The 121,896-nt window shown below is 47.8% G+C and overlaps 1 protein-coding gene across 2 annotated transcripts; it reads left to right on the plus strand.

The window, feature by feature from the left end:
* Window positions 1-51,598: 51,598 nt before the first annotated feature.
* VIPR2 (vasoactive intestinal peptide receptor 2) lies at window positions 51,599-121,354 on the plus strand. Of its 2 annotated transcripts, XM_027051155.2 has the most exons (13): window positions 51,599-51,794; window positions 54,109-54,208; window positions 75,769-75,876; window positions 81,255-81,352; window positions 101,758-101,855; window positions 107,165-107,306; window positions 112,549-112,699; window positions 113,376-113,436; window positions 114,911-114,980; window positions 115,497-115,588; window positions 118,597-118,726; window positions 118,799-118,840; window positions 119,528-121,354. In XM_027051155.2, the coding sequence occupies exons 1-13, from the start codon at window positions 51,732-51,734 to the stop codon at window positions 119,699-119,701; spliced, it is 1,329 nt and encodes a 442-aa protein (XP_026906956.1). In that variant the 5' UTR covers window positions 51,599-51,731; the 3' UTR covers window positions 119,702-121,354. The 2 variants fall into 2 exon arrangements, with proteins under 2 accessions (XP_026906956.1, XP_026906957.1); XM_027051156.2 differs by lacking the exon at window positions 75,769-75,876.
* The last annotated feature ends 542 nt before the right edge of the window (window positions 121,355-121,896 follow it).

The following is a 121,896-nucleotide window of genomic DNA, read 5'->3' on the forward strand; positions in this document are numbered from 1 at the left end:
CTTTTCCTTTGTCCTCAGGCAGCCAGAAGTGCCTGAGGAATGTCACACATACCCCACCTGGGGGGGGGGGGGGTGTGCTAGCTTGCACTTTGTCCTCAGCCCCCCCATGCTCCCTCACCAATTTTGTAACGATAATGTGTGTTTTCATAGGAAAAATTACCTCTTTGAAGACTTCTGGGAGATATTTTCATTCTTGATGTGGGTTCAGAGACAAAGGTTTTATTTTCCAGTGTCAGTCTCAGACAACTGTAACCCCAAACCACCAGGAGCCATGTGCTTACCTCAGAGGGGGTCCTGCCTCCTGGTGCCTTCCCAGCTTCCAAGCAGCCAGTATTCGATGTGTTGAGCACAGTCCGTGAGAACCTCTCATGAGGGCCAGTAAACAGGCACCTTAGAGCTCAGAGGACAGCTCTTTCAGGGTCCTCCAGAGCAATTGGCAGGTTTCCCAATGGGGTTAGCCGGCAGGAATATCAGATGCCTGGCAGAATGACTTCAAAAATAAGCATGGACCATGAGGGGGGCCTGAGTGGTTCAGTCAGTTAGGCATCTGACTCCTGATATCAGTTCTGGTCATGATCTCATGGTTCGTGAGATCGAGCCCTGCATCTGGCTCTGTGTTGAGTGTGGAGCATACTTGGGATTCTCTCTTTCTTTCTCTCTGCCCTGCTCCTTGTGTTACAGAAACTGGTCAGGATCACAGCAGAAGAACCAGCGGCACTCGGAGATACTGGAAGGCAGGAGGTTTATTTCACACGGGGTTGCGGCGGGGGGTGGGGGGGGGGGAGCTCAGAGGAGATTGCTCTCCAGAGGTCTGAGTCCTGAGCTTAAAAGCAGAGGGGACAGTTTATAGTCTGTTTGAGCACAGCAAGCGGGGTGGGAAGAAAAACACAGGGAGTCTTCGGGCAGGGACTGGAATCCCCCATCAGTCCCATTGGCCATCTTATAACAGGTTTGTCCCTATTACATGCACTCTCTTTCTCTCTCTCTCTCTCTCAAAATAAATAAATAAACTTAAAAAAGAAAAGAAAAGAAAAAGAAGCATGGACCATGAAATTTTTTCTAAGGTTTAAACCCATTGATCTCTATTACTGTTCTGAGGGTTAAATAAAGAATAGGATATAAAAATCCGTGGACTTTCATGTCCTCATCTGCTCAAAAGACAGATATGTTAGGTGTAATGCCTGATGTTCTGAAACCTCCCACAAAAGTCCACCAGAGTCGTAAGTCAAAGCCAAGCGGCAAGGGCGTTTATTGCAGGTTCAAACCTGGACCTCTGCGCACTCGTTGCCAGTGACACTAAGAGGTCCCGGTCAGGGTTGGTACAGCGTTTTTATAGACAGAGACAAATAGCACAGGGGAGGTTTCAAATTATGAGGGGCCTGATTAGTTGATTTTAAAGTAAGGACATTTGTTGTTCTCTGATTGGGCGTCCTTTTTCTGTCCTTTGGCGGGAAGGCTTTGTTGGGAGGAAAAAGGGGGAAGGGGGAAGGGGGTAGGTGAGGAATGTGCTAAGCAAGCAGGTTTATGGAAGCGAGAAATGCCGGTTAGTTTATGTACAATCACTCATTCCATTACATACCAGACTACATTTAGGAAGGTTTACAACCCATTCTACTACACAGCGGGTTACATTCAGGAAAGGCCTCACAATGCTCGTAGCAAACAGCAAGCAAAACAGACTTCTCAGCAATTGTATTTCTTATCAAAGATCCATAATAAGCAGAAAAGAGAACCTAGCTTTAAACTAAGGCAGGGCTGTCATTTGGATTGTTCCTTTCATTAGGGATGGGCAGAGGGTCTGTACACAGTGTCCAGGACTCATGCAGCTTGCTTGTCTCCCTGGAAGTTGATGGCCCAGCACAGCTGTTCCAATAGCAATAGCCCAACCCAGCTCAGAGCTCGAGGAACAGCACAGGCCTGCACACCATGAGCTGCACACCTCCCTTCGTTAACAGCTGGATTTAACTAGTCCTCTCTTCCTTACTTTTACAGCCAGCAGACCCTATGCCCAGCTTTCCCAGTTCCCTCCTAACTATCGTTCCATCCATACCGCTATACACGTGGACAAGAAAGTAACCTCAGAAAAGTCAGGCTTGCGATCTGGAGAATGCAGTCTGTCCTTCATCCACAATGACTTCACACTCCTCACTTTCTAACATTTTTTTAACGTTTATTTATTTTTGAGAGACAGAGACAGAGACAGAGTGTGAGCGGGGGAGGAGAAGAGAGAGGGAGACACAGAATCCAAAGTAGGCTCCAGGCTCCGAGCTGCCAGCACAGAGCCCGAAGAGGGCTTGAACTCACAAGCCACAAGATCATGACCTGAGCCAAAGTCAGACACTTAACTGACTAAGCCACCCAGGCGCCCCCACAATCCTCACTTTCAAAGAGCAAATGCCCAGTGCAACATCTGGAGACCCTATACTGTTAAATCTGGGCCTTTGTCTACATGGACATGAAACTCTCTATGGGAAGTATGTTTTACAAAAAATGTACCTCCTTGTTTTTTTTTTTTTAGAGAGTCACACTTTTTAAAAGAAATCATTAAACTATAGTTAATGTACAATGTTATATTGATTTCAGATGTACAGCATCTTGATTCAACAATTCTGTACATTACCCAGGGCTCACCATGATAAATATGGTCACCATCTGTCACCATACACCCTTACTAAAGTAGTACTGACTCTATTCCCTATGCTGTACTTTTCGTCTCAGTGATGTAGTTGTTTTATACCTGGAAGTCTGTACCTCTTTATCCCCTTTACCTATTTTGCTCATTCCCCATTCTTCCCACCTCCCCTCTGACAACCACCAGTTTGTTTTCTGTGTTCAAGAGTCTGTTTGTTTAGGGTACCTGAGTGGCTCAGTCAGTTGAGTGTCCAACTCCTGATTTTGGCCTAGGTCGTGATCCCAGGGTCATGGGATTGAGCCCCTCATTGGGCTCTGTGCTGAGCATGAACCCGCTTAAGATTCTCTGTCTCTCCCTTTGCCCCTCTCCTCCGCTTTCACTCTAATAAAATTAAAAATTAAAAAAAAAGAGCCTGCTTATTTGTTTATTCATTTGTTTTGTTTTTTAGATTCCACATGTAAGTGAAATCAAATGGTATTTATCTTTCTCTGATTTATTTCACTTAGCATAATACCTTCTAGGTCCATCCTTGTTATTACAAATGGCAAGATCTCATTCTTTTCTGCGGCTGAGTAATATTCCATTTTGTATATGTATATCTTCTTTATCCATTCATCTATAATCGACCCTTGGTTAATTTAAGGGTTGAAATTACCAGCTAAGAGGTCAGCGAATTGCTTTTTGTGAATCTACACTAACTTCAAATTAAGCCTATTCTCAGAAGTACACAGACTTAGTAATTGGAAACACTTTCAAGCTCTTCTGCAATCATTACTGGCATAGGACTATTGAGTTCACAAGGAATCACATCTTTTAAAAGTCTGAAAAAGAGTATTAATTCTTTAATTATCAGTAATTATATTCAGCTTCCTTTAAAGCAAAGATACTTAACTAAGAGAAGAGACATATACTGTAAGTTCAAGCCATCTTTACACTTGCTTTCTCTTACCTGGTTCAAGAAAGTGCCTCAAGTCAACCTATTCTTTGGATTGGAAAGAGAGGTTTTAGGACAAAGTATCACTTTATAAGTTGCATATGGAACATCAGCTCCCGCTCGACCTGAGTCCCAAGTGGCACATGCCCTTGAGGGCTATAATCACATCACCAAGTGATACCCACTGGGATACTTGCCTCACACAAACTGATAAAAACTCCATTCTGGGCAATTCTCAATCTACAGGCCATGAATTCACATTCCATGTATACTTGATACTACCAGTACCATATGGCTTTCTCTGGCCATTTTAGCCCACTGGCTCCCACAAGAAAAGAGTTTCCACAAACTTTCCCAAGGCAGGGGTTTCCAGCCCAGGCATCCAACCCTATCATCTGGAGCCACTGATTCTCCTTTCTGAGCCTCTTTTTCTAATCCTTAAAATTAGGGAGGTCTTTCTCACCACTAGGATTTTAGGATTCTTTTTTTGAGGTTCATGTAAGTCCCAACTTCATTATGAGGAAATGGAAAGAAACCAGGGTGGTTACCCAGTTCTCAAGTGCGTGGTAGAGTGACAGGTACAGGTAGAAGGGAGGCAGCTGGTGCAGTGCCATCCCTAAGCTTAAAAACCATTTTTGTTTGTTATTCCTTAGGACTGACACTTGAGAAAAAAAGTTTTACTTCCTTTCAATCAATTTTCTATCTCCTCAGAGATCGGACTTTTTGCAAATATATGCCATAAATTTGACCTTCTCCCTAAACTTATTTAAAAAGTAAATTAAAGGGGCACCTGGGAGGCTCAGTCAGTTAAGCATCTGACTCTTGATTTCTGTTCAGGTCATGATCTCACAGTTTGTGAGTTCAAGCCTCTTGTCGGGTTCTGTGCTGACAGTACAGAGCTTGCTTGGGATTCTCTCTCTCTCTCTCTCTCTCTCTGACCCTCCCCCACTTGCTCTCTTTCTCTCTCAAATAAATAATATTTTATTATAATTTTAATAATTATTTTAATTATTTAAAATTTAATTTTAATTTAATAATTTTAAATAAACTTTAAAAAAGTAAATTAAAAAGAAAATCAACGAATAAGTATTTAGTAAGCATCTATTTTATAGTCATTGTTGCTGTGCCAGGGCTAAGAGGTATATAGCAACTCTCTTCCCGGGAGAGTTTATAAGGCAGTGACCAAAAATTATTTAGCAATGAAATAAAAAAGTAACTGGTTCATAACAATGTGAAGGAGCAGCCTCAGGAAGGCACAGGGATGCTGCGGTGGGCTGTGAGCACTGCCCTTGAATCCCCCAGCCAAGCTTCACTCGAAGCCACCTGGCTTCAGGCCCTTTGTCACGTGCCCTCCGTCTGAGTTTCTCTGTATTTGGAAGGGCAGAGGCACCCCCCTTCCAGAGCCCCAGTTCCACCAGCACACTGTGCCTGTCCACTGTCCCAAGCTGAGGGATTTATTCCCTCACCCCTCTCCACATTTTACATTTTGCATATGCCTTTATTATATAACTTAGCACTTACACTGTGAAGTAAACTTTCAGTTGGGTACCATTCATCTTTTTTACCACTAAACCACAGCTGCTACCACACACAGTAGATCTTCATAAGTGACGAATCGGGTTGGTTGTTCCAAGAGCTGTGATGAATGGAAGTGTTAGAGTCCCACCTGGGCGTTGAAGATTCGGGGTGAAATGTGGCTATTGACAGCCGTTGCAAAGGCATCGTGGTGCACAGGCCAGTGGGAGCAAAGGGAGGGAAAATAAAGCAGAGAGTCCCCAACGAAAAACAGATGAAAACTTAGAAGGGAGCCTGTGGTAAAGGACCTTAACCAGGCAGCAGAGCCTCAGCTTGACTTGGTGGTTGTTGGGGAGCCCATTCCCCAGCAGGAGGAGGGCATGCAGACAAAACAACTTCTTGACACTTGCCTGGCCCAGGGCAGCCGTGATTCCTTCCCGTAGGCTGAACGAGACCAGGAGACAGGGTCTGGGAAGGAAGAAGCAGAGGCAGGAATTATGGGAGGCTCTTGACTATGAAGAAGTGACCGTCCTGCTCCGTTTAGTCTAAAGGCCTTTAACTAATGTTGAAATGTATCTTTCCATGACTAACTTAGTTTAAAAATTGGGAAGAATTTCTGTTGGTTCTGAGAGACCTGAGAATACTTTACTCAAGGAGACTGTGAACTTTCCCTGTCTGCCTGTGGTTCCCTGGCAACACAGCAGAAACAGCAGCCAAGCTTGAATTGTGTTGGTTGTTACCCAGAGCAGCCAGAATTAGCTGTAGCCCAAGGGTAAGTACACGTTGTAGCCTTGGGGCGTAGCCAATGCTAACTTCAGAAGAGCAGCCACCATCAAGTACAGGGCCAATGGGATTCGGGGAAATGAGTGAGACAAAAGGTCAGGCACAGAAGCAAGAACACAAAGCAGGCTATACAGTCAAGACACTTTCTGGGACAGATGATACAAATTAAACTAAAACCAGTTTGCAAAAATTGAATTTTTTTACTCCTGTAGCTGTGAAGTCCAGGAGTGATAAGGGGTTGTGGACAATGATGCAATGGGGACTTGGTCTCTCCTCCTTCCTGCTCTGCTCAGCTCACCGACAGCTCCTTTCCGGGGCCACATGGCTCACGTGCCCTTCCCTGAGTAATGCCAACAGAAAGGAGGCACTTTCCCTTCCCTATAATCCTGTCCCAAGTCAGGAGTTCAGTTTCATTGGCTCAAAGGGCCATGTGCCAGTCCCTGAAGTAATCACAGCAGCCAGGACATGTAATGTTTGGATGGTCAGGGCTAGGTCATGGCAGCTTCTGGAAAATGTGGAGAACAGATGGTTCGCCAAAGAAAATCAGGATGCTGTCATCCTAAGAAGAGTGACTGGCAGAAATAAGGGAAAGCCTACAACAAGAGAAATTGTTCCTACAGCAAATCCCTTTACCACTGGGTGCCAGCTCCTGACTTGAGCTGGGGCCACAAGCTCACAGTCTGGGAAGGGTATCAGGGATTTCACAGAAGAAGGAGATAATAACTTTTCTTAAATGGTTTCTTCCAGACTCGGAGATAGAGGAATAAACTATGTGGTCAACCTCCCTGATACTTGTCCCCTTCCTAGTCCCCTGATTTTCCCACCCTTGGCCATCTGTTAGATAGTCAGATTTCAACCAAGCTAATTATCCTTATGCTTGGCCAAATTTCTTACCATTTCTTCTAGGATTAACACCTAGAAATATGCCAAATACTCAAGAAATGGACTGTTAAAATTTCTCTGGTATCATATACCCTGGTATCTTTGAAAACACAGAGTTAGGAATCAACTTTTCTATCAGCGATGTTTCGCTATCAGATCCTAATACATAGTATATGCTAATACCATTTACTTTCAGAACTTTACACAAACCCATCACTTGGCCTGATGACACTCAATACTGGTTTATATGGTAGTTGAATGTTTTTTTTTAAATGTTCTTTGTATAATAAGAGACCTTTCTAACGGGGATATTTTCATGAATTGGTGGGCAGGGGAGAGGGGGTGGAGAATTAGGTAAACTAGCCTGGAAAGATTTATTCTTAGTGAACCCAGAGTCACTGAGATCCCATAATACCATTCAACTCCTAGAGCAGAAGCCACATTTTTCTCCCTTTTTTTCTGTTATTTTATAGTGGCCAAATAGCAAACAGGCACTCAGAGTTCACATGTAGAAGCAGAAACAGCACGCCTCTCAAATTAGTGGAAAGGGATTATTGGTTCCATGGTGGAGGTGGCTGTGAAGTGTAGTGTGGCATTGAGTTCTGGGCGCCATGAGTCAAGAGGCCCAGTGAGAGGCACAGAAAAGTTGATGGTAAAGGAATTTAACACATTAAAGAGAAGACACAGGGAAGCATGATATTTGAAGTTCCATAATGTGGAAGAGGGATTATATCTATTCTAAATTCCCAAGGGTTAAATTAGGAGCAAGGGAGGGAACATTCAGGTGGGGATTGGGGCTCAGTCAGAACTGTCCAGAGGTAGCCTGTGTTGCCTTTGGGTAAAGACCTCGGGTGCTTCTTGGCTTTGGGTGTATTCTAGAGGAGTATGGGTAAGCACCAAACGATCTTGCTATAAGATGCAAACATCTCTTCTTCTACTATGTGAAGCTAAGCTCCCTGTGTGGGGGACCTTGTCCTTCTAAAGGACTTTGATCGGCCAATCAACTTCAACATCTAGTTCTTTATCAGCTCCTTCCCATCATGACTTAAGTGTCCCTGATCTTAAAAACAAGCCCAAACCCTGATATTTGTCACATCTCCTTCAGCTGCTGATCCTCCCCTTAGAACTTGCAGCCAAGCTTCTGCAATCCTTTGTCCAGATGCATTGTTTGCTTTGCCTTGAACACACTTCACAGACCAACCAGCCTGCCTTGTGTTTGTACCACTCCTCTGAAACCGACCATGCCAACGCCGTTGATGATGACTGTAAATCTGACAGACACACTTCAGTCTTCAAGTTGGGTGATCTCTCAGCAGCACTGAAATGTGACTGCCCTGCCCTCTGGAAACATCCATTTTCTTATTGCTTCCATGCTACACATTCTGGGCATTCTAACCACCTCCCTGACTGCTACCCCACGGTCTCATTTGTCATCTATTCCTGCTGTGAAGCAGAGGCTCAAGAATCTGCATTTTCATGGGTGTCCCCAGCGATTCTGGCACCGGAGACTGGTGGACCACACTTAGAGAAACAGTGCCTTATGTGATGGTGTCCCGCTGGCCTCTTTCCTGACTCTACTTCCTCTTCCACAAGCTCCCCTGGATTTAACTACCACATAAAGTAATAATTTCCAAAGGACTCTCCCTTGGGCTCCTAAACTGTAGATGTAACTTGCTTCTTAACATCTTCACTTAGACCTCAGGTTAGACATATCTGAAACTTACTCCTTATCTTCTCCCAGCTTCCTTTTCCTCCAGACTCTATGTCAGGCCATCCTCCAGGGAACAGAGCCAAGCAAAACCGAGTGTGAGATGGATCCTGAAAGGAGGGGAATTGAGAATAATCAGTAGAACCTGCCATCTATCCAGTTGTTCATGCCAGGAACTTAGAAATAGCCTTTATGGAAGCTCATTACCAACTTCTGCTGACTCCAGCTCCTAACTGTGACATGAATCTTGCCATTTCTTCCCGTCTCCATGCCTCCAGTCCTGTTCAAATCCCCAGCATTTCTCTCCCACGCTACACAGTTTCCTGTCTGGCATGTCTTTTTCAAGCCCTCCTATTGCCCTTTGGACAGAATCTGCATCTTTATCTTATTCCCTAAGCCCTCTTCTGACCCTCTCCCTCTCTACCCTATGGAAGAGGCCTTCCTCAGTTCTCAAATGCATGTCCTTCTCCACTACAGGCTTCAGCGCTGGGTGTACTGTTTTTCCATCTGGAACGATCTTGTCTAAGTCCTTATCATCACTTGGGTCTCAGATTAAATGTTGGTTCCACTAGAAGACCTTTCTCAAACTCCAGGGCTCTGGGGATGTAGCCTCTTCATACTGGTTATTATTCACCTTCCTTGGTAAACGCTAAGCTCTTTGGGGCCACAGCTAGTGTTTGTATTCCCACCACACAGGACTTGTAGTGTGTAGATTCAAGTGTCAGAGGCCCTTTGAGGATCAGACACAGAAAAATATAAATGTTTATAATTGCCTAATGTGGCCTTGGGCAGGTGCACTTCTGTCCTGTGCTCCCAGTGTCTCTTTGAGTTGAGCCTGGCAGAGTGCAGGGTCTGTCTGGAGTCCTGCTCCCTCACATGCACACACTGAACTCACTTATGGTGTGCTGGCTGGATCTCCCTCCCATCGTGCTTCTTCCCTTCTGCTTGTGGGAATTCTATGTCATGGATGGTCCGGGTTCCATCTGAGCAACAACCATCTCTAGGCATGGCCAGTCTCTAAGCTGCGATTGGACAGTCTGTGCAATCGCACCGGATGGCCTTTAGATGCTTTGACTAGATTCTGTGATGCTTCCTTCTTTGCTTCCTTCAGAACCCACATCTTTTCTGGTAAGGCACACATTTAACCAAGCTTTCCAAGTCACAGGAGTTTGGAAAATTCAGGATTTGTGTGTCCTGCCCACTGCGTCTGAAGTTCTGGAGCTGAACTGTTTCACCTGCTTCTGAACCAGTATATTCCCGTTAAACGTACAATCAAAATTGCATCTAGTTAGCCAGGCTTTAGAGGGAAAGGGTAGGGGGTGGGCAAAAGGGGTGAAGGGGAGTGGGAGGATTAAGCAAGCCACAGTCAATAGGATTGTGCTAGAGCTGTGTGGTGACACTTGTGGTGAGGGCAGTGTAACCCACAGACTTGGTGAGTCACCATGTTGTACATGGGAAATGACTGTGACGTCTTGTGTCGACTATACTTCAGTTAAATGAACAAACAATAAATAGCCAGGCTTTAAACCCAGGACTCAGAAGAACATTGAAAAACCTGGGACATGCAAATCTTTCCCTCTAGATTTCCCTGCCAAGTCACCCCATGTCAGGATCCCTGTAACACTTGAAGAAAGAAACAAATGATGAGAAGTGCCTTGGAACAGAACCCAAAGTCCTGAGCTACTTGGAGCCCTCTGAAATGGTTGCTTGACCAGAGGGACCTTAAAGCAAAAAACCTTATCTTAAACCAACAACAAGTGTCAGCCATGTGCCCTCTCCATGCGGCTTTTTACATGATCCCGTGTTTATATCAAACAAAATGCGAATGCTGTCCTGTGGACGTGTCGAAGTTGGTGGCCTTGCCAAGGGCTTCAGAAGGACTGCCCGGTCAGGCTACGCAGAGTAAGTAGCTAGAGGCCTTCATGGTGCAAATGTGGTCCATCTGGCCTTGCTTTTGTTTGGCTTAAGGCCCTGAAAGCTGGGAGCCCCAGCTGCCTCCAGCCGTCAGCAGGTATAAACACAGTACCCACAAGGCCTGGCGCTTGGCTCATGGATGATTGAGGATGAATAACGCACGAGTTGCCCCTAGGCTGTCTGTTTCTAAGGGCATCCAAGGGAGAAATTTGTTGCTATAAAGATAACCACTTGGAGAAACGCCACTGATAAACTCATTGAAATGGATGTGGGGGAATGCTTTTCAACGATAATTTTTAAAAAGCAGATTTGTTGGGGCGCCAAGGTGCCTCAGTCAGTTAAGCTTCAGCTCGGGTCATGGTCTCACGGTTTGTGTGTTCGAGCCTGGCGTCGGAGTCACTGCTGTCAGCACAGAGCCCCCTTCTGTAACCCCTTCTCTCTGCTCCTTCTCCTCTTGCGTACTCTCTCTCTCTCTCTCAAAAATGAACAAGTCTTTAAAAATCTTGTATCAAATGTGCTTCTTAACATTCCTCTACCTTGTTACCTTAAAACATATAAAAAGTCAAATCTAAATCCTGATATTACTGAAGTTCTAGTTGCATATTCTTTTTTCCAGTTTTGTAGTTCACTGCAAAACAAGCATTTAAGAGGGATGAAATAACCCTTCAAATAATCACAGCTCCCTCCAGGCTCCCCAGCATTGCTCCCGGGGGGGGGGGGGGGAGAGGGGGGGCATTTGGCAGGAAAGGTTATGTTGAGCGGAAGAGGCTGGCGGGCTGTGCATGATGAAGTTACAGGGATTCTCTCTCTTCAGTTGGTGGCTGCCTTCATTTGCAGCATAGATGTTACTTTGTTCATCGCTTGCTGTATTTTGATGTGCTTGTTTGCAGGACTAAATTATTGCCAGTCCTGCCAGAGCTCAAATTTATGAATAAAATTAGGTAATGCTTAAAAAATGGGCACAGTGGTGTGAACTTGAAAATTTTGTAGGATTTAGGTCAGTGGCTAAGGAATTTCTCTTCCTTTCAAGTGTCTGTCCATTTCCCTCTATGCCGCATTACCTCAGCCGGCTGCTCTGGTCCCACAGGCTGTCCCTCCGGTCACACTGCGTCCCTCTTGGCCCTTCTGCACCCTGAGGCTGCACCATGCCCTCTGACTGCGGCAACCTGGGCCCACACTCCTGACACCTCTTCCCAGACAGGCAGGTGATTACTGAGGTTCCTCCTCCTGATACGGACCCCAGGCTGTGGGGAGGGGGGTATGCGATCCTGGGTGAGCTACCCAGCCTCTGGCCTCAGCGGTCTGTGTAGAAGCATATGTTAAAGGCTTTAATAACGCCCAAGTGGGACGATGCGAGTCAGATGCTTCAGTGCCGATGTCTTCCTCCTCTGCTTCCTCCTGCTGTCTACTCACAACCTCGGTGCTCTGCTGGCAGATGGAGTCACCACTGACCGGGACGCTCTCTTCCTCACTGTCATGCCCGGCGAACCTTGGCATTGGAGAATTTTAATTCTTTCCTATCCATGGAGTCTGTCCCTTCCTCTCCAATCCCGTGGCTTTTGTTTGGATTTAGCCCCTTGCTGTCTCTTGTGGGAGCTGGATCCTTTAACGGGCCTATCTCCCTACTGACTTTACTTTCACCCCTCTGACTCCACCTCCACCCTGCTCCTGGAGTTATTTTTATTAATGGAATCTGACCCTGACACATGCCTTGCCTCAACATGTTTCCACCAGCCCCCATCCCTGGAGGGCGGGGCCCTGAGCACCTGGGCAGGTCGGCCTCCTTCAGAGTCATTGACACGCGGGTGCCAGGCTGTCTTCTCAGGCCAGGCTCTGCCCAGGACGCCCACCATTAGCCAAGAAAACACCACCTCTTCCTGACAGACACAGCTCAAAGGTAGTCCCCTCAACCCAGTCCACAAGTGAGTTTGCTTACTTTTCCATTTTTGTCTCCACTAGGGCCATTCTTATGACATATTTCCTTACGGTAGAAGCTGTTTAACCCAAAACCCATAGGACCAAGTCACTGCGTTAATGAAACCGATCGATGCCAAGGTGAGCAGCGGGCCAGAGGTGACTCTAGGTGACCCTGACCCTCCCTCACACCAGCAAAGTGGGGCATTCGCTGTCCCTCAGTGTGTGCCACCTGTACTCACTAAGAAACAACACTAAGTAAGAGCACATAAACTGAAGAAGTATGAACAGAGAAGTGAAAACAGGTTTTTTGTCTTATGGTAACTCCTTTGAATTTATTAAAGAATTAATAAAGCAAATTGCCAAATATTTGCTTAAGTCAGTATCACAAAATTCTGTAAGATTTTTTTAAATCACAAAAATAACAGAATATGCTGTTCTCAGACAGCTTTTCCTCAGAGTCCTTAAATTCTTTTTCATTTTTACTCTCACAAAAAAGTGGACAGCATAAATGATGTATTATGGGTGAGGTTTATTCCAGGAAAAACATGGAGAATTCCAGACAGCAAACGTTGTCCAAGGACAAGCTATGAGTTGAACGGAAAGTGAATGTACTTTAGTCTTTAAGTTAACGTTTTTATGGATTTCTGGTCAAATTAGTGGAACAGAGGGTGCTGATAGAAGTCCCCTACCAGAGTGCATGGACCTTACCTCACCTGTGTCTCATTGCCCAGCAGAGGACCTCGCACCAAGGGGTCACGTCATGTTTGCCAAATGAGGGAAGAACAAACTGAACCAGGCCTCAGGGCAAGAAAGAAAACCGACCTCCCGCTGCCTTGCACTGAAACCCAGCTTCTGTAGAAGAAAGAATTTCAGGAAGCCCACACACAGGGCAAACCCTACAACTGGGAGCTAAAGGCAATTCTGGGATCACCAGAGCACTTTCTGGGTCATCACTTAACACTGAACATTTTCTGAAATGGATTGGTTCACTTTCCTGGCTGAACACACTTGACCCTCTGCATGATTCAGAAGGCACAGGAGCGTCTCGCTGTGATTTGGGACATGGCTCAGAATATCAATTCTCATTGTTTGTAGCAAGTGTGGGGAATTACGATGAACCTGCACTGACCCCCAGGGGTCGCCAAGCTTGAAGCTCTTCTTCCTGACATCTCCAATAACTCTCTGTGAGCAGCTTATTTTCAGGTCCTCTGCTTCTCTCTTAAAAGTCAAGTAAAGTTCTGAGTTGCTAAATTTTGATAAACTAGAATGTCCCTGTATTGTTTCATAGCTAAGTCACTAATTATTGGGCCTGGCTCCACTTACGGCTACCCCAGGGATATTTTCCAGGCTCACCAAGTTTGCATTGAGAGGCCCCAAACTGCCGTGTGAACTTGTTACTTTACAGGGCACTGTCAGCCTAGAGGCATCTCACGCTGCTCAGGGCTCGTGATGGGGAATCCTGAGTGCTTCCCAGACCACCTGTGGAGAAGACTAAATTACATTTCTAATGTCCAACTCATTACAGACTAATACTGCTATAAAACACAGGAAAAATCAATTACCAGAAACATAAAATTTAAAAATGCATACACTACAGCAACTTCTTACTCAATACTTCTCCAGAGGCAAGGGAAACTAAAGCAAGAATGAACTATTGGGACCTCATCAAAATAAAAAGCTTCTGCACAGCAAAGGAAACAATCAGCAAAACTAAAAGACAACCAATGGAATGGGAGAAGATATTTGCAAATGACACATCAGAAAAAAGATTAGTATGCAAAATCCATAAAGAACTTCTCAAACTCAACACCCAAAAAACAAATAATCCAGTGAAGAAATGGGCAAAAGACATGAATAGACACTTCTCCAAAAGACATCCAGATGGCCAACCGACACATGAGAAAACGCTCAACATCACTCGTCATCAGGGAAATACAAATCAAAACCACAATGAGATATCACCTCACACCTGTCAGAACGGCTAACATTAACAACTCAGGCAACAACAGATGTTGGCGAGGATGCGGAGAAAGAGTATCTCTTTTGCATTGTTGGTGGGAATGCAAGCTGGTGCAGCCACTCTGGAAAACAGTATGGAGGTTCCTCAAAAAACTAAAAATAGAACTATCCTACAACCCAGAAATTGCACTACTAGGTATTTACCCAAGGGATACAGGTGGGCTGTTTCGAAGGGGCACTTGCACCCCAATGTTTATGCCAGTGCTATCAATAGTAGCCAAAGTATGGAAAGAGCCCAAATGGATAAAGAAGATGTGGTATATATGTACAATGGTAATATATTACTCGCCAGTCAAAAAGAATGAAATCTTGCCATTTGCAACTACGTGGATGGAACTGGAGGGTATTATGCTAAGTGAAATTAGTCAGAGAAAGACAAATATATGACTTCACTCATATGAGGACTTTAAGATCCAAAACAGATGAACATAAGGGAAGGGAAGCAAAAATAAGATAAAAACAGGGAGGGGGACAAAACATAAGAGACTCTTAAATATAGAGAACAAACAGAGGGTTGCTGGAGGGTTGTGGGAGGGGGGATGGGCTAAATGGGTAAGCAGCTTAAGGAATCTACTACTGAAATCATTGTTGCACCATGAGCTAACTAACTTGGATATAAATTATAAAAAATAAATAAATTATAGAAAGTAAAAAAAATGCTAGAAAAAAGGATTAATTTGTTAAGATAATATCTAAAAAAATGAAATAATAAAATAAAAATAATAAAATACATACAAAAGCAAGTCCTGGATTTTATTAGATTTAGGAGACATAAAATCATACTTTAATAAATATAACCAGAACATGGCATAGTACGGACAAATTACCACAAATGCACGAGTAGTTCACTGAACTGTACATGCTGGGACACATATAACTCTTCATCACTCTGCAGTCATAGCTACATGAAAACTTATGAAAGCAGTTGCCCACATGCATGCTTTGAAAGCATTTCAAGTCTTGGAGGTAACAAGTGTTGGAGGCTACAAATGAAGCTGCTTCTTGCCTGGTGTATCTAATCTAAGCAGGAGAGATGAGAGACACTGTGTGCAGGGGTGATGTACAACCGACCAGTTTTCGTGCTTGGTCTTTAGAAGCTCAGAGAAACCGGTCTGACCGAGGTTTCTGGGGCATGCAGGTTGTTGATGGGTTGGAAGGAAAGATAAGACATCATTTTAGCAGGCTTAGGGTAACCCTGTTAACTTTCCTGGAGAGAAGCAAGCTGTACCCTCAACCTCTCATCAAGAATCGGTACTAACTGTGCATTCTGTAAAGTCACAGTCACTGTTCTGTCAGACTGACAAATGTGTCCTAAGGTGCCACACCCATGTGGTAGACCTGCTGTGCAGGAGTGGCCGACAGCACCCATGCACATGCAAGCTCCACACCACCAGGGCTGCCTCTGCCCACCCAGGACGGCAGGGAGCTCACACCTTGGGTTACCGGGAGTGCTACGCTGCTGTAAGGTTTCTGGAAGCTCTCTCGTCTGTCTGTGGGTGGCCACCACACTTCGAGTAGTCCCTTGCTCCTGGGGAGTTAAGTCCCCTCCACTCCTGGAACTTATCTGGAGAGGGCTGGTAGGTCCTTCAATCTATGATTTTATTGGGTTTTGGACAGCACTGATGGGCATGCATGTGTGTAAGTGTGTGCCCACATGAGCATACGAGGTGTGTGCTTGTGTGTACAAGTGTGCACCCCATGAATGTGCGTGTATGTGTGGGATTGAGGTGGGACACAGTAAGTTCTGTGTGCTGCCCTGTTTTGTGGTTGCCTTACAGTGAACCCCTGAAAAGATCTATTTGAACAGTAGTTTTCACACACACCCTTTCTTTAAGTTTTCAAGTTAAATCACCCACAGAAGTCACTGTGTAAAGCAGACAAGTCGAGCCTCTCAGTTTATAGGCATGGGGTGGGGAGGAGAGACCTACCTCTTCCCTTGATCATTCAGCCTTTCACTGGGAAAACACTTCTATTAGAAGATGAATGGGGCACCTAGGTGGTTCAGTCGGTTGAGGTTGAGCGTCTGACTTTGGCTCCGGTCATGATCTCACAGTCTGTGAGCTCGAGCCCCGCGTCAGGCTCTGTGCTGACAGCTCAGAGCCTGGATCCTGCTTTGGATTCTGTGTCTCCCTCTCTCTCTGCCCCTCCCCCGCTCATGCTCTGTCTCTCTGTCAAAAATAAATAAACATTTAAAAAAAACTAAAAAAAAAAAAAAAGAAGATGATGAAGACAGAAGGCGAGACCCACCCACACAGGAGGAGAGTGCTGGAGTTCCTTCCATGGAGATCCTGCCTGTCTCTGCCTGGTGCCCTGTTCTCCACTAGGCCCAGTGTCCACAGCCATGCTCAGAGCAGAACTTGAGTTATGCAGACCCACGTCAGGGTTCCTCCTGGAGAGTGATCCTGAAGTTGACCCAAGTGACAAATTCATTAGTATATAGGCCCAATGGCTAATACAAACGACTAAAAGCTCATTGGCACTTCCAAAGGAAGGGGATGAAGGAGCTGTCCATCTGGCATATTCAAGGCCAGGGGACTCTCAGCATCCAGAGAGCAGGGACACTTGTTCTGACTCTCTGGGGACTGTCCCCTTCTCTGGCAAGTGGATGACGGGAGCTCACAAAATTTTATGAAGGAAGGAGGGAAAGAGAAAAATAGGAAGGAGCAAAGGGTAAGAGAAATGTGCATCTGGAATTCTGCATTGTCATCTGCAGGTGGCACATCACCACCGATAGGCTATAAGACTCATCCAAAGACACATACTAACTAGGCTGTAAGACTCGTCCAAAGACACATATGAAGGAGCACAGTCCAGCGAGAGTCTCTCACTTACTTGTCCATTCACATCTCCAGCACGTGTGTACTGAACTTCTGTAACATGCCAGGATGGGGTTCTCTGACAAAACACAGTCCAGATGGGGGAACCACAGGCAAACACGTAATTCAAAGATGTAAGATAAGCCCATGGGAGGGCCTAATTCCACAGGAGAGGCTTGGGGCAGCTTCCTCTGGGAGGCGGCCTGTGAGCTGATTCCTAAAGGAGTTAGCCAGACACATGAATGAGCGATGATTGGAGAAGTTTCCGAAGCAGAGAGCAGAGCATACAAAGCACACATAGCTCTGTGTGGCTCACATCTAGACCCAAGGCAGGGCTGGGAGAGGTGGGGCTGACTCCAAGCCACCGTGCCCCTTATACCACACTGTCTCCCAAGGAGCAAGCAAACCATGTGCATTTTATTCTCTTCATAAATACAATAAGTAATGCAGGGTATTGCCTCTTTGATTAGGGTAGTTGGTCAAAGTAATATAATCACATTTGAGAAAATCTTGAAAACAAACTAAAGGGGAAAAATTCTTATCATTAATCTTACTACTAAGTATGGCTAACATAACCAATTGAATAAATTTCCTTATATTCCTTTTTATATGCATATTTTGTGCAAAAAGAAAAGTAATCATAGTATATGTACAATCTTGTAATTTGCTTTTACAGTAATCTTTATACCATAAGTATTTTTTTAAATTTTTTTAATGTTTGTTTATTTTTGAGAGAGAGAGAGACAGACAGACAGACAGGCAGGCAGGCAGAGCATGATCAGGGAAGGGGCAGAGAGAGAGGGAGACCCAGAATCAGAAACAGGCTCCAGGCTCTGAGCTGTCAGCACAGAGCCCGACGTGGGGCCTGAACCCATGAACTGCATGATCAGGACCTGAGCCAAAGTCGGACACTCAACCGACCGAGCCACCCAGGCGGCCCTGTAGCATAAGCATTTGTTCATGTTACCATACAGTCCTCACTGGTGCATTTTACATCTGAGAGCCAGCTACAGCTTGGCCTCCTTCATTCCTGTATGCAATATAAGGCCAGACACACAGCATTTAGACTGAACGTCAGGAGGATCTTCAATCCTCAACCAACTGGCTGAACACCTATCTCATGCCAAGCAAGTGCCAAGAAAGTTTCCAACAGTGCTGACATTCTGCCAGGGAGGCATACAATTGAGTTTAAAAACAACAAAACTGAACAAGATGATTACAATGCATGTTGCGTTAGCATCGTGAAGAAAACACCCAGGGTGATGAGACAGAGTGTCTCACTTAGGCCAATGGGCTATACTACTCTAAATTCAATAGTTTTGTCTGTGAACTGGAAATTATTTTTTGAGTTCCTGCTTCATAGGATTTTTCTCAAAAAAGATGATAACTTTTTTTGAATTTAAAAACCACACAGAAAAATTAATATTGCTATGATTATGATTGGTGACATAGCTCATTTTTCTCTAAAATAATTGATAGTATCATGTTTAGACTAAAAATTTCACTTGAAATATTAATGGAAACTTATATTTATTACAGAAGTTGTGAGAAGGACCAGGCGGTGTGAGCTTTCCTACTGATTTATTACCAATAACAATAACAGCTTGTCTTCTTTTCCATATTAGAAGGAAAACATTCTTTCACTATTAAGCATGGTGGTTTTTCATCCTTTGGCAAGTTGGGAAAATCCTTTTCTATTCCTAGTGTATCTTGAACTTTTATCATGAGTGGATGTTGACTTATCAAATGCATTTTGAGCATCTATTGATATGATCATATAGTTTCTCTTTTTTGTCTGTAATATGATGATTACATTGTTTGGTACATTATTTTGATTATAATGCAGGAAGGTGATTTACATTGTTTGATTTTGGACTGTTGAACAAGCCTTGCATTCCTGAGATACACCTGATTTGGTCACTATGTATTAGCCCTTTTTAAATATGGATCCGATTTACTGAAATTTTGCTGAGGATTTTTCTGTCACTATTCATGAAGAATACTGGTCTGTAGTTTTATTTTCTTGTAATTTTTTTTTCTGGTTTTGGCATCAGGATAACTCTGGTCACACAAAATGAGTTGGGAAGTTTTTTTATCCTCTTCTATTTTCAGGAAAAGATTGTATAGAGTTAGGTTTTTTTTTCTTTGAATATTTTCTAGAATTTACCAGTGAAACCATCTATGCCTGAAGTTTTCTCTGTTGGAAGGTTGTTAACTATAAATTTGTTAGTAATATGGAGCTATTCAGATCATCTGTTTCTTCCTGAATGAGAGTTGGTAGTTTGTATCTTTTAAGAAATTGTTCAATTTGATCTAAATTATCAATTTATGGGTGCAAAATTGTCTGTAGTAGTACTTTAAATTCCCTTTAATATTTTCAGGTTCTTTAGTGATGTCTCTATTTAGTTCTGATAATAATAATAATATGTATCTTCTCTCATCATGGGGTAGTCTGGCTAGAGGTTTATCAATTTTAGTGAACTTTTCAAAGTACAAGGTTTTGAGTTCATTAATTTTCTTTATTGTTTTCATTATTATCTATTTCTGTTTTTATATTTATTGTTTCTTTCCTTTGTCTTCCTTTGTGTTTAATTTTCTCCTCTTTCTTTAGGTAGAGTTCCTTCTTTTTTTCCCCTAAGGAAAACATTTAATGCTAGAGTATTTGCCTCTAGCCATTGCTTTAGCTAAGTCCCACAAATTTTTATATGCCTCATTTTAGTTTTCATTCAATTCAAAATATGTTCTGATTTATCTTGATATTTACTTTTTTCTTTTTTTTAATTTTTTTTAATGTTTATTTATTTTTGAGACAGAGGGAGACAGAGCATGAATGGGGGAAGGGCAGAGATAGAGGGAGACACGGAATCTGAAACAGGCTCCAGGCTCTGAGCTGTCAGCACAGAGCCCGATGCGGGGCTTGAACCCACGAACCGTGAGATCATGACCTGAGCCGAAGTCAGATGCTCAACCGACTGAGCCACCCAGGCACCCCTTGATATTTACTTATTGACCCATCTATAACCCAGAGATTTTTTTTTGATTTCCAAATATTTGGAAAAATTTTAGCTATCTCTCTTTCGTTGATTTCTAATTAAATTCCTTTATAATCAGATATCACACATTGTGGTCTCAATTCTTTTAACTTCAGTAAGAACTGCTTTATGATCCAGAGTGTGGTCTATCTTGATTAATGTTCCATCTGCACTTGAGAAGATGCACTTGAAGTGTATATTCTGTTGTTAGGTCAAGTTGTTTGATAATGTTTGTCAGATGTGTATACCTTTATTGATATATATCTTTCGTCTACTTGTTCCCTTGATTACTGAGAAAGGAGTATTGACATTTTCAAGTATAATTGTGGATTATATCTTACTTCTATTAATATTTGCTTTACGTATTTTCAAGATCTATTGCTAGGTTCATGAACATTTAGAATTGTTGTGTCTTCTTGATGAATTGACCTTTTGTGTAATATCATTTTTATGCCTTTTATTTTTCCTAGTCCTGAAGTCTACTTTGTCTCTTGATAATATGGTCACTACTGACCAGCTCACTTCTGACTCATGCTTGCATGGTTATATCATGGGTTTCTTATAGACCGCATGTAGTTGGGTCTTCTTTACTTAGCCAAATTGATAGTATCTTTTAATTGATGTGTTTGGACCATTTACATTTAATATAAGGATTGAGATATTTGGACTTATATCTACCATTTTATTTTTTTTCTTCTTTGTTTTTCTCTTTCACCTTTCTTGATTTCTTTAGGGCTATTTGAGTATTAATAGTATTCCACCTTAATTTATCTAAATTTCTGCTCTTTGTATTATTTTTATCATGTTTTTTATGGTTTGTATTCATTTTTATAGTGTTAACTTAGATTAATTAATGCACGACTTTAAGTAAAACAGAAGCATCACAGTCTAAAAGTCCTTTTACTCTCCTGCCTTTATGTTCTACTTTCCAAATATATTACATTTACATGCATTGACACCCCAAAAAGTTTTTTTAATAATTTTTGCTTTCAACAATTGTATGCTTTAAAGACCTTAAGAGGGGTGCCTGGGTGGCTCAGTCAGTTAAATGTCTGACTTCAGCTCAGGTCACAGTCTCATGGTTCATGGGTCCAAGCCCCACATCAGGCTCTGTGCTGACAGCTCAGAGCCTGGAACCTGCCTTGTATTCTGTGACTCCCTCTCTCTCTGCCCCTCCCCTGCTTATGCTTTCTCTCTCTCTCTCTCTCTCTCTCTCTCTCTCTCTCAAAAATAAATAATAAACATTAAAAAAGTAAATAAAAAAGACCTTAAGAGAAGAAAGATAGTCTATTATATTTACCCATATATTTACCACTTTTGTTCCTCTTCTTTCATTCTTCAAGTTCCGTGTTTTCTTCTGTTACCATTTTCCTGCCACCTGAAGAATGTCTTTCCGCATTTCTATACAGCATAAAAAAATATTTTCTCCTCCTTCATCTAAGAAATGTTTTCATTGCCCTCAGTCCTGAAGTATATTTTCACTAGATACAGAACTCTAGATTGACAGTGCTTCTTTCCAGCACTTTACAAATGTTTCACTGTCATCACCTCCATGCTTTCTGATGGGAAATTCAGTCACTCAAATTGCCATTCCTGTATATGTAAGATGTCATTTTTCTCAGCTGCTTTCAAGGTTTTTTTTAATCTTTGTTTTTTAGCAATTTAATGATGGTATATCTGCATGCAATTTATTTGTCTGTTTATTTGTTTTTAGTTTGTCTTGGTTGAAGTTCACTAAACTTCTTCAGTCTGTAAATATGTCTTTCACCAAATCATCAAGTTTTCAGCCATATTATCCTCAAATGTTTTTTTTTTTCTTCATCAGTCTATTTTATTTTTAGGATACTCCAAGCACATAAAAATCATACTTTTTGGTATTGTCCAATGGATACCTCAGGCTGTCAAAATTTTTTCCTTATTATTCTCTCTGTCCTTCAGACAGATAAATTTCATTGCTTCTTCTTCAAGTTCACTGTCTTTTTTGTTATCTCCATTCTGCTTTTGAACCTATCCAATAAGGTGCTTTGCTATTATTTTCATTATTATTTTATTATTGTTGTTATTTTACATATTTTTCAGTTCCAAAATACCCAATTTTTGTAATAGTTTCTACTTCTCTGCTGAGAATTTCTGTGTGTCCATGATTTCAAAAGTGCTTACAGGCCATGTTTACAATAGCTGCTTTAAAGTCTTTCCCATAATTCCAACATCTGAATCATCTCAAGGCTGGCATCTATTATCAATTCCGTTAAGAATTAGACATACTTTTTGGTTTGCAGTATTTTGAGGAATTTTGGATGGTATACTTAGCATTTAGTCTATTAAATTGTGAGGGTGCTGTTAAAATCCTCTAGGGGTCCCTGGGTGGATCAGTCGGTTAAGCGTCCAACTTTGGCCCAGGCAGGTCATGATCGCGTGGTTTGTGGGCTCAAGCCCCAGGTAGGGCTCTGTGCTGACAGCTCAGAGCCTGGAGCCTGCTTCAGATTCAATGTCTCCCTCTCTTTACCCTTCCCCCACTCACACTCTGTTTCTCTCTCAAAAATAAATGAACATTAAAAAAAATTTTTTTTAAACCCTCTAGAGAACACTGATATTTTGTTCGATCAGGCAATCAACCTGGTTAGGTTCAAACTCAAATTTTGTCCCACCTTATATAGGTAGTAATTACAATAGCAATTCATTTTTCAAAGTTTTTGTTATGCTCATTTGGTTATGCATATAACAAGTTTTGATGTATATAGTATTTTCACTTTTTTCAGTTCCAAATATTTTTTTATTTTTTGCCTTTTTTTGAACCATAGTTATTTAAAATAGATTTATTTTACCTGCTGTAATAGGTATTTTGAGAAATATACAAAAGAAGAGAAAATAGTCTCCATAAAACTATCCCTTATTTCAATAATTATCAGCCAATCTTATATAGGGCCAATTTTGTTTTATCTATCTTCCCATACATTCTATTGGATGATTATGAAACATATTCCAGTCACTAAATAATTTCATTCATAGTTATTTAATCATGTTTCTTTTATAAGAAATCTTTTAAAAATTTAGCCACAATTACATATTACACACTAAAAATTAAAATAACTCATTAAAGCCAACAAATATCCAGTTAGTCCAGAAGTGTATGTTTAATTTCTAAACACAAAGAAATTTTATAGTTATGTTTGTTCCTTCTTTTATTCTAACTTAACAGTGCTGTAATCAGAAAGATATTTCATCTGATTTCAATTCTTCAAAATCTACTCAGTACTCTATGGCATGCCAATTTTTGTTCCATGTGTATTTGATAAAAATATGTATTGAGCTGTTTAGGGGATTCGTTTCCCCCCACACATATACTAAGCAGGCCGAATTTATCTGACATTTTTAGATTGCTTATTCTGTCAGGTACTGAGAGAAGTGCATGAAATTCTCCCATTGTTGTTGCAGGGCTTTTGGGGTTTTGTTGTTGTATTTTAGTTTTGCCTACTTTTTTCTTTATATATTTTAACACTGTTATTTGGAGTATACATAATTAGCATTAGTGGAGCTTCCAGTAAATTGTACTTTTTATCTTAACGTCTGCATTGATATATAGCTTCATAATCTTTTTATTTATGTTTGCATAGTGATTTGTTTCCTATCCTTTTACTTTCAGTTTTATCTTTATATTTTATGTGTATCTCTTAGAAGCAGCATATAAATTTGGGGGTTAATCTTGGTCCTATTATTAAGTATCTGTTTCATTTACATGTAACGTAATTGTTGATATATTTCAGCTGAAATCTGTCACCTCATTAATTGCTTTCTATTTGTCTCATATGTTCTACATTCTTCTTTTTCTCTATTCACATCCCATTTGGTTGACTTTTTGTTCTTTCCTTTTTTTCTTCTAACTATTAGCTTGGTAGTTACATATTCTATTACTATTCTCTTTTTGGTTATACTTGAGACTACTACATGCATCTTTTACTAGAAAATTCACATTTAAATTAGTGTTTTATCTCTTTCTTAAAATTTCAAGGGACTTAGAACATGCTTTACCTCATTTGCCACCCCAAAAATCATGCTACTTATATTATATATTTTTTATTTTTATTAAATTTTTAATGTTTATTTATTTTTGAGAGAGATAGAGAGATAGAGAGGCAGAATGGGAGTGGGAGAGGGTCAGAGACAGAGGGAGACAGAATCCAAAGCAGGCTCCAGGCTCTGAGCTGTCAGCACAGAGCCCAACACAGGGCTTGAACACACAAATCAGGAGATCATGAACTGAGCCGAAGTCAAATGCTTAACCAACTGAGCCAGCCAGGTGCCCCATATTATATATATTTTAAATGTTTTCAGACATTATTGCTGTTATCATTGTTATTATTTTATACAATTCATGTTCACTCAGAATTACCACACATATTCACTGTTTTCATTGGTCTTTATTCCTCCCTGAATTTCTGAGATTCTATCATCCAGTATCACTGTCCTTCTTAAATATTTTAAGCAGACTTTACATATTGCCTTTAGACAATTCATGCTTCTTATGACAAAGTTTCTGTTTTGCTTGTCAAAAATATTTTAATTTTTTTAAAAAAAGTTTGTTTATTTATTTATTTTTGAGACAGACAGAGTATGAGCGGGGTAGGGACAGAAAGAGATGAAGACAGAATCTGAAGCAGGCTTCAGGCCCCCAGCTGGGGGTTCACTTGGCGATTTCTGCCCCTTCAACTCCTGGAGCCCCTTGTAAAAAATCTCGATCTCAGTTTTAATTAAAGAGTATGCTTATCACCTTTTTGGCAGTTAATAACATTTGGCCATGTGACAGCTCTTACATGATTGCCTTAGACTGCTGTTTGACACGTTAGAGTAGTGTACCTGCAGGATACGACGATTGATTCTGTTATCCACACTAAAAACATGCTTTTGGTAACGTATCTGTCCTACGGACTCACGACACCCTGCATGCCCCTCTAACACACCCCTTATATGGACTTGCAACACCGTACACATGTGTAGCACATCTCTTCTGTGGGCTCACAACACCTCATTATCCTATTGCCATATCCACCATCACCCCAAACTCTAAGCCACTTGAGGACACTCATTAAAAGATACTGATAAATGCTTGTCAAATGAAAGAATATGGGTATTTGATGTCTTCTAAATTTTTTAGCCCTTGAGGAAATTCAATGTATTTCCCACACCTCCAAATAGCCCATTACGCACCATAAGCTCCTAATAATTATATGCACATTGAATGAATAAAAAGTGAATGTAGATATGAAAAGATGGGGGAAAATATAGATCAAAACATTACAGAAACAATCCCTGAAAGGTAATTTGGAAACTTAATTCTGTTTATGACTACCAAGTTTCCTGCAGTGAAGATTAATTATTTCCGTGATTAGAACAAAAGAGAATTTAAAAGCACCACGCTGACGAACTCATCAGGTGGAAGCGGCATCAGAATATGGAATGATCCCAGGTTGGGGGACGACAGAGCCGTGAACACACCAGACACGTGAACACAGGCTGCCTGGGCAAGTGAGGGCTCCGGGACAGTAGTGCACCCTATGAATGGCAGTGACTAGTTGTGTTGGGGCTGATGACTGGTCTTCAGAAATGAAGTCCTTTCGTCTACTAAGAATTCCTATGTCACCAGGGGAACTGAGATTTTACTGAGACAAAATGATTTCTGTAATTACTAATCAGGCAACATCAACACATACTAGTGGCATTTCACTAACAAGATTCTATCCCATGAAGCCACTCAAACTGCCAGCTGAGCTCTTGTCACTGGGTCTCTGGCAGTAGTTTCACACTGCCTTTGTACGTGAGGGACACAGAAATTATTCACACTGCCTTTGTACGTGAGGGACAACAGCCTTTGCATCCAGGGCCCTCAGATGGTTAAGTGCGCACTGGGTCCAAGAGGCAAAAGTAGGGAGGAAACACAAGAAGTGGCAGTGACCTGCTTTGAAATCGTGCCCATGACTGACGGGAATAAACGAAGGTTCTTAGATGGAAAATCTGCACGTGTTAAGAAACTGGACTTCCTTCTGTCTGGAAAATAAAGTCATAAATCTTGCTTGTGCTTGTCAGTCCAGCCACAGGCAGTTCAGAACCATTTTCTCTGGCTTGCTGTGGAGGAGCTTCTGGCGTAGAGGAGGGTTTGGGGATGATGGTGTTTTCCAGGGACTCCTCAGGAAGAGCGAAAGTGCCAAGGCTCAGACCGCTTGTATTATCAAGGCCCAAAGAGGCAAAAGTGACTTGCTGATGATCCCCCAGGTGTGAGGTGCCAGCGAGGTCCCTCTGTAGAGGTCTGTAGAACGACGCAGGTGGACAGACAGCATTGCACGCAGCCAGGAACAACATGTGCCCTTTAGCCTTGCAAGATGAGACGTTTGCTGTTCAGTGGAGGCTGTGGTGAACATAAGTGGGCTGGTTAGTAAGAGAGGCCCACCAAGATCAAGGTGAACATTGAAAAACACATTAGCAGGGTTAGCCTCCTCTGTCCCTAAGAACTTTTACCATTAGCTTTATTTATTTGTTTGTCTGTTTGCTTCCTTGTTTCACTCACTCCTTTGGGTTAAACCCTTGGAGGCTGAATTAAAAAGCCTGAAGTAGGAGGTCACTTGCGTGGCCTGCCACTTTAAATTGTGACCACCCATTAATAGCTTAATGCTTAATCCTGATTGAAGCTTGCCCTGTAGGGGAATCTAGGGGAACAGGACAGGGCTCCGGGGAGGGGGGGGAGCAAAAGGGGGCGGGGGAGGTCAGTGCAGGGAAGAACAGACTGGCCCACAGGGAAATGCTGAGCAAAGTGGCGAGAAAGCAGGTGGAGACAAAGAGCCTTTGGGGGAACAGAGCAGTGCCAGGAGCAGAAACACCACCACCACCATGACCAGCTAACCCCTACTGAGTGCTCACACTGCCTGGACCCGTTCTAGATTTTCTGTGTGTTTCGTCTCATTTGATCTTCATAATAGCCTGTGTCGATGAGACTATTATTATCTTCATTTTGCTGCTAAAGACCTCATCTGCCTTCTAAAGGTTACGAAGCCCAAGCAAAGTGTCGCACAGGGACCAACACAGTGTCGGGATAAACTCGGTTTATGCTCTGAGTCAGAAACTATGTTCTGCTCTCAAAGCCATGCAAACTCAGTGATTTTCCCTGTTGCCAATTCTGTACATTATAGTCTCCCAGAGAAAAATCTTTATAAATGACTCAGTGACATCGCCTGTGATAGCCAACGCCAAAAGGAGGGCAAGGTGAAGGAGTTTATTTGGCACAGCACAAATCCAGGCTTAGCATCAGATCCTCGGTTTCATTTAGTAGATGTTCCCCCAAAGTTTGTCCCAGGTCGTGACAATAAATCTCCCGGGGCCAATGGCCACATTCCTGCACAGTCTAGCCGCCCAAACATCTTGTGGTTGTTGGCCTGAAAGATGTGAATTCAGAACAGTTGTTTCTACTTCTTGGTCTTCTCCCCTTGGCCCCTCTCCCTGCAGGACAAATCGCAAGGAGAGCTCTGTTCTACATACAGCTTGCGTTTGGAGTCTGAACTGATTTGGGCTGCAAGCTCAAGTGGAAAAAAAAATAATTTATATTCAAAATCCCTCTCTCTACTGGAAATACATGAAACTTGAGCTTGGGAGCACGCCTTCACTGAGTCTTAACAGTTTACCTTGTACTAAATAGAAGGGGATCTGAAAGGATGAGGACACCAAAGGGGAGAAAAAAAAGGCAGACTAATCCCCTCAGTAAAAGAGCCATTCAGGAAAGGATTTCATCTGGACCAAGATCTCTTAATTTTTTACACCAGGAGTTAGGAGATATTGTCTGAAATACCAGAGTGATTGTCTCCACTTCATCATGGTTTTAAAACCAGATTTGTGACCAAAGAAAAAGTGCTAAAGGGAAAAAAAAATTTATTTTGATTTTAAAATGTAACTTGGAAACAATTCTTGTGTGCCTGGGTGGCTCAGTCTAAGTGCCGGCTTCAGTATAGGTCATGCTCTCACAGTTCATGAGTTCGAGTTCGTGTCAGGCTCTGTGCTGACAGCTCAGAGCCTGGAGCCTGCTTCGGATTCTGTGTCTCCCTCTCTCTGCTCCTCCCCCACTCACACTCTCTAAAAATTTAGAAAGAAAGAAAGAAGAAAGAAAGAAAGAAGAAAAGAAAGAAAGAATCCTGACATTCTGAATGCATGTGGGTGGGAAGCACCATTGTGTCGGGGCTTAAGCCACTCACCTCTCCAGGGCATGCCTGCCTTAAGGGATTCCAAGTCTCTACCTGGAACTCTGGTGGAGTGTTACTGCCCCAGGGGCTCCAAGGGCATGTGGGACTTGGAGGCTGACTGCTTTGGCATCCTATCCCCTGGGCAAAACCCTTCTGAGGCACGTTCTATATCACCCCCAGAGACCCTGAGCCCCAGCCTTCCACATAGGCAATCTGCTTGTTAATGACCCTTCCCTTCCCTGTCTCTTGTCCCGGCTGTCCTACCAGCACTTCAGGGCCACCTCCCAGTCAGACCCCTTGCGCAGTGTTAGCTGCATAGGTGTGTGATGTGGAAATTTCCTCCTGATGGAGCCAAGAACGATGCTACTGAGAAATGGTGCCTGCTATTTTCAAGGAGTATTTTGATCAGCTCTCAGTTTTGTAGCATTTTCACTGTCTCTTGAAGTCATGTGAAGTGTCTAAAATATACAAGAAAACCCACCAACTGGCTAAAAAGAATCCAAGAAGTCAAATGTTAGAGATCTTAGTCTTTCCTCAAATGGATTCAGTGTATACCTCATCTGCTTCTGCTCATAAAAGGCTGTCAGGAATTGGAAATATTGAAAGAGATATTTTTCATTCAAAAGAAAGACAACGTGAAGCAGCCAAACTGCAGTAATAAGATCGTAGTGACCTTTGACCTGTGTTTAATAGACTTCCCTAATGCCCTAAATCTATCCTTCATTTATTCCCTTTCCTGAAATTAAGGAGTTTGCTACTACCTGGTCCATCCATTTGGGTGTCTATAAAATCAATGGCTCTTTCTTAAAATAGTCTTTTTCTTCCAGAAAGAAAGAAAAGGAGGAAGGGAGGGAGGGAGGGAGGGGGAGAGAGGAAGGAAGGAAGGAAGGAAGGAAGGAAGGAAGGAAGGAAAAGGAAAGAAAGAAAGAGAAAGAAAGAAAGAAAGAAAGAAAGAAAGAAAGAAAGAAAGAAAGAAGAAAGAAAGAGGAAGGGAGGGGAGGGGAGGGGAGAGGAGGAGGAACGAAAACAGGTCTATGATATTTGTAGCAGGTTGGGCCGGGCCTTGTCTCTAGATGAACAAATGACTGTTTTCTCAAGTATAACAATGGCCCCTGGATAACTGAGGTTTTCTTCTCTGATGACCAGACAAGGACTTGGCTGTGGTGTCATGGGATTCTCTCTTCCGTAGGACACACGAGACCAGGGCCTGGCAGGGAGGTGCCCAGGCTTGTTCCTTGCCGGGCAGCTCCCTCCATAGTTAGTCTGCTCCACGTTTATCTCAAGGTGGCTGAATTAACCTTTAGGCGGCCAGGGTCAGCTCCTCTCTGGGCACCCAGCCACACTCCAATCTGTTAGAGGGCAGAGGCTCAACTGGTTCCTGCTAGATTGCCAGCTCCTGCCCTTCTGAATCCCAGAAGAAAGACATCTTAAAACAAGGAGGGAACATAAGGTAGACATTAAAGTTATGGTCCCTGAAATTAGGTGACTGCAACTCTGTACCAGGCTCTATCACCTAATATCTCAGTTTCTCACTCTCTTCTCAGTTTCCTTGTCGCTGAAACAGAAATACTAATGACATTTGCGCAATAGGGCTTAATGGGGTTTCATAAGGTATTTGTGCACAGTGCCTGACTTTCTGGCTCCCAGCCAGGGCCCGAGGGAGGCGGCCTGGAATAGGCAGCAGGTGACTGGGGAGGACTCACAGAGGTGCCGCCCTGCTCTGCACTCGCCCAGAGCTGGTGAGCTGGACTCAAAAGTTGCCCTGAACTACAGCTTTGAGCACCCCATGCTGCCCCTCCCTTCTTGCCAGGAGCAGAATTGGTAATTCTGCAGTGTCCTGGGTCGGGTCCTCAAATCCTTTCATCACAGCCTTCTGAGAAGCCGCACCCAGCCAGTCACAGATGGCGACAGTGGCGGGGACGAAATCTTGGAGTCATGACTGTCCTCCAGGCCCTCATGCCCCATGGTCAGGGGAGCAGGGAGCATGGGTCAAGGAACTCTGTCTCGAAGCCACCAGCCCAGGTGTGCCCTGCAGCAAACGCCTCACCCACCGGCTAGCCAGTGTCCCCACGGGGTGTCCTCCCTCGGCCCCTGTGGCTGATCACCTGGGGACACCGCTGAGGAATTCCCCGGGGAACCGTGGACAGGTGGCGGCATTATGGAGTCCACCAATCTCATATAACCCAACTGCAGCCACCCACACACGGTGCCTCGGAGCAAGAAAACAAATCGGCGTCCCCGAAACTGCCGGCCTCCTATGGGTGGTGTGGGAAAACCAACACAAGGGAAATGTAATATCCTGTCTGCATTTTGCTTTTTCGGTACCTCTTCCAGATTCCGCACATTCTATTTTTAATCCTCTCAACCATATTTGACAAGCTGGAAGGACAGTACGCTCCATAAAGAAAATTAAAGCAGGATGTGACCTGTTTGAAGGATGAAACGTTTTAAGTAATCAGCTAAAGTGCTCTCAATTATAAGAAGGAACATTTTCAGGAGAAATGTGGGCTGATTTGTGGGCTAACAAATCTTCCTTTTCTGCAGTTGCAATGTGTCCAAGTTGATGCATTTAGCTGTTACATTGACTCATAAAGGCATTTCACTTAAAGCTCAAAACTTTTCTCATTTACTACCCACCTACCTATCTAGTTACTCATTCTGTGTAATGGGCTAGCCTAGCTGCTAGAGCAGAGCATGGTTTTCCTGCAGTCATCGGATCTTTGTCTCCCCTGCAGACCGCGAGCCCTCGAGCCCAGCAGCAAGTCTGGTTCTCAGTGATGTCTTTCATACATACTGAGTGCTAACTAAATACTTGCTGACTAGTGAAGAGTCAGTTGGATAATCAGGTTTTCTGTCTTGTGTGGTCCTCTGAAGACAGGCTGGCAAGTGATGGAATGTTGCAGATTAATTCACAGCAAGTATGGCCATATGGGAGGCCCCAACTGGCACCACAGGGGGCAATAGAAATGTGAGTCATGACCTGAACTTGACGAGTTTACAACTCAGCTGAGAGGTGGCACAGCCATAAACAAACAGACAGCTACATATATCAACATGGGATTAAATATCAAAATGAGTGGCACGGCCCTGTCACAGTATCTGTTCTGGATGGCCAGGCCCTGCCACGGTCTCTGTACTGCACGGCCAGGCCCTGCCACGGTCTCTATACTGCACGGCCAGGTGCTGCCATTGTCTCCATACTGCACGGCCAGGCCCTGCCACTGTCTCTGGGCTGCACAGCCAGGCCCTGACATTGTCTCTGTGCTGCACGGCCAGGCCCTGCCATTGTCTCCATGCTGCACGGCCAGGCCCTGCCAGTGTTCTCCTCATTGCCTCACTGTGGCCTTGACACAACCGTGTTGGGTGGTGAGACGGGACAATGACGGGGAGGAGGCCACGGAGCCCCTGGCCTCTGGAAATGTTCCGGCTCTGGGTCCACTGGTGTGCCCATATGTAAAACACACATCAACCGGAGAAAGGAAAGAGGGAAAGGTGCTTCAAAGAACAGACATGTGCACCATTTAGTTGAATCCAGAAACGTGTGTATGCCTGGCACACAGAGACTTGCTGGCACCTGGCAGTACGAGCTGGAGAAGACAGAGAGACAGACGCGGTTCTTGGAAAATGTGCCGCCAGGAAGGCTTGTCTTTGTCTTCTCCTGTCCATTTGTGTAGGAAATTTCTCATCTAAGGTCCTTAAACTCAAAACTTGTCACAAATGGAATAGTTAAGTACCTGGAAGATGAGTCTTCTGACACTTTTATTCTTTGCCTCTCTTCCAGCTGGAAGTGGGACATCCCAAAATCTTAAGAGAATCTCAGCACTAAAATGAGGGATAAAATGCACCCATCTTCTCGATGAGGCATGCTGTGTGTGCAAGCACAAGCACACATGTTTTTCCTTAAAGACTCCGTTAGCCCCCCGAGGTGCCAGCCCCTGAGAGGCAGAGACCCACCTCCGGTGACTCACATTTCCCACACCTGGCTTGGTGCACGGCACAGATGTACTAACAAATGTGTAAGTATTTATAAAGCCTAATATAGCTAGAAACTATGAGAAAAAACAGACCAAAGAAAATGTGTTTCTACAGGTATATATTGTTCCATTAAAAACTTCAAAAATAACTTTTGTTTTTGTTTATAAAGTAATTGTTTAGGAACTTTAACAAAAATAAACAGAAATATAAGAAAATGCAAAAGACTCAGATTAGAGCCCTGCATTTTATTTTTTTTTTAATTTTTTTTTCAACGTTTATTTATTTTTGGGACAGAGAGAGACAGAGCATGAACGGGGGAGGGGCAGAGAGAGAGGGAGACACAGAATCGGAAACAGGCTCCAGGCTCTGAGCCATCAGCCCAGAGCCCGACGCGGGGCTCGAACTCACGGACCGCGAGATCGTGACCTGGCTGAAGTCGGACGCGTAACCGACTGCGCCACCCAGGCGCCCCGAGCCCTGCATTTTAGTATGCAAAAATGACCATCACAACATTAGCTCAGTCGAGACTAAAACCACAGCAAAGTTTTAAAGTCAGAGTTGACACATTGATCCTCAGAACCTCTATCTCCTTCTTCCATGGCTCATTCCCCAATTTTTCTGCACGGCCCTCCCCTACTGTCCGATGTAAAGCTCCGGCTCCCCACCCAGTTTCTGTATTTAAACGTTGACCAAAGCCTTGGGCTAGAAGCCGAAACCCTGCCCGAGAAGCTCCAGGCAGCAGCCTTGGAGTCTGAAAGGACTGAGGGATGGTGGGTGAGTAGGGTCCTGGGTCGTTCTTGCTATGTCCTCTTTTAGTTTATGGTTAAGAAATGGCTTATCTGATCATCTTTCTAACTAATGATACAAGAATCAACTAGGTCCAGTTAAGTCATCAAAATAGTCCAAGTAGCTGGATCCACGGTTTGAGGACCATCAATCTGCACCCGTCTGACACCCAAAAGATGCTCTTTGGACCCTGGTAGCCTCACACAGGCCCACTCAGGCAGGGCTTGTCCGGGCCTCGAGTCTCTATTATACAGAGTCTACCTGGTAGCAGGACTGGCCCCCACCAAACCAAAATGCCCAGTTAAGGACCCCTCTAGGCCGTGTGAGCTGGCTTCTTCCCCCTCTGGAAATTAAGACAATCAGTCCAACCTTCTTTAACCAAGGGCACAACAAAGTGCTGACCTGGGCACGCACGCAGCGAGGTAGGCAGGCACAGGATGTCCTGACACAGAGACGGGGGCTCCCAGGCTGCCCGGGCCTGCACACAGCAGTTCAGATAGCACCACAGACGGTTTTTGAAATTTTTGATAGCGAAGCACAAACGTGACAAGCATCTCCATAATGCGTCTTGACGCCGACAGAGAAGTAAAACACGAATATGTTTTCAACAAGTCGAATACAGATTTAAAGCGCCCCTGTCCCTAGACCTTAGCTCTGCAGCATCTTGCCAGCCGGCCCCTCCTGAGTCCCTCGGAGTCCAGAAGCGGTTTTCATTCCCCGCTTTCTACGCAGCACTACTGGGCCTCACCTGCCTCGCCTTAGCCATTAGCAGGGTGCTCCACGGGAGCAAATGTCCCACCCCCCTGCTGAAGCCTCCTCTTTGAGGCCACCTTAACCACCGTTCGTGAAAAATGTTCTCACTTCTCAGCTTTCTAAAGGTACCAAGTGCCTCGCATTTGCTTGGCTCTTCAGCCACACCTTCGTGAATACCAGGTAACACCACCTACGTGCAAAGACACCCCACTGGCATGACTTTTCAGTTCCTGTGTCTTTTTGTTTTAATTTAATATCTGCTCTGCTAATTTTTTATGGTTTTCTGTAAACTTGACTCAGAGTTTCTAAACTTCTTGGAACTCGGCCACCAGAAAGTCAGATAACCAAGCTCCACGCCCAGTGAAAATGGAGGTGACCGACCTGAGCGAGGCCCCAGCCCTGAAGAGCAGAGTCATTTGCCAGCTTTCCTGCCAACGACATAGGCCATGCAGTGATCTCCCAGCAAGGTCATCTTTGGAGAAGTGAATGGTCACGGCGATACTTTTCTCTCTCAGATGAAGAACTCACGCTGGTTTGCAGGTTATAGGTCAAAATTGCACGGTGAGGGTAAGACCAGACACAGTAACAGGCTATTTTCACTGCTTCCAGGTGTGAAAACAGTTCTGAACTTTTGTCTTCTACAGATGCATAATAAAAGAAATTATAAGAAAGGAAATTAGGTGCTCCTGGGTGGCTCAGTCAGTTAAGCATCCGACTCCGGGTCAGGTCATGATCTCACGGTTCATGGGTTCCAGCCCCGTGTCGGGTTCTGTGCCGACAGCTCGGAGCCTGGAGCCTGCTTCGGATTCTGTGTCTCCCTCTCTCTCTGCCCCTCCCCTGCTCACGTGTCTCTCTCTGTCTCTCTGTCTCTTTCTCTCTCAAAAATAAATAAACACTTACAAAAAAAAAAAAACAAAGGAAATTATTTCCAGCTTTGACAGCAGAGTAAGTAAAAAGCCTCATTTTGGGGGTGCTTGGGTGCTCAGTCAGTTGAGTGTCAGATTCCTGATTTCAGCTGAGGTTATGATCCCAGGGTCATGGATGGAGCCCCATGTTCAGTTCTGCGCTAAGCATGGAGCCTTCTTAAGATTCTCTCTCTCTCTCTCTCTCTCTCTCTCTCTCTCTCTCTCTCTTCCCCTCTCCCCTGCTCTCTCTCTCTAAAAATAAAAAAAAAAAATTAAGAGTAAAAAAAAAGTTAAAGCCTCATTTTGTTCTTTTAAAGACTGCAATAAATATGAAAATGCAGCTAACTCTAATTTTTAAATATCAATTTTGCTTGCTTTGAGAGTGTTAGAAGTAGTCAGAATAGTCTGCTAGCCTGTTCACTATCTCATTTTACAAATGAGAAGACATGTGTCCCGAGAGGCAAAATGAATGCGGGCTCATGCGGCAGGACTTGGGCAAAACCTAGATTCCCAAGTCTCTTCTCCTCAGCTATCACGAGTTAAAAATAATAGCTGGGCACTTGAGTCAGAGAGGGGATTTTTCCTTAGCTGCCATTACGTGATGTCTGGGGCAGCGTCACGCCAGGTAGCGCAGTGGTAAGCAGCACCCTGGAGCACTCTGCTCAGCACAGAACTGCTGCACTGGTTCCTGCCCTTTCACCCCCCTCCCAAAGTGCCTGTGGTATCACAGAAGGACCAATAAGAGAGACTAGAAAGTGTGGGGAAGAATAAAGGGCAGAGATTATGCAACAGCATTGTAATAAAAGGACAAGGACAAAACCGTTTGATATTTTCATTAATAACTCTGGTTTTGTGTATAAAAGGGTTAGCGAATGGGAACAACTGAGTGTAGAAAAGGCTTCACTTTCATGTGGCGCGTCCACTACTCCTGGGAGGACATTATCAAATATTTTAGGGCCACTTGAGTGATTAATTATCCTTCCCCGTTTATTTTAGAGGCAAACCTTTAAACTAAGTCCCATTTACGAATTTACTTCTTAATTCTCATTTCTGCTGAATATGTGGTTAAAAAGAGGAGATCTTTATTTTGTTTTCCTTCGAGCTCGTTCACTTTCTTCTCTTCTCTCTACAAAGCAGAAACAAGCCATTTTGAAAGGCAACACAGTCTTCCAGATCCTGACTTTTTCTACCGTTGCACAGCTCTCCATGCATGTGACTTCTCTCCACATCGTGCTCAGGGCCGCCTTCGTAAAAGACACGTCAGATGGGCCTCAAGACCTCTGAGAACCCTCACTCAGCCCACACCGTCGTCACCTTCACGTACACCACTCGCTTTCTTCACAGGACCAGGTCTTATCCTCCCGAGCTTATTGTGGACAGTTTTGTCAGGGACGTTCTTTGTGGCAAAGAATTGTTCTGTGCCTTGCGGACTGCTCTCAGAGTCCAGGTGCCGGCAACCAGAAGCCCTTCTCCGGGTCCCACACAGCCAGGCAGGGGCAGCACCACCCGGAGACAGCCAGTGGTCTAAGGCACATTTCGCTCCAGCCACTCAGTTCACGACCGTGGGGGCCAGTGGGAAGCAGAACATGCCTGGTCTCACAGGGTAGACACCTGAGTGGTGAGGAGGTGAATGCTGGGGGGAGGGGAGGCATCCAGGGCAAGTTTTCCCTGGAAGGATATCATGCACCCAAAGGGCTTGCCCTGTGCCCTGGACTCACCATCCAGGGTAGAAATAGCATTAAATCCTTGCTGGTGGCTTTGGTCCCCTAGTACAGAAATACATGCAAGTCAGGCACCTAGAGCACTAAATGCTGTTTGTGAGGTTTTGAAAAAGCCAGGGAAGAGATGAAGCACTGGGAGATTCTGGCATAAACTGGAGGCAACTGCCTTGTTTGAAAGTGACCTGGGAGAAGTATGAGCAGAAAAGGACGAGACAAGGAGGGGCCGTGCTTGAGTTCTTGGGCTCTGCCCTCTGTGCTCACAGCAGCCAGTAGGAAAGAGGCAGCTGCTTTGGGGCTGTAACTACACCATTACAGGGGTAATTTCTGTCAAGAGACAAGAGGAACGTAGAACAGGGTTGCAGAGCGTGGGTCGTAGAAGCCAAATAGAGTTAGAAGGTGTGTTGACATGTTTGCTCTGTTTTCCCCCTTCTCTTTTGCTGCAAATAATGTACGGCCTGTACTAGCTCCAAGGATTCTAGACCAAATGGAGTGAGTGAAGCAGGTGTAAAAGGCACCAGTCAGTTGAGGTCGCTCTGCTCTCCAAGCTGTTAATTTTCAGCCTTTTGGTTTGAATTTATCAGCTCTGTAAAGTTAGCCTGCTATGTAAAATATTAAATTATACCTACTGAGGCTTTCTTGATTTTAAAAAGTACAGAAAATCTCATCATTGATTTATCCTTTAATTTGCTCATCAGTTAATCAGTTGACTCATTCTCCCTGAACTCAATCAAATGTTGAGTAAATATTGGAGTCCATCTGATGTGTACTCTGGAAAATACTTTGAAGAGTAATCTGGTACATTTATAAAAATATTCTACATTCCACTCTACCTCTGGCTTGCATTAAAAAAGAAAAAGTAGCTTTCCATAGACTTCCAATTTCTTTGTTTTTAATTTATTTTTTAATGTTTATTTTATTTTTGAGACAAAGAGAGACAGAACATGAACAGGGGAGAGGCAGAGAAAGACACAGAATCAGAAGCAGCTCCAGGCTCTGAGCTGTCAGCACACAGCCTGACACGGGGATCGAACTCCTCAAATGCGAGATGGTGACCTGAGTTGAAGTCGGATGCTCAACCCACTGAGCCCCACCCCACCCCCCGCGCCCCCTGACTTCTAATTTCTAATCCAGCACGCGAGAGACTTGCAAGGCATCACTCCTGTCTTCTCAAGGAGAAAACGCTGAGGAAACTGAAAATCAAAAACTTACCTTAGATTCGTCACAAAATTGAGGTCAGAGCACGGACCACTGCTCCCAGGACTGGAGAGACCGGCTGATGCAGAGAATCACAGCTTTTGGGAGCAGAATCCCAGCAGCAGAAACCTTTGCAGGAACCAGAGCTGGGGTAGGAGACCCTAGCCTGCAATTGATTAACAGATATAGTCATTAAGGACAAATTCGTGTGTTAAAACCTGTAGGAGGACCCAGGCCTAAGGGGCCTCACACTTTTGTGACTTTACCTCCAGGAATGGACCAGGTTCTCACAGTGAATATCAGAGAAAAATCCCTTCATGCTTCCAGCAGGGGAGAAGAAAAGAACCCATTTCCAAATACACAAGAGGACTCTGTTCATAGTAAGGCTTGCCTCAGGGGAAACTAGTTAACCCCCTCCTAACCTGCTGTGGTTCTACCAGAGCCTAGACCACCCAGAGGAAAGAGAAATACTCAACTGCAGCCCACTCGAACCATTCTGTCACACTTAAGGGGAAGAAAAACTGAGAAGTACTAGTGGAGTTCATGGTCTGGGGCCCCAGGCTCCACAAAAGACTAAGACCCAATCCTAGGACTACAGAAGCCCTCCCTTCCCCCACCTCACACCGCACATCAGTAGGGTTCATGTATAACAATAGGGAAAGACACTGAATTCAAACTGCACACCTCAGACCTTATTTAAGAAGTCTCTAAGAAGCCTGACAGCAAGGGAGGAAATAACAAGGACACCAAAGGGAATTTTAGCCGTTAATATTCACAACTACAGCAAACCATAAACACAGCCTAACTCCTAGCCAGATAAACATAAAAAGTAATACTAAAGGCCTGTTTACCTCAGCTCCTTTTACCCGGCACAACATGTTCAACTTTGAACAAAAAATCACAAGGCCTACTAAAAGACAAAAATCACAGTCTGAAGGGGCAAAGCAATCATTAGAAACAGACTCAGATATGGCAGAAATGTTGCAATTATTAGACCTAGAAATTAAAACAAGTATGATTAATACATTAAGAACTCTACGGGGAAGAGTGAACAACATGGAAGAACACATAGATAATGTGAGCAGAGAGGAGAAATTCTAAGAATAAGTCAAAAGGAAATGCTTGTTGGGCGCCTGGGGGGCTCAGTCAGGTAAACCTCCAACTTGCACTCAGGTCATGAGTTCATGGTTCGTGGGTTCGAGACCCACGTCAGGGTCTGTGCTGACAGCTCAGAGCCTGGAGCCTGCTTCTGATTCTGTGTCTCCCTCTCTCTCAGCCCCTCCCCTACTCGTACTCTGTCTCTCTCTCTCTCAAAAACAAATAAGCATTTAAAAAGTTTAAAAAAAAGATATGCTAGAAAATTAAACACTATCACCAGAAATGAACACAAGTGATGGGTTCATAGAATGCATGTACACTGGGCACGACTGAGGACAGAATCAATGAACTGCAAGAAATATCCATAGAGACTTCCAGAACTGTAATATAATGAGGGGGGAAAATGAAAAAAATGGAACAAAATATCCAATAACTGTGGCACAATTCCAGGAGCTGTAACATACACATGATGGGGAAAAGAAGAAAAGGAAAAAGAAATAAATGGAAGAAATATTTGAAACAATAATGACTGAGAATTTTCCAAAATTAATGGTGGGAACTGAAGATTCAGGAAGTTCAGAGAATATCAAGCAAAATAAGTAGCAAAAAATCTACACCTAGACATAACATATTCAAACTGCAGAAAATTAAGAAAAGAGAAAATCTTGAAATAAACCAGAGGAAGGGGAAAAAACACACCTTACATATAGAGGAGTTAAAAAAAATTGAACTCAACTTCTCTTCAGAAAAACTGCAAACAAGAAAAAAAAGGAGTGAAATGTTTTGGAGCACTGATGAAAAACCTACCAACATAAAGTTTTGTATCCATGAAAATTAACCTTCACAAGTGAAAGAGAAATAAAGACTTTCTCAGACAAATATGACTGAGGGAATTTATTGCATGTAGCCCTGCCTTGCTGGAAATATGAAAAGAAATTCTTCAGAAAAAAAGAAAAATGATGTAGGTTAGAAACTTGGATCTCCATAAAGAAGATTGGTAGAGAAGGAATAACTTAAGGTTTTGGGGTGGGGGGGTTATTTCTAATTGATCTAACAGATAACACATTTTTCAAAATACTGATAGAATAGTGCATTTTGTTATAGCTTATTGACACATAAAATGAATGACAAATTATAAAGGACAGAAGGATTTACTGGGAATACTCTGTTATAAGGTACTTGTTCTGCCTATAAAGTGGTACAATGTGGGGTTTTTTTTTCACTTTGTGAAGAAAAATTTACTCAAGAGGACACTTCCATATATTAACAGATTCCCCAAAAGACATATTAAAATCTCGAAGAGTTAGAACCAGAGGAAGGCTTGAGAGATTGTCTTGTCCAACCTCCTTATTTCACAGATGGGGACTCTTAAGCCCTAAGAGGAAGCAACGCCAGTCCCCAGCTGGGACGCAAACCCAGAGCTGCTGCCTTCAGTGTTTTTTCTCTTCCTGTTCTTTGACTGTCTTGTCACTACATCTCTACAGGGATGTGTCCTCTTTCATGATATAGTGTTATTTGAAAGTGGACTTGAATCCAACTAATCAAAATTTGTGGGATACGGGAAAAACAGTGCTTAAAGGGAAACTTATAGCATTAAATGCATACATTAGAGAAAAAGAAAGATAAAAAAAATCAGTAATCTAAGCTTTCACTTTAGGAAATGGGGGGGGGACAAATTAAATCCAAAAATAAAAAAAATAAAGAATTACAGCAAAATCAATGAAATGGAAAACAATAAGAAAGTCAAGAAACCAAAACTGGTTCTTTACAAAGATTAGTAAAATTAATAAACTTCTTGGCAAGTTATCTAAGAATAAAAAAGAGAAAATTCAAATTATTAGTATCAGAAATGAAAAAGGGTTCATCACTGTTGATCCCGTGGACATTAAAAGGATAATAAAGGAATATTAGGAACAACTCTATGCCCCAAAGTTTAATACCTTAGGTAAGATGAATTAATTCCTTGAAAGACACAATCTACCAAAGCTCACACAAAGAGAAATAGAAAATCTGAATAAGCCTATATGTATTAAAGTGAATTAAAATAAGCATTTAATAACCTTTCCAAACAGAAAGTACTGGCCCAGTTGGGTTCACTGGTGAATTTTATCTAACATTTAAGGGAGAAAACATAAAAATTTTCTACAATCTCTCCCAGATGATAGAAGTAGAGGGACTACTCTGAAATCACTCTATGAGGCCAGCATTACCCTAACACCCAAACTGGACCAGAGCATTGTGAGTAGAGAAAACTATAGACCAATATCTCTCATGGTCACAGATACAAAAATATTCAACAAAATATTAACAAACTAAATCCAACAATTTATAAAAATAATCACAAAGCACAAACTTGTGGGATTTATTCCAGGTATGCAAAACTAGTTCAACATTTGAAAATCAATTAATGTAATGTATTACATCAACAAGCTACAAAATAAAAATTATATAATTGCATGAAGTAGATATGGAAATAGCATTTGACAAAACCCAACACTTATGCATGATAAAAACTCTCAATGAAGCAGGAATTGAAGGGACCTTCCTCAATTTAAAAAAGGACATCCACCCAAATAGTCAAAACAATCCTGAAAAAGAAAAGAAAAGCTGGAGGCATCATGATTCCAGACTTCAAGCTATATTACAAAGCTGTTATCATCAAGACAGGATGGTACTGTCATGAAAACAAACACATAGATCAATGCAACAGAATAAAAAACCCAGAAATGTATCCACAACTATATGGTCAACTAATCTTCGACAAAGCAGAAAAGAATATCCAATGGAAAAAAGACAGTGTCTTCAACAAGTGGTGCTGGGAAAACTGGACAGCGACATGCAGAATGAAAATGGACCACTTTTTACACCATACACAAAAATAAGTTCTGACTGGATGAAAGGCCTAAATGTGAGACAGGAAACCATCAAAATCTTGGGGGAGAACACAGGCAACAACCCCTTTGACCTGGACCGCAGCAATTTCTTACCAGACACATTGCTAGAGGCAAGGGAAACAAAGGCAAACATGAACTATTAGGATACATCAACATAAAAATATATATCAACCTCATCAACATAAAAAGCTTCTGCATGGCAAAGGAAACAACGAAACTAAAAGGTAACATATAGAACAGGAGAAGATACTTGCAAATGACGCATCAAATAAAGGGTTAGTATCCAAAATCTATAAAGAACTTATCAAACTCAACACCCAAAAAGCAAATAATCCAATTAAGAAATGGGCAGAAAACATGAATAGACATTTTCCCAAAGAAGACATCCAGACATGAGTGCCTGGGTTGCTCAGTCAGTTAAGCTCCCAACTTTAGCTCAGGTCATGATCTCATGGTTCATGGGTTCGAGCCTTGCGTCGGGCTCTGTGCTGACAGCTCAGAGCCTGGAGCCTGCTTTGGATTCTGTGTCTCCTTCTCACCCTGCTCCTCCCCCACTCACACTCTGTCTCTCTCTCTCAAAAATAAATAAACATTAAAAATTTTTAAAAAAAGAAGACATCCAGACAGCTAACAGACACATGAAGAAATGTTCAGCATCACTCATCATCAGGAAAATACAAATCAAAACCACAATGACATACCCCCTCACACGTGTCAGAATAGCTAAAATTAACAACACAGAAACCAACAGATGTTGGCAAGGATGCAGAGAAAGGGAAATCCTCCTACACTGTTGGTGGGAATGCAAAGTGGTGCAGCCACTCTGGAAAACAGTGTGCAGGTTCCTCAAAAAGTTAAAAATAGAATTACCCTACGACCCAGCAATTGTACTACTAGGTACTTGCCAAAAGGCTACAAAAATACAGATTTGAAGGAATATATGCACCTTGATGTTTATAGCAGGATATGGTTCATATCAACCATAGCCAAACTATGAAGAGAGCCCATGCTCATTGACTAATGAATGGATAAGGAAGCTGTAGTGTGTGTGTGTGTGTGTGTGTATGCCATCAAAAAGAATGAAATCTTGCCATTTGCAACAACATGGATGGAACTAGAGTATATTATGTTAAGTGAAATAAGTCAGTCAGTTGGACTCTTAATGATAGAAAACAAATTAGGGTTGATAGAGGGAGATAAGTGGAGGATCGGCTAAATGGGTGATGAGTATTAAGGAGGGCACTTGTTATGAGGAGCACTGGGTGCTATATGTAAGCAACAAATCACTAAATTCTATCCCTGAAACCAATATTACATTATATGCTAACTGTTAAAATTTAAATAAAAATTTGAAAAAGAAAAAAATAGTAATAAAAAAGGGAAAATAAGGTAAAATCAAAAAGAACATCCAGAGGAGGGGGGGACTCCTACAGTTAATATCATACTTAATGGTGAGAGACTAGATACTTCCCTAAAATCAGGAAGGCATGAATGTCCCATCTCACCATTCCTATTCAACATCATACTGGAAGTTCTAGCTAATGCAATAAGACAAGAAAAAGAAATAAAAGGTATACAGATTGGGATTGAAGAAATAAAACCATTTTTGTTCACAAATGATATCATTGTCTATGTTGAAAATCCCAAAGAATCAACACAAAAATACTTCTTACAACCAATTAGTGACTACAGCCAAGTTGCAGGATACAAAGTTAATATACAAAGGTCAACTTCTTTCTTACAGAGCAGTAATGAACAATTGGAATATAACTTACCATTTATATTAGCACCAAAAAAAACCCTGAAATACTTAGCTATAAATCAAACAAGATGTGTACAAGATCTGTATGAGGAAAAGTACAAAATTCTGATTAATGAAATCAAAGGAGAACTAAATAAATGGAGAGATAGTCCAGGTTCATGGATAAAAAGACTCCATATTGTCAACAGGTCAGTTCTTCCCCAATTAATCTGTAGATTCAACACAATCTCAGTCAAAATCCCAAAAGTTATTTTGTGGGTATGGAAAAATTGATTCTAACATTTATATGGTGGCAAAAGATCCAGAATAGCCAACACAGAATTGAAGAAGAAACAAGTCAGAGGACTAACAATACTAGACTTCAAGGCTTACTATAAAGCTATAGTTATCAAGACAGTGTTAAAGTAATATGTTGAAAGACAAAACAATTAAGAGTACACAAATAGATCAGTTGAATAGAATAGAGGGCCCAGAAATAGACCAAGCAAATACAGTCAACTAGTCTTCGACAATTCATAAAGAAAGGATAGTCTTTTCATCAATAGTACTGGAACAACTCATTCACATCCAAAAAAAAAAAAAAAATGACTCTAGACACATATTTTACACCTTTCACAAAAATTAAGTCAAAATAAATCACAGACCTAAATGTAAAAGTCAAAAGTATAAAACTCCTAAAAGTTAACACAGGAGAAACTACAGATGACCTTGAGTTTAGTGATGACTTTTTATATACAACACCAAAGCATAATCCAAGAAACAAAAAAATTGGTAAGTGGGACTTTATTAAAATTAAAGAATTTTTCTCTGTGAAGGAAATACTAAGAAACTGAGAAGACAAATCACAGACTGGGAGAAAATGTTTGCAAACCACCTATCTGATAAAGGACTAGAATAAAAAAGGTACAAAAGAATTTTTTAACTCAACAATAAGAAAACAACACAATTTTTTTTTAATTGGCAAAAGATCTGAAACAGACACTTCACCAAAGAAGATATACAGATGGCAAATAAGCATATGAAAACATGCTCTTCATTATATGTCATCAGGGAAATACAAAGTAAAACAATAAGATACCATTACGCCTCTCTTAGAGTGGCCAAAATCTGGAACACTGATAATGCCAAATGCGGGCAACAGAAACTCTCCTTCATCGCTGGTGGGAATGCAAAGTGGTGCAGCCACTTTGGAAGAGTTTGGCAGTTTCTTACAAAGCTAAACACACTCTTACCATATTATCCAACAATTCCACCTGTAGGTATTTACCTGAATGAATTGAAAACTTATGTCTACACACAAAAAAAACCCACTCATGAATATGTATAGCAGCTTTATTCATAATTGCTAAAATTGGAAGCAACCAAGATGTCCTTCAGTAGGTGATGGACAAACGTGCAGCCAGACAATCGAATGCTATTCCATGCTAAAAAAAAAAAAAAATGAGCTACCAAGTCTAAAAGAAAAAAAATGGAGGAACCATAAATGCATGTTGTCATGTGAAAGAAGCCAATCTAAAAAGACTATGCACTGTATAATTCCACTATGTGACATTCTCCAAAAGGCAAAACTATGGAAACAGTAGACTTCACACCTTAGTTAATAATAACTTTGGCTAATCAGTTTTAATGATGTGACACAATAGTACAAGATGTTAATAAAGAGGAAACTGGGGCACCCAGCTGGCTCAGTCATGTGACTCAATCTTGGGGTCATGAGTTTGAGCCCCACATTGAGTGTATTATGACAACCTTGGAGGAGGAAATTACAGAGGTGGGAATTATGATGATTTTGGAAATTGTAACCAGCAACTTTCTAACAACAGTCAAATGAAGAGTGGAAACTTTGGTGGCAGCAGGAATATGGGGGGACCATATGGTAGAGAACGCTATGGTCCTGGAGGCAGTGGAGGAAGTGGGAGTTATGGAGGGAGAAGCCAATACTGAGCTTCTCCCTATTTGCATGGGCTTCTCTGTATAAATTGGAGAGAATGAGAGCCCAGAGGTAACAGAACAGCTTCAGGTATTGAAATAACAATGTTAAGGAAACTCTTATGTCAGTCATGCATAAACAATGCAGTGATGTGGGATGTGAAGGGGATGTCAGAATTGTGTCCTTTCTACTCAGTTTTACTGTAAACATGTAACTGCAACCACACCTTTCCAGATGCATCTTACACACCACCACCATGCTTCCTTTATTCTGGGGGGAGGGGGTAGGAGGGCAAGGAACAGGCCCCTCTCCGGTGTTTCTGAGGGCTGCTGGTCCAGGCTCAGCTCAGGGCTGTGTGAAAGAACATCAAAGGCGACTCAGCCAATTATGTCAGAATTTAAACTCAAAGGCCAAAAAAGTACGATCAATTACCCCACATTTCAAAGTGAGGTGCTAGACCATCAACAGAAGAGTTGCCAAGGGAATGACCCCAAAGACTCTGCTCCAAGTTGAGTGGGAGAAGAAGGCCAGGAAGGCAGGACTTTTAGAGGACAGCCCCCACTGACACCGCCCTTCCCCATAAGGGAGCGAGGGGACACCTCCCCTCCCTCAGACCAAGTATAGCACCTCAAGCTCCATCTGGGGAGCTTGGCCTGTCGTCCTCTGAAGGAAGCAGGAGTCACTCTGACCCCCAGGGAGTCTGAAAGTGAGGCCACATCTGGCAGACTGCCCCATTTGGCAAAACAAAGGGTGTGTTTTTATTCTCCTTAGCCAGCTGTCAACTCCCATGGAATATCTTGCAACTCTTCCTTTCAGGCAGACAGACTGGAGAGGAAAGAAAACCCCAGTAGAAGGGAAACCTGTGGGAGCTGCAGGCATCCTGAGAGGCATCCTTCACGTAGAAAGGGCTACAGCTGAGGGGTCTCCAGCATTACTGGATCAGGGGAGGCCTGAGGAACTCAAAAAGCAACCCGTGCTGTGCCAGTAAGTAGGGCTGTCTGACTCTTCCCACCCTCCCTCTGGCCTGGAGGATGCCCAGGCTACAGTGGTAAAGTCGTGTGGAGGCTCCTACCCCACCATGCCGTGCACAGGACTGGGCTGGGAGAGAGACCTTTTATTTTTATTTTTATTTTTATTTTTATTTTTAATCCAAGTTAGTTATCATATAGTGTAATAATGAGTTCAGGAATAGAATTTAGTGATTCATCACTTACATGCAACAACACCCAGTGCTCATCTCAACAAGTGCCCTCCTTAGTGCCCATCACCCATTTAGCCCATCCCCCCACCCAACACCCCGCCAGCAACCCTCAGTCTGTGTTCTGTATTTAAGAGTCTCCTATGATGTGTCTCCCTCTCTGTTTTTATCTTGTTTTTTCTTCCCTTCCCCTATGTTCATCTGTTTTGTTTCTTAAATTCCATACATGAGTGAAATCATATGATATTTGTCTTTCTCTGACTTACTTCGCTTAGCATAATACACTCTAGTTCCATCCATGTTGTTGCAAATGGCAGGATTTCATCCTTTCTCATTGCCAAGTAGTATTCCACTGTATATATAAACCACTTCTTATTTATCCATTCATCTGTTGATGGATATTTGGGCTCTTTCCATACTTTGGCTATTGTCAATACTGCTGCTATAAACATTGGGGTGCATGTCCCCCTCTGAATCAACTTTTTTTTATCCTTTGGATAAATACCTAGTAGTGCTATTGCTGGGTCATAGGTAGTTCTATTTTTAACTTTTTGAGGAACCTCCATACTGTTTTCCAGAATGGCTGCACCAGTTTGCATTCCCACCAGCAGGCAAAAGGGTTCTTCTTTCTCTGCATCCTCACCAACATCTATTGTTGCCTGAGTTGTTAATTTTAGCCACTCTGACAAGTGTAAAGTGGTATCTCATTGAAGTTTTGATTTGTATTTCCCAGATGATGAGTGATGTTGAGCATCTTTTCATGTGTCTGTTAACCACCTGGATGTCTTCTTTGGAAAAGTGTCTATTCGTGTCTTTTACCGATTTCTTCACTGGATTGTTTGGGTTTTTGGGTGTTGAGTTTGATAAGTTCTTCATAGATTTTGGATACTAACCCTTTATCTGATATATCATTTGTAAATGTATTTTCCCATTCTGTAGGCTGCCTTTTACTTTTGCTGATTGTTTCCTTCACCGTGCAGAAGTTTTCAACTTGATGAGGTCCCAATAGTTCATGTTTGCTTTTGTTTCCCTTGCCTCTGGAGACATGTCAAGTAAAAAGTTGTTGCGGCTGAGGTCAAAGAGGTTGTTGCCTGGTTTCTCCTCTAGGATTTTCATGGTTTCCTGTCTCAGATTTAGGTCTTTCATCCATTTTGAGTTAATTTTTGTGTATGGTTTAACAAAGTGGTCCAGGTTCATTTTTCTACATGCCACTGTCCAGTTTTACTCAACACCATTTGCTGAAGAGACTGTCTTTATTCCATTGGATATTCTTTCCTGCTTTGTCAAGGATTAGTTGGCCATGCATTTGTAGGTCCATTTCTGGGTTCTCTATTCCATTCCATTGACCTAAGCGTCTGTTTTTGTGCCAGTAACATACTGTCTTGATGATTACACCTTTGTAATACAGCTTGAAGTCCAGAATTGTGATGCCTCCAGCTTTGGTTTTCTTTATCAGCATTACTTTGGCTATTCAGGGTCTTTTCTGGTTCCATACAAATTTTAGAATTGTTTTTTCTAGCTCTGTGAAGAATGTTGGTGTTATTTTGATAGGGACTGCTAGAAGAGAGACCTTTTTAAATTAAGCAGTTGAGAGTTGTTATCCCACAGCACCGGGACTTTACTATCTGGAAAAGAGATCCTCACCAGAAAAGGACCTAGGGCTGCCAGGGTCTCACAAGGCTGCAGGCATAAAGGGAATTTACTCTAAATGAACCCACCTCACTGGATAGGTCAGCTTTGGCTGAACATAGGAAGGGCCGGAAATGGCACGGGCAGACTTGCAGCCCAGATGCCACTGACCTAGCCTGGGGCTGAAGCCTGGGTTGTATCTGTCCATCCAGGCGGCCAGAGCCAGGAGTGGGGCCAAGGGGGACACATCCCCAAGGCAGCACTTCACATCCATATACTTTTAAAAATGTTTGCATAGGCTCTGCATGGCTCATATTTGATTTTTATCTTTGTCATCATCTTGAGAACTAGGCCACACACATGTCAGGAATTCTACTCCACAGCTTGGGAAAATAATGCAATCTTATGTGGCACAATGCACTGAGCATCGGCTCTGTGCCCCAGGGTACCCTGAGGTACATAGAGCATAAGGAGCCAGGCTGCTCGGTGCCTATAGGAACTGGAAACCACAGGAGACCCATGGGGTGCAAGGCCAGGGTCTAGGCCCAGAAGGGCATGCCTGTGACCACCTTCTGATCCCCCTAGACACACAGTTGTGAGCGGGCAAATGACTAAAAGTGTTCTCCAACACCCCAGGCCTTTTTTAGGGGGCAAGAGGAAGTACATGTTTTCTTGAAATCTAGCATCCAGGCTTTTAAAAGTCACACAAATTGGGATACAGCAAATGGCGAATTTCCTCATAGGTACAAGTTAACAATGGCCTTGGGGGGGTGTGGGAATGACCTCTACCCAAGCAGATATGGTGCCCAGAATTACTCATCTCGGCAGAGGAACCAGAAGGACTACAGAGTCATGTGTATTCAAAGCTTACTTTCCTCTTTTGGTATTTCGTTGTGAGCGATTTCACTCCCTTCTGACCAGGAAGATCTGAGGCTTCCCCTCACTGAATCAATAGGTTTCTGGGCTTGTAATCTGCTCAAGCTTCCACCATGAAAGATTTGGTTCTCTCCACTCAGAGCTGAGCCTGGAAAACCCAGGGGAGCCACAGGCGAAACAGTGCCAGAAAATGTGTGCTGTGTGGGCAAAGGAGTGCTGGCAGAAGAGGTGTCCAGGCAGCAGGTGGGGAGGGCAGCTGAAATGTGTTCTACAGTTCCCACCCCCTCCTGGGTGCCCTCTCCACTGGCAAGTACAGGTGCCAAGGGCAGGTGTGGTCAGAAGACCTGGGGGAGCAGGAGGCAGAGGTAGGGCCCTTGTGACCAGAGCCCAGGATAGGCACCAACACTTCTGCAAGGCATCAGCACAACACGGTCAGTAAGTCCAGTGCCAGAGGCCCAGAAAACTAGGCCAATGCTGCACCGCATCAGGCCCCCACATAGTAACTCCTCTCCTAGCTCTGAGAACACATAGGCCCTTCTTCAAGGAAAGTGGGAAAATTCCTGGGAGAGTGCACATTTATCCAAAAGGAACAGCACCACCCATCCCACCATCAGGGGGAATTCTGAACAAGGTAAGAACAGTCAGAACTAAAGAACAGTTGGCTGTGCGTGCCATCTGCAGGGTGTATAATTGTGGCTCTCATACAGTATGGATTTTGCTCCCCATTGGGTTGATTATCTGTCAGGTTCTCAAGCCTCCCAAATTGGCCACACTTCATGATTTCTCCGATGCTGGCAGCACCTTCATTGTTCCTTGTGCTTCTGCCCAAGGTCTTTATCTGAGATGCTTTCCACTCTCCAGTCTTGGCCTCCCACCTGTAACCATTCCTCTGAACGGTCACACCTAAGTGTCCACTCCTCCAAGCCCCTCCCACAAGAAGCCAACTCCTCCTTCTCCCATTAGCCTGTATCTCATTGTCATCCCGCTTCCTTCACGTCAGATGAACTCAGACATGGGAAGACACCTTGTGTCTTGCCCTGAACCCGATGTAGTAATGTTTAGAGTGTAGGCCCTCAACAACAAAACATATATGCATGCATTAATGATCTTGGTTCTTACAGCCACACTCTGAGGTGGAAGGCAGATACTCTTATGCTCATTTACAAATGGACATATAGCTCAAAGTTCATTGCCTTGCTCAGGGTTGAATACTGAGTAAAAGAAATGTTTGTCAAACTGGACCCAGGATCAATAAGCTTCTAGACCCCAAACTGCACACATAGAGCATCCAGATCTTGGCCTCTCCTACTGTTCCCAGCAGGACAGATGATAGACAGACAGACAGATAGACGATAGACAGATGGCTGATAGGTATTAATGGATACATGCAGGGAGGGGGAGGAGTGGTCAGAGGACACAAATGATAAAAAGCTAATGAGGTAAAACTTTAATAGCTGAATCTAAATAAATGATGACAGCTCAGGGCCTGGAGCCTGCTTGGGATTCTGTGTCTCCCTCTCTCTCTGCCCCTCCCCTGCTCGCACTCTGTCTCTCCCTCTCTCTCAAAAATAACCATTAAAAATAATTTTTAAAAAAATTTTAACGTTTATTTATTATTGAGAGACACAGAGAGACACAGCATGAGCAGGGGAAGGGCGAGAGACAGGGAGACACAGAATCTGAAGCACGCTCCAGGCTCCGAGCTGTCAGCACAGAGCCCGACTTGGGGCTCAAACCCACGAACCATCAGATCGTGACCTGAGCCGAAGTCTGATGCTCAACTGACTGAGCACCCAGGTGCCCCCAAAATAATTTTTTAAAGGGTGTTCTTTGAACTTTTCTTATTCTAACCTCTGTGTAAGTTTGAAATTATTTTCAAAGGAAAAGTCAAAACCACAACAAAATTATCTGTTTCATTCTTCATTGCTAGCTACCCAGCAACTAGCTGTAATGCTAAAATAATCCATTGGGAAGTTAAAAGCCGACGCGATGCTTCAGGAAGTGCTCATTTCTGTCTCAGGCCTCTGCACCTGCCGGCCCCTCTGGCTTTCACCGCTGGACGCAGGCAGGACCTGCCACCAGGGGGAAATCTGCCCAAACCCAAACGCACTCTGATTTTCCTCTTAATTTCCAGTTGCCCCAACCCACCCCCACCCCTAGCCCCCTCCCCCGGCTTCGAAGGTAGCACACGCACCCTAACTGGGTTTCTGGACACTTTCCTGGGCGTCTTTTCGCTTATTATTTAACAAGGAGGACACAAGTGGGCGCAAACCCATCTCGGTTCACACCTGGAGCCTGTTCCCAAAGGGGGTCACTCCCCAGTGGCTCTTCCCCTGACCTCTCCACTTGGGGTCGGGCGGGCACTGCGAGCGTCCGGCCCCCCGCCGCCATCTCCTCTCCGCTTTCCCAGCGGCTGAAGGCGCGAGCGGGGGCAGGGGGTGGGGCGGTGAGCGGGAGGAGGGGGCGCGGGGCGGGGCCGCGGGCGCGGGGGGCGGAGCCGCGGGGCGCGGGGAGCAGCCGGGGCCGGCGGGGAAGCAGGCGGCCGCCCCACGGCAGCTGCAGGGCGCGCGGCGCTCGGACCGCGGGAGCCGGGGGTGCGCGCCCGCGGCTCGGCCCATGCGGGCGTCGGGGGCGCGGGGATGAGGGCGCCCGCGCTGCTGCCGCCCGCGTTGCTGACCTGCTGCGGCTGGCTGCTCGCCCCGGTGAGTGCGCCCCGCGACCCTCGTCCGCGCCCTGGCTCCCCGGCTGCGCTGCCCTCCCGCGTTCAGGAGGTGGAGGGTGGGGGGTGGGAGCTGGCCCGGAGACCTCCGCCCGCCCGCGCGCGCCCCGCCCCGGGTCTGGGGCAGCTGCGGACCCTTCCCCGCGGCTCAGGGAGATGCGTCTGTAGCCCCGGGTTCGCGGGGCGCGGGACCCAGCTTCCTCCAGGGCGCTGGTCCCGGCGGAGCTGCTTCGGCCGCGTCTTCCCGAGGCGCGGGGCGCCCCGAGCGGGGTCAGGGGACCGGGCTGCGGCCACCTGCACGGGCTTCCCCCGCCGGAGGGAAGTGAGGAGTCCCCCACCTCCCGTAGTTGCTCCGGGGTGTCACCGAGGGACACGCTGTAGCTACAGAAAGTTTCCTCTCGGAAAAATACCCTTTTCGTCGCTACGAGAGCACAGCAGGAAATGATGCCCTGCCGAGCAGTTTGTTAAATGACTGTATTAGTGGGACATTCCTGTCATTTGAAGACCTTTTAAACAAAATTGTCAGCCTTGTGTCTTGCTTCCCCCGTAGAGCGAGGCCGTTGTGGCCGGTTGAGTGCGTATTGCAGCCGGTCCCGGCCCCACCGAGCCCCAGCCCCTCCTGAGGAGGTGAGGCCGAGGGCGGGGCTATGTAGGAAGGTGGTGATCGCTCTGCTTAGGGGGCAGAGAACCTACTAACTCCCCTGTCTGGTGCTAAGGCTTAGCAGGCCTCTCCTCCCTCAGAGGAAGGCGGTTGGACAAGACCTTTGTTAGTGATTTTAATGCTTTGAAAGAACCAGCGAGTTAGAAGTACCAGGAGTTATTCTGGCTGATGCAGCTTTCATTTCTAAGATGCCCCAAAGTAAGTCCTTGCTCTGCATGTTCCAAGAATGTCAGGAACCACAGTGTCTTTTTATACCTTGACAAACATGTTTTAAGTCAACATAACTTTCCTAATTCTGAAATGTAAACCATTGACTTGTTCAGATAGGAAGGTACAATCTGTCTGAAACCAGGAGTTTCTACAGTTTGGTGGTTGTCCGGAAATGGGCTGCAGGGAGGCGCTTGGTGTCTTTTTTAAAATGAGGGTAGATGTGGCGAAAGTATCAACGTTTTCCTCTTAATTCTGTTCAGAAACTGGATTTCTGGTTAGAGTTCTAGCTGACCTCTTTGATAGTTAGGATAATTAAGTATAGATGGCCATAGTATACTACCCAGAGCATGACTCTCTTAGAGTAAAAATAAAATTTTGGTCAGACACGGGAGGGGGTATGCAGCCTGCTGTGTGAGCACTTGGGGTGGGGGAATAAAAACAGAGAACATTGGATTTTCATGAAAGCAAATCAGAGAATATTTTCTTCTAAGGCTGAAATGTGTCGTTTTGTCTTTTCACCGTGAATGGGCAATATTAACTACACCTTTGGTTCCTGCGACCCGTTGGGAGGGGAAATCAACCACCTCTTGTTTGGTGGCAACCACAGTGACGCAGCCCTTCCCATGCTTCGTCTCCCTGCTTACCCCTCTGATCGTCCTGAAAATCTCCTTCGCACCAATTCCAAAGTTTCAGATGTGACCTGCAGTCTCTACGAATAACGTTATCCTGATAGAGCTCTGTTGAGATGCAGAGGCTGTGGTCCTTAGGTGAGGCGTGTAGGCGTCTGGGCTAGCGTGTGGGCATTGAGAATGGTCTGTGAGGAGATATGTACATCCTTTAATTAAATCAAGGACCACGAAATGGAGGGCTCCAATACTGAAAGATGATTAGGATCAAAGAGCTTTTTTTTTTTTTTTCAACGTTTATTTATTTTTGGGACAGAGAGAGACAGAGCATGAACAGGGGAGGGGCAGAGAGAGAGGGAGACACAGAATCGGAAACAGGCTCCAGGCTCTGAGCCATCAGCCCAGAGCCTGACGCGGGGCTCGAACTCACGGACCGCGAGATCGTGACCTGGCTGAAGTGGGACGCTTAACCGACTGCGCCACCCAGGCGCCCCTCAAAGAGCTTTATTACTGCCAGATTAGTACCAACACCATACAGTGTATGATGTTAGTAAGCTGTTTTCCTGCTCAGTAAAAAAAAATATTTTATTAGATTTTATGTTTGTTTTAGAATTCCTTCACAAAGTGAATGTGTTTTCATAACCATGCCAGAAATATGAAGGTGACTGCTTTTAAATGAGTGTTATTTGGGGAGCACTTTGGAACCGAAGGGTGTTTTATTTTATTTTGTAGAACTGTTGTTTGACTTTCCTCTTCTGGTGGAATTTTTAGTCACTTCCATTTTTTTAAACCTTGACCAGGTGAACAGTGTTCACCCAGAATGTCGATTTCATCTGGAAATACAGGAGGAAGAGACAAAATGTGCAGAGCTTCTAAGAACTCAAACAGAAAAATACAAAGGTAAGGTAGTCACGGGGTGAGTGTGATGGTCCTAGCTAGATAACCTGACGGGCAGATAGGTGATGCCTCACTCTAAACATTGAGGTTTTAAGGTCACCTGCGTCTTCACGAAAAGGTCTGTTTCCACTGTTTTCTAATGAATGCTGGTAAAACTCCTATGAATATTAGGGGCGGCGGAATCCTTCACACAATAAACCTTTTGAAAGAAAGCCGTAATCCTTAATAGTAACGGTATCCATCGTTTAACATAATAGCAACAGTTACTGAAATAATTTCATGGGCATTGTTATGCTTTGCAAAAGCAACTCCCATTTCTACGGAATGAGTATCTGATTTCTTTCCTTTAAAAACTGTAGTCACATCACAGATTCTTTTTGTCAAATTAAGAATGGTGGAGGAGCGCATGGGTGGCTCTATCAGTTAAGCATCCGACTCTTGATTTTGGCTCAGTTCATGATGTCATGGTTCATGGAATCAAGTCCTGTGTTGTGCTCCTTGGTGAATGCTGAGTGGGGAGTCTGCTTGGGATTCTCTGTCTCTCTGTCTCTTTGCCTCTCCCCTACACACACACACACACACACACACACACACACACTGACTCTCTCTCTCTCTCTCTCTCTCTCAAAATAAATAAATAAATAAACAGTAAAAAAAAAAAACAACCCACCAAATATATTTTAAAAAAAAGAATTGTGGAAATGTCAGAAATCAAACAAGAAAATGAGACTTGTGTTTTCCCAAAGACGCTATTGTGTCTATCCCCTATTGTGAATACCGTGAATTTGCTCCTTTTATTTTCTCCAGGTCAAAGGACACATGCTGGGACCACATACATTCCAGTTAGACACACTCCAGGTCTATAAACTCAGAAAGGTGCTGTGACAACACCCAAATTATAACAGTAGCAAAAACCTTTTGTCCTTCAACTTTCTTTTTCTCTGTCCATTTTCAAATTAAAATCAAAGTAAGACTATGTTATGTGTTCAAATAGTTTAGTGTCCTGCAGAGGGACTTCAGACCAGAGTTACAGACACGGGCTTTGTTCTAGACCAGCACTGCCCAGAAGAAATAGAATATGAACCACATAGGGAATTTTTAATATTCTAGTTGCCACATTAAAATAAGTTTTAAAAATGTGAGATTAATTTTAATATACTTTATCCTAATACTTGTATCCAAGTCATTATCATTTTAACTAGTAATCAATATAAAATACTGATGAGAAATTTTACATTTTTCGTATACTAAGTCTTAGAAACCCAGCCTGTATATCCAAATACATCCAAATCATTATCATTTCAACTTGTAATCAATAGAAAATATTGATGAGAAATCTACATTTTTTGTATACCAAGTCTTAGAACGCCAGCATTTATTTTGCTCTACAGTTTGGACCCGCCACCTTTCAGGTACTCACCACGGCCAGCGGCTCCCATGCTGGACAGTATGGCACCAGACCTCTACTAACATAGACATCCTGTGCTCTTTCTGGTCCCTTCTGGAGCATCCGCTTGCTTGGCTGAAAAAGGAGGTCTGTGACCCCAGGACTCCTCCAGCCTTAAAGATCTGTGATTTTGGTAATGCGCACATGGTCCTGAGGCCACATCTTCCAAATGGTCTGGTAGAGCTCTGACCAGAGAAAGGCGAATGAAGCAGCTCAGCCCCACAGCAAATGTGGACCAGGCGTCACTCCTGTGCAGAACTCTATGCTGACCACGAGCCAGGTGTGAGGACAGAGGAGACACTGGTTCGGCCAGCCAGAACCTCAAGATGAAACAGTCGTCATGGCCACTGAGGTCTGTTCCCTGTGGTGAAAATTAAGAGATTTAAGACAAATAAATGCTGAAAAGAGACAGACTTAAGAATTGTCTGGTGAGTGGCCAGTGGACCCAGGGCCCTGCAGCTCCGTCCACACTGCCTCCTGCATGAAGGGGGATGGAATGCTGTCTGCTGCATCCTCGGTAGGTGACCCCGGGCTGTCCACAGACTCCTGGAGAGTGGGAACTTTACCCCCTCACGCCATTATTGCACAGTCAAGTTGTTGACGTGTTCTGAGGCTGCCCACAAATGGCGTTCACTCACTGGCGTTAGTTTTTCTCCTGGAGCATGAACAGACCTGCTTCTTCATGTGAGTTCTTCCACTCTTCAAAGGGCATTCATTCACAGGCTCCATGGGGCCGAACACGTCCAATTCCTGCAGACTCCCCAGGCCCTCTGCCATCCGCTGTGGATACGCACAGACACTCCCGAAATGCGGGAGGGAAGATTGCCTTGACGTGGCTGGCACATGCCCACAGGTTGCACTCGATTTCATGACTGTTGATAGATTGTTTGCAGACAACACACCTGTCCCTCGCGTGCATCTGGGGTCTACTTCCCTCCCCTTGCTTCTCTCACAACTGATGTTTTAGGGAAAAGCTCCTAGAATGCTTAGTGTGGCTTGTTTGTCACTCTTGATTTCCCACATTCATCAAGAACATTTTGTTAACAAATAGAAAACTGGCACTGTTTCAGTGGGCAGCAAGGAACACTTAACATTTAAAAACTAGAATATGGCTCATGACTTCCCTTCTGAGGAATCCCGTCACGGTTGGCCAGGGGCCGGCTGGATAACGGACAAAGCAGGACAGAAGGGGCATCTGTAAGTTTGTGCCAGTGACTCACCTCATGGGTGCTGTGTGGCGGGAAACGAGACTAGTTCAGGGAAGTTAGGTTTTCTGCCATTATGAAATAGGATGTTACGATCCACAATCAGGGTTTTTTTAATATATGAAAGATTCTTTATCCCTAGTTGTCTCACATAGATGGAGTGTGGAATTCATTAGTTCAAAACAATGTCCTTTTAGTTTTACTCTGTTCCAAAGGCACGGGTCTGACCCCTAGTCCCTGGCCAGCCCTTCATGAGTCTCAAGTGTTGGCCTAAGAGAGAGCTGGCGGCCGTGTGGCAGGGCAGGGGCAACATGGGACGGTGGGGATGTTGGGAACTGTGGATGGCAGCTCCTCCTTACGACCCTCAGTTGTTACCGTGAGGAAATGCAGGTGCCAGCCTGCCCAGTTCCCGTGTTCAGAGAACACGGAAATGCAAACTTATACATAAAATATTCCAATTTCTTAAGAGTTTGCAACTAGTTCTTTTAAAAAGTTTGGCAGGAGACAAGCAAACCCCCTCTGGGGCAGACAGACACTGCCTGAAAGCTGTCAGATTCTTGCATGTGACGGTACGAAGACGGGTCAGGACGTTTCCAACATTCATTAGGGTCTCCTTCACACGCCCTTCCTGCCTTGGTCTTCAGGGTCTCAGAGGTGATCTGTCTGTGACCCACACCAGATGGCTGGATGGCAGTATCTAAGTAAGGGCAGAGTCTTTGAAAATCACTAAGTTCACCTTGACATCAGCTGGAGCAAAGAGAACATGGTAGTTTTAGATAGAGGCCGTCACACATCTTCCTTGTGTGGAGTGGTGGAGAAAAACGTCCCTCGGTTTTCTTGTAATGACAAAGTGTGAGTCCTTAGACGTTTTCTTAAATTGAAAATTTTTATTATTACTATTAGCTCTATAGCAAAAATATCTGCGTGTGACCCATTTCACCTTTGGGTCTGCAGGAAGAGCCCGCTAACAGGCCAGCTGCCCTTCAGGAGACAGGTGGCATTGTGACAGTCCTTTAGGCCTGGCCACCTGTCAGCTTCTGTAAAGAGAGACAATCTGTGTTCTAAATTCCTTTTTTTCTTACTTTTTGAAATATGCAGACCTCAAATGCCAGGGTTATAGATAGTAATAAGTCACCAGAATAAAGACACTGTACATGAGGTAAGCCAGGAGCAGAGCGAAGGCATTCTGATCGGATGAAAGCGTACGTTTGCTCACTTTCGGCAAAAGTAAAAGTGAGAGGAGACATTAAGGGTCCGTAGTATCTACTTTTAAATTTGTCGGATTCAGAAATTGGTGTGAAAACAGAAACAAAGAAAACCAGCTTTCAGTTATAGTAAGGTAATTCGTATAAATCTGACAAGGAATTCTTTTTATTACATGCTGAATCTAAAACAAACACAAACACATAAATCCAGAGAAAATAAACAATTTTAATTCTAAACCCCTTTAAAGGGTTCACTTTATAAGGAAGAAAAGCTTAGGAAGTATTTAGAGCTTTGCCACTTAATATTAATTCATCGACAAGACTAACTTAATGCTCCTGATAGACGTATGAGGCCTTCCGAGGCCACAGGTGCCTAAAAATACAGCTAAAATCCGGCAGTGCTCCCTAGCGGTGGCCCGGGCTGACCTGCATGGGGAGGGCATGAGTCCGCTCCTGCAGGCTTTGCCTGTGCACAGATCGGACAGGAGCTTCTGTGGGACTTTGTATTATTCCTGCCTAGACCTGGAGGGGTGTGGACTGTGTCTGAGAGGAGCAGAGGTGGCACCTGGGTTTTCCTGGCAGCTCCACCCCCTGAGCTGGGCCATGAAGGTGCCGGGCTGAAATGGCCGTGATGGCAAATGTTAGCTTAGGACCAGGGCCATGGGAAGCGCTCCACTAGAAGACTTACTTTTCTCTGACTTTTTTAAACAAAGGGTGCTTACTACGTTAATTTTGATCGATGTGTCAAGAGCTGTGAGGGGTTTGGAGTCCCCATACTTGCAAGCTAACCAGTTGGGCCGCCACGGTTTCACAGATGCCTGCGGGCCTGGGACCCTGGGTCAAAGACAGCAGGCCTGGGACCCTGGGTCAGAGACAGACTTGATCGCTCCCAGCAAACAGGCAGCTGGGGTGTCATGTTCACATACTCCCTTCCCCCAGATCCCACAGGACTGACGCGGTGCCCGCGGGCGGTTTGTGTCACAGCTGAGGAGCCCTCAGTGTCACGGGAGGCTGCTGGCCCTCCCGCCCAGCCTTTGCTCCAGAGAAAGATGCTCTCGCATTTACTGGGGTCAGCCCAGAGGGAGGCACTGTGCCTGTCCGTCAAACCTGTTTCACAGACATTCTCAAAAAGACAGTTGGGACAAAACTGTCAGCGCTTGTCCCAGGACAGCGGCTTCTCAGTAGGCTTGAATGTCCTTCTTCTTCTCCACAGCATGACTGTTGTGACCACGGCTCGCTGTCCCCCCACACTGTCCTCAAGGGGGAGAGGGCATTTCGTCCCCATCACGGCCCAAGGTCTTACACAGTACTTGGCATTTAAAAAGATACTGAATAAGATTTGCTGAACAAATTAATGAAAATTTTCACATTAAAAATTAAGTGATATATGCACATGAAAAAATACCATTCAAAAACGTGTCTCATGGCTAATGTTCCCCACTCCAAACCTCCAGCACCCCTCCCTTACCTCCTAAAGACCGTGCGCACACAGTGTGTAATGTGTCCCCGTTTCCCTTTTGTACAGACGTAAGCCAGGCACCACGTACCCATACACTCCGGTCTGTGCTCGGTCTTTCTTTTTGTTTTCAACTTCAGGAATGTATTTGGTCACGGCTGTGTATTTAAATATTCTATTAAGAGATGCATAGTGTTCTAACATACTATTCATCCGTCTGTCCCAGGCTCCTGGGCTTTTAGGGAGCTTACAAGCTGTGCTCTAATGCCTGCATTTGTTCATGTGAATAAAATACTTCACCAGCGTTTGACGGTGGACTTCAAGCCACTGATCATGAAATTGAAACATTCTCCTCATGTGACTGAATAACTTGTTAACAGCTTTCTTATTTCTGTGATGGTTTTGTCACAGAAAATGTAAGTGATTACATCCCATTTTACGTCTCATCTCTTCCTTGCACCTTTTTATCACAAAGGGAACTAAACCCTTTCAGAAAATCAAGTGAGGAAGCTGTCTCTTCTGCAGACTCTTCCTGGATCCCCACCTGTCCGAGGCACCTGTTTCTGGCCAGCGTGGCCCGTGCACAGAGAGCCCTGCTGTCACATGCTTCATCTGCTTTGTGGCTGTCTTTCTCCCTGCAGAGCACGAGCCCTTGAAGAGCAAGCTCCATATTCGTGGCTTTCTATCCCTGGTCGTTACAGACACGCGAGCAGATGCGTAAACAGAGTACCCACCGTCTTCTATTCATGTGGGTCTGAAGGGAGGCATTCTGGAAGTTCACGGCACGGCCAAGGAGAATGCAGCTGCCCTTCTGATGTCAGTGTGGTGCTAGAGGCCCGCTTCTTCCCCCTCCCCTCCCCACTGACATGGTGGGCTCTTGTTCTAGTCCAAATATCTCTTTGGGCCGATAGATTAGATAGCCTGATCTGTTTTTTCCCATTGAACTGGGTCTTTTTTTTTTCTTGACTAGATTTCTCATAATTCTAAACTCCTTGGAATCAGCTAGTAGCCTTGGTTATATAAATAATCAATAATCATTTTTTGAATTTTCTGAAAGTAATGACTCTAAGTTTACTTTTCACCGGAAAAAAATCTCACCGAGAAAGATTCTACCTTGAATTAAATGTTTATGTTTCGACTCACAACAGGAATCGTAAACAAGAAATCGGTTTCTCGTAAGTGAGATACCTGCACACCTAGAAGCCACGGTGATCGCTGATCTTATTTGGAAGAAGAAGCCTATAGCCTGAGGTTAAATCCCAGGAAGGGACTTCGAAGTGGGCTCACTGATTGAGACCAGGGTCACTTCTCCTGTCCTCCCGTCTAAGACCGGCCCAAGTCCCTTGGTGCTGGTGACCCCAAGGCTCAGCTCAGCGGCTCAACAATGGCCTTCACTGCTTCTGCCTCTTTGCTTCGTGTGTTCCCCTCTAAGCCCAAATTTCTTCCTTCCCCCAGATTCTCACAGGACCAGTGGCATGTTCTCCTGCTCTTCTGGTTGGTGGGAATTGGGCTGTAAAGCTGGGTTTCTCCTCCAGATGACCCTGGCAGCACAAGTTCTGATTCGACTGACGTTCTGTTGTTTCCCGTTTGCGCACCCATCACGTGCGGTGTGTACAGGCGGGAGTTTCTGCAGCCTGCTGTCTCTGGGGTCTTTTGCCCTGGCATGAGAGCCCTGTGGAGGCCCCCAGCGCCCCCGCACCTGTGCTCTGTGCACACACGTCGGACAGAGCCACGGTTTCTGCCTGGCGCTGGCTGTCCTGGCACGGGGCCAGTGCTGCCATTGGAGGATGGAAGGTAACGAGTATCACTATGGCATGACCCCCTCAGATCCTTGGTGGATTTTCTCCTGCACGGTTTTGATTGTTGGGCAGCCCTTCCTGACAAGGACTTGGAGATTTGAAGGTGTTCAGTTGCAAGGCTTTGTAGGGTTTTCTGGGTCAAGCACCAATTCTGGGGAGCTGCTTTGAAATGCCCTGTGGCCAAGCCTCTGGTTTTGAGCGGCTGCCTTGTATCATGGCATGAGTGAAAATGAGGCTGTCTTGTCATTTGCCGACACATTGGCTGAGTCTGTCTTTCATTAATTTTTTCAGCATGTTTTTATTGAGTGTATACCAGGAAGGAAGGCATGAAGCAAAATTGGATGGAACATGATCACCCCCTCTGGGAACCCCAAATCACGTTCCCAGCGGCATGGGGTGAGCAGGGATAACAGGGCTTTGAGTCAAAAGGCAGTAGGATTTCTGAAGGGAAACCAGAGAATGTAAGCATACAATAACATCAGTTTACTTGGAACCAGAAACTGACAGTGATAGAAAAATGTGCACACGGCAGATGTCAGGGCAGCCCTCCATCCTGATCTGGATCAAGGCGCGTCGAAGTATAGAAATGCGAAAGAACATTCGGAGAGTCTCGTCCAAAGTTGGTGGCAGACAGAGCCCAGGTCCCTGGCCTCCTAGTCAAATGCTGTTTTTACAAAGCCATGTTTGGTATCTTAGCGAGAACATGCTTTAGAAAAGGATTTTCCTTCCTCTTTAGTGTCTGCTTCAAAGAGACAGGAGATTCCTTTGACACTACACGATCTATTAGCCGAGACTGTGCCTAAGTCTCTTGAGTGCTCGCTTTAACTGTCAGCATGTTCAGCTGAAGCTACCTCTTTGCATAAGGGATTCCATCATTTGTTAAATCAGCATTTCCTTTTCTCTGGCCTACAGTGATGGTTTTGAAGTTTCGGGACAGGACCTTGATTGGTACCTTGTGCCTTTGGCCTTAGTTTCCTCATCACACCCCTGGTGGGGTCCCTCAGTCCTCTGCTCTTCTGTGTGGACATAGGCCTGTCACCGGCTGCTGTGGTCTTTCTGCAGGTGGAGACCGGGAAGTCCGGGATGACAGATCCATGGCCCAGAGCATTCCCAGACGTCTGCACCCCCCTGGGATGGCATGCTTACTGTGACTCAGTCAGCAGTGCTCTGGCAGCCCAAGAGCTACTTCCGAAGACTCCCTCCCTCCTATCCCAGGGAGATATTAACACAGCTTTTTAAATCTGTGACTTCTTCACAGCTCCCTCCTTTCCTGCGGAGAGAGGACAGAGGCCTGTTTGGGAGGGCAGTGGGGGTGCAGCCAGGATGCCTGGTGGGGCCCTGCCCACGTAGCCCCAATGACAAGGGCAGCACGTCCTTCCTACTGCCCCTTCCCCAGCACTTCGGCTCTGTCCTGTGAGCCCCTGGGCTCAGTACCCTAAGACACTAAAAGATCCACGCAAGCCCATCTGCCTGTTCCTCAGGAGTTCAGAGGAGGGAGTGTTTCCACTGGGGGGCTGGGTGCTGGCTGTGTTCTCAAGCTCCAGGGCTTGGACCAACAGTGAAAGGGAGAGGCACGTGTTGGGAGTGCAGGGCGTCAGCCCGGGGAAGGGCTAGGAACAGGGAAAGGAAAACGGAGTTGACCCCCAGCCTGGATTGCTGAGAATAAAGAGCCTACAGTGGGATTCTGGAAAGTGAGCTGCACCTCAGGTAGGCTCTTGGGGCAGACGCTTCTGAGAGGAGTCGTTAGGGTGGCCCTGGGAGCGGAGCAGCCTGCTAAGTGAGTAACATCCCAGGCGGGACATGAAGGTGTCTGCTGTAGGGTAGGAGGGGAAGAGCCGTTGCCACAGATGGTGCAGCCATCAGCCCAACTGCAGAGAGATGGCGACCGGGGAGGCCCTGAGGGCTGGACGGTGTGAGTCAGCTGCCCTCCAGAAGTGCAAAAGGAGCCGGAGACAGAGCTGAGGGCCGAGGAAGAGGTGCCTTGGGATGGGGACCACTGAGTCCACGTGGGAGCCGAAGAGAAAGGCAGAGGCAGAGGGCTGCTGAGCGGGTGGGACTGTGTTTGGCAGAAGGCCTTGCGTGCAGACACGAGCTCAAGGGCAGAGCTGAAGGAAGAGGCGGGCAGGGAGGACAGGGTGAGGTATCAGGGGCCCCCACACCCCCGGGGGGATGGGGCTGAGGAGGTCACCAGACCTGGACCCGGGGCACTGGCTGGCAGACACTCGTGGGGACCCTGGCGGCTGTGTCGTACTGGCCCTCTTAACAGCTGTACTTCCCACAGCAGCCGGTCCCAGAGGGAGCTGGAGGCACCCTTGGCTTGGAGGAGCAGGGCCGGGCGTGTCTGTGCTTGGGCTGGTTCTCACACCCAGGGTCACACTCCGCTGTGCGCCTGCTGTGCTGTGTGTGAGGACGATTTGTCACGCTCCTCATAACACTGTTAGATCTATGTCCTGGAAGGATCCTGGGAAGTCACCCAAGTCCCGATCATAAATCTGTGGAGGATTATCCTGGGAATAACATGGCAGGAGGCCCAGCATATTAGCCTCTCAGCAGAGCAGTGCCCTGCCCCGCCTGGAGTTCACATGGTCCCGACTTGTCGAAGACATTGGGAGCAAGGCTTTGGAGAATTTTTGACATTTAAGGAAACAGAGGCTGCTTGTAAACGGCGATAACAGCAAACACTTCAGTGAGTGAAAGGCACAAGCTGGTTGACACGATTTAGCACACGCATCAGTTTCCCTAAACCGACACCATTTTAGGGCCTTACACAGGCTTCTGAAGGCGGCCTGAGGAGGGTGTGGGTGCTGCCCTGGCCTTTGAGGTGTTGGCGGCCCATCCCTGGACAGCGGTGCTGACTGGCGGGTCCCACCCACAGGCATCAGATTCACTCAGGCTCAACTTGGAGGACATTCTGATGTTTGAGACTTATTGGATTTGGCATATTTTTAAATTTTTAAAAAAAAAATTTTTTTTTTAATTTATTTTTGAGGGAGGGAGAGAGAGAGAGACAGAGCATGAGCTGAGGAGGGGCAGAGAGAGAGAGAGGGAGACACAGAATCTGAGGCAGGCTCCAGGCTCTGAACTGTCAACACAGAGCCTGATGCGGGGCTTGAACCCATGAACCGTGAGATCATGACCTGAGATAAAGTCAGACACTTAACCACCTGAGCCACCCAGGCGCCCCAAATTTGGCATATTTTTAAAACACGTGAGTTCAAACTTGATCTCTTTTTTGAAAAATCCTTTTGTTTGGTTAACGGCCTTGGTTAATTCTGGGTTTTGAGTCTTGGTTTAATGTGAGTTTGAGTCCCAGAATATGACTCTCACTAATGGAATCCACCTGCACCACCAACCCCAAAATAAAACTTTCCTGCTTCCAGATGCAAAGTTTCAAAGCGATCTATTATCAAAGTGCCATCCAGCGGCAACGTCGTAGCAAATGGTATTTCCAGACCTTAGTTGTAGTTCACCTCCAGGCTACTGAGAAGGGCATTACTTCATTCGGCACCCTAATTAAACAGAATATTGGGGTATCCTGGCATTGTCTGAAAAATACCTTCCCTGTAAAATATTCCTTGTAGCACCTTAAATGTCTCTGGAGTCCAGGTCGGCTGTGGGACCTGGGTTTTCTAATGTGTAAAATCGAGGTGTCTCACAAGTGACCTACGGAAGCAGTATGGCCCCAGGGCCTCATCCAGGCCTGCTTAGCTGTTTCTTTTAGGGACCTAAGGCTTAGGGACCTGCTTTGTGGACTCCTGCACAAGCCCCAGGAATGATGAAGCACCAGTCCCCAGGTGATGTCTCTGTGGTGTATTCTCCTGCTGTATCTTGGTCAAGGCCCTCCTGGCAGAGGTAACTCGTGATAGTGCAGCCTTGGGAACATAGTAGCTGCTCACTAAACACGGGTTGAAGAAATGAATACTTGTTACTGCAGATGATAAGAGGGCGTGGCTCATGTCAGCTACAAGCCTGTTACATCACGAAGAAAGTGCAGGCTGTTGGTTGGACAGTGTGTTGTTTCGTTTCTGCCTCCACGGACAACAGACAGCTAGGTTGTCACCATGCCCCAAGCTTGTTCTATCAACTTGTCTTCCAGACCCTTCCGGGAACACGCTTCTGGCGTGTGCTTGTCTTTCACCTACACTGATGGTCTGTGAATGTCCAGAGCACATTCATTAGTCCTGAAGAGTTACTGCATTGGCTACGTCCCCTCAAAAGGCCCCTTTCTACTGTGCTGCCAGTAAGCATTATTTTCATCATTCCTGATTGCAACATTGTAAAAACATTTTTTAATGTTTATTCACTTTTGAAAGAGACAGAGCATGAGCAGGGGAGGGGCAGAGAGAGAGGAGACACAGAATCCGAAGCAGGCTCCAGGCTCCAGCCGTCAGCATAGAGCCCAACGCAGGACTTGAACCCGTGAACCGTGAGATCATGACCCGAGCCAAAGTCGGACACCTAACCGACTGAGCCACCCAGGCGCCCCATGATTGCAGTGTTTTTAAAGCAGCATTTAGCACCATACCCAGCTTAGCAAATGCATGGATGTATCTTGCCGTATCTTACTGGTAAATAGTTTAAGAACAAACGATGTAAATATGCATCCTTAGAACAACAGAAAGAAGGAATCCCTCATCTAGTAAGATTTGATCATCACTTTTCGGGCTCAGATTAACTAGGGTTCTACAGGACTTAGCATAACAGGATATTTGTAATTGGCCCCCGAACTGGCAACATGCAAAGATATATACAAGGAGGAAACCAGAAACCGAGGGAAGGACTGGTGGGAAAATTTAGGAGTAGGAAGTGTGTTTTGGAGCCTCTAGACCCAGTGGCAGGTTTGCCGGTGATTCTGTCCACTGTCCACAGGGCTGGGAATCTGGACCTGCTGGGCATCTCCAGGCAGCTTCCTTTGGACTTTGTCAGCCACACTGGGGAGGCTTGTTTACAGCAAATGCTGAGACAAGCCCAGCACGAAGTGTTCTCTGCTTCTGGCAGTGCTGTGTCTCTCCCTCATGCACCCTGAGCTCAGGCCACAGAGACCCTGGGGTCCTTCCTGTGCTGTGTGCTCAGCTCAGGCTCCTGGGAAGCCCTGCCTTGAGTGTCGGAAAGTGGTCTCTGTGTGTATGGGGGTGGTCGCTGAGCAGAAAGTCAAAGCTGGGTAGGGAGGAGAGTGTTAAGTTGTTGCCATTTCTGCCCACTGAAGACTCCAGAAGCAGAATTAGGTCTGAGAGCAGAAATTACAAATAGCCCAGTTTTGACTGCAGGACATGGGACAAATCTTACAGTGACCTGAGGCCCCGAGGTGGGAGGGTTACTTGATGATGTGCTGACCGCCACTGGGAGAAATTAGAGGGTCCAGAGCTGCCCGTTGGGGCTACATCTGGTCCTTTGAATCCTGGGTGCCCACCAGTATGTGGCGTCTAGAGTGAGGGGAGAATGCTGGTCACAGAGTCTTCCTGGCTCTGGGGCTCTCGGAGACTTGTGTGTGTGTTCACCTGTTCGTGAGCACCTAGCAGGAAAGGAAAAGCTCGTGTCCCCTCAGTGAGCCTGGTGCAGCACGGCCCTGGGGCCAGCTCTGTGGGGCCAGCAGGCAGGGGCTGGGCAGCAGTCGGCTTGTCCGGGGATTCAGGTCAGAACAAATGGCTGTGTTCACAGACAAAGCACTGTGTACAAAAGGTTTCTTCCAACTAAATTGGTGAGTCATTCTATTGAACTTTCAGTTCTTTAAATTGATAATAGGCATGGAAATGGGAAACAGATCAATGACTTTGATGACCAAAAGGAAGAGACCATTACATAAGAATTTTAGAGCTCAGAGGATCTGTGGAAAGCTCCTAGGTGGCTGCCAAGCCATGCCTGTCGGGACTCCTCCAGTTCTCATTCGGATGGGAGGGACTGAGAACACAGTTCACACGGTCCAGGCATTCCTGGTGGCAGGCCGCATGGTGAGGCCGCATGTGCTGTGGGGCTCTTGTCTCAGCTTTTGTCTGGTTCATCCTTGTCCTACAGGAACAGAGTGCAAAGCGGGGCTCTGTCTTCAGTCAGTAACAATGAGTGAGCCCACTGAAAGCAAAAGGGAGTAGCTGCTTTGGAGGCGTTTTCAGGGCTTATGGGATGAGTCCCCATGAGGGCACAGGCCACTGCCTCATCCCTGAATTCGTCCTTGTCCTCTGCCCAGGAGCCGGCCTGCAGGGACCAGGGGCTGTGGCTGAGAGACAGAAGCCCTGTCCGACTGCACAAGGAAGGAGGGGGTGGAGGTTTCCACCACGAGAGGCTCTCAGCCTTCCAGACACACTGGGCACATCTGCCCCTTGCCTGCCCAGCCGTCGCTGCCCCTGCCACACCACAGGCCACTGGCTGCCCATATCTGATCAGGAAACCAGACTGTGCCTCAGCCCACAGTCATCAGAAACTCGAGGGGCACAGCCTGCATTTCCCACTGGGCAGGCACGAAGGGACGGCACCCTCTCAGATCAGGTCTGGCATAGGCATATCAGCGCACGGTTTAACAAACATGAGAATTTTGAGTTTCCCTGCATGCTGCACGCTAGACTGTTAGGAGAGGAACGTGGGCACAGTGTCTCCCTTCTCCTCTTTCGTGGGCTCATCTGTCGTGGAAACATGCTTCCAGTGGGTGTAGAATGCACACCTGGAAAAATACGTAGAATTTTAAAGACATATTTCAATGAGGTGCTTTTACTGTGACCTAAAGTACTGAGAAGTTCTCAGTGGACAGATGCTGGGGCAGTGGGATTTGATGAGGGCTTGGATGTGTTCCCAGTGGGTCTCATGACCTGAGACAGTCTCGCAGCCTCTTGAGGTAGGACCTCCCCACCGCACAGCAGTGTTTCCCAGATGAGCTGTGAGTCTCTTCCCCATAACAAAATTTTGCGTCTTTTAGAATGATTGTCCCACTGACCCTCTGAACAGTCACGTTTCCTACTTTCTTTTTGTCCCTGGCTAAGCATTGGTACTTATTTTGAGGGACCGATGAGGGCAATGACAAATGGAGTGAGAGGTGACATTTGTTTTTAAAGTGCTTTTTCCTATTCAGAGATGTCCAGTGATTAATCTGGCCTGAGTCACCCCAGACCAAAATACAGGCCACAGGGGCTGCAGGGGAGCGGCCCCCCGGGGCAGGCCCTGCAGAGGCCCCACACCCCCGGGCAGAGCCGCCTGCCTGGCACTTCCAGGGACTGCCTCATGGGCTGCTGCCCCCAAGACTGGGCCCCCTGGCTGTCGACACCCCACCCTGCTTAAGTCCCTAACACACAGAGGCTGTGTGGGCCAGGGGTTCAGGCTCTTGTGCCTGCCTCTTCCTCTGTGCCATATACACCAGTGGCCTTTTGGGGTTTTGGTGACACAATGAGTTCACGAGTCCAGAGTGTTGAGGGCAGCGTCTCGCCCACAGGAGGTGTTCTCTCGGTCAGCTCTGCCACCATCACTAGTAACACTGTGGCCCCGTCTGTTTCTCTTAGTGGCCACATCTGAGGGGCTGGTTGTCGGGCCCAACTCCTGGGTTTGTGGAGGTGCAGAGGAGGGGCGGGCACTTCAGCACCCTTAGGAGCGCGTGAGGCGCTGTCCCTGCCTGGTGAGCACCCTCTTGCCTCGTAGCCTCTAAATTTTCTGCCCGGGGCGCTGTCGGGGACCACTTCCACTTTGCAGAGGGGGAAACTGAGGTTTAGAAAAGTTAAGCACGTGCTCGTGGTCAGAACCAGATGTGCTGTTTTTCTAGTCTTTCTTGAGCAAGGTTTAAAAACTAAAAAGTAAATGAAAACTCAGCATCTGTCATGAAAGCCCTTGGATTTGATGCTGTGTTTCCACTGCGGGCTGAGGATCCCAGACGGAGGCCTTTCCCCTTTGCCCCTCCTGCCTCTGTTATTAACTACTTTTCAGTGTCTCCCCCCCGCCCCCATCTTCTCATGCACATGAACTCTCAAGCCACCCGCACGACAGAGACAGGGACCAGGACAGAGGACCCGTCTCTGTCTCACTGCATCAAAACCGTTTCTTTTGCGTGTTCACGCAGATGGACTTGGCTGACAGCGTTTCTTATACAGCTTCTGGAAGCCAGTAAAATGGTTCCTAGCAGAGTATGCCTCCACAGCCAACCCACTGAAATTCCTCTTCTGGGACTTTGCTCAGGATTCTGGCAGTGGGGATGGCAGAGAAGTCTGCCCTGGAGAAACTGCAGAAACTGTTTCTGCAGAAACTGCCCTGGAGAGGCACAGGGCTCCCACCTGGTGAATGCCCGGTTAACAGGGAAGAAGAAAGGCTCCTTGGTCAGCAGCCGTTGTGCCCACTTTGGGCAGGCCTCCCAAGCTTCCCTGCAATGTCTGATTCCGGAAGAAGCTTTGCTGCTCGTGACTTTAAATTTACATTGAGTTTTTGAATGCCGGAAGTTATTGGTAATGTTTACTCTTAAATGTGGAGGGAGGCATACTGCCAACCAGTGCGCAGCCAGAAACAGTTTTCTCTTTCTCTCCTCTCCCCACTCACCTGTTCCTGCGGCCCACCCCTCACTCTGTCTAGAGCCCGGAGACTCAGAGGACAAAGCCTCCCAATGCAGGTCTCCCAGCCTCTCCTCCACAGGCAGGGCTGCAGCCACTGAGTACCCCCCACCCCACCCCCGTCACTACTCACTGCTTCCTGGTGCATGCTGGAAAATGGGCCTCCATCACTCTGTGAATGTGGGAACCTCACAGTCCATCTCTAAGAGCCGGGCCCACCAGGGTTTCCTAAGCTTCTCTCTCTGGGAGTTGGTATTTGTAAGGGACAGGATTCTCTCATGGTCGAAAGGTAGATGGGTCAGGACATGGCTGCCGCCCACAGTGCCCCAGGAACCTCACACAGAGAGGGCAGTATCCGTGTGTGTGGCCGTGGTCACAGCCTCGTCTGAAACATAAATCCTGATGTTTGCTGCAGGAGCACTGACAGGCATCCCTCTGTGCACATGTGCAGGTGCGAAGGGACTTCTCTGCAGTGGGTGGGTCACAGCTGTGTGGACGAAGCACAGCCTCACAGGCCTCCTTCCTGCAGAAAGTGTGACATGACAGGAGTGAGACTCACATTGTGCTTTCCCTGAAAATTCGTTGGTGTTTATGTCATTGAGATAATGAGAAAAAAATCCAGAAGTCAAAGCAACACAGGCACCGTCATCTGTGAGAGTTATGACTTGCCTGGAAATATTTTAGAAAATTTGGTAGAAGGATTAGTTTCCTCTTAATCATGGCAGATTCCTCCCCACCTGGTGAGACTCTGCCCTCTGACGAGATGATCTCAAGAAGATTGAGCTACAGGTGCCTCCTTAGAGTTCGGTTCGCTGTGCCCGTGTTTCCAGCACATCCACGTGAACATGTTCTAACAGCAGCCTTTCCTGAACACTGTTCACCAATGTCCTGTGTGTACCCCATTGACAATGCTATGAGGTTTAAGAAAAGTCTGCAGGCCGCACACGTGGAGGGTCAGTTTTTCCAAGCTGCTGAGTCTAGAGTGCAGTTTACGTTGGGCACCTGTACTTGCTCTTCCCTTGAAATTGGCAGGTTCGCCCCAGGCAACTTGGCCAGGCTCCTGGCGAGGGCTCTCCCTGCCCACCTGTCACCCCCCTGCAGCCTCTGGGACACTTTGCAACATACAAGTGCCCCCTAAAGCTGTCACTCACCCTACTGCTCCATGAAATAGCATGCAAGCTGATGGAGAGCCACAGAAGCACTTGTCTCTGAGAAAACTAGCGTGTGCGCTCTGGGAAGACTAGGAAAAGCAAGGTGCCGAACAGTGGTAGAGTTGGAGGTGAGAATGACAGCTGGGGTCAGCTTTGGAAATCTAGTCTGGAAGGAGTCTGTCGGCCCATGTCCAGACTTTCAAAGTGGGAATCCTAGACAGACTTCAGAGTATGTGTACTCAGGAGAGACTCTGCAAAGCCCAGTAGGCAGGCCCATGCTCAAAGGAAAGGCTTTGGCTATATGTTCCAAGTGTAAGTAATAGACATACACTTTTGTGTTTTATTTTTTCTTTATTAAAGCTTATTTATCTTTTTTTTTTAACGTTTATTTATTTTTGGGACAGAGAGAGACAGAGCATGAACGGGGGAGGGGCAGAGAGAGAGGGAGACACAGAATCGGAAACAGGCTCCAGGCTCTGAGCCATCAGCCCAGAGCCTGACGCGGGGCTCGAACTCCCGGACCGCGAGATCGTGACCTGGCTGAAGTCGGACGCTTAACCGACTGCGCCACCCAGGCGCCCCAAAGCTTATTTATCTTTGAGGGACAGAGAGAGACAGAGCGCTAGCAGGGAAGGGGCAGAGGGAGAGGGAGACACAGAATCTGAAGCAGGCTCCAGGCTCTGAGCTGTCAGCACAGAGCCCGAAGTGGGGCTCAAACTCCCAAACCTCAAGATCGTGACCTGAACCAAAGTCGGAGGCTTAATCGACTGAGTCACCCAGCACCCCTGTGTTTTAGGTGTTTTTTTCCCCTAGCTTTTCAGTTCAACAAGCTACTAACCATCACTTAAATGAGAGGGCTTCTTCCACATCTCTTTGGTGGGTTTTGAAAGACAGAAAATATTTGTGTGATAAGTGGAAAATACATTTTTTACCAAAAAGTCTCACATATTTCTTCATAGAATATTTCAGATAATGTGCGTGGGCACTCTTGGCTGATAAACCACCACAGGGAGACAGTCTCACCTGTCTGGACTGGTTTACCTTCAGCACTAGAGTACAGATACAGCAATGACGGGCTCCATTTTCTCTCTTCGCTTTAAGCTTCTTGATAGTTTGGAAGAGTGGCTTTTAGGGTTTGGTGGCTTCCTTTAACTAGAGCTCCGAGAGAACTTCCTGTGAAGACAGCTGTGTTTTCCACCTGAGCTGTGATGTCACAGCCACAAACCACGCCTGGCCGCTGAGCTCCAGTTTGAAATCAGCTACTGCGACTGAGGAACTGAATTTTTATTGTATTTAGTCTTGACTAATTTAGATTTAAATTTAAATGGTCACACGTGGCAAGGGGTTGCCATACTGGAAAGTGCAGCTCTGGGACTTCTCAGTTTTATAGCAATGTACCCTCTGGGTTCATTTTCTTTTAATTATTGTTTTAGCTAAAACTGCTGGCTTTTGTTAAATAACAATGGTGATAGCAAGTTTCCAGCCAGGTTCCTGACTTTGCTTGCACACTGTGTTTAACCATCTCTAATAATACTTTCTAATTTAAACAGACGGTCTTTGTCCTATTAAAGTGTCCTATATTATTTTCTTATTTGGAGTTTTTGACCATCAGGAATGGTTGCTAACTTCTGTCGGGTAACCTTTCAGAGTCTATTTGATATGCACAGGCTTTTCCTCCTTTCAGAGGGACTCGACTTTTTCGTCATCATCTTAAATACCAAGGGCTGCTACGAGTGCATGACAACAGTAAGCTCCCCGTGCAGGCCTGACTGACTGCCTCCCCTGGCCGCTGTGTCTTAGACAATCCACACTGCTCATCATTGTTCAGACTAGCCTCTGCTCCCAAATGTAATGTCTTCGTTCATACTGTTGTTTTATTGGGAATGGCCCCGCCTGTCACACTTCCGTCCCTCCTCCAATCTGTCCTCCAGTGGTCACGTCGCAATTGTCGGTTTGCATTATTATGATCACAGCTGACCACGTAACAGTCAATATTTCCTTTCTTGTCTAACTTTATGCTTTTCCTGGAACAATAAGTGCCTGGCTTTTCTATTCCTTCATTTTCTATGTATCTATTGATAATTAGGCATCAAACTTTGTACCAGAACAACAAAATACTCTCAAGACAATTGGATAACGTGAGGTTATCATAAAGTGCCATTTCTTCCTTAGAGCCCTCTCCTCCTGGGCCCCCCACCCTCCTGCCCCAGTTGGCCTGGCTGGTCTGGGGCCTCCCGTGGTCCTGTTCCAGTTAGGTGGCAAAAGTCAGCCTCCACAAACAACTGATGGGGGAAGGAAGGATGGAAGTCTCAATGCTCAGAAGTCACACTTGACGTAATCCTCTCGAATTCAGTCACCCCGCGCCCGGTGTCCTGCGTCCGGGGCCCCTCCAAGGCGCAAACACCGCCTTCCTCTTGCTTCTCGCCCTGCTGTGGGTGCTGCCTCATTACTTAGCACATGTATGCTTTTGATCTTCAAAGTTTATCGACATCTCTGGGTGCAGCCCTTTCACACTTGTGGGTGTCATTGCTGTGAGATTGGGAAGCAGGAGAGAGAAGCCATGGACGCATCACTGGCGGTCTCCAGCCCTCATACTCCCCACAGGTGTGGATGCCTCATCACCAGCCTGCCATCCTCCTGCGCCCCGGCCCCAGGGCCGGGCAGATGACTCTCCCCGTTCACTGTAGGTGGGAAGGCCACCACAGCCTCTGAGTCCTGCACTGCCCGCTACACGTGGGTCCAGTAAATGCACAAATAAAGGGACGGCTTGCCAGCAATTGAAGGGATTGACCCATGAGACTCTAGGTACTTAACTCAAATCTTACTATAATGGGAAAAGTGACTGAAATGAACCCGTGGATTTAATATGTCTCCATTAAGATTTCATTATTTAAGCAGAAATTTGTCATTTCTATGGTGAGGACCGTTGAACCTTCACAATGACCAACGACCAGTGGTCTGACCAATGGTCAGAACACACTGCTTTCCCGACGGTGGAGAGGCTCGGCCACTGCTGTGTTTCCCTGGAGACCTGGACACCTCACTTTCCCCCTCGTTGGAGCTCTGTTGGGAACCCCGGCCCTGACCTGCCTCATCCAAGGCTCAGCAAGCTCCTGCTCTCCTGTGCCGGCGTCCGGAGGTGTCATGTGTGGTGTCACTGCAGGGCCACTCCCTGCCCTGGTCTGTTCAGCCCAGGCACAACGTGGAGTAGCTAGTGACTCATTTGTACTTGATGACTTATTCTGAATATTTCTTTAAGAACAATATTTTCCTCACATGTGTAAGGACATTAATATAGTATGAATGTATTACTCATTTAATCATTGGTTATCTAATTAAATTTGTAGAATGAATATATTTTCATTTTTATTTTATTTTTTAAAATTAAAAAAAAATTTTTTTAATGTCTTTACTTATTTTTGAGACAGAGAGAGACAGATCATGAGCAGGGGAGGGGCAGAGAAAGAGGGAGAGACAGAATCCCAAGCAGGCTCCATGCTGTCAGCACAGAGCCCGACGCGGGCCTCAAACTCACAGAGGAGTGAGATCATGACCTGAGCTGAAGTAGGATGCTCAACTGACTGAGCCACCCAGGCGCCCCATTTTTATTTTAAAAACTTCTAGAAAGTACTTTCATCTGCAAAACTTGATTTATACCCAACTTATCAGAGGCATCTGCATTCTTGAAACACTCCTGTGTTCGAACCAAGAATATAAATACTTCATTGGTGTTTTTGTACAGTTCCTGTGCAGGACTGGATGGCATGTCAGAACTGTTGTTTGTTTGTTTGTTTTTACCTAGGCTAGCACCTCCAATATTGAAGTTAATACAGTATCAGTACCTGGGACTTGTAGTAAAAAGCCTTGGGTTCAAATGTGGATTGTCATGGTTTGTGTGACGTTGAGAGGTCATTGCCTTCCACCTTGGATGATTGGCACGTTTGTATCCTTGCACAGGGTGTGGTGGTTGCTAAGACCCTGTGAGAGATCTGGAGAATGGCTTAAGCCATAACATTATACAAATTAGGTTATTTGATAACTGCATGAGGGTAACCTAAGAGTTCATCACATAGATGTCATCTTGACTATTAAAATCAAGTAAATCTTGGGCACCTGGGTGGCTCAGTCAGTGCAGCGTCCAACTTCGGCTCAGGTCATGATCTCAAGGTTCATGAGTTCGAGCCCCGTGTCGGGCTCTGTGCTGACAGCTCAGAGCCTGGAGCCTGTTTCCGATTCTGTGTCTCCCTCTCTCTCTGACCCTCCCCCGTTCATGCTCTGTCGCCCTCTGTCTCAAAAATAATAAACGTTAAAAAAATTTTTTTAAATCAAGTAAATCTTATCAAATATTTAAATGTGCAAATTATCCTTGAAGTCAGATTCCCTAAAAGCAGAAGTATGCCTTCATCCAGGGGACCCTAAGCCTTCAAGAGTACCCATATTATACCACTGGGGGAAGCACCTCAGCAGGAGAGAAGTAACGATTCTATTAAAGTTCATCAGTGCACGTTGCACATTGGATTACTCAAATACTTTCTACCACACATCTGGTTATTTCTCCAAACCTGATTAAAACGAACACAGACGCTAACTATATTCTCAGCAATTCTGTTGGTGCAAACTTGTTTCACAAAAAGGTAATTTGCAAGATAGTTGCCTAAGTAAGGGACTATCTACTTGCAAAGCCTTTGAACAGATGTGCTCCTGCTGACCTAGGCATCCCCCAAGCAGCCTCGCGTATGCTTCCGTTGCACTGGTTAGTCCTTCTTACACTGTCTCTCTCCTCCTAGCCTGCACTGGCGTCTGGGACAACATTACGTGCTGGCGCCCTGCGGACGTAGGCGAGACTGTCACAGTGCCCTGTCCTACAGTGTTCAGCAATTTTTACAGCAAACCAGGTACCGTCTGTCAGCGTTGTGTCTAAACCCCCGCAGAGGCTATGGGCTGGCTTCTCCATGGAAGGCAGCAAGAAGCAGGCTCCTTGGTTTCCTTTACTGAGTCAGGGAACAGCTGTGCCATCATCTTCTGAGCTGGTTTGAGGAGCAGGAGGATGAGAAGCTTCTTGCCAGGTCAGCCACCTCAAGGGAAACAGCAGGGGAGAGCAGGCCCGAGACAAGCATGGACGAGTGAGCCTGATACGGGAGCGCCCCAAAGGGGGCGGGCGGCAATGCAGACGAGGAGCCACTGGCTTCAGGCGCCGAGGAAAACATCCGTGCAGTCCTGTGCCTCCCTGCCACTCGTGGGTGTCCGTGAGCCATCAGAGAGCGTCCTCCAGATGCTTTGAGGCGCCCTGATGCTCAGGGACAGTGGCCAGGCTTTCCTCGAGCCCAGAAGCAGTCTCTCGTCCACAGGAAACATCTTGCTCATTGGACCGAGCTCAGCTACCAGCTCCCACTTTCTGAACCGGCTCCATGTGGTCAGGAGACCCGCTGTCTCTCTGTCTCCAGGGTCCGGAGGGGCTGGCAGGGCTGGGGTGCCACTGGTCCTGCGCCTTTGCTCTCCGCACGCTGCCACAACATCTCTTGGCTTGTTCCCAGGAAGGTGGTTGTGCTGTGCTGTGCTGTGGTTTTTGTTTTCTCTTGTAAAGGATCCAGACTTTTATAACATGAAGAAATCTATCCGGAAGAATAGAAAAGAGGAGATACATCTGGAAATCAGAAAGGCAGGATACTTTCAAGCACTGTAGAGAACTTATTTTCATCTTGAGCAAGCGCTACAGGGTAAAAACTCTTGAGAAGTAGAATTGTTGAAACACTTCAAGCAGAAATTTGTGGCACAGGTTGGGATGGAGGAAAAGAAAGGTTTCCTTTTATCCCTGTGACTTGCAAGGTGAGACTCTTCCTGAGTTAGTCAGTGAAGCAGTTTGAGGGGACTTGGGGTCATACCTGCATAAGCAACATTGGTCATCTTCAAGTCAGAAAAACTAAATTATTTTAGAAAATCTAAACTCTAAAAAATATCCTATCTAATCAATACCATTTGTATTGAATGGTTTGGACTATAAATATTCTCCCAGAAACCTCAAATGAATTGGCATAGACTTAGGCTTCCCCTAATAGATGGTAGGTTCTAAATGCCTCCAGGGGGCAGCCGGGGGTTGCACACTGGAGAGCACAAAAGCTCTGATTCTGGGCCACCTGTTGTGAGCGCCTAACCTCTGCCAGAGGGGAGCCATCTGGGGCACCTAGCCCAGGTCAGGCTAGAATGGGCCACCTGTTGTGAGCGCCTAACCTCTGCCAGAGGGGAGCCACCTGGGGCACCCAGCCCAGGTCAGGCTAGAATCTGGCTCTGCTATGAGTCATTGTGCTGCTATGGAGAATGAAGACTCCGTGTCTGCCTTGGGTTAAATGCTTGATGCTCTTTTTTTATCCAAACAGGGAGCATGACACTGCCTTGCTGCTGTGGGGAGATCTCTACTACTAGGGAGTTCTCCTGAGTCTGTATAAAACAGCTAGGTGATCTGAAAAGTATATGCATCCCCTTATTTAACTGGTCACAAAACATGTGAACCATGAGGCACTTACACAGACTGTCGACAAATTGTGGTCCACATGGAGTGCAGGTCTCTAGGAGTGTTGGACAGAGTGTGGGCCTTAGAGAAACGTGAACATAATCCGGAGCTGGGGGCTGAGTACGGCTGGGGCTGGGGCCGACAGGCATTGGATGGCAATGGGCGGAGGCCCCAAATAGGAAATTTGGCAGGGATAAAGTGTGGTCTTGAAACACAGTTAAGAACCAGTAGGGCTTGAAACTGTATGTTACTTCCCAGTTAGCAGAAAGCACTTAGAATGTGATAGTTGCTCCCACAGTGACCTGTGGGGAGAGCCAGATCATAGAGTGACTTGTGACTGTTTCAGCCCATAGACCCAGATGCTCAAGAGACAGATCTGTGCTTTCATGAAAATTGTTTTCTCTTCTGAGTTCTCCTACCTCCAGTAGCGGGAAATTGGGTGGGCTCTCTAGATGATGCCATGGCAACCAGCACCTTGCTGTCTGCTGTCCTCATGCTGCATGAGCTCCAGGGTCCGTGGGAGGCCCCTCTGAGCTGTGCTAGGATATGGGGTGCAAATCCACTCCCACAGGCCAGCAGAGTGACAAGAAAGCTGTGGGGACTCAGTTTAGCACCGAGGATGAATCTTTAAAAGGGACAGCGGCAAACCATCAAGTGAAGGAGGGAGGCAGGCTCATAGACTAAGGTTTGTTCTGAAGAGTTGACCCCTTAGGGCATGGTGGTTCCTGCTCACTTAGTGCTTCTCCAGGGCAGGGAGACAGTGGGTGTGACTGCATCGGAGGGAAAGCCCAAACAGATGGACAACAAAATGGTCCAGAGCACAGGCCCTGCAGCCGAGCAGCCTGGCTCTGAGTTCTGGCTCTGCCAACTTGTCCCGGGGGGACAAGAGTGAGTCCCGAAACTAGCTAGGCATTGGGGTTGTGGTCAGACCTTACCCTGAGGGCTGTGGAGCCTAACGCAGTGCCTGCAACACAGAGCTCACAATTGGGAGCTGCTCTCACATCAGACTGGGTCGTCTGGAGGGCAGGGACCCCCACGCCCCAATAGGCACAGTGCTCCCCGTGCAGGCAAACTCACCCTCCCTGCCTCTGCAGACGACCAAGGACCCTCACAGACTTACACCCAGTGAGCTTATAATCAGCTTTGGGGAGCACGCGAGAGTGACACTTGTCACCGCTCTGCTCAGGGCGCCAGGCATGGCTGCTAAACTTGGGGCTACAGCGGGAAGAGTTCACAAAGACTGGGAGGTCCTCACAAAGTGGTGGGGGTTCCCACCGAGCAGATGGTCCCCACAGAGTCAGGGTGGGGAAGAGGTCCACTCACAGAGGAGGGAGAAGGAAGTCCAAGCTCCTGAGTCATAAAGCTGTGGCTTCCCCTCTTTTCCTATATGTTCCCACTCTCACCTCCCTGGACTTTCTCTCTTCTCCCCAGGCTCCCTCCCACCTCCTGGCCCCTCTCTCACCTCCCTGGTCTCTCTCTCACCTCCCAGCCCCTCACCCATCCCCCAGGCCCCTTCCCACCTCCCGGCCCCTCACTCACCCCCCCAGGACCCCCCCACCTCCGAGCCTCTCACTCACCCCCCCAGGCCCCCTCCTACCTCCCGGCCCCTTGCTCACCTCCCTGGTCTCCCTCCCACCTCCGGGCCCCTCTCTCACCTCCCTGGTCTCCCTCCCACCTCCGGGCCCCTCACTCACCCCCCCAGGCCCCCTCCTACCTCCCGGCCTCTTGCTCACCTCCCTGGTCTCCCTCCCACCTCCGGGCCCCTCTCTCACCTCCCTGGTCTCCCTCCCACCTCCGGGCCCCTCTCTCACCTCCCTGGTCTCTCTCTCACCTCCCAGCCCCTCACTCACCCCCACAGGCCTCCTGCCACCTCCCGGCCCCTCGCTTACCCCCCCAGGCCCCCTCCCACCTCCCAGCCCTTCACTCACCTCCCTGGTCTCCCTCCCACCTCCCGGCCCCTCGCTCACCCCCCTCCAGGCCCCCTCCCACCTCCCAGGCCCCTCTCTACACATTGCTGCCTCAAGCATTTCCTGGAAGCATGCCTTCTGCCTCTGCCTCCAGGTGTCTTCCAGGCAAAATGGAGAACCCGTGTGGGATCTTGACATTTCAGTGTCTTCTTTAGTGTTTGCTGTGTATTAATGAGGAATGACTGGCTCAGTGCCCACTCCTGGCCACATCCGCAGAGCTCAGGCACAGGTCCCAAGAGCTGGGCAATGAGGGCCAGACAGCAGGTGTGCTGTGCAGACGAGGAGACCACTGCCTGGGATTGGAACAGGGCCCCTCACCTGTCGGCTCAGGTCCCCCACCTGTGACGTAGGACCACTAAAGGGCCCCCATGTAGTCTCAGGGTTAAATGGGGGCCTGGGCACCAAGCCTGGCATACAGCAGGAGCTCAGTGAGCCATATGCAGCCACAGCCACTCCCACTGCTGTTCTGATTCCTGACTCTGGGCAGATCTTTATCTCCTGTGGGCCTGTCTCCCTATCTATAAAATAGGGCAGTGAGTGGGGCCTCATCTCTCAGGACTCTGTCTTGCCTCCACTCCCTACTATGGTCCCTGCCCTCCAGCCACCCCCAGACTCCCCTGGGACACCCTCTGGAGCTGGAGCAGGAGGAGGGTTGGGGGCCTGGAGTCAGAAAAATGCACGGAACGGTGGTATTGGAGAGCGACCAGGCAGCATGAGCCCAGGTGATGCTGCCGGGGGCTTTGCTGAGACCCCCTCCCCACTTGCCAGCAGGTCAGGGTCTGGGCCCTCCCACCTGCCTCCACACGGCATGCCAGGAATCGCTTACACGTATTATCATCTCCATATGAACGCACTTTGCTTTCGATTTTGTCTGATTAATAGATCAAAGCGGGTGAACACGTAGGCTGCCCTGGGGTTGACAAAATAAGGAGTTTTTGAGTTCGAAAACCTATCTCTGCGGCTCAGTCATTACAGAACTTCGGGCGGGTGACAGAACCCTCAGAATCTCATTTTCTCAGGTGAAACGGGAGCTGTCATGCCCACCAAGTCTGCCTTACAGTCTTGGCTCGTGTGAGTGGAAAGATTTGCTGGGGCTGTGAGTCACAGAGGACCCTCTGGGGGGTCAGCTGCTGGTAGGGATCACCAAGGCAGGAAGGGCCTCCCGGGCTCCAGCCTCCCAAAGCCCCCCCAGTGAGCCCCAGCCCCGCCTGCCCCCATCACAGGCCACCAGTGCCCAGCCCTGATTTCACTCATCACCACTCAATGACTGCAGTCACCTGCTGAGGACACTTTCATTTCAGTAGCCTGAGGGAACATTGCATCCCTGAGTTTAACATACGCGTTTACATTAATTAGGAGCAAAAAAATGGTACTATAAGATCAAAACTGCCTTTACCTTATGTGATTTAAATCTTACACCCACAGTCTCTTCCTCCAACATCAGTGGTCAGTGGTGCCTGCCCGTGCTCCCTGGTCACTGTGCCCGGGGCAGCGGAGTGAGGGTGGACTGGGATAGCGGGCTCCGGAATGGTCCATCACTGGGCAGAACACAAGTTGTCCACTGTGCTCCATAATGATAACACCATACATTGCAGCCATCACCGGCATAGCTACGGGCGCCACCACTGTGCTTCGCGACACAGAAGCTCTCCCTTGAGCCACCGAGGCCCTGCACAACCCAGGTTTCATGGGTGGGAAGCCCGGGTGAATGCACATACCTCCAAGCACTGCCTACGCTGTCGCTGCTAAGGCCGCTGTCGTGGACCCACAGACCTGACACCTGAACTTTACCTTCTAGGAAACATAAGCAAAAACTGCACAAGTGATGGGTGGTCAGAGATGTTTCCAGATTTCATAGACGCGTGTGGCTATAATGACCCTGAGGACGAGAGCAAGGTAAGGGCCCCTGCACGGTTCCCTGCACATTTCAGCCCCTTTTCCAGAAGTGCACACGAAACAGCGTCCATTGGCTACCCTGCGAGAATTGTGCAGGTTTCCTTTCCTCTACTTCTTAACGGCCCTATTTCAGTTCTGCGCCAGGCACTTGGAGTCATTTCTTGTTCTGCCGTTGTGGAGGCGGAAAGCCTGGCTCTCTTCGCCTACCTTCAGTGTGTCTGAGCGGCACTGCCCGCCCGAAGTGAGCTTTAACGAGCATCCGTTCCCCCGATGGGTTTGGGGCTTTGCCACAATGTGGGCTGTCAAGCAGCCCCGCGGTAGTTTTGTGACCCCGAGCCAGCAGCAGGGGATGGAACTGGGCATGGAGGGTGTCTGCAAACCGAGAGGGAGCATGTCATGGCCAAGTGCCCAAGTCACGCTGGGGCTGCGCTGGGGGCCGGCATGGTGTACGGGGGCCGTGGCGGTGTGCCCAACATGACCCCTTTCTGAGAATGCGATCACTTAAATGATGTGTCAAATCAAGTCCGCTCAACTCTGCTCGGGGTCCTGTCTGTGGGCTCAGCCCACAGCCCCAGGGCTGGCGTCGCTGTTCTTTCCGGAACACTCACTCTGCAACGTTGTACCACTGTAGTCTTACTCTGTATACCACCAGGAAACCAGATCGCTGGCCTGCCCCTTGGGCTACATTCACTCACCCCTGACGCCATACGGACAGGCGAACGCCTCCTTCCCCTGAAGTCGTGCTGTGTTTCCGCAGACATCTGCTGTGTGGGAACATACTTGAGGCCCTTTGAAAGGGCCTGAGGGCCTGCCTAGCTACTCGCGCACCTCCCGCCGACCCTGGGCCCTGCCATCCGGCCGCTGGTGAGACTGGTACTGATGTCACCGTCAGATGCGATTTCCTGCGGGATCATCTTTCGCGCCCCTTTTTTATAGAGGGGCTGTCTTCGCTCTCCTCCCTAAGGTTTATGGTCCAAAGCCAGTCTTCCCCACCAAATCATTAAATTCTAGAAGAGAAGTAGCTTCCGTTTTAGCCGATTTCTCACTAATTGGACGCCTGGCCGGTAGTCAGTGAGAGGAGTGCTGGAAGAGTGGACACTGTTGAGCCGTACTGGGGGCCGGGCCAGCTACCGGTACTGTCTCACGCGGTCTTTTCCCACTGAGGTGTTAGTGACAAGCATCGTACGTACTTAAGGGCCGGGCGCACCTCGTTTTGCTGCACGTGGCGGATACTGTGCTTTCACAAGTTGAAGGCTGTGGCAAACCTGTGTCGAGTCAGTCTCTGGGGGCCATTTTCCAGCACCGTTTGCTTACGTCGTCTCTCTGTGTCACATTGTGCTAATTCTGACAATATTTCAAGCCTTTTCATTATTATTATATTTGTTATGGCGATCTGTGATCAGTGATTATGACTCACGGAAAGCTCAGATGATGATTAACATTTGTTAACAGTGAAGTATTTTTTAACTGAGGTGTGTGCATTATTTCCTTGGACATAATGCTGTTGTACATTTAAGAAACCACACTGTGGTGTAAACATAACTTTTATAAGCACTGGGAGACCGAACAACTCATTTGACTCCCTTTGTTGCAGTATTTGCTTTACTGTGGTGGTCTGGAACTAAACCCACTGTATCCCCAAGGCATGTCTGTACACGGTACGTGTGATGTTTCGATGTGTATATGTACATATACATTGTAAAATGAGTACCTCAATCGAGCCAATGATCCATCACCTCACATATTTACCTTCTTTTTTGGTGAGACACAGAACTCATTCATCCTATAACTGAAAGTTTGTGTGCTTTGACTAACCTGCCCAAATTTCCCCCACCTCTTATCTAGTCTTCATGACAGCCCACCTTCCAGATAGAAAAACTGAGGCTCAGAGAAAACAGGACACGGTCAGAGGCCCCAGCTCTGTTTCTCTTGTGCACAATCACTGAAATTTGACTTTTTGCGTCAAATGTATTTCACTCCCCCTTGGCATGCAGTCGCCTTTGTGGCACCTGTGTTCTCTCTGGCCAGCAGGAGCCGCTTGGCGACCTGTGTGCACCCGGGACACAGGGAACTGCACCAGTGCACTCCGTCCCGCATGTGCCAAGACATGCGAGCAGTGGTTTCCACCCTCAGCCGGGCTTGTGAACAGAGAGGGTGGACACAGAGCATCTCAGGACGCCACTAAAATGTAACGTATTCAGAAAAATTTTAAGTTTATTTATTCTGAGAGAGAGCAAGCAGGGGAGGAGGGGAGAGAGAGAGAGAGACAGAGAGAGAGAGAGAGAGAGAGAGACAAGGAATCCCAAATAGGCTCCATGCTGTCAGCACAGAGCTCTATGTGGGGCTCTAACCCACAAACCATGAGATCATGACCTGAGCCAAAATCAAGTCAGATGCTCAACCACCTGAGCCACCCAGGCGCCCCACATATTCAGAATTTAATGCCACGGAACACCCTGTCAGTTCTTCCTTCTCGCCTGCTTCCCATCTGTCCTCTGCCTCCAGGTAAGAGCCGCCGTGCGCATCCTGGGGTCTAATCACCTTGGACTTTGCACGTTGTGGGGGGCTGTGCTACACGCCAGAGTGATGCTCAGCCTTGGACATATTTCATATCGTTCTTTTTATATTTACTGGATTTTGCAAGAAGTCCCAGTGAGATGTCAGCCTCTCATGAGTTCCCTGTCGGGCAGGAAACGTGAGGTGCTAGAAAGCCCTGAACATGGTGGCCGACAGCTGTGGCAGCCATTTGGCTTAAGCTGCCCCAGCTGGAAGATGGGGGGACTGGTGCCGTGTTCCTGGCTGCTGATAGAGCGTAGTCCTAAGTCGCTGACCTGTTCATGTTGGATCTGAATTGAGAACATGTTTTCACAGGCAGATACGTGTGGATTTCCGGTTCCAGACTAGTCCCCAACTGCTGTTTAGCTATTTAATATGACCAACCCGGGAGACGGTCTTGTTGGCTTTCTGAGAATAAAACTTGAACTGGTACAGAATTTACCCCCAGTGTCAGGATGGTTTCTGTAGCAAGAAGAGTTCACAGGGCCTGTTCTGCAGACTCTGAATTCTGACCAGGAACGGAGACTGCCCCACTTCACGATGAGCAGGGCTCCAGGAGCACTGTCACATGTCACCTGCCTCCCAGGTGACCCTGGTGGATGGCTGTCAGACCATTTCAGGGGCGAGACAACAGGTCCCAAGGACCAGGAAAGTCTTGGATCTCTGTGGCCAGGGGGGTGGGGGCTCTGACACCCAAGTTCGACCACCCACACCTCTCGTTCCACTGTGTGCAGGCGTCCCAGACTCCTATGTGGGGTGGAAGCAGAATGTCCCAAGACATCCCGAGCAGCATTTATTCCGAGCCAGGTGTATGTCCCGGTAAGAGGATGGGCCTGTCCTCATTCATCCATTCGACTAACAAGCATTTCTTGGGAACCACAAGTTTCTGAGTCTGTCCTCAGTTACCATGAACCCACCCTGGTTATACTGGAGTCGCGGGTGGGCAGGAGCTGGGAACTAACTGACATCCGAGGCAATACTAGCAACTTCCCAACTCAAAGCCGGCAGCTCCTCCTTCTCTACATTTCCCTCGGGTCACACTTCCCAGGGAAACTGATGGAAAACTCTTCTGGGTCCGCTTGGTCCTTGGAAAAGCCTGGAACTGAATCCTGCCTGCATGAAGCACAGAGCATCCCTACTTTTCTGCTGCTTTTCCATCCAGTTTGAAAAGCTATTTTTCTTCTTAATTAAACACTTTGGAGATTCTACAAATATCATGAACGCATATTCCCTACTAATGGATTAGAAAGTCAAAATAGTTTAACGTGTACAAGAGAAGAAAATGATGGCACAAAACCACAGTGAATAATTTTTCTCCCCGATTGCAGTTTCCGCTGTTCAAATACCTTGAATACTTGCTTGTTTAAGGAGTCCTGTCAAAGATGGAAAGCATGTGGCGTGGCAGCGGCACAGAGGGCCTGGTGGGTCAGAGCCCAGCTGGGCCTCCTCGGGCACTGGGGGGCCGGGGGACAGCCTTGTACTGAGCCTAATGAACTCCACTTCTGATGTCACTCCTCGGCTCATCAGTGGCTCAGTCTCCTCCCGGTTTTATGATTCTGATTGGATTTCCTGCTCTCACACAGCAGCTCTGCTCTGGGTGTTATGTGTGCAATCTTTGTTGACTTCAAAATTAATTAAGTTCAAGAAAAAAGTTAGCCTCCACCAAAGCCACGGACTTGTCTGCAATGGCAAAGGAATCACCAAATAAAATGAAGTCGGGAAGGGGGAGTCCCATGGAGAAAGAGAGTGTCCAAAGACCCCAGAGGGTCGAAGACATGGAAGAAAAAAGTGTCAAAGACCCTCTCAGACAATGGCAGGAACGACGCTGCTGAAGCTGCTTCTCACTTTGGACCAAGGGGGCCCACGAGTCACGAGGGGTTTGGCGATGGTCTGGGCCTCGGTCTTCTGGTCTTCACAGTGAAATCATGAAGCTGGCCAGGCTTGGCTCAGACTCCCTCTGTCACCAGGTCCCTGGTTTCCATATGGCAGTCTTCCCAGTCTGTGTCCCCCTCCCACCAGAACCACCTTCGGGTGTGTGCCTTGGCGTAGGAGCATTTTCCTCTTGGGCCTTTTATCTTTGGGTCTTTGCATAAAGGGCTTCATCGCATTACGGGATTTAAGGAGCACCCCCAGGGACCCACAGGGGTCACACCAGCAGCTGCCCTGTGTCCTTTCCCATGCCCCAGCCCGTGGAACGTTATAGGGAAAGGTGGGTCAGGTATAGACCACAGGATCCTCTCAGCTGCCCCCCACCCTTTTATGGGGCACATGGGTTCCGCACCCATGGGAGCTGAGGGTCTCCTGTCCTGGCATCACGTTCTCAGCCTCAGGCAGGACTTCCAGTAAGCGTCATTGCACCTGGAGTCATGTGTCTGGTCATCCAACCCTCCAGGCCATCCCCCGCCCTGGGTCTCTCCTGACCAGGGCAGCTCCCTGCCACAGCGCATTGTCCAGATCCCAATCTCTTGGCTTTTTTCCTGTGGTGAAGGCTGTCTTGAGGCCCCAGGTTGGGGACACTCCTTCAACCAGGCTCCCTGCGTTAGTGTCTTCCTGCTGCCCATTGTCTGTACCTCTCCGATCTCCCAGGCCTGCTGAGAGCTGGTGAAACATGGAAACACCTAGAAATTAGCACCCACAAGTCTCTGTGGGGCCAGGGTACCTCCTTTCCCTGAGTATCAGGAGTCTTCCTGATGAATCTTGAAGGACCCAGGGCTGCAGCTGACCCGGGGCTTTAGTCACCACGCAGGACTCTGCCCTCCAGCTGTGCAGGCCAACCCCGCCAAAGGACAGCAGCCCTAGCAACACACTGGCGTCCTTTGAGCAGTGGACACCCAAAGCAGTGTACTCCATGTGTCTCCTGTGTTATATATTTGCTAACATAGTTCTTCAATAAAGAGCACTTCAGCTAAATTTAGCCAAGAGAACTGTCTGGCGTCTCAGCCTCCCATGCATCAAGTGGACACATTTCTTCCATATTATGCCATATTCCTAAAAATATTGTTGCACTCTCCTCTCAGCTTTCAGACACACCAGTAACTCTTTCTGCCTAACCGCCAGTGTGGCCTCCCTGAGGTTTCCCACCCAACAACAAGGGTCACGGCCACTCGGGTGTCTGTGGTGCTCCCAGGTCAGCTGCACTTGGGCCTTTCGCTTGGTCCTCAGAAGGAGATGTAAGAGCGCACTGCTAGCCCACTGCTTGGGAGGAGTCTCTCGGGGGTGTGCTGAGCAGCTGTCCACTGGACAGGGAGCCAGAGCTGGAGCCAACACGGCAAAGTGTGCACCTCCAGGTGGCAGACTTGAGGGTGCCACCTGACCAAGATCTGGGGCACCTACACCCGGTGTTTGCTTCCGTTACAGTTGGCCATTTAATTCAGCTTCTGAACAAGCTCCAAGGGCTGTGTCTGCCTCGGTTCACATCAGATGGCAGGAGGGAGCTTCCCACTGTGAGTCCAGCTGAGGTGGACCGCTCGTCAGCAGTGGGTGACACTGGGATCCTGGACAGCGAGGCCGGCACTGGGAAGACCGGGCTCAGAGATTCAGACAGGACCCAGAAGGGCCGCGGGGCAGGAAGACTGGGTCAGAATGCCATAACCAGAGCACACAACACCCCGCTGCCCACGGGGGGAGCCTGAGCTCGCGTGAGACCGCTGCCCAGGTCCAGGCAGAAACCTGACCATGAGCAGAAGTGTGATTCACAAGATTCATGGGACAGACACAGTTATTATTAGCTATCTTTATTCTAGTTCTAACTGAACCTGTAACAATAATGTGTAATGCTTGCCCAATAAAGAAATGAGTCTTTCCCAAGCCAAAGGAGAAACAGGATGAGAAGTTAAGAAGGGATATAAAGAAAACTTGTCATTGGGAAGGAGACCCAGGGAGTCTCACAGGGTTGGGAAGGCTCGGTCACGAGCCCAGGGCCCTGCCTCGATGAGCGGAGGCCTCTGTTTCTCGTAGAACAGTGGCGGGGATGGGGTGTGTCCACGGAGCTGGGCTGAAGCGCTGGTAGAAGGGTGGGCGGCACCAGGCTGGTCTCGGCCCGGAACGGTGCTCCTGGGAAGGGTCTGACCTCCCTGATGCTCCCTTTTCATTGGGCTTGTCTGTGAGCAGCCTGCCTGGGGGGACAGGCATTTGGGGCTCAGGCGTCTGGGAGTCTGCAAGCCTGGGGTGCTGGCTGCCCCTGCCGGGCCCTTAGGTGGGGACGGGAGGGAAGGCCCTGATCCTCTGGCTGGTTGGGGAACAGCCAGATTACTCACTGGACGGTCCGACTAGTTTCTTCATTTGATGTACACATGTCAGGACCAAGTGGAATAACTGAAGAAAGGATGGAAACCAGTAGTGTTTGTTTTACTGCTTATTACAGAGCTCCGTTAAAGAGCCAGCAAAAGAAAGACGAAGTTTTGACAAAGTTCACCTACTGATGGTCAGTCACTTGGACGTACTTGGAGGAGGTCGTGGCTGGACACTCGGGGAGCCAGAGGCCCAGCTGACAAAGGGCAGAAACTCCTGGCAGCGGGGAGTCGTTGTAATAGCCGTGTTCTTCCTTTCAAAAGTCTTTGTTCCATTTTCTACTTTCTCAGAAGTGAACATATATTACTTTTGTATTCAAATAAATCTAATTTTAGTCCAAAAACAAAATAAAACACTTACATGTATGCCAAGTTTGTCAGATCATTTCTCAGTTACATTTGCTTTTTAACCCTGGACTTTGTCGGGACAATGAGGATGCCTGACGGTCCCGTTGTCTCTGTCGAGCCTGTGGTATGACCTGGAAGTAGTTTCCATGTTCAAATGGTGCGGGGAACCCACACGTCGCCAGCCCGATTCTCCAGGCAGCGTCTTGCCACATCTGCTCTGCTATGTCCCGACGAGCTGTGGGCACATGCCTGTTGCCACGGATAGCGGGTTGCACACACATGCCTTTTACCACTTAAAACGTGAGGGCAGGTTTTTTAAAGTGAGGATGTTCTCTGATAGAACCTCAACACTGTTCTCCAATTTGGGAAATTCAATGTTATCTTATCTGCCATCGAGGCACCCTTTCAGTCAGTGCCCAGTACAAGGTCATGTGTTGCACTGGGCTATCATGACTCTTCAGTGTTTTTCAATCTGGAACATTCCTCAGACTTTCTCTTTCATATAGGCCTATGATGTTGTAAATGCCTGTCTGTTGGGGTTTGTCTGATGTTTCTCATAGTTACTTTCAGGTCTCGGTGGGATAAAATGCCCCCAAAATATCTATGGCTGTTTGCCTCAGAAATGTCCTATTTGGATTTAAAAGAAAATCGTTTTTCCTCTCAACCCTCCACACCAACATAGGAATGTTCCATGCAGTTACTTAAAGTAAAGGGCGGAATTGCATGCTGAGTGGTGTGGCAGCCCCTTGGGACACAACCACCTCCCCACCGAGCCTCTCCTCTTTAAAATGTCAACACACAGCCATGCGTGAAGAAGCTGCAAAATCACATTTCCAGTATCGCCGCAGGCCCCAAGCTAAATAACAGTGCAGAGTTTCTCTGGAAGATCAGCCTTTATTTCGGAGTAGGAGTCATCAGACAATCTTTGACTTCACCCGCTCCTCCATGAGACATTTGAGCTCTCCAGAGGCATTTTCCAGATGTCTGCTCCTTCCTCAGAAGAGCCAGTGACCTCACAGAGGAGAGGAAAGCATAAGATGCCAGGACAGACACCTGCTGGTCACACACACGTCTCCTGGGTCATCAGCACTGAGCTCTCGTGTGCCCTCGTATGCCCTCTGACCTCGGAGCCCAACTCCTTCCTGGAGTGAGGACCTGTCCCTGCTGCCCAGATGTCTCTGATGTCTGCAGACAGGATCAGTGCCCACCTCTCCTCGACTCTGAAAGTGGGGCATCAAGGACTGGAGAAGGTCCCAAGTCACAGCTCAGGGCTCTCCCACTCCCTCTGTTCAGCCTCCAGTTGTGCCTCTGACCACCCAGAATCTCCCACAGGGATTCTCTGGCTTGGGGCCCCTGCCTTGCCCCTCCCTTCCACGGCAATGCCAGTCGGGGCTGGATGGGGAAGAGGAGACCACTCTCCAGCGTGTTCTGACTTTTTCTGTGAACACAGAACATGCGCAAAGGAACTTTGAGAACTATTTCTTCAACTGAACAAGGACTTGCATCATTGCATTAATAACTTTTAACATCTCTTTCATTATAAAAATGGTTCTCATTATAAAATCAAACCACATAACATAAATCACTTACTAAGAGCAGTTACTAAGCTCTACATGGACTATCTCATTTAATCCCCGGACAAGCCAGGACACACAGCACTGCGGTCACTTTCTGATTGGGGGGGGGGGGGGGAAGCAGAGCAGAAGGGAATGAGCCTGCAGTGTCCTGTGTTTATGGGACGTAAGCCTGAGCCGGAGAACGTGCCTGCCACCCCGTGCACCGTGGGTGTGGGTCTCAGCTCCACGGGAAGCGTGGGCGGTGCCCTTGTGTGGAGCGTCTCTCCGTGAGCTTACTTGCCGTCTAGACATGTCCTTGGGTGAGCTGTCTGTCAAGGTGTTTGGCCCGTTTTGTTTAAATGGGGTTGTTTATTTTCTCCCTGTTGAGTTTTGGGAGTTCTTTGTTTGGAGTGACAGTCCTTTGTCAGCCTGTGCCTGCCTTCTTGCTCTCGGACGTGGGCTTTTGTAGAGCAGGAGTTTAGCTTTAATGAAGCCCAGGGTACCAACTCTTTCTCCCGCAGACCATGCCTGTGGTGCTGTGGCTCCGAAGGATCATTACACCCGGGCATCTCCATTCTTTCAGACATCTTCCAGGACTTGCCCAGTTTTACATTTCACATTTCAATCTGTGATCTATGCGCGTTAATTTTTGAGCAGGTGTGAGATCTGAGTGTCTGTTCCTGTTTTGTGTGCAGACGTCCAGCCGTTCCCGTGACATGTGGCAAAGAGACTGTCCTTCCTCCACTCAACTCTGCTCCTTTGTCACATTTCAGTGCCCGCTTATGTGGGTCTCTGTCCCAGCTCCCTTTTGTTCCACAGACACATTTGCCTGCACCAGGCCCACTGGATTACCGCAGCTGAACCGGTGGGTCATAAGTCTCGTGACTGTGCCTGGCAGTGACTCCCTGTGACCGTCTGTCTGTCTAGTCCTGGGGCAGCACTTCGTCCTGTGTCCTCCGCCCCGGCAGATCCATGACGAGTGGTTGATTTGTCACGTCGTTCAGACTTTTACCATTATCAGGGTGAGGTGGCAACATCCAAGCTCCTTCAAGCAGCTAATTCCTCTTGAAGAAAAAAAGTCGGGACAGAAGGGTAACTGGTCTCTCCCAGACAGATGACGCTGTGGGGCTCGGGCTCCGGTCTCACCTCTGCAGCTTGAGGGCCCTGTGTCCTTAAACTGGCTTCTCCCCTCCTGGGGTTCAGGTTCCTCATTAGTGTAGTGGGAAGATGACGATAACAGTCCGCTTCCTTCCCAAGGTTGCTGGAAGAAGTGAATGAACTTTGGGCTACGTTTTGGATTATAGAAGCTGCAGCACTGTCTGAATATTGTTCAGCCTCCCAAGCAGAATGGCTTGTAGTAGAATAGGCTGGTCTTACACGATATTTTGCCGATAACCAGCGGGAAGAAAACTTCAACTTGGTACATTTTACAACACGCGATCCTGGGCTTCATCCTGCATCTTGAGACAAGGTGTAAGTCTCGGGCAGGGGCTTTGGTGTTCTGCCTTTCAGTCAGGAAATAAATGGAACCTTGGACCACACTCCCCCTGAAAATAGGTGGTTTCATGCCCAGAAGCCACCCCAAGGCGAAAGCCCCTGGACCTGCTGGCACATCCGGGGTGTCCTGCAGAGTGAAGCAAGCACCGCCCTCAACCCCTGCCTGCGGCCACCTGGGGGGAATGGAATGTGCAAGTCCTGGAGTCAGGGAGAAGCAGAGTGAGCGTCACCAGTGCTGTCGCTTGGGGACCGGACATCCCTGCTCCTCCTGCCCAGCGTCCCCCCAGCTTGCCCTTCCCTCCAGCCTGGACCTGCACCATTGTCCTTCCCCACCCAAGGCCCCGCCTCCCACCACCTACTTCTTGCTCCTGCTCAAGCCTCGGCCATGCAGCCTGAATTCGGAGTTAGAAAGGCAGGTTAGCAGCGACTCGTTCATGTTTCAGGCGTGTGTTGGTCTTGTTTATCAACAGGACTTTGTGTACCTTAAGGACAGGAGCCATGTGGGCCCCATCCTGAGACACACGCTCTCTATCTGAGAGCTGTTTCTTCTGCCGCTGGTGCAGAGGGGTACTTGCTGATGGGCAGGTTAATCTTCACTAAGAGGGTTCTGGGAGACCATTGCTTTCCAGACAGTGATGCGTGTGATGAAGGCATCAGTAGGTTCAGAAGAAAACACAGCTGAGTGTCCGTCTCTTGAGTTTGCTGAAGGGAGAGGTGAGAGGTGGGTGCAGCTCTTACCAGAAAGCTTCTGAGACGGCTGAGTCACGAGTCTCTGGTCTAGCCAAGGGGCTTCCAACGCCTTTGATTAAAGTGCACAGTTGGAAATCCATTTCACACTGCAACCCAGCACAAACATTCACAAAACCACACTTTCTCTGCTACTCTTCGTCAAACGTTGGTCACTGCCCACTAAATGGATCACATAACCTACTAACGGGTTATAAATAGGGTGACTGCATCATATGTCAGCCAAACCTGGCCCTTCAAGAGAGAAAGGAGGAGCTATTAATAATTACTCCAGGATACCAGATGCAAGCCAGGCCTGGCCCCGGGGCAAATCAGAGTGGGTGGTGACCCTCGTGATGACTCACTGTTTGGAAAACACTGGCTGGGCTTCTGCGTTTTGAGAAGGGCCTTGTCTGCCCTTGTAGCACCAGCACACGTGCATTCGTGGAAAATTAGAAGAAGACATAGAAATCACCTTGTCCACCACAGCTGCTGTGGGAGCAGCCCCGGTGACAGGCTGACTGGGAAAGGCCAACCCGGCCCCTTGCTGGACGTCACTGCCTCCCAGGCAGGACCGCCAGCCGAAAGCTGAGCATAGATCCTGCCTGGGCGACTCAGAAGTGACTCAGAGTGGAGGGTCCCGTCACCACCACTGCCCACCACATGCTCCTCCAGAGCCTCTGGCTTCTCGGAAGTATTGAGACAGGAAAGTATTCCTGGACTGTTTTGTCTCACTTCCCAATGTTGTGATGATGATGATGATGATGATGATGATGATGAAAACCTTTTCCAAGTAAATCAGCCCCAAATATGTGATCATAACACATGGCTCTACATCCGCAGGGGACCTGGGATTATCCTGGCACTCATGCAGGAGGGCGTGAAACATGGCCGCTCGTCGCTCGGCCTGCAGGGCGTCCCCGTGCCGTGGCACTCAGTGCCCGAAGTATCTGTAGCCCTTTCTGTGTCAGAGAACACTGCGACGTCATTTCTGGGTTCCCTCCGCCGGCCAGGCTCTTCCCATCAGGCCCCTTGTGTCCACACCCGGGAGCTGTCTGTGGGGAAACAAGACAGTGTTAAAAAGACCAAAGCAAACATGAAAGCGAGTGTTTGTGAACGTGAAATCACGGGTTCTGAAGCATCGGACGTTGAGGTCTTCAGTTGGGATCTCTTCAGATGGACATGCTTCCTTGTCGTCGGCCGCTGGTGCACAGGGACGGCAAGCCAGGGCCCTGCTCCCTCGCCTCCATCATCATCCTGGCACACCCACCTCAGGTCCCCTGAGCCCCAGCTCTCGCGCTGCCTCAGGGCAGGACGGCACTGGCAGCTAAGAACGGGACATCCGTTACGTCCACTCACTGGAGGGAAAAACAAAGCCAGTTCGCCCACTTGATTGACCTGTGGTGGCTAAATCCACAGTCAGACGGCACGGCCAGAACGTATCACTTCACCTGCATGCGGAAATGGAGGCACATTTCTCTCCCATCGGTGCCCATCGACAGAGGTCTTCAGGGAGCAGAGCTGTGGCCAAACGGCCCTGACCCCTCCTTAGTCTTGGGAAAATCTGAAAGAAGTGCAAGAATCAGAATCTGAGAGATGTGTGAAGCCCCGGAGAGACATAACTTTGATCTGGAAGAAGCACGTGTCCACTAGGCAAGGAGAGAGCGGCCACATCAGAGGCCCAGGCAGCTCTGGTCTCCTCTGGGCACCGAAGCCACTCTGATTTAGTCACTTCACACCTATCTGTTGGCTGTGCTTAACGAGCTCTGCGTTCACCCCGATGTAACCCCCAGATGCTCCTGTGAAAACCCTCAGGGAAGGCCCAGAGGTCAGGCAGTTCCACGGTCAAGCTCCCCACGCCAGTGCTAAGTCACCGAGTCTTTGAGAAAAAGGGCGTGGTGCTGTCCTTCCCACTTCCCACGGAAGGACCAAGACTTGGGGGTCAGCACCAGGCGACCAAACCCACCCCTCCCACGCCACTTATTCACTGCCCTAGAGCTGCAGTTCCCTTTCTGCTCAGCAGAGACAGTCACCCCGGCCTGTTTCCCTGCAGTCTCAAGATCGGATGACATGGTAACGAGAGATTTGAAAACCATAAAGGCTTTGCACCTCGGGTTCCCAGGGGCCCACTGCAGGCTGGGTCGGGAAGGGGACAGGAGTTGTGCCTGTTCTCACGGAGCTCCAGCCACGGCAGCGTAACCTCATGAGGGCAGGAGAGGACCAGGGAGGGTGGCTTCCCAGAGGAGGGGCCCCTCACAAAAACTGCTGAGGCCTGGGTAGGAAAATAAAGATGGAAATGCAGGGACAGAGCATGTGGCTGGCACTTGCTCCCAGCTCCTTGTAGGAGGCTCAAGGTTGAGGAGGGCCAGTAGGGACCTCGTTACGGCTTCACTCTCAAGCAGCCTCTGTGCGGGGTTTGGAGCAGAGACAGGGAAGGTCACACTTACATTTCATGCCTGTCTGCAGTGTAGACCAGAGGTTCCAGAAGCAGAGCTGCATCAGATTCACCTGGAGGACCGCACCTTCCGGGGTTCTGATTCTGGGACAGGTGGGGACAGGTGGGTCAGAGAGTTTGCATCTCAACAAGTTCCTGGGTGCTGCTGTCTCTGCTCGTCTGGGGGCGTCACACTGGGAGAACCATTGGTATCACGGTTCTCAGACCCAGATGCACACGAAAGTCACCTGGGAGCCTAGGCCCCACCAAGACCAGCAAGGGGGCGCCAGGAAGTTCTCACCTGCATCCAAGCTCGCAAACGGCTGGCGTGGAAGCTTGCTCTGTGGGCCACAGGACCAGTGCCACGGGGTAGACAGAACACAGAGGGTGTGTGCCGCATGGATGGGAAGGAAGCAAGCTCGGAGTCAGACTGCCCCTCCCTGCGTGGTAGGGTTTGTTGACTGCTTGAAAGTGTGTGTGACAGACCGCACACAGAGACAACCCTGAATTGCTGTGCTGACGTCGGGAAATGAGGTGGGCATTAGGAGGCCCAGATTTAAGGCCAAGTGCTGCAGAAGAGGGGTGTGTTCGTGCATTAGTTTTCAAGCATGCTGAATGTGAGACGCCTAGGTAGAAAGTTCTAGAGGGCCAGAGGACAGAATTCCTGGAAGTGCCAGAGAAGTCAGGCCTAGACGTTCTGGTTTCTGAGTCAGCACTGCATGTAGCCGCTGAGACCCTGCAGAGAGAGTGTGTGGAGGGGGGAGAGCAGGAGCCACATGGGGACCCATCAACACTTTGGAGAAGGAGGAGAGGGACAAGGAGGGAATGATGCTAGGAGTCCAGCAAGGGCTGGTGGACAGAGGCCCATCCATCCCGAGGGGAGGTAGATGTGCCACAAAGGGCAGGGCGTGAGGCTGAGACACGGAGCGGAGCGCGGGCCGCTCAGGGAGGCGTAGCCGGGGAGAGCACAGTTATGGGAGACTTTTCCCTCTGCAGACATAAGTGAAATTAGTCTGTAAGTTTTGTTTATTTTTATTGTTTGTTTTAGTATATTGTCTGGATTTGACACCAGACTTATGATAGTTTCATAAATAAAATGTTGTGCTTTTCCTTTGTTATTATGCTCTGGAACAATTTTTGCATCCCAGGGACACTTTGGCTTAGACAATATGGAAGGACTCACCTGTTAAAGCCGCTGGGTCCAGTGTCACTTTTACAGATTGTATGTCATCAACTTTTTAAAAAGGTCTTCATTGGTTATTGATATTTTTAGGTTTTCCTTAAACCTGTTGTGATCATTTTTACGCTTCCAGAGTATTATCCATTTTCTTAAAATCTTGACTTTGTTAGCACAGAGTTTAGTACTTTAATTAAAACATGTGAGTGTGTGTATAAAATACAATTTAGATATTTGTTTCTCATTATTTTTCCCCTTTAGATACTTGGCAACTGCATATCTCATCTTGGCCTATACAGAAAAAAACCACTCTGTGGTGTTGTAAGTCTGACCATTTCCTAACTTACTTATGTCAATGATTTATAGCGTCCTCGCTGTTCTAGGCTTTTCATACTTACGTCAGATAAACTCGAAAACTTGTGTCCTCGTGGGCTTGTTTCCTGGGGAGCCCCGGCCTACTGATTCTGACTTGTGTTTCTATCATTACTTCCTTCTTGTCTTACTTGGCTCATTCCGTTGTTTTTCTGGCTTCTTTCGTTGATGCTTTATCTTCTTATTTATTAACAACGACATTTAAGGCCGTAATTATGCCTCTGATTATAATTTTGACACATTTGTTATGAAATGCTCCCATTCAAAATTTTTCAAATGAATTACTGTTTTTCTAGTTCTAATTTTATTCTTTAAAAGTGTATTTAAGGGGTGCCTGGGTGGCTCAGTCGGTTAAGCGTCCCACTTCAGCTCAGGTCGTGATCTTACCGCTCGTGAGTTCGAACCCTGCATCGGGCTCCCTGCTGTCAGCGCAGATCCTGCTTCGGATCCTCTGTTTCCCTCTCTCTCTGCCCCTTCCCGGCTCATGCTCTCTCTCTCTCTCTCTCTCTCTCTCTCCCTCTCAAAAATAAACAAACAAAAAATCAAAAAAGGTGTATTTAAGAAAAAAGTTGGATATTCGTTAGTTGCATTGCTCTTTTCAGTTTTACGATCATACATAGCATGTCCCATGGGCTTTAAAAACAAGATTTTATAGATCTGATTATTTGTGTCTGTTCTATTTACCTATGTTCTCTACTCTGACAGGGCAGTCACTCATTCATCCCATAAATACTTCATGATTCTCTGCAATGTGCTGGGCAATATAACTGTGCCTTTTGTTCCTGTTTTTTATACACAGTGAATTCCAACTTATCAAAACACTTGGGAGCTCATATGACTCTTCATTTGTCTTATCTGGATCCAGAGTAAAAGGATAAAGCCTTTCCATCTGTTCTCTTGTGAACGCTCTAATATTTAAGGTTTCCTTCTTGTTGGCTGAACTCCCTTGGTGGGCAAGGGGGAGTCCAGGGCCCTGGGTCAAAGTTGGGTGTGAGAATGGGTCTGGACATCACTCTAAGAGCAGCTGGGAATCATGCAGAATGTAAGTCAGTATTCATGACGAGATGGACCAAGGATCATGGAGCCTCTCGGAAACAAGCATTTACTCAGAAGGCCCCAAATGGGGATGTGCGGTCTCTCAGGGGCTGAGGCAGAGGGTCTAACTTGGGACCCCCAGGGAAGAAAGCTGGTTTGGGAGGTAGGACCTGGGAAGACCCTGGAACCTGGGGACAAAAGCACCTGTGTAGACCCTCTATGCGGTTCTTGAAACCACTTAGCTGGTTTTAGCCACTTCTAGTGAAAATAAATTTAAACTTGCATCAAAGATGGAAAAACTCCACACAGTCCTTCAGGGTTCATGTTCTAAACATTAATTTTTATTCTTCAGTTCTGTCCACATAGGTGGTGTTACAGGAGTTTGGGTGCACCCAGAAGAAACCCCAAAAGTTGTCATCCTGCAGACACCCCCGATTTTCTTGTGATTTGCCTCATTCTCTTAAAAGTCAGCTGTGTGAAAGTTTCCTGTCTGCTAAGCACTGCACGCTGCATGTAATCACGGTTCTCAGTTGTTGCTACATGGCTGTTCTGTGCTTTGTTCTGTGAGACTTCCCCAGTGCTGCCTTCCACTGAGGTCTCTAGCTCGCCCTGGGGTCTGCTCTGCTTTGCAAAGGCCTTAGCAGAGGCAATTTGCAAATGACCAAATTAACCCCTCTTAAGTGATTGAAAACATTACAGCTTTAAGCAAAGTAATATAAATTGAAATGTGTATATTCCTCTTTTTTTCTCTTATTCCTTTTTTTTTTTTTTAGTGAACACATAAAAATGTCTTAATTCATACCTATCTCAATGTCCAGCTCATGCATTGTATCCTGTTCCTCGTGGGTGGGGCCCTTCTCTCACTCATCCTGTACCCAAAGCACCTTGCTCAGTGTCTGGTTCCAATTAAGTGCTCAGTAATGGGTTGAGCAGAATGAATTAAATTAACCAGTAGGACCACAAGTTCAGCAAGAAATTGGGGGTAAAAACTTCCCACTACAAATCACCCAAAAATACTAAGTAAGGTATAACAATGCTGCTTTAAAATACACAGCTGAGATTTCAAGAAAGTAAAAAAAAAAAAAAAAAAAAAAAAAAAAAAAAATCTCAATAAAAGAGCCGAGAACAGGTGCCAGGCAACAGGGGTGGCTGGTTCCCAGGGCAACTGCTGGGTCATCATGAAGAGCTGGGATGAACGGCTTCCCAGTGCAGATGGTGGTGGGCGGCTGGAGTGGAGAGCTAGACCAAAAATCAGACCACAGAGGTGACAAAGAAAATTTTCTTACCTGCATTTGCTTTCCAGGAGGAAAATCTAAAAATCTGTCACCACAGGTGTGTCCCCCTGAAAGCTGGGTTTTCCCATTTGTGTCTTCTGCCTGGTACAGAAACCCTAAGCTGGACATTCACGTAAAGTGTCCTGAACTGGACGCAGCGGAAGTGTCCGGCTCCGGTACACAGGTGCTTCTGGAAGGAAGCATCTTCACCCAGGCCTCAAGGGCCCACAGATCAAGTCCGAGGACAAGCTTGTCTCCCCAGTGCACAAACTACACAAAGAAGGAGCCACTGTGTGTGCAAGTCCGCAGGTACCAAAGTGAGGCTACATCCTCAAAGCTTCAGATAATGAAGTGAGCAGGCATGAGTACATTTGAAATGTTTTTGAAAAAGTGGAAATTAAAAATATAAACCTGAAACAAGACGCTGTAGCCAGAACTTATCTGGGAAAAAATCAACCTAAAAATAAAAGCCAGGAAGATATATCACATAGGAGCTCAGAGGCAGGCTCTGCAGTGAGGAGTGTGGGCACCAGGGACGCAGCACCGGATGCGGTAGGGAGAGGGAACCACTCGGGAGGACAGCTGGCCAGTCTGACGGCAAGCCTGGCAGGAGAACATGCCATGGCTAACAGCCCGGGTGATGCACCAGTTCTCCGATGCGGACAGCAGGATCACCCCAAAACAGAGAGAAGGCCACGGCCAGGCAATGGCGCCGAGGCCAGGAAATGCCAGAGACCGAGAACAGACGGCCCCCTGCACGCACAAGAGCAGCAGGACAGACAGCAGGTGCCTTCCAAGGGCCTGGAGAAGATGACCGTCCACTCAGACTGTGCTGAAGCTGAACTTCCACCCAAAAATGAAAGGGAAGGAGACATCTCAGAAAAACAAACCAACAGGGTCCACAACCAGCAAACCCTCATTAAAAATGCCCAAGGAATGTGCTTCAGAGGAGACTATGAAGCCAGAAAGAAGAACTGAGAATCAAGAAATAATGTAAGCATAAATAGATAGATAGATAGATAGATAGATAAGGAAGCCTAGCAAAGACTTGACTATTTAAAGCAACAGTAGGGACATCTGGGGGGCTCAGCTGGTTAAGCATCTGACTTTGGCTCAGGTCATGATCTCACAGCTCGTGGGTTCGTGTCCTGCATTGGGCTCTGTGCTGACAGCTCAGAGCCTGGAACCTGTTTCAGATTCTGTGTCTCCTCTCTCTCTGCCCCTCCCCTGCTCACGCTCTGTCTCTCTCTCTGTCAAAAATAAAATTAAAAACATAAAAAAAAAAAATTTTAAGCAATGGTAAAATTAGGCAGAAGGCACTAAAAAACAAGGTAAAGTAAATACTGGACAGCAAATAACAGTTGACGGGGAGATAAAAGTTACACGCAGCACGTGCACAGAATAAAACTAAAACATCAGAGCAATAGCACGAGGTACTGATCACATGCACACACCCTGTGAGGGCATCATGGGGGTCAGCACCCCAGCATAAGCAAAGTGGTTACCTGGGGCATCCCCGGGGTCTGACTCAGTTGTCGTCCTGGTTTTGGTGACTATTGGTAGGTATATTATAGATGTATTATACGTATATAACATATAACGTATATTATAGATATGTAGATGTATTATATTAATATGTATGTAACATATTACATGTTATGTATATATTAGATATTATACGATATGTATACATTATATTGTTTTCTATGCTTTTGGTAGGTTTAAAATATTGCATTTTCCGTTATTTAATGTGAACTCTGACCACAAAACAAAATCCCCAGTCCTATTTATAATCCCTCACTCAGTACAGAGAATAGAAAATGGACAAAGACTTAAAATTAGAGTTTTCAAAGACACTTTCAGAATGCCAGCATGCCCTCGCGTCTCTTCTTGAGCTAAAAAGAATGCCAACAGTGTCATCACAGGTGCAGACTCCTTAAAGTCTAAAACGGGGATCTTTCTTTGCGTCTTAAGGTTCAACAAGGAAAAATCCTCCTGATATCAGATAATACATTAGCTTGCCAGGTCGAACTTCAAGCTAATCTTGATTGCCTGAACTATTTGAGAGGCTAGACTAATTCGTTTCATTTTCTCATTAAATCTTAACTAGAAGCTCATTTTTCCAAATATTATAGTTTACTTCTGAAATATGTCATTACAGTATTGAGCCTCCAATAACAAGGGTAACAGAGAGGGAAAACCCTTGTTGAAGGCATCACCTTGATGTTAAGAACAACACAGGGATGGGTGGTGGGTGCAGGCCAGCCTACAGGGGTCCGCTGGCCTGTGGCGGTGGCCGAGCCCCGTGAAGCTGCAGGAGCAAAGGCCTCATCGGGCCACCCCTCCTGCCCCAGCCTGCACCCGAGTTAGCTCAATGACCCCAGGGTGAGGGCTCTGCTCAGTGTGTCCCTGGTGGGCACAACCCCTCTCTACAGTTTAGAACTAAGCTGGTGTGAACCGGGCTATGGAGAAATCAGGGCCAGTGCAGAATGTCCCATGGTCCCCACTCCCAGGGCCCAGGGCAGTGTAAACCCAGTTAGGTCAGAATACATTTGCAAAACCAGCCAGTTCCTGTGGTTGCTGGGGCTCTCTCACAGGAAGCACCCCTCCAAACCCCTCTGGTCTCAGCAGCAGAACAGTGATCAGACAGTGAAGCTGGGAACCCCTTCAGGTCAGTCTTCTCCTTGCTCCATACAAAGTCATCCACAATGAATTTTAAGGAAAAATGTGGGCATTTAAAGAGGTGAATAAAATGTCTGGGTTCAGAATGGAGGTGGGCTTGGGCACCTGGGTGGCTCAGTTGGGTAAGCATATGACTTCGGCTCAGGTCAGGATCTCATGGTTCGTGGGTTCAAGCCCCACATCAGCTCTGCTAACAGCTCGGAGCCTGGAACTTGCTTCAGATTCTGTCTCCATCTCCCTCTGCCCCTCCCCCACTCGGACTCTATCTCTGTCTCTCAAAAATGAATAAGCATTAAGAAGAATGGAGGTGGGCTGTGAAGTGACACTGTCTCTCGTGTGCCCGGCCATCAGCAGCCAAGAGCCCTGCATGAAAGGAAGCATGTGGCCAGATGTGGGAACCTATGCTTTGTCCACTGCTGGCCACCAAAAGCTCACATGTGTGTTTTTCTTTCTTTGCAGATTGCGTTTTACGTTCTGGTGAAAGCCATTTACACGCTGGGCTACAGTGTCTCCCTGATTTCCCTGACAACCGGAAGCATAATTCTTTGCCTCTTCAGGTAAGTATCAGAAATGAGCAGTTCTGCAGTCTAAGACCAGAAATTGTCCATTTAAGCCGTCTAGGCCCATCAGAGGAGGACAGAAGGTCACTGCCTCCAAGCCCTCTCTCTGTGTGTTAAATCAATAAAACTCCCTCGGGGAATGCTTGTGTGAAATATGATGCTAATATTTACATTTTTATTTAACTATTCTGCATTTCTTATATAAAGAGATAATACTGCCTTTGGACAAGAATTCAGTTCAACTACTGTTTACTGAATGTTAGCCATTGTGCAAATCTTTTGAAAATACAGAAGCAATGTGATCTCACCCTTGCTACTCAGAAAGCAGCTACATTTGGGGCATCGGTGCTTTATTAAGAGACACTACACTGTGGTCAAGAGTATGAAAGCAAGGGTCAGACTGCCTGGGTTCAAGTCCTGGGTCAGTCTCTTAGTAGCTGTGTGACCTCGGACAAATTACTTAACCTGTCTATGACCTGTAAAGTGTGGGTGCTAGTGAAGCTCTGTGGCATGCAGTCAGCACTCTAAATTTTGCATTATTCCCCTGCTGGTGAGGTTAGAGATCCCCCCTTACCTGAGCCGCTGGTAGGTCTTTTCAGTAACTAACAACATACACTGCATACGGCTGGTTGGTCAGGGTTAGAGTTAGAGGCTTTGGTTTCAGAACAGAAGCTTCTGGCTTGAAACGCTTGAGTATTACTAGCACCAAATAAACTGGATGATATCCCACTTATTTTAACAGGGATTTAATCTTATTTATCTTCACACAGATTCGTTCAAACATTGGCCAGTATTCAGATAAAATCAAAGATAAAACAAATGGAATATTTTAGAAACTAACAGACAGCCCATTAGGAGATCCATACTTGGAAGTAAACAAGTGAAAACTGATGAAGAACGCAGCTGAGAATCCCTTCAAGTGTAATAAAGTCGTTTATTTTTTTCAGGCATCTCAAACATATCTAGAGGGTAGTAATTCTCAGAAAGAGTACATCAGTACCTTTAATCCAGTGTGGGGTAGTCACCATCATATTCTAGTTCTGAAAAGAAAAGGAACAACTCTGGTGCAACATTGATATCTGTTCTATCTTTCGTATTTTATTATGTATTTTTAAATCTTCAAATGGTTAAAGATTAAAGAAAAAGAAAGGAAAAATGTAGGGAGGTAAGCTGGTGACTCAATAAGGGTAACTTGAACTAGAAGAATTTCAGCTTATGTTTAAAGAGTTCCCATCTTGAACAATCCGTATCCGTGGCATTGGTGATTTCTCTCAGATTTGTGATACATGACATACTGAATTAGCCAGCCTAATGGCATTTTGGAAGTTTTGCAAATGTGGATGTGGGTCCTTAAGAGAATCTCAGATGGCATCATGAGTATCAAACAGTCTTTTATACATGGACCTCGTTAGTCACCCACTGGTGACACTTGGTTAGGAAAGGACATGTCTGCTTCGGTGTCATTCTGCTGCTGGTTCGGAGTGTCACGGCCACCAGGAAAAGTGTCCAGAGCTGATGTGCAAGCCCTCGGGTCCGCCTCCACCTTGGGCCACAGAGGCGCTTACGCTGCTGCCTCCATCTGTCAGCTGCGCTTATGTGTCCCATGCCACAAGTGTCGATTTCAAACTCCCGACTGTAAAACTAACTCCATTTCCAACCCAGTAATGCCACTCAGGAAACAGAATTACTTACAGTCGTGGAACACTTGCTGTTCATAGTGGCCTCATAGCTAAGAAAGCATGAAGTAACCATGTTCTTCTTTTACAAACACAGAAACGGCCTGACATATCTCCTACGCCAAGTCCAAAGTGCAGCATAGACTTGAATAACAAACACACGACCTACTTTTGCGTGGGATTCGCTGGGTGGTCGTCGCAGCCGCCATCTTTGAGTGCGTGTGAGGTCCAGGCACTTGCCAAAGCAGCTCCAATCCCACGAGCTCGGGAGCAACCGCGCCGGTTGCTAACACAGACCACACCACACACTCTCTGGGTGTTTATTAACTCAGTCCTTACGTTAGCTCAGGCAGGAAGTGCCACTGCTGTCCCCGTCCTACCCGCGAGAGGAGGGCAGCCCACAGAGGTGCCGAGCACCCAGCTTGCAGAACTGGACAGATGCGCCACCGCCCGCCCCTCCCTCCACCCTCGGGAGTTGTTGGGGTTCCGTTCTAGCCGCCGAGCCTGAGCGGGCTCCAGCGCGGCTTCTCTGGAGGCCACGGTCTCCGCTCCACCCTTCATCCAGTGCAGATCCATACTCGGCAGTGAAATGTTACACTGAGCGCTGAGGGATAAAGGACTCAGCTAAGAAACTCAGCAAATGTGATTTATTTGGATTTAGTGTGTGTTCATCTCTGAGTGACAGCGATAAGCCCCCCGCTGCACTCAGGGGAATGTCATGGGTGAGAGAGAGTGAGAAGGAGAAAAAAGAAGAGGAGAGGAGAGGAGAGGGGAAGGGAAGGGGAGGGAAGGAGAGAAGGGGAGGGGAAGGGAAGGGGAGGGGAGGGGAGGGGAGGGAAGGGAAGGGAAGGGAGAACGGTGGTTTGAGAGATGAGTGAATGCAGCCAGCCTGAGGGGCAGTGGGCACAGGACAGCGTGGGGCAAAGAGGCCGCTTTCCAGGAGAGCTGTTCCCGCGAGGAGCAGACTTTCACACGCATTGCCTATTTCTTTCAATTTGTTGGATATTTTTATTAATTTTCCCCTTTAAGGTTGTTATACATTCTGTTCTTCTTCTAGGCATCACCCCAAAATTGCAACACGCATCCTTGTCTCCTAGGAGTTAACCTCCAATTGCTATTTTTACCACTTCCCCATCAACTGGAGACTTTACATTTTAATTCCACTTACCCCCACCCATGCCTTTTGTGTTTTGTGCTGTATTTTATTTTTTTTTAATTTTTTTTTTCAACGTTTATTTATTTTTGGGACAGAGAGAGACAGAGCATGAACGGGGGAGGGGCAGAGAGAGAGGGAGACACAGAATCCGAAACAGGCTCCAGGCTCTGAGCCATCAGCCCAGAGCCTGACGCGGCGCTCGAACTCCCGGACCGCGAGATCGTGACCTGGCTGAAGTCGGACGCTTAACCGACTGCGCCACCCAGGCGCCCCATGTGCTGTATTTTAATCCGACGTCCATTTTAAGGCCATAGGTCATTATAGTTGCCGTCATTTAGAGTCAGTATCTGTTTAGAGACGTCTTCATCTTCCCCGAGTTCCTTCCTGTATTTCGTGTCTCCACCTGGGGTCCTTCCCCTTCTGCCTGACGACCCCCTTCGGTATCTGTCAGCACAGGCCTGCCAGCAATGACTCCTCATGGTTTTTGATTGCCTGAGATCACCTTAATTTTGCCTTCATTTGAGAATACTTTCAAGAGTGTTGAATTCCTTATCGGCAGCTATTTTCTGTCATCACGTTAAACATGAGCCTCGTTCTTCTTTTTAAAGTCAGCTGCCAGTCTCACTGCTGCTGCACTGAAGGGATGCGTCATTTTGCCCAGACGCCTCGAGGGTTTTGTTTGGTCTCGGGTTTTCAGCAGCTGCACCATCATGGGACTTAATGCGGTTTCCTTGGTATTTCTGCTTCTCGGGGTTAATAACATTCCTTTAATCTGTTACTGGGTTTTACTAGTTTCCCAAAATTCTTACCTAGTATTCTTTAAATATTGCTTCTTCCTTTTTTGTCTCCTGTTTCTTCCCAAACCGTACTGTCATGGGTTCAGGGTTTTCACCATTTTCCCTTATATTTCCTACACTGTTTCTGTGCTTTCCCTCATTTTGTCTCTGCTTTCATCTATACTTACTCCACTGATATGTTTTCTAATTCAGAGTATTCTCATGTACTACGTCTGATCTAACATCAGACTCAGCTATTTGTTCATTTCAGGGTTCTTTCTGAGTTTTCAGTGTTCCATTTGATTGTTGTAATCAATTCCGTTCTTTAATACAATTCTCTACCTCTTCATCAGTTTTCTTGACTATGTAAATCTGAGCAAGACAGTGCATGTCTTAAAATGCCAGTATCTGAATCTCCTTCTATTCCCTGGGGTTTTTGTTGCATTTGATCATTAGCTCCTGTTCCCGGCACGCCTTGTAATTCATTTTTGAAATTACAAATAATTAAATTGTAGAGGCTTTGGGTGATATCTTGCTACAGAGAGGATTTAATTTTTCTAGCAAGATGGGCAGATCACCCTGAGCCACTCGGGGGTTGAGCTGATTTGAGACCATGTCTCAAGCTTTGGGAAGTCTGTTGTTTCTGGTTTGTCATAGTTCCTAGATCATAGCTCTTCCCGGGTTTCTAATTAAAGCCCAGGAGCGCCTCTGTTCCTGCAGGCCCTGAATCCCAGTAGCCATTGCTCAGTGCGTGAGATTGCTAACATTTCTTCCCAGCCTTACTTCCTTAGCCACTGCTTTGGCCCCATCCCTCGGCCTCTCACCCAGCACGGCACACCTTGTGTGGGTAGCTGCCTCACATGAGGAGATCCGAGGCGGAGGGAGGACGTAGGGTGCATCTCGGTGTCTCCCTTCTCGCCTGGGTCTTGGTCCTCTAGGTCCTGGCCACTCTGGCCACAATCCTGAGTCCTCAGGTGGCTTTCTGAAATCACACTGACCTCTTGGGGGGAGGTGGTCAGATAAGCTGCTTCTTTCCAGCCTCTCATGCAAGACTTCTGCAGTGTGTTTTCTAATGTCCTTCAAAAATGGCACCTTTACTTAACCCTAAAGGTCTAGTAGTGACTGTGGGAGTGCGCTTGTGTGAAGCTTGCTTCCTGAGGGCTCTGAATTAAAAGTCCACGTCAAATCAAATGCCCAAATAAGTGTTCTCCAGAGCAGAATTTAAGTGGTACAAGAGAATTAGAAACAAAATGTTCCAAGCACTTTTTAGAGAAGCAAGGTATCATTAAAGTTGAGTTCCAAGGCAGATCACGCTATGGGCCTCGCAGGAAATTGGCTGTGAGGAGGTGGGGTCTTGGCGGCTGGAAGTGGGCACTCGCCATTGCAGGCTCCGGACTCAGCACCGTTTGCTTTACAGTGTTATCGTGAAATCCTATTTCACAACCCCAGCCTGAGGAGCTCATCAGAAATAAAGGAAAAGCTTGATGTAGAAAATAGTTACCATAATGCAAAACTGAAAACATTCCCAAATATACAGTAAGGAACAGTAACTTCCATACAAAAAGAAGAAAACCTTAAGATTAAAGCCACATAGGTAATTGTTAATGTGTTCACAACATCCGAGTTTGATTATCTAACCCTTCCCCCACCCCTCATCCCTGCCTCTCCCACCCCTCATCCCTGCCTCCCCCACCACAGGAAGCTGCATTGTACCCGGAACTACATCCACCTGAACCTGTTCCTCTCCTTCATCCTAAGAGCCATCTCAGTGTTGGTCAAGGACGATATTCTGTACTCCAGCTCAGGCACGCTGCACTGCCCTGACCAGCCATCCTCCTGGGTAAGGCTATCCCTGTGAGCAGGATCCTGTCACTGAGGGGAGGGTGGCCTTTGTGAACGGCCCCAGAGCCCTTTGCCTCCTTACTGCCCCACCCCTTTGTCTCTGTCCCCAGCTCACACTGTGATGAAGTCCCATAGCCAGCACACAGGGGTCTCTGAGGCACCGGTGAAGGCAAGGGGCCAGGCCCGAGAAGCGCAGGGGTCTGGCCAAGAGGCTGGGGCTCAGAGCAGGTCCAAGGTGGGCAGTGGAGACAAAGGCACACTCACCTTTGTCTCACCTGCAATGACAAAGGCACCTGCAATGTCCCAGGCACGTCCAGAGGCTGGAGGTCACGGGCCTTGAGCACTGAAGCCCAGGCAGAGGCAGAACAACACAAGGGCACTGCCTCCGGTGATCAGCAGCCGCTCTGGGCTAGAAAACCTGATGCAGATGCACAACGCCATTATTTTCACCCCAAATCTCCCAGATTATGAGCATAGATGCTTCCATGGGTTGCTGGGAGGAAGTCACCCGTGTGGTGAATGAACTCCTTCCTGCAGCACTTGCTGGGAGCCCAGTGCGCATCTGTGAGTATGCCTGGGCCCAGCTCTTTGATACAAGGGAGGCCGTGCCAATGATTTCTAGAGATGCACACCACTGGTGCTGCTCTTCGCCCCTGGCTGTGTTCGTGGTGGGTGTTGGTGGGCCTTTGGTGCTTGGTGCATTTACTGTGCCCTCCGATACGCAAGTCCCTCCACTAAGTTTCATCTGCGGGCGCACAATGCAGTGTCCTCAGGGCCTTGGGCTCTGGTGCCTCAGTCTGGATTTGACCGCAGGCTCTGAGGCTGGCCCCTGTCTTCCTAAGGAGCCAGCATGCCGGCTCTCCTCGCGAGTTCCAAGCAGATGGACTCATCTGCGTGGCACTGTGGCTCTGGACTGAACAGATTGGAATTAGTTGTAAGACAGTGAAGCCTTTTGCAACATCACAGAACATCAGCTGTTTCCGAGGCTGCAGGTGAACGTATTTCTGGGGATAATCAGCTCATAACACACTTGGACTGAGTTAATAAAAGGAGTTTGCTATAATAATAAAATTAACACAAGATCCTTCACCTAGCAAACTCCCACCCCTGAGGGGACATCAGGGCCCCTGGGGCTCACGCCCCACCATGGAATCTCCCACGTAGGTGACAAGGGGTGAGCCCCAAAGCCAGTCCGGGCTCTCCTCTTGCTGAGAAACCTCCACTCTCTTCTCTGGGGGGCCTCAAAGCTCTGCTGGAAGAAGCCCTCCTTCCTCTGCTTCTTATTAAAGGACTGGGCCCTGGTGGGGCGTCCAGCCCAGGGCCATGCTCCCAGACACATAGACAAGACCTGGTGGGCTCCTGAGGGCCAGGGGAGTGACGGGGACCGGAGGGAGCAAGTGCCCTGCCATCGCCCACCGCACCCCGCCTGCCCCTACACTGGGAATCACAGACCCCTCCGCCATTCCCAACACTGGGGGCCTCGCCCAGCCATTTCTCAAGAGTCTTAGAGGACAGGGCTCTTTGCACGGACACTGAGGGTGAGTGCCCAGTGACCTTCCAGAGAGCAATTTGTGAATGAGGACACAGGCTGAGGGAAGCCCAGCAGCTGGGTGGACTCGATGGGGCTGCAGGCAGGGCTCAAGCCACAGGTGCACAGCACACTCTGGCATTAAAGATCCCCCAAGGATCCAGGTCTGAGGCCTGAAGTGTGAGAAAGAGGGAGCGGGGACGGGGTCCCCCTGCCCAGTCCCCAGCTGCACCCCTCCAGCACGGTGCCACTGAGCTGTGTGCCAACAGAGGAAAGAAGGCAGGAGAGAAGGAGGACCACGTCTTCCTTCTTATTGTGCCCAGAGAATTGGAGGTTTTGCGTAAGTGAGTCAGAGATGCAGTCAGCCCACAGCATGAGGCACAGAAAAAACATCTTTTCTTACAGTTGCATTTGTGTGGACATTTTTGTTCTCAGCTAGGTTTGATCAAATCAACATTGTGCTCCCAGGACGAACACAGGGCACTCCACATAGGTCCAGGAGTCTGTTTCTCAAGACATTGGCAGGACCAGGAACCCGACAGAGTCTGTTTCCTTCCAAGAGAAGGCTTCTCCCTCCACCGGCCCCTCTCTCTACACACCCTGGACGTAACAGTGACCCCTGGGCTCAGTGTGTCTCCTCCTGGCTGCCGAGGGGGCTGGAACAGGCAGTCTATTCGCACTGAGACCAGAACAGATGGCATGTATAGTTGACAAGGATTCTCAAAAACCCACCCTCGGGCTTTCTAAGGTACTCCCTGAGAGCCTGAGTGCAGCCTGCCCCAGGGAGGGCTTGGGTCAGGACGTACATGGCAACTATGAGCTCTGCAATGAAGCCATAACATCTAAACAGGGATGCACCCATCCCAGAGCTAAGTTCTGACCTGGCCACTGCCTGCTGCCCCAGGGGGTGCTGAGGCTAGGATGGGAGGCACAGACTCAGGCTGGAGGCTGAGCGTCTGCACATCATGGAGGCTCCTGGGCCCCCCGAGTGGCTGTGCCAGTCCACGGCCCAGGTCAGAATGGCCAGGGTCAGGAGGAAGGGAGTGAGTGAGAGTGTGCACACGCGCATGCATACAAACGTATACATGCATGCTCACAGAGGTACACACCTGCATGAACACAGGTACTGGTGTGCAGACACACGTGCACACACACAGTCACAAGCATGGGTGCACCCACAGGGGGACTCACACACACAGGGACACACATGTACCTTCAGACTTTATTCCGTCCGTGTTCGGATCTATGCTTGAAAGGACTGCTGGTCTGGGCTTTGCGTGGTGCGGTGGGAGCCCCACATCCTCTAGTGTGGCACTGCTGTGACACAGGACACGTGTGAAGCTGCACAAGGGGGCATCACTACAGGCACACAGCTCTGTCACTTGCCGTGCCAGGCCCACATATGCGCCAAGGGCCACGTTCACCCCGTAGCCCTCTGCTTCATGGTGTTTTCACTCATTTAAATAGCCTCTTTTTTTGTTGTTTTTAACCAACTACAGATGCCATAAGTCTCCCAGGGACTAGGGACACACCTTACATTTCTGCACGGTGAGGTGTGTTACTCATTCTTACCTTTGACAACCTGGAGGTGGATTCAGCCTTTCCTGTTCTCTCCAGGGAGTTGGGCCTCGAGGCCAAGTGTCTTGTGTTCTATCATAAAGCCAAACAGGGGGCAGTGCTCCACCTCCAGTTCCCTACCACCGCCCAGCTCCGCACACACGGCCTCCTTCTCTGCACGGCTTTGCCTGGCAATTGTCTGGCCTCTGGAAAGGCATAGTCTAGTCTAGAGACAATGAACAGCCAGGTGGGTGCCTGGACGCTGACCCTCAGCAGGAGCCCCCGGCTTGCTCCCCTTGACTCCAGCCATGCACACTTGTGGGAGGCTCCGGGACCAGGGGATGGGCCTTGGCCCATGCACCTGTGTGTGTGTGTGTGTGTGTGTGTGTGTGTGCGCTGTCCGGGCTGCAGCGGGTCCCGGAGGTGCTCCTGCCACGCTCTCTGCCCTGAGGGATGCAGTTTGAAACCACCACCCAGGAAGGGGAGGTCAGCAGAGAGCTTGTCACTGCAGACCTCCTGTCCGTACACTGTGCTGATGGTCGAGAAACAAATGAGAAGAAAGGCAAAGACGGCGTTTTCGCTGTTTTACCAAGACAATGGAGTCAAGTTAAACAGGCTTTTCCTGCGTCTCTCTTCCTCAAGCGGCAGGACACCATGGCAACCCTCCAAGTCCCCTGGTGTGTCACATCGAATGGTGGCACAATAGTGTAGCGTGTGGACGTGACCTTATTTCATCGTCCCACCAGTTACAAGCACCACAAACGTCAGTGCACACGTGTCTTCATGCACCGTGTTCTTCCCTCAGAAGGAAGTCACGAGGGACCGCGGACCAGAGGGCACGTGTATTTAAAAACTGTAACAAACATTGCCGCTTGGCTTTCCCAGAGGTCAATGACGTGCAGCTTTTCAGAGCTTTGCCGTCTGGTGGGCGCGGAACACGCACTTCTGTGGCACGAAGTCACAAGTTCACTTCGGTTAGTTTCCCTGCTCCCGTACTTGCGTCCCCACATGCGCCTCTCCGCTCACAGCTGGGTCATGACATTCTGCGGGTGGTTTCCACGTGCCAGCCCTGCTCCCGGCCCTGCGGGCATCTGGCCCTCAGCCTCAACTAGCCGCAACTACCCTCCGTGCAGCACCTTACAAAGATAAGCTGAGCCTTGCCCTACTTAGGAAAGAGAGACCGGAACAGGGTCAGGGTGGGAATACCGGAGAGAGTGCAGGGGCATCTTCAGTGGGCCACCTGGTTAACGCTCCCATCAGCCCCGGGCACCAGCTTGGAAGGGCTACCGTGAGTTTCCTGTAAGCACATCAACCCCCAAATACACAGGTCAGCATGTCAGCATATCCGCATACGCACACGTGTATCTACCTCACATGTGTGTGTCCACCTGCATACACGTATACAGAACATCTGCGTGTCTCGGTATATCCACATGTATGTGAGCATATCCACATCTATAGAGGTATACTCACGCATATATCAAATATACCCACACATACATATAAGCACGTGTAAGTATGCGTGCATCTCCGTCGCACCTGGATACATATGTATTCGGGAGGGGAGGCAGCAGAGATACAGAAGAATAGAAATGAAGTCCTGATCATTTTAGTACACTTGAACAAACTTACTGACTAAAAGCCTCAATTTCATATTTGCTCAAGAAGCTAAAACACCCGTACGTTCATGTGAAGGTCTGAGAGGTTAAATACATTTATTTTATATGCTGTGTGGTTGTTCCCAGTGAAAACTCTTTCAAAATGCCTGGGGACATGAGGGCTTGCTGGATTCCCTTGTTTTGCCCTTTACTTTTCTGTCTCCTCTCAAGTGGGTGGTGAGGCCGAGTGGGGCAGGTAGGTGAGCAGAGGGTGGGGGGGCAGGGGGCACAAGCGGGTGTGCTCACCACCACAGTCCCACAGCTCGCTGCCTTCAGAGGCGTCTGTGGACATCTGCCTCCTGCCCGTGTTTCTCTTCCAGCAAGTTCTGGGTCCCAGGGTTGTGGACGCCAGGGGCCTCACTCTAACACTGCTGTGCTGGTGTCCTCAGCTCGTCACACAAACGTGTGCCTGCTTGTGCCCTGGAGCACCTCTGCCCACCGTGAGCTGTCTTATCATGGCCTGAACATGTTCTCTTGCTCTGTCCGTGACTTTCCAGGTCGGCTGCAAGCTGAGCCTGGTGCTTTTCCAGTACTGCATCATGGCGAACTTCTACTGGCTGTTGGTGGAGGGGCTGTACCTACACACCCTCCTGGTGGCCATATTTTCGCCCGGCCGACGCTTCGTGGCCTATCTCCTAATCGGATGGGGTAAGGACTGTCCTCCCCGTGTGTGCCCGACACCCTGTCTCCCACCCTGCAACACTCCAGGCCTCCGCTCCTGCCCCTCTCATCTATAAACGCAGACCTCTCAGTTCAGAAAACCCTTTCCTGCCCCTGTACGATGCACTTCAGGTCCTATCAGGAGGGGCTTTTCTCGGGTGACTAGGTTCCTGGAGACAACACCTGCATATTTCTGGGAATCGGGAACCTGGTTTAAAGCTATTCTAAGCTCCCACTCCTGGGGCTCCCCCAGTGGTGGGAAAGTCAGAAAGAAGGGCCTTGGAGGAGAAAGCCCTCTACCAGGAGGTCCCAATGACATGCCAGGTAGCAGGAGCCTCCACTAGTCAGGACTGGAAGGGCTGTGAGGCCACGAGACACCCACGTTCACAACGAGGGTCACCTCTTGCGATCATTGCCACACTCCAGCCCACAGTAACCACACTCACGATGCACCATGACGCATTCCACCCAGAGAAGCTCCAGCTTTCAAACACATGTGTATCGTCACTGCTTTGTAAGGCATGAGCATAAACTTCTGTGTGCTTCTGAAGCGTTTCCGCTTGATCTTTCCGTCAGAAAGCCCTTGTCTTGCCGACTCTGGTGAAGGAGGGCGCACAGCTGCTAACTAGCACGGGGTTGGGGGGAATCTGGTGTCTTTCTGCAGGCATCCCCACTATCTGCACAGGCGCATGGACCGCGGCCAGGCTCTCCTTAGAAGACACAGGGTGAGTGCTGTGTTCATACCTCTGCCCTTAAAATGAGACTGAGCTACGCTGGCTACTTGCTGGCATCATTACGTCTTTGGAAACTAGAAAGAAGTTTATTATCTGCTTGGAAGGCAGGTTTGCGTTTGCAGTGGCAGCCACGCGGAGAGTAACGCGGCCATCATTTGAACATTTGAACATGGGGAAGACCTTGACCTTCACAAGGGAGGAATTGTTTGGAGCGGGAGTGTTTGGAGAAGATGCGTGTGAGGGATGGGAGCTGAACCAGGTCCTGCGCGAAGCTGGGGTTGGGATAACGCAGGCAGAGAGGGGAGGAGCATCAGGTAGGAGAAGCAGTGTTCACAAAAGGGAACCAAGCAAAACGCAGGCGCTGTTTGCCCGGAGCCAAGTACGGAGAGGTGACCAGTTGAAGACCAGGTTGAAATGGCCAGCGGGAGTGCAGCTCTCTGAGATAGTTGTTCTCTAAAATGCAGCCTGAGCAGGGCCCAGAGCTCCTCTGTTTCACATACACAGTGAGCTGGAGCATGGCCCCACACTCAGGTGCCACCGGTTCCCCCCATGAATGTTGTGCCTCATAAAGGGCTCTCAGGGTTTACCACTTATCTACTCCTGGTAACAAACCACCCTGAAACTCAGTGGCTTACATAATCACGGTTTACATGGTGTGTTTCTGTGCACATGGCATTCTTCTGGCCTCCACCCGGCTTGCTCACACACCACGGGCACCTGCCGGGTTGGCCGAGAGCTGGCGAGTCTGAGGCAGCACCAGCCGGGAGGCTCCTTTCTGTCCTGCAGGTTCCAAGGGCTCCACATCCTACTGCCAAAACCAGCTAAGATTCAGAGGCATGGATCGGTCTCTGCCCTTGCTGGGAGGGGCTGCAGAGCCCCACTGTGGGGGTGTGGGTGACAGACGGACTAATGGAGACACTTGCAAGCACCGCATCCTAGTTCCTACCGGGGACCACCCTTACGCTGAAGACCGAGAATGGAGACACCCTGCTAGACCGACACTCCTAGCTGTGCCTGCCTCAGTTGTTCCAGAGGCATTTTGACCCTTCATTCAAGATACAAATACAGGGGCGCCTGGGGGGCTTGAGTTGAGCATCTGACTTCGGCTCAGGTCATGATCTCGCAGTTGGGGAGCTCAAGCCCCACGTTGGGCTCTGTACCGACAGCTCAGAGCCTGGAGCCCGTTTCAGATTCTGTGTCTCCCTCTCTCTGTCACCCCTCCAATCATTATTTCTCTCTCTCTCTCTCTCAAAAATAAATAAACTTAAGAAAGATACAAATACAAAACATTTGGGAGGTGAGAGGAAATTAATTTTCGGGAGAGAAACTTCCCTTTTCTGATGTTGGCTGGCGTGAACACGAGCTACGTGTCAGGGGCGAGGCCACAGGCAGTGCACGGACCCTTGTGTGCTTGGTTTGTGGATGAATCAGAGGTAACATGATTTTCCTTCTCTCTTTTCAATAGTTGCTGGGATACCAATGACCACAGTGTTCCCTGGTGGGTTATACGAACACCAATTTTAATATCTATTATAGTAAGTAATTCCGGTATCGAAACATGAGTTATCCCTTGGGTTGCACGTTTGGGCAGAGAAGGAGCCCCTTTCCCTGTACTGAATATAAATAGCCCTGTTCTACTCGGTCTTGGAGAACCACACACAAGCGTCCCGGCCCCTTCCCGCAGTCGCAGAGGTGGACTCGTCCCCCTTCAGGATGAGATCTCAGTGAGGGCGGGGGCAGCGGAGAGAGCTGCATGTTCCCCTGTGGGGAAGGAGACCTGTGGGAGTCAGAGTCACCAGGTCACAATGTTAGGGCTCACTTGCTTTTCCCTTTAACATCCCTTGACATCTCACATCTCAAATTCACTTGTGAGACACGAGGCAGTCAAGAGACAAGATTGCAACTTTGGGGGAGACCCAGGCTGGGCAGAGCTCCTGAGCTTCTGCGACAGGTGCCTGGAGCTCTGTCCCAGGCGAGGAGATGACCCAGGGGGGCTGACACATCCTGGCCACACCCACCTCACATACAACATGTTGTCTCTATTTGTGCAGGTCAATTTTGTCCTTTTTATTAGTATTATACGGATTTTACTCCAGAAGTTGACGTCCCCAGACGTCGGCGGCAATGACCAGTCACAGTATAGGTGAGTATGTGTGTGGGTCCAAGGGCTGAGCTGCCTGGAAACCAAGAGTGGAGCGGACAGGCATGTATGGAGAGCAGAGACACTAGAGTCCTGGGTCTGTGCACCAAGAAACGGCCCAGGTTCTCCCCCTTCAGGGGCAGGACTGTGCTCGTGGCTAATTCAGCAGTGTCTTCTCTGGGTGGGGGGGGGGGGGGGTTGCCATGGTGCCATGGTTATTATTCAGGGCAAGCCTCCGTCTTTCACTTCAGCATGGATATCCTCTAGCGAGCTTGCTTACCGAAGCATTTGCCCACTTTTCTGTTCTGTAATCTGCCTGTTCTCCTTGGCCACACATTATTTGTGTTTTATGCTTAATTCTTCCTCCCCATCAGACCACGCGGTTCACACTGGCACCTAATGCCAGGCTTGTGCCTCATAGTAACTCACGTTTCTTGGCTGAGTAATTACATGAAGACGGTAATCATCTTGGGGAAGAGAGCAGAGGCTAAGTAACTCACCCACAGTCATCCAGCTAATTAATGAGGACCTGAAGACTATAAAAGAACTTAAAGATTCTATAAATTTCTATCAAGAATTTATAAAGAAAAAGTAAAGCCCGCAGCTCTGTTATAAAGTGGACACTGGCGTGGAGTGGTTGGTCCAGCCCGTGGGAGCCTCAGGATCAGGTAGACCAGGTTTGGAATCTCAGCCACCCAGAGCTGTGTGACCCTGGGCAGGTTATCTGACTAGTGGCCAGGGGTGGCCCCACGCAGTGTCTCCTTCCTCTCCACCCTTTAGACAACAGGAGTGGACCTAGAAGCCAGACAGGCAGCATCTCTCGTGGTCAGAGGCCCGGTGCTGGGTTTACAGACCAGCCAGAGGCCTTGGGGATGTGACTCCACTGCTCTCTGCCTCAGTTTCCTCATCTGTAAAGTGGAAATAATAGTAATTGTCACTAAGGTATGAAGATTAACTGAGTTAATATTTTAAAGACATTTAGTCCCCGGCACTAGTAAGTATTGTGGGGAAGTCTGGTAAACAGATACATCTGCTTGTGCCCCGGGGCACGTGAAATCCAAGGAACCGCTTTCTCTGCCCAGCCCGTCAGAGGAGGCTGCATAAAAGGCCAGACCTAGAGATGGGATCCCACATCGAACCACGAAGGATAAAGCTGGAGGTCCTGGAGCCCACCCACACTTGCAGCTCAGGGCTGGGACTCTTCTCAGTTGCCCTGGAAACTTTTGATTTGGGGACAGTCTGGTCTAGCTCCCATGCTGACCTTTCCTGCGGGTTCTTTGGGAGTGTTCATTAGGTAGGTCTTAGAGATACTTGATTGTACTTTAGAAACAAAAATAAGTAGAGAGATAGAATCTGTTCTTTTTCCAGGACAGCAAAAAAGGCAGAGCATGTCTGTGACGCTGACCTCTGGTTGTATCTTGATGTCTCTTCTCTGTAACTATTGTTATAACAGTAGCAGTAACAGAACAGGACCAGCCTCGCTGGAAGTCCCTCTAGAGACAAGCATCATAGCAAGCTGCCAAGGTGCATAGTACAGGAGGGCGTTCAGACAGGCTCCCATCTCACAGTGAACTGAAGGACACAGGCCCCCACACAGCCCCGCCTTCTGTCCACAGGCTAATGCTGAACCGAGGTGTCAAGGGCAGCAACCTTGTAAGGTTAGACGTCTGGGGCTGTGAAGGGGCAATGCTCGCTGATGGGCCGTCCTCTGCGACGAGGCCTAGGTCATACCCCGGGCTTCTGGGGTTTGTGCAGATTGCATGAAATAAGAGACACCCTGCTTTTTGTAAATGCCACAGAACGTGGTATTTTGTTGTGAGGGAAATCAGAAGAGATGGAAACTTCCAGAACTTACATCCCAGGCTCTAGGTGCTAGCTTTGAAGCATGTGCCTCAAAAATAGGTAAAGAAATTCATGACTTTTTCTAAGCATTGGGTAAGGTCAACGAACTAGAGAAGGTCGGGGGAGGGGGGCCTCCCCCCTCATCTCCCTCAGCATGAGGCTGCAGGGTGTTCATTAGGGCGTCTTGACCTGCACGCACATCACCAGGTGGCCTGACAGGCCTGGGGCCAAGACCCTCATTCTTGACCAGCCCCGACTTGACCCCAATGCTCCTGACACAGACCTGGTTGGAGTTGCAAGGGTCAAATTTGGCCACACACTGGAACCAGCCAGAACTGCCAGGGCCAGTGCTGCCCACAGAGACCTGATTTAATAGGAGTGAGGAGGCTGGACTGAGCTGTTTGAATCCCTGCATGATGGTCACGTGCAGTGGTGAGAGTTCCTGGCTCAGAGCAGTGGTTCTCAAAGCAGGGTTCCCAGTCAGCAGCCGTGGCACCTCTGGGAATCTGATAGAAATGCAGATTCTCAGATGACACCCCAGACCTCAGAGCCGGCAGCCCGAAGGTGGAGCTGGCCCTCCAGGTGGCTCTGGTGCGGCTGAGGCTCCAGAAGCACTGGCTTGGAGACAGAGACTGTGTTTGCTCAGGGGATGGGGACGGGGACACAGACAACAGGTGCAGCTGTGGGGAGGGCAGAGGCGAGCCCAGCACATGATGCGGTGAGCAGAAGATCTGCTTTCTGACCTGACCGGGGAGGGCGGGAATGTGACGGACAGAGGGTTTGCACGTGCAACACAGAACGCGTGGGACCCAGAGCGTGGGTCGCCGCCCTGCTGCCACACGTTGCGCTCAGCTGCACCCCTGCTGAGTCTGCTCTTCTGATCCCAGAGTAAAACTCTGCCCTTCAGGTGCTGGTGATGGGCCCCGACCCCGGGGCACTAAGGCCCCTCAGGCCGGCGTCGCAGTTGGCGAACTCGTCGGGACATCGTCTCAGAACTTGCCCGGGCATGCTCGTTTTCCTCCCCACGTTGGCACACCCTGACCGTGGCGGGGTCGGGGGTGTCGCTTAAATCCGTGAGATCCGAGGCCCAGACGGGGGAGGCCCTGGCCGTGGGGCTGCGTGCACGTCACGGCACAGGCCTGAGCTCGGTGCCCTTCTCTTCGGTGCAGGAGGCTGACCAAGTCCACTCTGCTGCTCATCCCCCTGTTTGGAGTGCACTACATGGTGTTTGCCGTGTTTCCTATTGGCATCTCCTCCAAATACCAGATACTGTTTGAACTGTGCATCGGATCGTTTCAGGTACACCTGGGAAGGGACCGTGCCCTCCCCCAGCTTGGCGAGTGGCCTCTGACGACCCTTTCTCATTTTCAGGGCCTGGTGGTGGCGGTTCTCTACTGTTTTCTCAACAGTGAAGTACGTGCCCTGTCACAGCAGGTGACATTCAGCTTGTGCGGGATTTCCTCATGTGCCCCCCCCACCTGAACAAGGGTCCAGGTCTGCTGTCGGGCAGCCCCAGTGCCCCAGACGGCCACGGCCGCCTCCTCTCCACACCAGCAGTGCCGGTCGCCCTGGCCTCCCCCGGCCCTGCTCGGGAAGGCTCTCCGGCTGGGTGGTGGGGAGGGACCCTGCCACTCTGCACGGTCACCATCTTGCTCCTTGACCCTGGACGTGGGGCCGAGTGGGGAGGGAGGGACACACAGATGAGAATCCTGCTCCCTGAGTTCGCAGCCCACATCTCATCAGAACGTCCATGCGTGAGCCCCTCTGAGCCCTGCTCCGCCCGCTGAATGCCATTTCCCACGTCCTTCCCGTCCTGCAGCTCTGTGTACCTGCTCACCACATCCCTCTCCCTTCCATCAGTTCAAACACCCTTCACCTCTGTCACTGGGCTCCCGAGTACCGACTCCCCCCGCCGATGTCAGGAAAACCCCCGGTTCCTTCTGTTTTGTCACCTGTCTTCCTGGAGCTCGTTGTTGGGGTGGCGCCTTCTGTCGGGGCCGACCCGGCCCGGGGGGCCTCTCTCGAGGGCACCCGAGTTTACGTTTCCAAGCTCACACCCCGTGTGACCCCCACTTCCTCGTTGCCTTGCCCCCACCGCAGGTGCAGAGTGAGCTGAAGAGGAAGTGGCGGGGCTGGTGTCCGAGCCAGCCCTGCGGCCGGGACCACAGGTTCCACGGCTCGTCCGTCTCGAGGAACGGCTCGGAGAGTGCCCTGCAGCTCCACCGGGGCTCCTGTGCCCCGTCCTTCCTGCAGACAGAGACCTCGGTCATCTAGCGTGCCACCACGCTGCAGACTCCCCAGAGCCCTCGGGCCTCCCCTGGAGCCAGCACCGTAGAGAAATCCTCCATAACATGATGGGGCTGGCCTCTGCTCACCCATCACGGGACTGGGTTACATTGTAACTGGGTCTTAAATCCAGTTAGTGTTAAACTCCAGCAGGTAGGTCATTTTGCTCCTAATGTCGTCTGGCCAAATAGACACATTTTCAAAGAGAACAGGGAGACAGAGACGGCCCCTGACCAGAACTCGGGTCCAGCTGTAATGGGAAGAAATCAAGGGGGTTTTCTCACCTCGATGCCAGTTCTGGGCAGGAGGCAGTGGCCCGACCTGGGGGCTGGGCCCTCCCTCTGCATGACCCCCACCACTGGCCGGTCCCCACTTGGGCAGCCCTCTTGTCTGCAGGACTCATGCACAGAAGCCCTTTGAGGATTTCCGTGAGACTCCGGCCAGTCCAGGTGGAACCTGCCCCTGCTGGGCGCCCCTGCTTTTCCCCTCCTGTCCCAGGGCCTCCTCTCCCTGCTTGTCCACCAGGACAGCCGGCCTGGCCCAAGGAAAGTGCAGAGACAGCTGTCAGATGATAGCAGGAGAGGTGGCACATCACCCCTCAAGGGCACCTGCGCTCTGTGAGGGGCCCTCAACCACTGAAACAGACTCTTCCTGAGGCCACTTCAGGCCTCTTCCCCCAAGAGCAGTGAGAAGGCTGGGCTTGTGGGATCTGGTCATCGGGGCGACAGAGACACTAGACATTTTATTTAGTGGGAGCAGAAACTTATTCTCCTCTTAATGAAAATCATCTTACAGTCATTTCTGTTTAAATGGAGAATTAGTCTAACAAAATATAAAAATGTGTCGAGCGCTTCTGTCCAGAATTGACAAGCAGCAGTCCTAGCTTCCAGTTCCCTTGATGTCTACAGACTTGGAGAGAGGTCTGGGTGGCTGAGCAACCACAGAGGGAGCAGGAAGTCAGCGAGCAGACTGAGGCCACACTGTCCCGGCCCTAACCCTGCACACCCAATAGACGGGCGTTCTGCCCAAACCCCGTCCGGCTGCTGCACTCAGTTCCTCAACCCTTTTTATGATACCGCTGCCCCCCCAAAATGAGGCCACTAAGTCTTCTTCCTGAGGCACCACAGACCGAGGCCACAGGGCCAACGGCCTCAATGGCCGGTGCCAGGGAGTGGGGTAGGGCAGACGGGGGCAGGCCAGAGTGGAAGCCGCTAGTCTTGGGTCCCGCAGCTCAAGTTGGTGTGTGTAAAAGGCCTGGACAGACAGGGATGCAGAGTGGCTGTGTTCAGAGGCCACCTGGAGCCAGGGCCCCCACCTCAGATGATTTACTGTAACCGGGTCCACGTGACCAGCGGAGAGCCAGACCCAGGCTTATGTGGGGCCGCAGGCTGTGCTCCTGCGTTAGACATGCACTGGCCATCCAGGGACCTTCTCCTCAGCCGGCATGGCCAAGGCCCAGTGAGGCGTCGACCGGTCTGTCTTGCCTGGGAACGGGAAGGGGGACGGGAAATTGAATATTTACTAACAGCAGGAGCTGGTGGTCTAAGAATCAACATGTGTCATCTTAAATGTTGTCAATGTGTATGGAACACCCACAAGTCACATGTGGAAACTTCAATAAAACCCCATTTGCTATCTGTAGGCTGGTAGACTCACTCTGCAAGTCCTGTGGTCCTCGGGTCTCACACTGATGAGAGGTTGCACTTTTTAGCTGAGCACCATCACCTTCAGGGGAAATCCACACCTAAAGCGGAGCTCTGATAGAGGAGGGAAAGGAGAAGGCATTGGCACCTTCACGGCCGCTGGAAACAGCCACCCTTCCCCAAGGCACTTAGGCCGCCTTCCAGGACATCCTCCTTAGAGCATCCTGGTCCACGGTCATCATGACTTACAGTGGCCCCAGAAGCCCTGGGGGTGAGGGCCCTGCACACACACAGGAACCCGAGAACCTGCTGACTGGGGGCAGGGCCGACACACGTGTGCACGCACGTGTGCGCGTGTCTGCACGCTGACCCCAAGCCTCACGTATGTCACAGGCAAATAAAACCTAGCTCTGGCACACTCCCTGCTCACCCAGACACCTCCCTTCAGGAGGACTGCCACACACCGCTAGAACTCAGACCTGCAGGAGGCCAGACTAGAAGCAGGTGAGACGGACCAGCTCGGGCCGAGTTTCCTGTGAG

Source organism: Acinonyx jubatus, chromosome A2 (assembly GCF_027475565.1).
Source record: "Acinonyx jubatus isolate Ajub_Pintada_27869175 chromosome A2, VMU_Ajub_asm_v1.0, whole genome shotgun sequence".
Lineage (NCBI taxonomy): Eukaryota > Metazoa > Chordata > Mammalia > Carnivora > Felidae > Acinonyx > Acinonyx jubatus.

What these genes read in the sequence shown, in the direction of transcription:
- VIPR2 (XM_027051155.2), top strand. Translation starts at nt 51,732, where the DNA reads ATGAGGGCGCCCGCGCTGCTGCCGCCCGCGTTGCTGACCTGCTGCGGC. An exon ending in CTGACCAGCCATCCTCCTGG is followed by an intron (nt 107,307 to 112,548) that starts GTAAGGCTATCC and finishes GTGACTTTCCAG; the next exon opens with GTCGGCTGCAAGCTGAGCCT. An exon ending in CAATTTTAATATCTATTATA is followed by an intron (nt 114,981 to 115,496) that starts GTAAGTAATTCC and finishes CTATTTGTGCAG; the next exon opens with GTCAATTTTGTCCTTTTTAT.